General features: G+C 41.6%; 3 protein-coding genes across 3 annotated transcripts; 2 read left to right on the forward strand and 1 right to left on the reverse strand.

Moving 5' to 3' along the window:
• Positions 1-2082: 2082 nt before the first annotated feature.
• On the forward strand, positions 2083-92383 carry LOC136794938 (uncharacterized). The gene is made up of 8 exons (XM_067043193.1): positions 2083-2143; positions 6381-6469; positions 10485-10592; positions 23170-23280; positions 23368-23500; positions 23898-23950; positions 86266-86585; positions 90752-92383. Exons 1-8 carry the CDS (start codon positions 2083-2085, stop codon positions 91107-91109), a joined length of 1233 nt encoding a protein of 410 aa, XP_066899294.1. The 3' UTR covers positions 91110-92383.
• Positions 87004-90011, forward strand: LOC136794900 (endogenous retrovirus group K member 9 Pol protein). The gene is made up of 3 exons (XM_067043081.1): positions 87004-87038; positions 87575-88577; positions 89044-90011. Exons 1-3 carry the CDS (start codon positions 87004-87006, stop codon positions 89071-89073), a joined length of 1068 nt encoding a protein of 355 aa, XP_066899182.1. The 3' UTR covers positions 89074-90011.
• A 39641-nt stretch (positions 92384-132024) lies between the features above and the next one.
• On the reverse strand, positions 132025-132715 carry LOC131764338 (ubiquitin-conjugating enzyme E2 L3). The gene has a single exon (XM_059077432.2). It carries the CDS (start codon positions 132697-132699, stop codon positions 132235-132237), a length of 465 nt encoding a protein of 154 aa, XP_058933415.1. The 5' UTR covers positions 132700-132715; the 3' UTR covers positions 132025-132234.
• Positions 132716-144179: the final 11464 nt, after the last annotated feature.

Below are 144179 nucleotides of genomic sequence, written 5' to 3' on the forward strand. Positions count from 1 at the left end.
TTTTAAAGGGGAAAAATAAGAATGCATTGTCAGAAACAGGGGTGAACCACAGACCAGGACCCAAAGATGACAATTGAAAAATATTTGTAATTGGGTTGACCCTGGAAGATCTAGGCTATGTGGTCACTGAATCCATATTTCTTAAGAGATTAGGAGATTGGATCATAACCTAAAATGTAAAATGTTGATCATTTCTTCTTACAAAAATAATGTGCAATGAGATGAATATCAATTTTGAAGTTAGAACTGGAGAAAACTGGAATTGAGATGAACCACATGGCATATTTATTGATCTGCTTTGGCTTAACGGCTTATCCTTTGCAATATAGGTTTTCATAAAGAAGGAGAGTAATATGATAGGTTTCTTCAAAAGTCTATTATGAAAATAGAAAATGACATTTTCTTCCTGGGTAGAATTAGCCTGATCCCAGTAGATCTGTCGGGACATTGTTTTATATACTGTCCTTATTGAAGAGCTTGATAGATGCCATTATGGGGTTAGTGGGTAATGGGGCTGGGGTGGAGGTGAACTTAGAGAAACACCAGAGGGCAAAACAGTGAACACTCACCTTTTAAATTCACATGGAAACATGCCATCAAGGAGAAATACTCAGAAAAATGTGACATTTCCTAAACTGTGGTATTTAAATGCTGTATTTATCCCAGTCATTTTTTCTCCAAAGAAGAAATACAAATGGCCAATAGGCACGTGAAAACATGCTCAACATCCTTAATTATTAGAGACATGCAAATCAAAACTACAATGAGGTACCACCTCACATTGGTCAGAATGGCCATCATTAAAAACTCTACAAATAACAAATGCTGGGGATGATATGGAGAAAAGGGAACCCTCCTACACTGTTGGTGGGAATGTAAATTGTTAACAGCCACTATGGAGAACAGTATGGAGGTTCCTTAAAAAACTAAAAATAGAGCTAACATATGATCTGGCCATCCCACTCCTGGGCATATATCTGGAGAAAATGCTAATTCAAAAGGATATATGCACCCCAATGTTTATAGCAGCACTATTCACAATAGCCAAAATATGAAAGCAACCTAAATGTCCATGAATGGATAAAGAAAATGTGGTACGTATATACAATGGAATACTACTCAGCCATAAAAAGAATGAAATAATGCCATTTGCAGCAACATGGATGGACCTAGAGATGATCATACTAAGTGAACTAAGTCAGAAAGAGAAAGACAAATTTGCATTTGGTGATCTGCCTGTAGGGAGAGAGCTTATAACTAGAAAGAGGACATTCCTGTGCAAACAGAATTGTAGACTCAGCCCCTGGGAACGTGTTTCTTAGTATTACAAAGATAAGGGTGGCAGCAATGAGGTGGTTCTCTAAGTGTGAGCTCTGAGCTACCTGGGGAAAGTTGTTGAAAACACAGATGCCTGTAGAGAACAGACCTGTGGTTGTCAAGGGGGAGGGGATTAGGGGAGGGATGGAGTGGGAGGTTAGCAGATGTAAGCCATTGTATATAGGATGGATAAGCAACAAGGTCCTACTGTATAGCAAAGGGAACTATATTCAATATCCTATGATAAACCATAATGGAAAAGAAAATGAAGAAAAAAGAATATTTTAAAAAACCCCAAAACATAGATGTCCGGGTTCCACTTAGACCCTCTGAATCAGAATCTCTGGTGGAAGGGCCTACGAACCTGCACCCCAGGCAACTCTTAAACCTACTACAACCTTGCTGCTTACAGTGAAGTACAGGGCCAGCCTCACCTGGGGACCCCATCCCTGATCTCCTGAATCAGGGTCCGCATTTTAACATGTTCTCCCATGTGATTCTTCACGCAGTCAATTTGAGAAATCCTGGCCTAATGGTTTCAGAAACATTCATTTTCCCCAAAGGATTCCTTTCCTGACAGATTCTGAGAAGTGGGAGGGAGAGGCAAGTCACAGAGTATTCATTTGATGCCCAGGTGAAGCAGCCTGGCACACAGAGGCCCTCCGACAGGGCGCCCAGATGATTCTGGTGCAGTGGGGACTCTAGGGAAGGGGTATCAGTTTGCCATCTCCAGGGCTGGCATCTTTAAATGCTCCTGGAGGAAGCATGGATGTCCTGATGGGCACTAGCAGCAGTGCCATGGAGGTGTCCTCAAATGGCTTACCAGGTGACAGATACCCAAGGAAGGGGGAGAGGGAGGTGGGCCACCCTGCTGAGTCCCAGAAGGAACAGGGGGAGACTGTGGGGCTTTGAGAACTAACAGTCTAGGTAATATCACTGGGAGCAAGATCAGCAAGTACAGATCAGAGGCTGGGAAGGCTGAAGGAAAGCAGGTCGTGTTACAGTTTGTTCTACCAAACAAATGCGATCAGAGGCTGTGTTTATGTGCCCCAGTGGTTCTCAACCAGCGGCTGTTTTTAGACTCCTGGGGGCATTTGGCAATGTCTGGAGACTTTGACATCTCGGAGGTCGAGGCCAGGGTGTACCACTAAACATCTATAATGCATAGGGTAGCCCCGATAACAAACCTTATCCAGGCCAAAATGTCAGTAGTGCCCAGGTTGAGAAATTCAGAAGTGTATCCCAGAGATGGATTTACAAAAACCCAGTATTCCCCATCAACTTTACAACCATCGTTGGTGATATTTAAAGATTTACCACACAGGGTTAAGCTAGGGAAGTGGGAACCCTTCTAGCTGGCAATCAGTTGACTATAGCATCATTTCAAATTGACTATTTTTTCAAGTACCTTTGCAGATATTTAAGTTAAACTGATTAATCTCAAATAGCCAGTGGAGTCTTCTGACCTCTTAAAACTACTGGGCACTGTATTTGTCCCATTTCCTGATTCTTTTTTTATTCAGTACTATCAGTTCTTAAAAATAATGACAAGTGACTCAGCAGTAAGGCGACCAATTCCTGCCAAGTGCTGAGAACCGTGTTATCAGGGCCCAGCAATTGGAATACTCTTGTTTTATCACACACTAGGCCTCCAGGCTAGAGGAGGGGAGAAAGTGATTACCCATCACACACTGGCACCCAGCGCTTGCTCTTCATATCTGATCAATTATGAGCTTAAAAAACAAATGATATATATATATATATATATATATATATATATATATATATATATATATATATATATATAAATACATTTTTGGAATAACCAGTTATTAGGTTTTTATTCCTCTTATCAGTGGGCTATATTGAGAGCTCACCCAAAAAAGGAGAAAAGTGATTCTAGGAAGTCAAATTTCTGGGCTGGGAAAAGAAGACACTTTCTAGGGAGGGCTGTGGACCTTAGTAAGAATCAACCAAGAGACACATGAAAGTAAAAATAAAATTAATTTTGTTTGTTCTTTGGAAAGAGGAATATAAAGTTTCAAGAAGAAGCATGCTGTAGGTAAAAAGAGCATTGGAGTTTAGATTAGACAGACTTTTGTGTGAATCCTGGCTCTGAATAATACTAGCTGGGCAACTACAGGCTTGTTCTTATTCTGTTTCCATTTTGGTTAAAAAGGGATATTACTATTTACTTCATAGGCTTGTGCATTGGTTAGCTATTGCTGTGTAATAAACGCCACAAAATTGCAGTGGCGTAATGCAATAAAGCTTTGTTTATGCTGTGTGGGGTCAGCTGGGAGGTGGCTAATCTGGGTTAGTTTTTTAAAAAGTTATTTTTTATTGAACTATAGTTGATTTACAAAGTTGTGTTAGTTTAAGGTGTACAGCAAAATGATTCATATATATATATATATATTCTTTTTCAGATTCTTTTCCGTTATAGGTTATCATAAGATATTGAATATAGTTCCCTGTGCTATACAGTAGGTCCTTGTTGTTTATCTATTTTATGTATAGTAGTGTGTATCTGTTAATCCCAAACTCCTAATTTATCCCTCCCGGCCACCTTTCCCCTTTGGTAACCATCAGTTTGTTTTCTAAGTCTGTGAGTCTGTTTCTGTTTTGTAAATTAGTTCCCTTGTATAAATTTTTAGATTCCACATGTAAGTGATATCATATGATGATATTTCTCTTTCTCTGGCTTACTTCACTTAGTATGATAATCTCTAGGTCCATCCATGTTGCTGCAAGTGGCATTATTTCATTCTTTTTTATGGCTGAGTAATATTCCATTGTGTGTATGTACCACATCTTCTTTATCCATTCATCTGTTGATGGACATTTATGTTGCTTCCATGTCTTGGCTATTGTAAATAGTACTGTTGGCTTGGAGTGATTTTGTTCTCTGAGAGCCTCATTCCTCTCCTGGGACCAGAGGGCTGCCTGAGAATGTGTTGCCCTATTTCAAGTCTTTGTTTGTATCCCATCTATTAATACACTATTGGTCAAAGCTGATCACATGACTGAGGCCAAAGCCAAGGGGAGGGAAAATACACCCTGCCCCATAGAAGCAAAAGCAAGTCACATAGGCAAACTCAACATCTCTGGAGCAGAAAGTATACACTTCCCAGGAAAGTGAGGGGCAGGGAGTGAACATTTCTGAAAAATAATCTAATCTACTACCACTGCTAAAGTGATTAAGTGAATTTATGTTCTCAGAGCACCTTGCATAATGTCTGGCACTAAAGTGTTTAATAAATGTTAGTTCCTTTCTCCTCCTCCAAACTCTGATTTTACAGTGAAGAATGGCGAGCATGAACTTAATTTCAGAGATACCATGACTATTTAAAAATAAACTTGAATTCTGTAGTATGATCAGCTGTGAGAGAAGGTATAAGAGGAAAGGAAAAGGTATTGAGAAAATATGGAAACAGTCAGAAGAAGAACGAAGGGAGAAAGAAACAATACCTCCTCAAATCTGTAAGGCGGGGGATAAAAAAGTTATAGCAATACAGCCACACAACAGAGGAACAATAAAGAAGGAGGAGGAGAAAATGACTGAACAAGAGAATCACCATGAAATCGGGGGAGCTTTTTCAAAATATATACACCATTCTTCCCTCCCCTCTCTCCCAAGTTCTGAACTGCATGTTTTTCACACGGAATATGTTAGGAAAGGGAGAGGAGTGTGCATTGTTTTATGGTCTCTCTCAAGGGTTTATGAAAGACTGATTGGCATTTAAACCACCGTTTACAAGGTTATTGAGCGCACTCTATCACGATACTTCAGAAGCTCTAATCTGGATGTGGCTATTATTTCGACCTGCCAAATGAGCGATCATTTATTTCCTGGGAAGGTAGTGTGAGGGAGAGAGAAATGGTATCATAGAGATCAAGTGAAATTGACTTGTGGTTTTTGACTCTTATGACTTGGTCCATCCAGAAAAAAGAATATTCTCAGCACAACCCATCTGATCATAAAGTATTTCACATCACCCCACTGCTCGGTGTTCCATAGTAGGAAAAAAATGTGCAGGAATTATTTTCTAGAGCCGTCAATATAACACTCTGCCTACAGGTACTTCCAGAAGAACAGAAGAAATGCTTTGGTCAAATTGGACTTGGTTAACAAGAAACAAAAGGAACCCCTGTTAAGATGAAAAGTGTTAATATTTAACCAGGCTCTCCTTGTAAAGAGCAATGGTGAATGGTTTTAGCTACATCACATACTTAGGGAAACAAAGATATACAAATTCAACCCTCTTTATTTTCCACAGTGAAACTCTTGTTTGCTTTTTGCCTGAGCCATCCTGTTTACCGTCACACTGCCAACAGCCAACACACAGGAGATGCTTAGAAATTGGAGGAAAGTCAGGAAAAGGCCGTTTTCGAAATTATAATTAGCAAAAATCTGACTCGTCATGGACGTTAGCAGGAATATGGAGGGGACAATCCCTCCACACACATTTCTTTTTAAAAAAGAAAGCTTGTACTGCTTGAAGAAATGAGAGCATTCTAAGAAAAATATTCAGCGTTTCATATCAAAAAGATAGGCTTGGAATGTAAAGGTGTAAAAAAAAATGTTGAATGGTGCTGTAAGCTGGTAACCTGACATAAGGAGTGACAAAAAAACCCCACCATCACCACACTGATTCTTAACTGAAGGGTTTCATGGAACCTAGAAAGAGGAGGCCAGAATGCAAGAATTTTCTGGTAGTTTTCTTCTACCACTTTCCACACACTCCTGCCAGCCTCTTTGCTCTTCCTCATCACATCAAGTTCATTGCCACATCCAGTCCTTTCCACACGCTCTGCCCTGGACCTGGGGAGGGGTTTCCCAACCTAGATACTGGCTCTCCTCACCTCCTCACTTCCTGTACTTAGAGCTGCTTAAACATCACGCCCTCACCGAGGCCTGCCCTAACCATTTTCCCTGAAATTGCTCTCTGTTCCCCTCTATCCTCTAACTTGGCATTAAAGTTCTTCCTATCACTTCCTACTACCTGACATTACATTATACACTTACTTTGCTAATCTGTTTCTTGTCTGTTCTTCACTAGAATGTAAGCTCCCTGAGGCCAGGGCCTTTGTTTTACTCACCACCGTATCTTCAGTGTCCAAAGCAGCGCCTGTGTCTACAACACAGCAGGTATTTCAGTAAATTCTGCTCAGTGAATGATTGCCTGTAGGGAGGAAAGGACATCATTTTGTACTGTTCAGCACAGTTCTAAAGATGAAAATATCCTTAATGTGAAGAAGAGCAATCCTTGGCTACCACGGCTTTGTGAAAAATTCTATTGGACATATACATTCACTCCTCGAATAGCCAGTTGGACCTACCGGGTGTGGAGCACCTTGCTAGGTGTCACACGCAGAACTGATGCAAATAAGGCCGGGTCCCTGCCCTCGAGGAATGATCGTCTAGCGGTGGAATCGGATCTTCCTGTGTGATCGTTGGGGGTGCCATTCACATAGACATGACATAAATCACACCTTCCTAAAGCTATAAAGTACCCAACCTGTCCAGCTGAACACAACAAGCTAAGACACAGCATTTCTCTTCCCTTCAGCCAACATGGTGCTAACAACCCAGATAGCAGGGGGCCTTCATTCATTCATTCAATGAACTAACATTTATCAAACACCTGCTACATACAGTAAGTCCCCTACATACAAACATTCAAGTTGTGAACTTTTTTTTTTTTTTTTTTTTTTTTTTTTTTTTTTTTTTTGCGGTACGCGGGCCTCTCACTGTTGTGGCCTCTCCCGTTGCGGAGCACAGGCCCCGGACGCGCAGGCTCAGCGGCCACGGCTCACGGGCCCAGCCGCTCTGCGGCATGTGGGATCCTCCTGGACCAGAGCATGAACCCGTGTCCCCTGCATCGGCAGGCGGACTCTCAACCTCTGCGCCACCAGGGAAGCCCAAGTTGTGAACTTTTGAAGACGCGAAAGTGCTTTCCATCAACGTCAGGCGTGAGTGGAATTGCAGCTTGCCCTCCGTCTCCTATTGCTGATGATCCTTCAGCTCTACCACCTCCCACCTCCTCTTCCTCCTCCAGTCAGTAACTCTCTTCTTGCCTGTTCACTGGATGCCAGCCCTTGTTTGCCAGCTGTTGTACACAAATGATACATAAAAAACAAACACAAAAAATAAAGAAAACATTTTTAATCTTATGGTCCAGTACTTTTCAAGGTACTGGACCATAAGATTAAAAGTGTTTTCTTTATTTTTTGTGTTTGTTTGTTTTTTATGTATCATTTGTGTGAAAAGTATTATAAACCTATTACAATATAGTACTATATAACGGACAGTGTCAGCTGGGTACCTAGGCTAATTTTGTTGGACTTAAGAACAAATTGGATTTACGAACCCGCTCTTGGAATGGAACTTGTTCGTATGTAGGGGGCTTACTGTAATGGGAGTGGGAGTGGCAGGGTTGCAGAATAGAGGTGAATAAGAGAAATTTGTACAACACTTTGTGATTTAAGGTGAATAGGAACAAAGCAAATCAAATGCAATTTCTCTATTTTGATATGCTATACATAAATACATGCCCCAAATCATTTCCATAGTTATGCAAACAAGAGTGACACGAATAGAATACAAAACACAGGAAAAAATTCACCTACATCTTTACCACCCAAACAAATGAGTACTTTCATTTTTGCGTCTTTCTGGGCCTTGCAGGAAAACCTATGAATGTTTCTATCTCTATAATCAGAGTGTTGATACGATTTTATGGTCAGGCCATCTTGGGTTTGAGGCTTTGCTTGTCACGTCTGAGCTTGGAGGATGCTATGCAGGGAACATCTGTACTTCTGTCTGCAATGCCTTCAGCACACAGATACTGGATTTTATGACAGGACCTTAGTGAAGCGGCTTAAAGGGGGGCTTGGAGGTGCAAAGAGCCAGCTGGGTTAGAGCAGCATAATCGTGTTCATGCATCTTGTCAGCTCTAAAGCACTGAGCCAAAAATGTGCACGTGGCAGAAATAAAGGAGAAGAGAACAGGTTATATTGAAGTGGTTGCAATCTTCCTCCTTCATTAAGGAGGAAGGATTCTAGCTTGGTCATTCTAGAGTCTTTCTTTTTTATTTTCTGGAATTGGGAAAATTGAACACACTCCCCAAAAGAAAAACAAACAAAAATAAATTTTAAAAAAACAAAACCCTCAACCAGAGAGCTACAGAATAAAGACCTAATGTGAAGGAAAGACAGGGACACCATAAAATGGAATGGTTATCTTGCAAACGACATCACAGCGACATCAAAGTGATGCAATGCTGCTAAATGTTTAATACAGGCTTTCTGAAAAAACAAAACTCTGTGTGTGTGTACATATACATAAGTAAGTTTATTACAGATTTTATTGTGTCATGCACAATTTACAGATAATAAAATATGTAATACTCTTTATTATAAATTCTTTATAAACAATTGATTCCCACAGAATGCTTTCATTGATTTTTGTTGAACTCTTAGATCCATTGCAACTGATAAATGAATATCGTTCTCACATAAATGTTGGTTAATATTTTCATTTATTTTAACAAGTTAGACATAAGAAAGTGAAACAACAAAGAATATGTTTAACTTTACACATTCATCAATGATGTGAGTGACTGACTTTTTTGCGAAGTCGGATAATAGTTTTGGAGCCCCGAAAGAATCTTTTCTTAAATTTTTGTGCTAGTCACAATGTAAGGCATAACACAGTTTTAAGTTTAATCTGTATTACTAGCATTTTTTCCATGACTTTCTTAAGTCTTGACAACTAAGAAAACAAAAAATCAAGCCCTGGTTTGGAATGTCTGCTGATTTCCATGGTGTAAACATGCCCATCATGGCCAATTTCAAGCTACCAACATCAGGTCACTGAAAATAGAATTGGGAACAGAGGCCAGAAGTACTATTGTATAGTATCTCCACATTACAGATACAGAGTGTAAAGAAACCTTAAGAGTATATAGACAGTAGTAAAATGTAGTAAAATAATTAGAGAGTGATGGATTTCTGAGTGTTTATTACAGCTTCTTGAAGTATAATTGACATACAGTAAATTGCACATACCTGAATTTGATAAATTTTGACATTTGTATATACTTATGAAACTACTACCACAATCAAATCAAATACCCGCCAATCTCCTCATGTCCCTTTATAACCTGTCTCTTCCACTGCCTCCAAGCCCTGCCCTCAGATGACCACTGGTCGGCTTTCCATCACTATAAGGGTGATTTGTTTTCTGTAAGTGGAATCACTCTGCATGCACTCTTTTCTTGTCTGGCTTCAGCATAACTATTTTGAGATTCACTCATGTTGTTGCACGTTCATTCCTCTTTTTCCTCTGAGTATTACATATTTATCACGTTGGTGTATAATTTATTTTGTTGTAAGTTTCTATAATTTAATTTTTAATAATGGTTGCGTTGAACAACCAGCTGGCAAAATTCCTGAAAATTGAACAATTGGCTCTTTCAAGCTGGTGCAAGCCGGCTCTGGCATACCGCTGGTGGGCTGTGTGCATGTGTGTGTGTGTGTCTTGCTTTAGGGAGAAGGTTGAGAGCCTTTGGGACAGTTGCAGGGTTTGAGGAATAACTGGAAATGAATGAAAGGGAAGAGAGAATTTCTAACAACTTCTGTGTTCCCTCTTTGGTGTTCTTTGAGAGCAACTGCAGTACAATGCTAATTAAAAATTACTTTTTGGTTGCTGGCTTGTTGTTGTTTTAGTGTAGGAATCCTTTTAAAATTTATTTTCCTTATTTTCTTGGCTGTGTTCGCACATGGGATCTTAGTTGTGGCAAGTGGGATCTTTGTTACAGCGTGCAGGCTTCTCTCTAGTTGCGGCCTGTGGGTTTTCTCTCTCCAGTTGTGGTACGCAGGCCAGGGCACGTGGGCTCTGTAGTTGTGGCACGCAGGCTTAGTTGCCCTGCAGCATGTGAGATCTTAGTTCCCCGACGAGGGATTGAACCTGTGTCCCCTGCATTGGAAGGCGGATTCTTTACCACTGGACCACCTGGGAAGTCCCGCTTGTTGTTTTAAAGAATGCATGACTGGACCACAATAGAGCTGGGCTTTGGGGGTTTGACAGGAGGGACTTTTATTCCTGAGGGCTCCAAGAGAGAATTCCAAAAGCCAGAGTTGACTTGCTTCTGGTTCCTCAGGGCAAACTGGTAGAGAAGGATCTGGAGCTGATGCCTGAGTACAAGGATGCTGGGAGTTGGCTAGTAACAGACCGCTTCACCTCTCCCCGAATGCAATTAGACAGGCAGGTGTGTGGGAGAGGGCTCGGGCTTGGACTTCATCCTGAGTCACTGGCACATTGTCATCAGGGAGATGCAACTTAGGATGTGATACTCACTGTGTACATCCCTGAATATATCCTTGGGTAGAGGCCGAGGGGTGGGAGGTTGTTCCATGTTTCTTCTGTGCTGTTACAAACTAAAGAAGCTAGTCAGGAAAGCTGCAATGCTAACTATTTATTGAGTGTTACTACATGCAAGACACTCAGCCGAGGGCTCTCTGTACAGTATCTGATTTAATGATCAGAACAACCTGAGCTGAGTCATAGGATCATACTCATTTTACAGGGAAGTTAAGAGCTTTGCCAGAGGTCACAGCAGGAGGTGGTGGAGACAGTATTAGAACCCAGGTCTGTCTGATTTCTCTGGTCTTAACCCCTACACTGTGCAGCCTTCTCGTTGGCTGACCCGTAGGAAACTCAAGAGTGCAAGGAGTTAAAACAAGAGTTACAGGCCTAGTTGGCAAAGGGTCTTTTCCCAACTAAATGACAGCATCCCCGGCTGCCTAGAGAGCATGCCTGGAGGTGACACTGGGGTCCAGTCATCTGGGGCCTTTTAAACTTTTTTTTGAAACTTGGATTCACTCCTAAGGGTAATGGGGATACCATTGATAAAGTGTGGAGTGTGGGCTCAAGTATGCATTCGAGAAAAATAGGTTGGAAAGTGGTCGTATAAGTTAAGATATAGGCTAAAGACATCCCAAAATACAAGGTAGATATGCCTGTACTCTCTCATTTTGACATATCCTTCCAACTATTATTTTGCAGATTAGGTTCAAAGAAGGTAAGGAACTTACCCAAGGCTATACTGCTCCCCAGAAGCTGTGTTAGGATTTAAGGCTGTACTTTATGCAGTGAAGGAAGGACAGCTCATCCTCTGAAACCCAAGGAAGAATGAAGGATGCCTGAAAATGGAAGGAGTGGGAGTGGGTAAGGGGAGGAAGGCGCCTGGAACAAAGACATCTAAACTATAGTGGCTTAAGTAAATAGGCTTATTTATCTCCCAAGAACAGTCTAGAATGAGCTCACTTGGGCTGGTAGGGTGGCTTTGCTCTACAAGGACATTCAGAGACCCTGGTGCCTTCCACCTTATTGCCTTGTAATCTCCTCGAATGTCCTTAGGGCTGATGCTGGCTCACTTCCACATTGGTGGTCTAGCCTGGGGCAGGTCAATCTTTTAGAAGACCCTGAAGTTGGCTACATCCCATTGGTCTAAGTATGTCACATGGCCACACTTAACCACAAGGGAGTCTGGGAAATGTAGTTTCTTCTTGGGTGGCTAGATTTCTAGCTAAAACTCAGGGGTCCTACTACTGAAAAGAAGGAGAAAATGGATAATGTATGATCCTTGTCTTTTATTAGAATTGCTCCTAGGCAAGTCATGTGGGAAAACAACAAAGGCTGCCTGTATAATAGACACACAAGACAATTAATGAAAACAGTATTCTGTGACAATTTAAAGTGTGTCGTGTGGCAAATAGTGTTTTGAATAGACGGAGAGAATACATTCAGTGTCCTGTATCTGTGTCATTCCTCTGTGGCTCTCCTTTTTGCCCAGCAGGTGGGTGTCTTTTGGAGATGGTGGCTGTGGCAGAGTGGGTATTTCCCATGGCTCGTGTCTTCTGCAGATCACTCAGTTGGTTATAATATTCTGCCTGTTCTCATGAGAGGTGGGAACCAGTGGATATTTATGCTAAAAGGAAATGGGTGATGCTGATGGGGACAGTGGTGGCTGGAGACAATGGGCCCTGGGCAACTACTCCTCAGCTTTAGCTACTGATGCCAGGAAGGAATGTGGCCAGGGTTTCTGAGAATTTGAGACTCTCAATAGAATCCAGAAATCCAGGTTTTAGCATGTCTTCCAATCTTTAAATGTTGGCTCAAATATTTCAATACTACTCTGTGGGCCAAAAGAACATCCCTGTGATCTGAGAGCAGGCTCTGGTCTCTGACTTAATCTCCCAGAACCTTATTTCCTCATGTGTCAAATGGGAGCGATACACACCTCAAAACGTTACTGGAAGGATGGAAGGCAATATATGTCTGGGCAGATAATCATTATTGTACTTGATTTTTTTCATGATGAATCTGCCTTAGAACTGGGAAATTCTCGTGCCCCATCCTATTGGATGGGCAGTTCAGGATGGATGTTTTGAAGAAGCTAAGAGCGTAGAGTCTATAAGATTTACTGGAATTGGCAGTTCTGATTCAGGACTTCACAGCTATCCCAATGAACATTTTCCAACATTGCCTTTTGGAGGTGTCATGCTCAAGAGTTGGGTCTTGCTTGATCAACAAGCTTGAATTAGAGAGTAAGATAAATCTGTTCTCCACTCAGCCCTTGCTAGTGTGTGACTTTGGCTAAGTTATATTATATTTCCTGTTTTAAAAATGAGAATAATAATAACTTACCTGATAAAATAATTGTCAGGACTCAGTGAGATGACACATATAAAACCCTTAGTGTATACTGCTGGGCATATAGTAAGTATTCAATAAACATTAATTGTAATTAAATATTATGTCTTACGCAGGTAGAAGATTATATAAAATACGTTGCTTGTTATTTTTATTTCTGATAAAATTTGTATTTTCAGGCAAATCATTTTACTTAGTCAACATCTTGAGGTTCTTTTTTTTTTTTTTTTCTGGGAGAATTGCAATAATATAATAGATAAAATCTTATGAAATATTGCATAAATCATCTTTTGTGCAATTCCCTACAGCAAGAAGATAGTGCCAGGTGTAAAGTGTTCTAAAGCAACAAAGTGACCTTTAAAGAAAAGCAATTTATTCTTAAAGTAAATCACTAAAGGAAAGGGGGAAAAGGTCTTGTATATTGCTAGTATTGGACCTTTGGGCTAGCGCCTTATTTGGCATCGTTTGGGTTGGTTACATGCTATGTATAAAGACTTATTTCAGCGCTGATAGATCCTGTGAAAAAGGAATATTGAAATTTACTACAGTAAGGAATACATGATCTGTCCTACAGAAAGCCCCACAGGCAAAAACAGTGGAGGCAAAATGCAAATGGTGAATGGGTCCTTCCAAAAAGTTATCAACCAGCAATTAAGCTCTTTTTTCAAAAGTAGACAAACTCCCACAGGATGGTTAGACCTATTGATCATCTTTATCTGTATCACTATTATTATTACTAGTAGCAATAATAATAATTACTGATGCTTATTGGGATTTTCCTATGGACCACCCATTGGGTAAACTGCATTACATGCTTTATCTCAGTGAATTCTCTCAATAACTCTATGAGTGAAGGGATATTACTATTCCCATTTTTCAGATGAGGAAATTGATGCTTAGGAATGTTAGCTAACTCGCCCAGCTTCATTCATTTGTCAGTGGCATGGTTTGGCTTCTAACCTAGCACTGCATGGCTCCAATGTTCATGATTCTGTGAGGGAATGGAAATTCTGGTGAACGAGATGGAAAGTGAGAAAGAGATTTGATTTGGAGCTTTTTTTTTTTTTTTTTTTTGCGGTACGCGGGCCTCTCACTGCTGTGGCCTCTCCCGTTGCGGAGCACAGGCTCCGGACGCTCAGGCTCAGCGGCCATGGCTCACGGGCCCAGCCGCTCCGCAGCATGTGGGATCTTCCCGGACCGGGGCACGAACCCGCGTCCCCTGCATCGGCAGGCGGACTCTCAACCACTGCGCCACCAGGGAAGCCCTGATTTGGAGCTTTAAGCCCTTTCCCAGAGGGTATGTCCGAATCGAGTACCTTGTTGTGGGTCTGTGGGGAGAGGGGGAAGGGTAGCCGTAAGGTCCAGAAGGGGAGCGAAGGAGCAGTGGAGACTTTGAAGACCAACTCTGAGTGCTTTATAATTTCAGCAGCTGAGTGGCTATCTCACGCTCATTCTTTGATAACCTGACTTATTTGCTCTGACTGGGGATGGCTTTTGTTATCCACTTTGGTGATCATCACCATTCTGGAATTTCCGTGATGTCCCCAGAGGTACATTCACACTTGTCAGACTGGGTTTGGGGACCGTGGTCTTGCAATTATGGTGCAGTTTCCAGACCCACAGTTCCAGCTCACTGACCCCAGCTGGCAGGGTGGCCCCTCTCTCCAGGTGCAGTCAGCCTCTGTCAGAAGATAAATGTCTTCGTGACAGCTCTGACAATTGTCCACTCTCCTGTGTGGAGAGGAAATGTCGTTTACAACTCTGTATTGTTGGTTATTTTCTTCGCAGCATCATCAGACTTCAGGCTTCTTGTTGAATCAAATAGTCTACATCCCTTTCATGATAATAATTTAACATATATCCTCACTTTGATCACATTTATTTATTTATATTAAATGTTTTTAACATCTTTATTGGAGTATAATTGCTTTACAATGGTGTGTTAGTTTCTGCTTTATAACAAAGTGAATCAGCTATGCATATACATATATCCCCATTGGTAGCTTGGATGAATTTATCTATAATTACATAATGTTGTCCTTGACTTTGTTAAGGGGGATTTTTGACAAAGAAACTACTTCAATTATGAAGTTGTTGATCTTGAATGGGATAAGATACAAACTAGATATATACCCATAGAAATAAGAGAAAAAATATTTTCAGGTGTAATAGGCTGGGGAAAAACTCCAAGAGTCCTGTCCTAGTAAAAGCAAAACACTAATTCCATTTTTTCTTGTTGGCTTTGGAGACTACCAGCCACATCCTGCTGGGTAGAGCTATGGAAAGAACAGTGGACATTGGGACAGCGGGGCTCTACTTTTGGCTTTGTCATTGTATGGTCCAGAATTCTTTGGCTTGTATATTGCAGAAAGGGTAACTCAATCACTCAAGCAAAAGGGGAGTTTTTTGCTTAAGTAACTTAGATGTTCAGAGGTAAATCTGGCTTCAAGTAGCTCAGAGTTATAAATTATGTCATGAAGGCTTCCTTTCTTTCCACCCCTCAACTCTACCTCTGCTTCTTTCTCAGACTCCACAAGGCAGCTTACATCAGCTCTGGTCTCATCTCCCAGTCTCTAGACCAGCAAGAAAGCACAGGACACCTTTCCAGAAGTCCTAAGGTTCACTCTGAATGAACAGGCCTAGGGATCCATGTTATCCCTGGGCCAATCACTGTGGCGCTTTAATTGACCATGTCTGGGTGGAGCCTCATCCAGATCCCATAAGAGTGGGGAGGGTAGATCCCCAGACAAAAGTGGGGGTCATTACCAGGAGATGGGGAAATTTACACAGGTGAGTGTCAATGCCACTCACCAATCCTGTCACCTTAGAAGGATAACTAAACCTCTGTGAAAAGTAGAGTTAATACTGCCTACTAAAAATTGATTAAAAATAGTTTGTAGACCAAATAACAAATGCTGGAGAGGGTGTGGAGGAAAGGGAACCCTCCTACACTGTTGGTGGGAATGTAAGTTGGTGCAGCCACTTTGGAAAACAGTATGGAGGTTCCTCAGAAAACTAAAAATAGAACTACTATATGATATAGAAATCCTACTCCTGGGCATATATCCAGACAAAACTATAATTCAAAAAGGTACATGCACCCCAATGTTCATAGCAGCACTATTCACAATAGCTAAGACATGGAAGCAACCTAAATGTCCATTGACAGATGAATGGATAAAGAAGATGTGGTACATATAGACAATGGAATACTACTCAGCCATAAAAAAGAATGAAATAATCCCATTTGCAGTAACATGGATCGACCTAGAGATTATCACACTAAGTGAAGTAAGTCAGAAATAGAAAGACAAATACCATATATCACTTATATGTGGAATCTAAAATATGGCAAAAATGAACCTATCTACAAAACAGAAACAGACTCACAGATATAGAGAACAGACTTGTGGTTACCAAGGGGGAGGGGGCTGGGAGAGGGATGGACTGGGAGGTTGGGGTTAGCAGATGCAAACTAGTATATTGATATATAGGATGGATAAACAACAAGGTCCTACTGTATAGCACAGGGAACTACATTCAGTATCCTGGGATAAACCATAATGGAAAAGAATATGAAAAAAGAATGTATATATGTGTATAACTGAGTCATTCTGCTATACAGTAGAAATTAATACAACATTGTAAATCAACTATCCTTTGATTAAAAAAAGTTTGTAGAGTACATATACCAATAACAGTGCTTTGTAAACTGTGAAATGCTATATAATTTCATGTTATTATCTTTAGAAGTTTATCTGGGATCTATACGTAGGAATGAGCTTGATGAGTTATACACAGACTGTGTATATCTTCAACCTCACCAGGGAAGGCCAAATTACTTTCTACTAGCAGTGAATAGAGTTCCTGTCTATCTACGCTGTTTCAAGCACTTGGTATCAGACTTTCTAGTTATTTTAGGTATTAGACTTTAGTTATTTTCCAATCCAATGTGTATCTCATTACAATTTACATTTTCCTGATAACATACAAAGACCATCTTTTTTCATATTTATTATAATGTGGTATTATATTTGTTGGCTGTATTTAGAGTTGTTCACATTTTTTACTCACTTAACAATTGTGCTGTTTTTTTTGCTTTCTCAACCATTTGTAGGGAGCTCTTTTTATTTTCAGGATACTAATACTTTGTTAGTTACCTTATTACAGATACTTATTCTCAGTTTGTGACTTGCCTTTTTGCTTTTTTAGAGTGTAATTTGATGAATATAAGCTCATAGTTTTAACAGTCTAATTTACCAATCAGTGTTATCCTATAAGGTTTGTACTTTCTGTGCTTTAAGAAATCTTTCTGCCCTCTAACCCCTTGTGTCATAAAGATACTCTCTTCTAAAAGTTTGATTGTTTTGCCTTCCATAGTTGAATTTTTAATCCACCGGGAATTTATTGTGTATGTTGTAAAGTAGTTGTTTTGTTTTTTTTTTTGCGGTATGCGGGCCTCTCACTGTTGTGGCCTCTCCCGTTGCGGAGCACAGGCTCCGGACGTGCAGGCCCAGCGGCCATGGCTCACGGGCTCAGCTGCTCCGCGGCATGTGGGATCCTCCCGGACCAGGGCACGAACCCGTGTCCCCTGCATCGGCAGGCGGACTCTCAACCACTGCGCCACCAGGGAAGCCCAAAGTAGTTGTTTAATTTCAAATTTACCATATGGACACCCACCACCATTTAGTCAATCACTGTCTTTCTCTACTGCTGTGAAGTGCCACCTGCATTTACACAAAGTATCCTTCTAGGCATGTACCTGTTTTAGGCTCTCTGTCCTATTCCCTTGGCCCATTTGTCCAATTCTCTCTTTTTTAAACGTAGGACTTACACATGCTTGCAATGGCTGTGAGAAGAGTATGGTCTGCAGAATTGGGTTCACACCCCGAAGGCTCTTCCCGTGCTTCATCATATATCCTAACAGTATTTTGCTGATCTGGTTTCAAGAAGTTTTATAGAACTCTACCTACTAGATATCACTGCTAATCCCTGGCCTCGTCCACCCATTTGTAACAACAGCATTGCTGGGTTGTTGTTGTTTTTTTTTTTTTTTTTTAAATCACTTGTGGTATTGGAATCAAATGAAATTGAGCTTAAATATCTGAGGGATTTGGGAAAGGTTATGTATTTCTTTTTACCTGTAGAAAACCTGGAGAGTGAAATATAATTTGGAGAGAGGACGTGAAAGGTTAACAGTTTCAAAATGGAAGGTTCATGATGAGTGAAGCTAGGTGAGAGGGGAAGGGGGGTAGGGGGTGCTCAGAGCTAGGGTTTCAGGACAGAAACCCCAAAGGAAAAGTATCCTTATGGCTCTTTTAGCCTATGGCACATTATTGATACTTCAAGAAATATACTGGAGGGACTTTCCTGGCGGTCCAGAGGTTAAGACTCTGCACTTCCACTGCTGAAGGCATGGGTCTGATCCCTGGTTGGGGAACTAAGATCCCGCATGCCACGCAGCACTGCCAAAAAAAAAAGAAAGAAAAAAAAGAAGAAGAAAAAAGAGAATTGGAATAAAGGCAGATAAAAGCCAGACAGGATGTAGATAAAATATATATTTTGTGAATATGGCTTTTTAGCCTACAAAATATTTTTTTTCCTCTCTCTGTGAATCGGTTTAACTCTTAATATACATACTATCTCAATGTGATTTTATATTAACAATACAAAAAGAACATGATTCTTGGCTCCATGCTTTAATTTTCTGTCAGTGAGCACTTTTGTTGTTCCTCAAAGAAATTTCTTTGCCCGCAGCTCTCCCAAAGCACGGGTTGGAGCAAAATTCCCAGAGAGGGGAATTCAAAAGGCTACTTGCTTTAAATCAGCTAACTGTATTAGAAAAGAGTAGGGGAGTAAGATCCTAGAACTCCATGATTAAAACAGAAACTAAGCTGTTTAGCTCAGAGATCATGTCTTTTCAGGCTGCCGTGTCTGGCACACTGTGTGTGTATGTGGGGTTATTGGTAATAATTATAAGTATGACTCGAAGAATGTGTAGGAAAGCAGCTGCCCTTAAGATGAATTGGACCCAAGCCACAGCACTCAGTGTCTGATGAATTAAAAACCCTGGTCCTTGTTCAAATCACCATTCCCTTCAACAGAAGCCAGCCAAGGAAATACACAGCAAGGTTAAAGGCTGCAGGTGCAATCAGACATCAGCTGTGCTCTTGGCCTTTGACCTCCGCATTGAACATGTTGAACATCAGCCAACTTGAAAGCAAAAGTCAATCTCTGTCCACTTCTCCAGCCAGAATCCCCTCCCACAGAAGCATTACCAAGCAGAGAAGAATTGGTGGCAACATTTTGTAGGGAAGGTGGAGGACTGGGATTTACATTGGATACCCTACAACAAAATAGTTTAAAAGTCCCCTTAAATAGTTTTGATTTCCCCAGTCTTTTGAGCCCACCCCCAAGGGAAGAACTTTCTCTCTGCCTCTTCTCAGGTACCCCTCAGTGATGCTGGGCCTTTCTCGGTACACCTTGCCTTTGTTTTTCTGTTCCTCTCTCTTTAGAGCATGTTGAGTTCTCCCCATTATCTTAAACCTGGCAAGTTAGCTACCACGTTTCATCACTTGGTCATGTCCCGAAACAGAGGCTCTTACATCCACGCTAAGGGGCTTATTCATTCATTCAAGTGTTTATTAGGTGTTTACCATGTGCTAAGAACTGTTCTAGGCCCTGGGGATTCAGCAGTGAGCAAAACAGACAGAAATCCTTACCATCAAGGAGCTTATATTCTATCAGAAGGAGCCCAACAAAAATAAATCAATAAAACAACTAAATAATAATTAAAACATATAAAATGTATAAAATATCAGATAGTGATAAGAGCTATGTGCAAAAATGAAGCAAAGAGATAAGGGATCCTGGAGAGGGCGTTGCACTTTTTAAGAGGGTGGTCAGGGAAGATTTTGCTGGCAAGGTAACATGTGAGCACATTCCCAAAGGAGGTAAGGGAGTAAATCTTGGATAAATTAGATGAAAGGGTATTCTAGATAACAGGAACAGCAAGAGCATGGACCCTGGGGCAGAAGTGTGCCTGGCTCGTTTCTGCAAGAGCAGGGAGGCTGTTGTTGCTGAAGCTGAGGAAGGGCGAGAGTAACTAGAGATGAGGTCGGAGAGATAATTGGACAAGATCCTGAAGGGCCTTATCCTGTAAAGATTTTGGTTTTTACACTGAGTGAGATGGGGAGACATTGGGGAATTCAGGGCAGACAAATGACATGATCGGATATATGTAAACCTCCCTCTGGCTATGGGGCTGAGAGTAGACCATAGGAGGGAAAGGGAAACTGGCTAGAAAACTCGTACCATAACCCAGCCTAGAAATAAGAGTGGTTTGGAGAATGGTGAATGGGGTGGAGGTGGTGAGAAGTGTTGGATTCTGGATATATTTTAAAAGGAGTGTTAATAGACTTTGCCGATATTTTGGATGGGTGTATGGGGGGAAGAAAGAGAGAAAGTGAAAGATGTCCCTAAGGTTATTGACTTGAGTCCCTGAAAGATGGATTTTCATTTTCAGAGATGAGGAGGATTATGGGGGGGTGAGGTGTGGGAAGAACAGGAATATGATTTTGGCCACAGATGCTATTAGCTATTCCAGGGGAGATGTTGACTAGGCCCTTGGGTATAGGATGCTGAAGTTCAGGGGAGACATCTAGGCTGGAAAGACAAATTTGGGAATTATAAACATAAATAATAATTAAGAGTGAGGGTTCTTGGGATCACCAAGATGGCTGGCATAATCTGATGACATGACATTCAAAGCTTATCAGGACATTCCGTTAAAACAAATAAGATGCTCTCCTAGGGACTTCCCTGGTGGTCCAGTGGTTAAGACTTCACCTTCCAATGTAGGGAGTGCAGGTTCGATCCCTGGTCGGGGAGCTAAGATCCCACATGCCTTGCGGCCAAGAAACCAAAACATAAAACAGAAGCAATATTGTAACAAATTCAATAAAGACTTTAAAAAAAATGCTCCACACCCCCAAAAAAATCTTTGATTGGGATTAACATATATACACTGATATGTATAAAATAGATAACTAATAAGAATATGCTGTATAAAAAAAATAAAATTCAAAAAAAATCCAAACCAAAGGAGGGGAAAAAAAGATGCTCTCCTAAGTGGGCATCTCTGTGCACGTGACGCTGGCAGGGTGGAGACACATAGACCCTATGTGATCTGACTCTGTATTTCATTCTGTTCCTGCTGCACTATCCTCCGTGCTGTTCCTTGAACTTGCCACACGTGCTCTGATTTCATGGCTTTGACCCTTGCTTTTCCTTCCTCCTGAAAGGCAAGAAAAGGAAGCTTCCTCTTGCTTCCTTCCTTCAGGTTGCTCACCTTATGTATTACTTATCTTTTGCTGCCTAACAAATTACTTCAATGTAGAGGCTTTATTATCTCAAATTTTCTGTAGACCAGAAATGTGGGACCAGCTTAGCTGGGCAGCTCTGGCTAAGGGTTTCACATGAGGCTGGAGTGCAGGCTTGAGCTGGGGTTTCAGTCATCTGAAGGCTTGACTCGGGCTGGAGGTTCCTCTTCCACGGTGCTTTATTTACACGTCTGACAGGTTAGAGCTGCTGGAGGGGAGGTCTGAGTCCTTCTCCACATGGTTCTCTCCCAGGACTGCTTGAATGTCCTCCTGACATGGCGGTTGGCTTGCCCCAGAGGGAGTCATCCAAGAAAGCAAGGTGGAAGCTTTGACATCTTTGATGACCCAGCCTCAGAAATCAAATACCTTCATCTCTGCTGTACTTTATTACACAGAGACCATCCCCGATTTTTTGTGGGAGGAGACTACATAAGGGCGTGAATATTGGGAGGTGAGGCTCACTGAGGGCCATCTTGAAAGCTGGCTGCCGCATCTTATCAGAGATGCCTTCTCAGACTATCCTGTATTATTATGGACTGAATGTATGTGTCCCCTCCTAAATTCATATATTGAAGCCCTAACCCTCCAGTGTGGCTCTGTTTGGAGTGAGGAAGTAATTAAGGTTAAACGAGGTCACATAGGTGGGACCCTGGTCAGATAGGATTAGTGTCCTTATAAGAGACACCAGAGGGCCCTCTCCCTCTCTCTCTCTCTCCCCCCCTCTCCCACCACCACCCTCCATGTGCACATACTGAGACAAGGCCACGTGAGGACACAGAGAAGGTGGCAGTCTGCAAGCCAGGAAGAAGAGCTCCCACCACAACTGAATAGGGTGCAATCTTGATCTTGGACTTCCAGCCTCCAGAACTGTGAGAAAATAAATTTCTGTTGTTTAAGCCACCCAGTCTGTGGTATTGGGTTGGCTAAAAAGTTCGTCTGGGTTTTCTGTAACATCTTACGGAAAAACCTGAACAAACTTTTTGGCCAACCCAATATTTTCTTTTGACAGCCCAAGCAGACTAATATACTGCATAAAAGAGAAACCTTATTCCTGAGCACTTTCTATTCCCTGTATTCTGCTTTATTTTTCTCCACGGTATTTATCACAACCTGACATTTTCTCAGTTCATTTGTTTATTGTCTGTCTCCCTTACTGGAGTGGAAGCCCCCTGAAGCAGGGACTTTGTCTATTTGGTGCACTGTTGTAGCCTCAATTCTGAAACCAGTGCCTGGCACATAAAATGTGCTCTGGGAAATTTCCCGGCAGTCGAGTGGTCTGGACTCTGCACATCCACTGCAGGGGGCACAGGTTTGACCCCTGGCTGGATGCATATTTGACCTTATTTTATGTCTCCTCCTCATCCCATTGGTGGCCAGGATTATCCTTACTTTAGGTAAACGTGGGGTTGATCATATTCCAGCACCATTTCTGAAATAAGGCATGAAACAGAATATTTAAAAAATCTCAGTTTATCTAGTGCTTGGATTATTCATTATAATGAGTTATTTGAAATTTAACCCAGTGAAATATAAGCCCATCTGAGGTAATTTCGAGGTGGCTCTCACCTAGAGATGAGAGCCTAAGCAATATATTTTTTTTTTTCTTATTTTTGAGGTTAAGCAACTTGCTTGAGGGCACACAGCTAGAGAATGACAGGGGAAGATTTGAACCCAGGAGGTCTGGCTCCAGAATCTGCCTACAGCCCAAGCCATTGCTGCTTCTCCATGTCACTGTGGTGGTTGTTCCAGGTGGAGCCCCTGGAGCATACCAAGAAGCTTCTCTACCAGTACGAGGCCATGATGAAGCTGACGAACGAGGAGAAGTTGTCCAGGCATCAGGCCTGGGAGTTGGAGCTGGAGGTCGGGTCCCCAGGGAGAGTGGGCGGATGGGAGGTGGCAGGGGTAGGGGTGTGTCTTAACCATGTCCACCCCTACTTTCCAATTCAGGTGCTGGAGATCCTGAAGCTTCGGGAGGAAGAGGAGGAGGGGCATGCGCTGACCATCTCACGGTCAGCTTACTACCTAAGCAATAAACTGTGGGAAACCTTCCAGTTCTTGGGGCTGTTTTTCCTGCCTGAGGGTGAGAATTCTGCACTTTGTAGAGCACATGTAATGACTAATCCTGATGAAATGCTACATGTGTTTTTTACATGCATGTAATGATAAAAGAGAGTGAGGTTGAAAAGAAATGCAAAATTCATTTCTGTGTATTCCAATTTTCCCATCACACTTATGTACTTACTTCTATAGTTAGAAAGCAAAAGTCATAGAAGATGAAATAAAAAGAATAATCTTTTAGGATAGGATAGGATAAACTCATTCATATCTGTGCTCTGCGTCTTGCTGGTGGGGTTAGTTATTTAATCTCCGAGTCTTAGCTTCCTGCTCTGCAATGAAGAAACAATAGTATGGAACTTCAGCCTTGACTTCGGTAGAAAAATGTCCCAGTGTTGGAGTGTGTTGGCACATTCTTGTAGCTTTCAGTCAAGTGCTGAAAGAATGGGACAAAGTTTGGTCCAAGATGGCTCTTGTAAGAGGAAACAGGATATAACCTTGATACGAAAAGTCCTTTCTGTTTGCAAAACCACGGGTGGCCAGGTTGGCTGACCAAGGACATCACTTCACTGCCAAGGACAGGAGTGCCTGCCAGTCTTCTCTGGATGGATAGAGTGTGCTCAGGACTGGGTGTTCTGGGTGGTTATATTTGATTTTATCTAACAAGGACTCAGCTGTGGTTAACTTATTTTTTTTCTACCACTGTTGAAATATTTAGATGTTGGAAATATTTAAACTGATCGTTGCTGGACTCTGAGAAATTATACGTGGACCTGACTTGGAGGAAGAGACAGTCCCCAAGAGATGCCGGGCTTCGAGCTAGATGGAGTAATGGGGTGAGACTTCTGGTTGCCTCTCCCATAAAGCCCCTTAGCCCATACTAAAAGCTGCTACCATCACCATCATTATTATTAATGCCACTGTTTCTTCTCCCTCTGCAGTAACACAGACACCTCCATTAATCTCACTTCCATCTGGGCTTGCTTAACCCTGTGGGCCTGAGCTTCCATGGAAGCATGGCTTATGCTGACTGCTGAGATTTTAAAAAGCTAGAGCAACTGGAAATCAGCACATTTTCAGCCAACAGGGTGCTGGGAGGATCTCAGTCAGTAAGGATAAATTAGTTATAATGCAGATATTGACGGACACAGGCAATTCTAATGAAGCTAGAGGGGAAACACAGGGGATTCAGAAAGGCAGATCAATAAGCAAGAAAGCCCACTGGAAAAGACTACCTTGTAATGATTGGACTTCCAGTCTTTGGCCTCTTTCCCATCCTCCCAAGGTGGGCAGTACTGTAGTCCTCTCCTTTAACTGCCTCCATCTGGGCTCCCCTCTCTGGCTGCCTTCCTGGGTCTGCCCAGCTACCACGTTTAGAGCTTTCTCCCATTCTCATCCCTCACTTTTGCATGGGCCTGGCAATTTCTCATAGCTTTAAAAATCTGTTAATCAGTATACACTGCCAAGAGAAGTTGGTTTCAGACTTAACTAGCTGCTATGGTCTGAATGTTCATCTTCCCCTCAAATTTATAGGTTGAAATCCTAACCACCCCCAAAGGTGATGGTATTAGGTATTTGGGAGGTGCTTCGGTCATGAGGGTGGAGCCCTCATGAATGGGACTAGTGCTCTTATAAAAGAGGCTCCAGAGAGCTCCCTGCTGCTACCACCGGGTAAGGACACTGGGGGAGGGCACTGGCTGTGAACCAGGAAGAAAGCCCTCACCAGAAAGCATGACCCTACTGGCACCCTGATCTGAGACTTCCTGTGTGCAGAACTGTGAGAAATAAATTTCTGTTGTTTCCAAGTTACCCAGTCTGTGTTTTTTTTTTTTTTTTAATAGTAGCCCAAATGGACTAAGACACTAACTTTACCAATACCATCATTAAATATAATGATGGACTTAAAGGGAAAAAAATTTCCTTAGACTGCAAAATCCAAATATTTGCTATTCATCTAAGCTCAGCCTAAGCAAATTCCTGCATTTCAGTTGTGGAAATGTAGTCCTCCTCTTTAAAGTTACAAAGTTATAATGGATTTTTGGTTTTTTGCTTTTGGCCATGACACACATCTTGTGGGATCTTAGTTCCCCAGTCAGGGATTGAACCCAGGCCACAGCAGTGACAGCACTGAGTCCTAACAACTGGACCACCAGGGAATTCTCCTAATGGATTTTCTTTGGTTCATATTATGTTGTTAAAAGATTTGCATTTGTTGCTTACTTTAAACAAGAAATTTTTTTGGATTTCTGAATTCTCTTGAAAAGTCAAAAGATCTGGCAATCCTGGGCCCGTATTGCTGCAGGCCAACGGCTGTTGTAGCCGAGTCAAGGCTTCCCTCAAGTTTGGCAGGAGCCCTTCTCTTTGACATGACCCCCACCTGGACAGCTTTCTGCATTCATGGTGTCCACCTGGCTCCTACAGGCCTTTCAGTGTTTGACCTCACTGTTAGAGACTGCCTCATGGTTTCTTTTTAAACCCTGTCACCTTTAGAACAGAGCTGTGCACAGAGATCAGTGACAAGTGTATTAACTTCAATGAAAGAGCTAAGGTCATTTTATTCAAAGGTTCACTCATTCATTTATTTACTCATTCATTCCAATCACCCTACTTTCTATCATTTCCCGTGGCTTTAATTTTTTAATAGCTCCCATCAAAATGCAAACAGTACAAAAATGTTTACATAAAAAGTAGTGTCTCTCTCTCTCAAATCTCCCAGTCCTCCTTCCCAGAATCTACCTCTTTTACTAGATTTTTTTTTTTAACATCTTTATTGGAGTATAATTGCTTTACAATGGTGTGTTAGTTTCTGCTTTATAACAAAGTGAATCAGTTATACATATACATATGTTCCCATATCTCTTCCCTCTTGCGTCTCCCTCTCTCTTTTACTAGATTTTTATGCATTCCTTCCCAAGAAAGTCTACACATGTATACAGTTAATATGTATCTCTTTCATGTTATACCAAATTGTAGCAACCTGCAGACGGTTCTGCATCTTCCTTTTTTCACTTAATGATACATCTTGCAAATTACTCCACATGAGTGTAGATTTGCCTCGTTCTTTCTAAACCCTGCAGAGTATTTCATTTTATTCATGCCCGATAATTTAAGTTTATTGGTGGGCCTGTAGATTGTTTTTAATCTTTCATGAATACAAACACACAATGAACATCCTTGTACATATCTGGGATGGGGAAAATATGGCAGCATGTCTGCCAGCTGTGTTTTCAGAAGTAGAGTTGCTTGGTCCAAGGATACAAGCAATAATGTGCTTGAGTCAGTTTATACAGGCCCATGAGGACCAGGTCAAATGCATCTCTTCCCCGCCCCATGGTCAATGACATCACACCGGTAACTTGAATTGGCCATAGTGAGAGTATTTACATCATGGGAACCTGCAATCATTACACATGAGGGCTTCCCTTGTCCCTGGAGAGCTGGTTGTTAAACACTGCAGTACCTCAGTTCAGTTCTGCCACTACCTGGAGTTAGTGCACACTCCATGGGTTAAGGGCACAGCCCCCAACAAGGTTGGCCTCACTTCAGATACCAGCTGCAAGTCTGGAGGTCCCCAGGCCACCAACACTTCTTAGCTAACTAGTTACAAATGTGGGGGCTCCCGTGACCCCTCTGGTTTGATAATTTACTAGAATGACCCATGCAACTCAGGAGACCACTTCACTTCTTAGTTATACTATGTAGGATGCAAATCAGGGCCAGCCAAATGAGGAAACCTATTGGTGAAGGCTGGCAGGTTCCCAAATGGAGTTTTTGTGGCTGCAGGGACACATCATCCTTCTGGCATATCAATGTGTTCATCAACCAGGAAGCTCCTGGAATTTCAAGTGTTCAGAATTTTTATTGGTGTTTCAATATGGCAGCATGATTGATTAAATTATTGGCCATGCGATTGAACTCAGTCTCCAGCCGTGTCCCCTCCCAGGCGAGGGAGGTTGGGCTAGCAGCAGGTGGCCTAAAGCCCCAACCCTCTAATTACAGGGTCAAACTCTCTGACAAGCCAGCCCTCATCCTGAAACTTCCTAGGAGCCCATCACGGTCACCTCATTAACATAAACTCAGGTGCAACCCCAGGAGCCCACCATAAATAACAAAAGCACTCCTAACATTCAGGAAATTCTAAGGGTTTAGAGGTTCCACCCCAGGAACCTGAGACAAAGACTATTTGAATTCTTTATTATACAACAAACACTTAGCATATGACTGGGTATAGCATTTAAAGTGTTGACAGACGTCTCCAAATTGTCCTTCAAGGAGGCTGGACAAAACATTCAGTCCCACTAGCATGTTATGAGTGTTTTTGGAGGGAAAATTCTGACCACAGTGACTTATCGTAGTGGACCACTAGACTATACCAGTTATTTCTTAGAGACCAAACATGAGGAACTCAAAGTTACTTCTCTGGGAGAATACATTTCTATTCTCGCTAAATCTTCAGTGAAACCCAACACTTGGAAACCTTTCTTATGGCTTTACGCTCCTGCTACTTAGGCAAATAGTTATTGGTGAAATTTGCCCTCTATTGACGGAAATAAGACGACTTCAAATGCCTCATACTTGGTCTTTAACCTTTTTATAATCACTAATCTCTTCGAAAATTTTCCTAAAGATTGTCTTTTAAGAGTAAATTCCATGTATGATAAAAACCTTACCAATCTGGGGAAAAGTCATTCTGAAATAGTGACAAGTAGGAATAAGAAAGTTTTGAAAATGTCATCATGTACTTCTGTTTTCTTACACATGACAATGCTAATTTGTTTCAAAGTATTGTCAGATCCTACTGGGTAATGCTTTAGTAGAATATAAAGAAAATAAAAAATACATAATTACTAAATAAAGTGACTTAGTCATTGAAATTTAATGAATGTTATTCATATAAATTCTAAGTGATTGACACATTAACGCCTCGCATCCTCTCAACAACCATATGAGATAGGTAGTAGCGCTATTCCTATTTGACAAATGAGGAAACTGAGGCATAGAGATTGAGTCATTTTGGTCAAGATTGCACAGGTGGGAAGTGGTAGACCTAGTACTTGAACTCAGAAATCTGGCTTCTGAGACCATGCTCTTTGCTGCACCACCACAGTGCCTTTACATTTATATGCAAAGAGGATCAGTCATCAGTGAGCAGTATCTCTGATTCCCCAAATTAGCACTGAGAATTGACATGAGTCTCAAGGAAGCTGGGGATGGGGGTGCTAGGGTGGGAGGGCCAGAACTGGGGCAAAGTGGAGAGGTGAGGACTTGGCCTAGAACCTTCCAGGGCCAGGCTGCTGCCTGGAACTTTACCCCCCGCTCCCCACCTGTGGACCACCCCTTTCCATTTGATGGAGCACATCATGGGGGCCACATAGGGTGCTGTATCAACAGTTCTTCCTGGTACGGCTGGGAGTATATCCACCAACAGTTTCTTGTGGATATTCTAGCGACAGAAGGCCCACCCATAACCTGAGTTTGGTGATACTTTATTAAAACAGCTAGACTAGTTGTCTGGATTGTTCTATCATTAACATGGTTCAGCTGGGGACTACATTTCCTAGAATCCCTTTCCCCCTACGATTCTGGGTTAGAGTTGGCCAAAGAGGAACTTGCATAAAATTTGAGAGGCAGAAGTGAAGGTCTGGCCATCCCTTTCTGAAGGTCTTTTCACAGTCAGATACAGTACAAGTCATAATCAGAGGGGCCCTGTCAGTTCTCTGGCTGGATTCCCCAGGTCCCATAACTTTTCTGTGTGTATTTTTGTTCCAAAGGCTCACACCTGCAACTCTTCTTCAGAGGCCTGTTATCAGGCTACTAGAGTTAGTCAAAATCGCCTGGGAGTTTACAGCCCCTGAGGGTGACCCTTGGAAATGACCTATGGCTGCAATCATCATGAAAGCTGAGGCCACTCACATGCCAGAGCTCCCCTGGAGGCCAGGCTGGAGTGACCCTGGGAGGCCTGGTTGCCTCCTGCCTACACCACCCACAATAAGTCACTCACACAGGACCCTCACCTTTGAGAATTTATCTGGATAAACTAACCAAAGACCAAGAGTACCTAAGAAAAAAACATTGGCTTCCAACCTGGTTTGTTCAACATGCATCAGACAGCTCTAGCTACCTCCTCTTTCTGGGCAGGTCTGTACTTTGAGTCTTTTGATGGAAAGACTCAAATGGAATCCAAAAACCCACGATACTGAGGGTAGATAAAGGGTTTCACTGACTCGGCTCCTTGTCAATGAAAGTGGAAGATGCAGGTTTTCCTCATCTAGTCAGGAAAACAGATGATCTAGATTTTGAAATAGAAGGGGTTGGTCGTGAGGTGTTAGAAGAGCTGGAGGACAGGTGGGAGGGTATGACTTCCCAAAGATCAGTCACTGCAGCAAGTGTCTGCCACCTCCAGTTCAGAGAGAGCAAAAAGAAAAAAATGCTGCTCGTTGCACTCAGCCTGTTATCAGGGCCTAGTTGGCGGAAAACCAGGAGCCTGCCCCTGCCCTCAGCCCCTGCCGCCTCCCCTTCCGTGGCTGCCCCGACTCCACAGAAGCACAACCAAGTCTACAGAAGAAAAGCTTCTTCTGAACTCCTGCCAGGGTCTCCCCTTGGCGGCATCTGACAAGCAGCCAGGTGGAAAGCCAGGCTGGAAAGTGTAGTTTGCAGGCTCTGTACCCGGCAGTGGAGAAGCAGCTGGAATAGGGGATTGTAGGGCTGAGACAGGAGACACCATCCACTCTCACCTCAAAGTCCCCATCCTCTTCCTGGTTGGGAAAGTCATCCCAGATGCCCAAAGCTTCAGAATTGGTGTCAGATGACCTTATTGGGATGGAGGAGTTGGGGAGAGGGGAAGAGGGCCAGGGATAGGACACTGAATGGACGGCCAAAGGCAGCACCTGCTGTCTAGAAAGCATCTATTCAAGAACCCTGGGAGACTTCCAGGCGTGGGACGGTTTAGTCCCTTTCACTCCTCTAGGACACAGATTACGGGACACACTTTCTTTGGGACACTGGCGGATAACCTTTCATCCAAACTCTAACAGAAACTTCAACCTTTCCCAGGAACAAGCAAGCAAGCATGCTTTCAGACACAAATGAGCTTGAAGAGGAGAACTGCAGACCCGTGGGTGCTTCTGTTTGGTTGCCAAATATAGTTGACCTCTTAGATCGGGCCCAGAGACCTTGGCATTTGTTATCCAAGAATCAAAGTCACAGTCTATTAATCCCATCTGCTTTTGAGAAACGAGAACAGTCGTTGTCCTGGTTCTCAGGCTCCACCCAAAGCCTGCTCCCTTGGGCATCCTGTAGGTCTCTCTTTGTTCAGAGAATTTTCAGCTCTAGAGTGAGAAGAATAATTTTAAACCCCCTGTATTAACTTTCTATTGCTGCTATAACAAATTTTCAATACTATAGAAGCTTAAACAACACAAATGTACTACCTTATGGTCTTGGATGGTACCGCTGGTCTAAAATCAAGGTGTCAGCACACTCGTCCCTTCTAGAGGCTGTAGGGGAGAATCCACTTCCTTGTCTCCACCTTCAAAGCCAGGGGCCCAACGTGTCTCTCAACCTCTGACCTCTGCTTACATCTCTTCCCTCTGACTCTGAACTGCCCATATCCCTCTTATAAGGCCCGTCAGATTACACTGGGTCCACCTGGGTAACCTAGGCTACTCTCCCCTTAACTTAATCACACCTGCAAAGTCCTTTTTATCTTGTGAGGTAACATATTCATAGGTTCCAGTGATTAGGACGTGGGCATCTTTGGGGGCCATTGCTTAGTCTACCATGCCCACTATCTGGAAAGTATATTAAATGGACGGGAGGCGGAGGCCCAGCACTGAGTGTTGAACTGGGCTAGAATCCCCCGTGTACTGGAAAAGGCAGACTCCACGTGGCCTTTAAAATGAAAATTAGTCAGCAAATAAATTAATGTTAATGAACCCAAATTTCCTTGCCCCTTCACTATTTGAAGTAAACCAGTTTAGGCCTCAGTTTCTTTTGACTGAAGAAGCATTTTTTAGAACAGCTGCCACACTAATAAGGATCTACTGTACAGCGCAGGGAACCCTACTTAATACTCTGTAATGACCTATATGGGAAAAGAATCTTAAAAAAAGTGGATATATGTATATGTATAACTGATTCACTTTGCTGTACAGCAGAAACTAACACAACATTGTAAAGCAACTATATGCCAATAAAAATTTAAAAAAAAAAAACAAAACAAAAAACAGTTGCCACATATGCCCTGGGTCTGGGTGGTCACATGGAGGACAGACAACAGATCGTCGGGGAAACAGAGCTGGTGTGAAGAGATATGGGCTTGAGATTTCCCCAGAGATCGGTGTGAGCATCCAACCAGGTGACTCCAGGCAGATGCTGGACTCGGAAAATCTCACCTTTAATGTACCAGTGTGCAGGCGTGGGGCACTGGCGTTCTCACACCACAGGGCAGTGGTCAACTGTGGTGTGCATCCAAACCACCCACAGAGCTTGTCAACCACACAGCTGGCCTCCCCACCCCCCCGTCCCGTTCAGAGTTCCTGAATCACAAGGTCTGGGGTGAGGCCCTGGGATGAATATGTTTAATAAATGCTGAAGATTATTCTCATTAAAGTTTGAGAATTATTGCACTTGTGTCTTGGAGCCCTTATTAGCATCAAAACCCCAAGGGCAGTTTTTGTGAAACAGAAAAGTGTGTCATAGAAATGCAACCCAATGCCAGCTGGGTAATTGCAAGATTTATTTCCATAAAGCTACACATTCATGTTTAGAATGAACCTCTTCTAGGGCTCATTCTAAATATGGTCAATACGTTCAAAATTGCAATAGGCAAGAGGTAGTATATACAGATAATGAGCTGCAAAAAGCACTCCAAGTTTTGGGTATAGCTGTTTGCTTCTGGAAGTGTCCAAAAGGGGCTACATCAGAGAGGCAATTCAGTTTTTCTCTTTGCTTTCACACACCTGCATTTAATATTGACGTCTAGTCAATTCTCTCTGGCTGAGTTGATGTGGATTGCCACATTTCATCTGAACTGACATTACCAGTTTTAAGGCACACCATTATTTTATGTACCACCATGAAAGAAAAAAGCCAATTAAATGACGATAATTACTAGACATACCTTCATTTCATATATGTTAAATTCATAGGGGGAGGGGGAAGTATGTTGTTAAAATTCGGTATTTCAAGATTGCCACTTCCCATGAAACAGGAGGCTATTATTTCTGGGATGAGATCAAGTTTCCCTTGAACTTGGAGCAGGTTTTCTCCACACTTGGCATCTATGCACAGGAGAGCAAAATCTAGTTCTGTGTTAGCACATATTTTGTATGACTTTGATCTCTATCTTGCTAATTAAAGAACAACGTTTTAGAGACTAAAAACCAGTGATTATGGAACTAAATTGAGAATTAAGATTAAAGTTTAACAAGAAAATATAATAACATCAAGTTGTAACTGTCTCTGCTGTATCATTTAAAGAAGAACAAGCTCAGAAAAAAGAAAAAGAGAAAATACTGTTCTACTTACTGTGGAATTAGCCAGGAAAAGGGTCTGCTCTGAAATATCCTCTAGACTATGGAACTTTAATAGGCAGATTTCACCCTTGAAGCTTAATAAATGACATTGGAACACGTGTTTTTTTCCAGCTCAGGCACTGATATAACCAAGATTGGTTTTTGTCACTCACAAAGAGAAAGCTAGGTAGGAAAGCTAGCTATAAAACCCTAGTGGGATTTAGGAATCAAATTCTCTATGCTATATGCTGTAAGGCAAATGGTACATGGTAACTGGAATTTGCTTTTCTAAACTACGAGAGTATATATTTGTGACTCTTATTCAGCCAAGATAAGAAGCCGCTCCACTACTATATTTGAAAATAGAGCAACCAGATTTGGAAACCAGATGTGCAACCCATGTTATCTGATGGCAATAAGATTTTGTCCCCAGGGCAAGAGGTGATTTGGTTAAGGTTTTTTTTTTTTTTTCACAGGACACCTGCCTTTGGGATAGTTTGTTGTGCAGCCATAGATGAAGTTTGGGGTAGTTTTTGACACAACAATAGATACCTGAATTTGGGGTAGTTTGTGATGTAGCAACAGATCATGGAAACAGGAAGAAACCAGTAAGGGTAAGCTTTCAAGCCAAACCCTTTAGAGCGTATCTCCAGCTTGATCCTGTTAAGGGAATCTGAATTATGTGTCAGAGTTATCTTAACCTTAGGTTTTCATGTTCCTGGTTATTGGATAAGGACCACCTGTGGGGCAGAGATGGTGGCATAAACTCTCCGGCTCTTCTGGCTTTCTTCAGAGTGTAGACAGTGTCAGTCACCCCTCAGAGTGTACCTAGCCTGTAGCTGGCACTGCACCATCAGATCAGAGCAGGTAGTAGTAATTCATCTGTTATTATTTCTCAATATTTAACAGACTACACAACACAAGCAAGAAAGCCATGCAACAATCCAAGGCTGTAGCTTGTTTGATTGACTAAGGACTTTTAATAGTAACACATTGTGGGAGGAATCGTTGTAGGTAGAGGAACAGGTAGGTGCACTTTCTTTTTTGCAAGATAGGAAAAATAAGCCCTGAAAAATGATGCAGGTGAAAGACGCTTGCATAGCAAAGCACAGGAAAGCAGCTTTGTGACAGCACCAAACATTTTCTGCCGTTCAGAGAAGTGTGAAGTGGGAGATGCTAAATCGTTGACCAGTGTGTTAGACAGTAGTGTTGGCACAACTAATTTCCTAATTCCTGACCCTTTTGAAGAAATGCCTGTAGTCTTTTTGTTGGGTTTAATTAGAGCATAAATATGATTTTTAAAAAGTGGAAATTGGTTAGAATTTGACTATTTTTATAGAGAGAACTAATTTTCAACGAAGTGTCTTAGAAAACCTGTGCTTGCAGTTTGGGGAAGAAGGTCTCATTTTCTAAAGGCAAATTTTGGCTACCTCTGTCCTCTCCCTTCTACCTCAACACTTAAAAAAAGAGAAATAGGTTTTTTTTAAAAATCCACAATATAAAGCAATAAGTTTTGTGATATTCTCTCCTAGATTTATCTTACAACAGAAAACAATTTTTTACTTGGTCTATGGTTTTTAACATACAGATGTTCAGAATGAATGAAAGAATTTTACACACCACAGTTAAGAGCTGATCTATTGCACTTGCTGTAATGTACAACCTGAACCTCTTCTGGGCACCCAAAGCGCTGCCGCTGGGGTTTTTGCTGGGTGGGACAGCAGCTTTTGGCAGTGCCAAAAATGCTTAAGTGCTGAGGTTAAACTAAGAGTTCTGGGTAAATGTTGCCTCAAAAACAGCTGCTGGCACCAAAACCAAATAAGCCAAGGAATCAATTACCCTCAGATGTTGGCATGTCAGATGGCTAGAACCATCATCACTGGAGCTGCTGGGAGAGAAATCTCTGGTTAAGTCGGGTATCTGATGATGCTAAGAACAGAATACACATCCATTTCCTGGGCAATTGCTGCTCTTCCATAAGCTCCTGCTGAGGGCCACAGACAGCATCATTCGGCCCCAAGTGGCAGCGCTTCCAATGCCTGGGCACCGTTTCCTCCTTCATTCAGATATCTTATCAGGAAACGAAGTTTTAATGGGAGACAATGAGACCCCCCTGGGCTTCCAAGTGCCAGCTGGTGGGGAGAGGGCTTCTGGGGTCACAGACACAATCACTGCTTCCATTTGACTCCACTGATTGCTCACTGCTGGGGGTGATGGGGATTTGCAAATTGATTAAAACTGGAGATTTAGTGGCCGAAGTAGAATTTCTCAGATAGTTGCTGGAAATGGGCCAATTCCTTTGCTGGACTGAGTTCCATGTGGCAGATGATATGCTCTCTGACTGAAACCAGATCCACAAGAGACAGAAACGATTCTTAAAGACACATGGTCCAAACAGTTTCTTGGTCTTGTGATCAGCAGAGCAAGGGAGGACAGGATGGGATGCTCCTGTATTTCTATTTCTTTGCTCTAAGGTGTTCACCAAAGGAGTGTCAGAGCCTATTCAGGTGTTTGGGGTTTTTTTTGCAGTACGCGGGCCTCTCACTGCTGTGGCCTCTACCGTTGCGGAGCACAGGCTCCGGACGCGCTGGCTCAGCGGCCATGGCTCACGGGCCCAGCCGCTCCGCGCACGTGGGATCTTCCCGGCACGTGGGATCTTCCCGGACCGGGGCACGAACCCGTGTCCCCTGCATCGGCAGGCGGACTCTCAACCACTGCGCCACCAGGGAAGCCCTATTCAGGTTTTTTAAATTGGTATTTGACACCACAGCCTTAAACTTATAAATGGACTTCTTGGGCCTGGGATGGTTTTCTTTAGAAAATGAAATCAACGTGAAGATGATTCTATTTCTCTCTAGAAACAATTTCAAAGGGCATCCTAGTTCTTTCTTCACCTGAATCTTTTCTTTTGTAATTGCATAGTTTTCTGCTTGTAAATGTGTGTTTCATGATTTTTCCTGCACAAGACCATGTTTGACCCTTGCAGTCGGTCAGGATGTCATTAAAACAGTGTGAGCTTGGGAGTCCAAACCAAGACCCCACACAGCTTTGTGCTGCAGAGAGTTCAAAATGTTTTAAATGTTGTGCCTGAAAGACTTAAAAAATTACCCAAGACTGGTGAGGGGGCCTGGAAAACGGTACTCCCATACCCTGCTGCTGCTCCTGGAAAGCAATCTGATGATGTTGATCAATAGCTTTAAAAATGTACATGTCCTTTGACCCAGTACTTCTTCTAGAACTTAGTCTTTAGGAAATGATCAGGGATGTCAGCAAAGTTTGGCTTCTCTTAACATTAGTGGCTGCCTGTCTAGCAAAATTGTGTCCAGCAAAATCTTGTCTAGCAAAATCTTGGCAGTAGTGTTTAACTTCGAAGGACTAGAATAGCGTGTATTCTGTAACAACAAAGGTGGAAATGTTAACAGTGGTTGTCTCCCTCGGTTGAGTTACAATTCTATTTTGCGTATCTGTATTTTGTAATTTTTCTTCAATGAATATGTTACTCATTTAAAAATGTTAAAAAATTTTTGAACTGTGAAAGAGTTTTGTTGTAGAAGTTTGTCTACTGACATGATAAAAATGTTCACAGGAAGAACAATTGTAAATAAAAGGGAGTTAAATTGCATGTGCAATGATTCTACTTTTTAGAAAAGAGAAATCAATTTCTTCCCTGTCTTTGCACCTTTCCTCCCTGCTCTCACAACACAGAAACACGTTTGCACACACACACATCTGGAAGCACACACACCAGTATACTGCAGTGGTTCTCTTTTGGTGAGAGATATGGAACTATTTCTTCTCTTTGCTCATTTGTATAATTTATTTTTTTTTCAATGAACATGTAATACTTGTATAATTGGAAAAAAATAGAGCTTAATTTCACACACAATAGACAGGATGCCTGAAGTGTACATATGAAGCGGGTTGTCAGGTGCCCTGTTCTCAGTCCTCCACCCCCTTCTTCTTACTGAGTGCTGATGTAGGTTTGGGATTTCCTTCTATCTTAGGTAAAATGGACACTCCCATTTGCGCAGAAGTGTTTTGGGGCAGAAAGCCTCAGACAACCACCAGGCAGCATCTCAGTGGCCTTTGGGGTAAGATACACATCTGGGATTTAGAAGCAGGCATGGGGCGGGAGGATTTGTAGCCTGCCACCTCTAAAAATTGCACCCAGTTACCCCCTTTTAAAAGCCTTTGCTTGGCCCAGCCCACTGGCTCCGGGGGTGGCTTCTGGCTCTTTCCTACCTGGGATGGGCAGGAGGGAAATGATTGTCAGCAGTGCTGATCTATTAGAACTGGAAAGCTTTCCCAGGGCTCTCATAAAACATACTGCACTTAAAGTCACTTCCCTCATCCATTTATTCCCCTAGAGAAATCCATGTAACATGGGGAGGTGAAGGAGTAGTTAGAGTAGAGCTTCTCACAGCTGGGGACTTATAGGCAGTGGCGTTTAATGGCTAGAAGCAGGCTTTGCTGTGCCAGCGACCTCTGTGTGGGCAAGACTGCTACACACTAGCTGTGTGACCTTGGGCTAACACTTAACCCCTCTGGACCTTAGTTTCCTTATTTGTAAAATCTAGATGACAACATTGTAATGATGAAATTAGGTAAAACAGGTACAGCACTTTGAACAGAGCCTGGCGTTTGGCAAGCACTCAGCAAATATACTACAGCTTCCACAAATGTTGCCGTATTGTTGTTCATATGTACTCTTCTATTATTTTAATTATTTTTTAAAATAGATGACCCATACCCATGGTACAAATTATAACTTCAAAATGTAGGGCTTCCCTGGTGGCGCAGTGGTTGAGAATCCGCCTGCCGATGCAGGAGACACGGGTTCGTGCCCTGGTCCGGGAAGATCCCACATGCCGCGGAGCAACTAAGCCCGTGAGCCATGGCTGCTGAGCCTGTGCGTCCGGAGCCTGTGCTCCGCAACGGGAGAGACCACAGCAGTGAGAGGCCCGCATACCGCAAAATGTAACGAAAAACGTACAGTGATGTGATAGATCCAATACTGACCCCTCCCAAAGATGTCCATGTGCTAATCCTTGGATCCTGTGAATATGTTACATGGCAAAAGGGACTTTCAGATATAATTCAGTCTACGAACTTTAAGATAGGGAGATTAGGGCTTCCCTGGTGGCGCAGTGATTGAGAACCTGCCTGCTGATGTAGGGGACACGGGTTTGTGCCCCTGTCTGGGAAGATCCCACGTGCCGCAGGGCGGCTAGGCCCATGAGCCATGGCCACTGAGCCTGCGTGTCCGGAGCCTGTGCTGCGCAATGGGAGAGGCCACAACAGTGAGAGGCCCGCGGTCCAGAAAAAAAAAAAAAAAAAGATAGGGAGATTATCCTGGATTATCTAATTATCTAGGTGGGCCCAATCTAGATAAAAACAGAGAAATTTCTGGCTAGTGATAGAGAGGTGCAACAGATGAGGAAGGCAGAGAGATTCTGAGCATGAGTGAGATTCACTAGCTGGTGCTCCAGGTACCATGTGGGATGCAGGCAGCCTGGAGGCTACAAGCCCAGCCCTGGATGACAGACAGTGAGGACACTGGGACTTCAGTCCCACAACCGCAAGCAACTGACTTCAGCCAACATCCTAAATGAGCCAAAAAGCAGATTCTTCCCCAGAACCTCCAATAAGGGACGAACACTGCTGGCACCTTGGTTTCAACCTCATGGAACCCAGAACAGAGAAACCAGTCAATCCAACCCAGACGTTTGACAGTGAGACAACAAATTTGTATTGTCTTAGGCTATGAAAGGTTTCATAATCAATAGAAAACTAAAAGTGAAGAGTAAGTTTCACTCCTACCCTTGATCCCCAGCCCCCATTTCCCTTTCCTGGAGACAATCTCCCTGTGTTTAGAAGGGAAAATCAGAAAAAGGAAGGAAATAGGTCTCTTATTTGGGATATTTTAAGCTGAGAGATTTTGGTTTGGCAAGATCAAAGAGTAGGAAGAATGATAGTTCTTAGATGTTTTCTTAGGGAAATCTGTAATGCTGCATTGTGCTAAGTGTGATATTGTCCACATGAAAATGATTAATGAAGTAGTAAATCTGAGAAATTTATGAATCTTTATAGAAAAGAGAATCACAACTATTTAGAAAATGTGGATAATTATGAACATAATGGTGAACTTAAAAAATGTGAATGTATCATAAAGGAAAGCTCCCTCTGAAAATACGAGGTTTTCTTTTTAGAACCATCAAAAAGCTTCTGAATAGTTCAGTCCTGTCCCTCCTAGAAGCCAAATTCTCTAGAGAATGGGGAGAGTGGAAGGGAGAAAAGAAAGAGACCATTAGTCAATATGAAGAAGAGAAATATGAATAGAAAAGAACTGTAAATATTCCAGTGGAATTGGAGCTTGAATCATTTTAATCAGGTCTGGGACAAGGAAGACAAAAGATGGTCCTGTAGATAGATTGGGTCATTTTATATGTCTCTCCTTCTATTGATAACCAGTCTGCAGCCTTATATTTCTCCTACTGACATTTGGAAAGTTGACAATCTATCAGCTATTACTTATATTTTAAACCTGGCTTTGCAGGATTTTTTTTTTTTTTTTCTGGTGTTGGTGGCAGGGAGGTCAGGAAAGGAATGCAATAAGCCATCTAATGGACATGCTGGCATATTCTTTCAGAAGACTCACCAAACCTGACTTACATGTTGAAAACTTATTGTGTTTTACTTTACCCAAATGATTCATAATTAAGAAATCAAGGGGGCTTCCCTGGTGGTGCAGTGGTTGAGAGTCCTCCTGCCAATGCACGGGACATGGGTTCATGCCCCGGTCCGGGAAGATCCCACATGCCACGGAGTGGCTGGGCCCGTGAGCCACTGTCACTGAGCCTGCGCGTCCGGAGCCTGTGCTCTGCAACGGGAGAGGCCACAACAGTGAGAGGCCCGCGTACCGCAAAAAAAAAAATAAAAAAAATAAATAAATCAAGGGACTTCCCTGGTGGTGCAGTGGATAAGACTCCGCATTCCCAGTGCAGGGGGCCTGGGTTCGATCCCTGGTCAGGGAACTAGATCCCATATGCATGCCGCAACTAAGAGTTCACGTGCCACAACTAAGGAGCCCAAGTGCAGCATCTAAGGAGCCGGTGAGCCACAACTAAAGGAGCCAGCCTGCCGCAATTAAGACCCGGCACAACCAACCAACTAACTAACTAACTAAATAAATAAATAAATAAATAGATATCAAAAAAAGAAATCAAGTTAAAAATGCTTTATGAATATTTGGAGGAAATAAAGTATATTGACTAGTCTGATGAATGTTAGCCCCAATGCGAATATTGTAACCATTCCTATATCATATGGATGGTGGAAATAATAACTGTTCAAGTCAGATTACAAATAAGGCAACATGCAGCTTTCTCATGACAAAAATAGAATATACATGGTGCTGTCTGAATAGTTGTTTTTTATTTTTAAACAGAAAAAAACTTTAAAAAATCCAATTGCTTTGCAATAATTTTCTCAAGAGATTTCATCCCGAGAAGAATAAGATTAACTCATAGACTTTTATTCCCACCCAACAAATGTATCACAATGTGTGCAATCACCCAGGAGTTCACTTCTAGACTTGTACATCCTCAGACTCCCAGTTATTGTTACATTGATTTCAAAGAAAGGCCAGAAACAATTTCCTCTGAAGTCTTTCTGTCTGTTACAACACAGTGCAGAGCACCAGGAAGATGCTCCCACCTGGCCCCTTTTTCCAACAAAAGAATCCTGGGCGTATAGGAAGTGCCTTCCAGTCAAGGCTCTGCAGTCTCTCTGCTCTTGGCTGAATAAGAAAGGTGTCTCAGCTAAGGTGGCTTTGATCAATAGAACGCCTTCAAGGTCAGCAAAGGGAACCTGGTTTAATTTGCTTCTGTAGAGGAATGAGGACAGAGGCACCTATCATGAGTAGAGGACAGGGGAATGTTCTTGTGGTACCCACCAAGGCCATACACTTGGGCATGGAATTCTCAAGGCCCTCTTGGTCCATCCCATTCTCTTTAAAAATGGTTTAAAAATAATTTTCCAAAGGGGAAAGGTGGGGGGGGGTAATAAATTTGGAGGTTAGGATTAACATATGCACATTACTATATATAAAATAGATAATCAACAAGGGCCTACTGTATAGCACAGGGAACTCTACTCAATACTCTGTAATAAGCTACATGGGGAAAGAATCTGAAAAAGAATAGATATGTGTATATATATAACTGAATCAAGTTGCTATACACCTGAAACTAACACTACATTGTAACTCCACTATACTCCTATATAAAATAAAAATTTTAAATATTTAAAAATAATTTTTATTTTTTTTTACAATTTTTAAAGGTTACTTTCCATTTACAGTTATTACAAAATATTGGCTATATTCTCTGTGTTGTACAGTACATCCCTGAGTCTATCTTACACCCAGTAGTTTGTACCTTCCACTCCCCAGCCCCTATATTGCCAGCCCCCATTGGTAAAAATTAGTTTGTTCTCTACATCTGTGAGTCTGCTTTTTTGTTATATCCACTAGTTTTTTGTATTTTTTGGCTTCCACATATAAGTAATATCATACAGTATTTTTCTTTCATTACCTGACTTATTTCACTTGGCATAATGCCCTTCAAGTCCATCCATGTTGCTGAAATTTATAAAATTTCATTCTTTTTTATGACTGAGTGGTATTGGTATTCCATTGTATATATGTACCACATCTTCCATATCCATACATCTATTGATGGACATTTAGGTTGCTTCTATGTCCTGGCTAAATAGTGCTGCTATGAACATTGGCATTCTGTTCTCTTCATGTGGCTAATGAAGAAGACACCACATGTGGTTAAAATAACCCCCAGAAGAAGCTGGCATCCTAACTATGAGAATCACATCAAAGAACATCCTTATTTGCTATGATCACACATCTTCAAAAGACAAATTATTAACACTCATGCAGTTGTCCTGCTTGTGGTCAATTTGCTAAGAGTTTTCCATACCCAGCCATGTCAGTCAGATCAAACTACATGCAGCTGATGGCCAACTGGATTATTGCCTGTTAAACTGGGTAGTTGCTCATTTATGAGAAATACGGGATCAAATGCTCTGGTACTGATGAGAGCATGACATTTTAGAAAAGTGATGTGTATTTTATCTTTAAATCTAAGAGTTATATTGACTGTTGACAACACCAGCTGTTATTTGTCTTTCTGCACCCATCTTGAGGGAAAGTTTTCAAATACGTTTGCCAAACCATTGACAAGAAGTTCCTTCTTCTTCCATTTATAAAGCTACAGTTTTGGACCTCATTATCTTTTAGAGACTGTCTCAAAGAAAGTAGGGCACAATTCTTGACTGTGAGAAGGTGTAGTTACCATGATCTTGGCAGGAGGTTTTGACTACCTGTTTTACAGAATCCAAATTAACTCACTTCTGTGATGACCCATCTAGTAAGCTTTGGGTATCTCCATTTAAACTTTTCTGGACTGAAGTTATCCTCAACTTATTTCTCCATTTATTTGTCTTCTTTTCTGCTTAATGGAATAAGGTGGGTGGTTGCTGCTGCATTTTGATGATTGGGATGTGCCCTGCATGGTGGGAGCTTCTTGGATGGCAAGGTGGGGAGCTGACAACAGTGAGAATCTCCGTGGGCAGTGATGGGAGCTGCCATGTGCTCTAATTAATATTCCACAAACCTCTTAGGTCTCAGCTTCCAAGCCATTTCCTCAAGGAAGCCTCTTCTGACTCCCCCAAATTAAATGTCTCTATATTCCACAGCTTCCTGTACCTCTCCTTTCACACTATTCATCAAATTTCCAAATATCTGTCTTCTTTCCCCATAGGCTGTAGGGTCCACATGGGATGGGAATAGTGTCCATCTTGTTCATGTCTGTGTCTTTAGCACTTATCTTTCAATCATGGTGGACTGGCTTTATGTCTACCAGTCTTTCATTTTTGATTGTAGAATTTGCCTCTTTGAAGGGGTTCATTTTTGCATAGCAGAAGGCCATCTTTATGGTGTGGCTTTAAGAAAACTTTACTTCACCCCTAGGCTTTGCTATCTGTGTTCTTCCAGGTTTCTTTGTGAATAAAGCTCAAGTCAATGAAGATGCACATCTTCTCATGTTTTATGGGCTGGGTTAATCTAAGAGTCCACGGGAGCTTGTTTATTTGACCAGGTTGTCCTGTATGTCTGTCTGCTCAGAAGTGAATGGGAGGTGCTTCATTGCTTGGTGGGTGAGTAAATTCTGCACTAGTCATTCTACAGCCCAGGATGGTTGGTAAATACTTGCTGAGTTTAGAAATCAGTGGTAAAGGAAGTGGTCATGTGGGGTAAGAAGCTTACATTTGGGAAAGCACATTTGCCCTCCCACATTCAAATCTTGACAAAAGGGTCTCAGATCTGTAATAAGGGTATTTCTATTTTTAATCATGTTTTCCCATTAACATTTAGTGGTCTACAGCAGAATAATTTGAGGAACTTTAGTTTCTGTCTCTTTGGGGCTGAAAGCAGAGGAATGAAAATAAACTGGGACTCACAGATAGTCTGTAGATAGAGCTAATTGCTTTAAAAGCCTCAGGATTCCTTCAACCTCCTTGCCCCTATTGGGGTTAAATGCCTCCCTCTCTGGGGATGAGAGGATTCCTTTCTGGCCTGGAAGGCATCTGTGCATTTACAGGCCTCTGCTTCCTACCCCAGGTCTTTAGAATCACACAGCTGCCTTCACCTTTTTACAATTTCTACTGGCGAATTTTTGGAGAGAAAAGGTAAGAGTTAGCATGGGTGGCAAGTAATTATAGTTTTTGATTCCCAGTCTTTACCTAAAGAACTAAGATCTTTGTGATGATTAAGACTAGAAACCTGTGGGTGCTCGTGGGAGCTGTGGGGAGAAGACGGGCTGTACAGATGGGACTGAGCACCCTCCCACCCATCCCCAACCCTGCTGCCTCCCCCATGTAACTCCCGGAAGACAACCGCAGAGGAAGACCATTTCAGGAGCTTAAAGAGTGTTTGTTAATCATTTGCATTTCCCAGCATTTCAGGTAAGCTGAGTGGATTTCATTTCAGACACTAATTAATGAAATGCAGGGCTAATTTTAGAAGTTATTATTCATCAATCAATTAAGTCAGGAAGTTATTTAATACCGTCCCAAAACAATTTTCTAGGCTTCAGTCACTTAGCCATGATGAGCAGGCAGGGGAAACCTCACCTTGGAAAGCAGGATCCCCCGTGTGAGCACCCCTCTGCTTTGTGGGCAAACGGGGCCAGGGCTGTGGCAGCCAGGAACGGGGGACAGAGCTGACTCGGCTTTCCAGTTTCTTTCTTTTATATACTATTTGGCTTTTTCACTGGAGACTGTCAATTTTTGGTGAATGTGATTTTTATGCCAAAGTCTTTATTTTGGTCTCGAGGGCCCAGATGACTCTGATGGTATTGCTCTTTGTGGTAGATTGTGTTATTGTTCAAAACATCAATCGTCTCTCCATGTGGAGCCCTTCCTACTACACAGAGGATTATATGCCTCCCTGCCCTGCTGAACTCAAGTGTGGTCATGAGGCTTGCTTTAGCCAAAGAACTGTGAGTGAATGTGATGTGAGACTCCAGAAGATCTCAGGGCTACCCTTCTGATTTCCTTCTGCCACAGACTGGCCAGGTCACAGGCCAGGTGCCAGGGGGAAGCTGGGCTGGCAGAGCACCGTGGCTGATCCGAGACAGCCGGGCAGCAGGCACAAGAAATAAGCCGCTGAAACTTGGGGTCACAACAGCACAGCAGCCTATCCTGAATGACACCACAGTGAAAACATTTGGGGCCTAATCAGTGAAAATAATTTTTGCCTGCCCCTCTCCTTCTTTGATCTCTGCTCATAGAAAGCAACCCTCACCATTTGCAAGGATACTTTTCCAAGTAGCCAAGGATACTTCTCCAAGGCTCAGGAGAAAGCTGTGATGTTGCTAACCGAAAACTGAGGCTTCCCTGTAGTAATATACTCAGAAGAACTGGACAGAGAGGTTGCTCCATGAGGGCCGAGATCACACACATCTTGCTGTATCTCTGGTGCCTACCAGTGTGCCTTGCCTGTAAGCCCTCGATAATTATACGTTGAAAGGATGCTGAGTGATTGAATATACAAGAAATCAGGCATCTCCGTGTTTATAGGTGGCAGAGAGCACTTTGGATTTAAAAAACTACAGGCACACCTTGGAGATATTACAGGCTTGGTTCCAGACATCACAATAAAACCAATATCACATGAAGCGAGTTACACAAATTTTTTGGTTTCCCAGTGCATGTAAAAGTTATGTTGGGGCTTCCCTGGTGGTGCTGTGGTTGAGGGTACGCCTGACAATGCAGGGGACGCGGGTTCGTGCCCCGGTCCGGGAAGATCCCACATGCCGCGGAGCGGCTGGGCCCGTGAGCCATGGCCGCTGAGCCTGCGCGTCCGGAGCCTGTGCTCCGCGGCCGGAGAGGCCACAGCAGTGAGAGGCCCGCGTACCGAAAAAAAAAAAAAAAAGTTATGTTTACACGGTACTGTAGCCTGTTAAGTGTGCAACAACATTACTTCAAAAAAAATAATGTACCTACCTTGATTAAAAAATACTTACTGCTAAAAAAATGCTAACTCTCATTTGAGGCTTTGTTGAGTCGTAATCTTTTTGCAATAGTCACATCAAAGATCACTGATCAAAGATCATCATAACAAACAGAATAATAATAACCAAGTTTGAAATATTGCGAGGGCTACCAAAATGTGACACAGAGACACGAAGCGAGCAAACGCTGTTGGAAAAATGGTGCTGACAGCCTTGCTCGACGCAGGGTTGCCACAGACTTTGTTTAAAAAAAAAAAAAAAAAGCAGTATCTGTGAAGCATAATAAAACAAAGTGCAATAAAATGAGGTCTGCCTGTAGGTTTAGGGTTTGAAACGCAGGTTAAATCATATAAGGAACCGAGAGGCTGAGGTGGGTCTAAAGGAGTCTGCTGGGGTCAAACCAGGTATCAAAACCCCACGTGTCACTTGGGACTGTGCCCAGAGCATAAATAAATGAGACAGGCTGGCTCATTTTGGCCCAGAAATAGGCTCCCACCCCTTCTTCTTGAAACATGTGGTTCTCTTAGTCTCTAATTTCCCCAAGTTTGGGTAGAGAAATATTTTTCTAACTTGACTATAAGGAAAATAAAAGCACGATTAGAATGACAATCAGTCACTCATGGTCAGCCTCAGTTTCTCGGGGACAGAAGCAGGGGAGGTCTGAAGAGCCCGTGTCCGAGCAAAGGAGTCAGTCATTTCCCAGCTCCGGCTGAATGCTGCCATGTTGGAATATGGGTCCAGTTTTCCTACATGAGAAGCTGGCAATCTGGCTTTTGGTTTTGAATTTCCTAATTTTTAAATGCTGGCACCTAAAAGACAACATTAAGTTCAGTGCAGGCCTGCAATGCACCTTGGCAGGGCAGACTTGACCCTACGTCACATTGCAACTTTGACCATAGTCTGTTTCTACAAGTGTGCCTTCTGGGATGAGAGCTCTGGACTCTTAAGGTTATATTTTCATAGGTGTGTGTGTGTTTTAGAAAACACCTGGAGGGAGGGCTAATGCCAGTTCCCACTGCACCCAAACAGCAGACTGGTAACTCACTACCCAAGCTGCCATGAGGGCCGCAGAAGGTTGCCAAATGGCCTTTTGGAGTCTCTCCTCCACTTAGGCCAACATCCTTTAACGTTGAGTTGAGTATTTCTAAGATTAAACTGGAGACTTGGGTACTAAATTACATATTCAGGGGGTCCTTGCTGAAATAAAGTGTTTTTGTTTTTTGTTTGTTTGTTTGTGGAAGTGTGTTTGTCTCTTGTTTCTTTTTCTCAGATAACATTAGAAATGTCCAATCTCCTCCAAGGGAAATGAAGGTCTGGATGAACAGGCAGAGGGTTTGGAGTCCCAGGACGAGGATGTTCTGGAAGAGGACAGAAAGTCCTGTGTATGAGGAGGTCCTTGTTGTCTTCAGCTATTCTGAGGTTGGAGATTGTGGGCTGCAGCAGTGGCTACTGCATGAAAATGTGTATGATCTTCGGGATGTACCCAACGGATGGAGTTTAAAGAGAACAAGTGTCTCACTTGTGTCCACCCAGCATCACCAGAACATTCTATTTTGGAAATTCTGTTTTGGAAATTTCCCTCACTCAAATATCCTACCTCCAGAAGGTACGAGGCAGGTCTCACATACCCAGCCCTCACACTCCCGTTCTTACAGCTGATGTCGAGGCCAGTGACCTAGGCTCTGGGTTTCTTCTATTTGTCACTCCAGATCTGCTTTCCACCCCTCTCTACATGCTCTGTCCACAAGGAGGCTGAGCTGCGTGGACTATATCACCAAAGTTTCCTTGCTTCTGGCTTCTGGTTGGCTTTAGCCAATGGGAGGTAATAGCAGGAGATTGGACAGTGGAAGGAGAGAACAGTGGGACACGGATTCCCCCAGCCCCATCTGTGCCAGGAAGTGTTCTAACTGTTCTAACTGCTACTGCTCCAGGAATAGAGTAGGGATAGTAGAGAGTCACAGAGATCATTGATGACCTTGCCAACCTGGTGGAGAACACAGATGAGAAACTGCACTGAAACCAGGTGTGTGAATATGGTGGACAGAAAGTCTACATCTTGTGGGATGATTGGTGACTGTTATTGCTTCTTGTGGCTACTGTGGTCACTACAAGCTGGCCTTCCAACTAGTACTGATGAAAGAACCACCAGCTGTGACACCTGCCAGTGATGGAGAAAAGCTCAGTACATGAAAGCTGCTCTTGGTAAAGTCCCCCAAAACTCTGAAACAAAACAAAACAAAACAACAACCCACAGAATGGGAGAAAATATTTGCAAACGAAGTGGCTGACAAGGGATTAATCTTCAAAATATACAAACAGCTCAGGCAGCTCTATGTCAGAAAAATAAATGACCCAATAAAAATATGGACAGAAGATCTAAATAGACATTTCTCCAAAGAAGACATACAGATGGCCAAAAGGCACATGAAAAGATGGTCAACATCACTAATTTTCAGAGAAATGCAAATCAAAACCACAGTGAAATATCACCACACACTGGTCAGAATAGCCATCATCAAAAAGTCTACAAACAATAAATGCTGGAGAGGGTGTGGAGAAAAGGGAACCCTCCTACACTGTTGGTGGGAATGTAAGTTGGTGCAGCCACTGTGGAGAACAGCATGGAGGTACCTTAAAAACTAAAAATAGAACTACCATATTATCCAGCAATCCCACTCCTGGGCATATATCTGGAGAAAACCATAGTTAGAAAAGATACATGCACCCTTACGTTCATTGCAGCACTATTTATAATAGCCGGGACATGGAAGCAACCTGAATGTCCACTGACAGATGAATGGATAAAGAAGATGTGATACATATATACAATGGAATATTAGCCACAAAAAGAACGAAATAATGCCATTTGCAACAACATGGATAGACCTAGAAATGATCATACTAAGTGAAGTAAGTGAGACAGAGAAAGACAAAACCATATGGTATCACTCATATGTGGAATCTAATTTTTAAAAATGATACAAATGAACATATTTACAAAACGGAAACAGACTTACAGATATGAAAACAAACGTGGTTACCAAAGGGGAAACGGAGCTTGGGATTAACATACACACTACTATATATAAAATAGATAACCAACAAGGACCTACTGTAAAGCACAGGGAACTCCACTCAGTATTCTGTGATAACCTATATGGGAAAAGAATCTGAAAAAGAATGAATATATGTATATGTATAACTGAATCACTTTGCTGAACACCTGAAACTAATGCAACATTGTAAATCAACTATAATCCAATAAAATTTAAAACAAAACAAAAGCTACTTACTATCTCTACTTTCTCTACTGACCTTCAGGAATGGCTCCTTCCCCTTGGCCCTTCAGTTCTAGGTGTGGTAATGGTTTCCGCTGTTACTAGCCCTTGGGTGTGTCACCATCTCTCCCCACATCATTGTAAACCATCCTCTTAATAAACACTCTGCAATTATCCTTCTGAGTGTGCCATCTCTTTCCTGCCTGGACCCCCACCGATTCACTCTGCCAATCAAACATGTCTTTGCCAAACTTAGACCCAAAAGCTAGTGACAGAAGAGGGCTGGATCGGCGGGATGGTTACTTTTTATGTGTCAACTTGGCTAGGCCATGGTACCCAGATATGTGGTCAAAGAGCATTCTGGATTGTCTGTGGGGGTGTTTTTGGATGAGATTAAGATTTCAATTAGTGGACTTTGAATAAAGCAGATTTCCCTCCTCAATGCAGGTGAGCCTCATCCAATCAGTTGAAGGCCTGAATAGAACTGACCTCCTTCAAGCAAGAGGGAATTTTGCCAGCAAACTGCCTTTGGACTTGAACTGCAACTCTTCCCTGTCAGCTTACCCAGTCAGATTCTGGACTTAACCAAGCCTCCATAACCACATGAGCCAATTTCTTAAAATAAATCTCTCTTTCGTATATACAGTTGACTCTGAACAAGGCAGGAGTTGGGGCACTGACCCCCTTCCCATCAAAAATCCATGTATAACTTTATAGACAGCCCTCAGATTCAACCGACCACAGATCATGTAGTATTGTAGTATGTATTTGCTGAAAAAAAATCTGCATAGAAGTGAACACATGCAGTTCAAACCTGTGTTGTTCAAGGGTCAACTGTATATACCTCCTATTGGCTCTGTTTCTCTGGAGAATCAGTGAAATAATACAGATGGTGAACTTGCTCTCTTTCTTTGGAGGTTAAGGCTTCTGGCATGGATGGCTCAGTGGTTCAAACTGCATAATTATTGCCTGCTGGCAGTGGTGGCGGTAACTATTTTCTAATCAGACTAGTTCTGCTGTGTGGATTTCGGAACTCTTTCTGGGAGCTCATCTTAAGTCTGGGTCTCCAGCCCTCTAAAGGATTTGTGACATCCTTTGAATATTCCCCTTTTCCTCATTCAATCAGAGTCCAGCTTCTGTTGCTTATAACCATTAACCATGACAGAAGCATGGATTAAGTACAGTTGGAGAAAGGTCAGATTGTAAAAATGAAAAAGTTTTGTTCTTGTTTGTTGATTTAAAGAATAATTATCAAATGTAGTTTCATGGTATTAAAGTAATTCATTTTTCTTGCAATAAAAAATAAATATACTGTCATTCAGCTGTACTGTTATTTCTTCCTTTGGAGTGTAATGTATTTTTCCAGACTGGGATAGATAATAAACCATTCAAGCATATTGCTACCATTCCTCATTTAATTTCACTTCTGAATGTCCCTGTGATCTTGATTTAGCATGAAGAAGCAAATGTGATTGTGTTTGCAAGCGTGCATTCCAAGATGGTGTGTGCATGTTGGTCTATGATCCTTTTCCTCCTTCTCTTTATATAAACATGAAGTTAAGCTTGCAGTTTCTGTGATGTTTGTGGAAGGATTAATTTCTACAAAACAGAAGATTTCAAAACCTGCCTAAGGAATAGTTCTACTTCCTGTATAATGCAACCAATGGCTTTTATTTCTGATGTAATAATGTTTCAACTTTTTGGTTTTCATGGGAATGCAGGAAAGGAGGAAATTTGTGAGAAAACACTGGTTTCCCTCTTGTCACATGGATTAATAAGCCAATGGCTCTATCCCTAAATTGAGTATCTTTTGTACAATATCTTTCTGAGTGTAACAATTGGTTTTTTTCTTTTTTTAATATATACACACTTAATTTTTTTTCAAGAGCAGTGTTAGGTTCACAGCAAAATTGAGTGTAAAGCACAGAATTCCCATATACCCCCTGCCCTCACCACAGGCAAAACCTCCTGCACCATCAATATCCTCCACAAGAGTGGTACCTTTGTTACAGTGATGAACCAGCACTGACTGACGCATCATTACCACCAAAGACTTAGTTTATATTAAGGTTTGCTCTTTGTGTTGGATGTTCTACAGGTTTTGAGAAATGTATAATGTATCTACTAGTATAGTATTATACTGAATAATTTCCCTGTCCTAAAAATCCTCTGTTCTCTGCCTAGCCATACCTCTTCCCTACCCCAAACCCCTGGCCATCACTGATCTTTTTACTGTCTCCAGAGTTTGGCCTTTTCCAGAATGTCATAGAGTTGGAATCATACAGTATATTGCCTTTTCAGATTGGCTTCTTTCACTTAGTAATATGTTTTTACATTTCTCTCATGTCTTTTCATGGTGTGACAGCTCATTTCTTTCTAGTGCTGAATAATTTTAAATTTTACAGATGTACCACAGTTTATTTATCCATTCATCTATTGAAGAACATCAATTTAAAACAATTTTTAAAAGATGGCACAAGATCCACATTTAATTTTAACAACTGTGTATATCATGTCAAGGCAAACAGCAATTAAGAGCAGGATAACAACACAAGCAAATTTATGAATTAAAATTTTTGTCTCCTTTTCTCACTTGTACTACATGACCACCCTTATGTCTTTGCTGCTCCCCAAGGCACATATTTCTGAATAGATTATGCTCCAATTGTATTAATGAGAACTCTTGGCTGCCCATGCATGGCACCCCAGACCTCTTATGAGGGCCCTACTCCATCTATTCTAGTCATTGTCTAATAGGAAAATAGAAACCTTTCTAAATATTCCAGACATAGAGAGATTTAATACAGATAATTGGTTGTAAAAGTCTTAGAATGGCTGGAGAAGCAAAAGGAGTAAAATGGTGTTGCCTAGAAATCAGGAAGCTGCTCCCCACCAAAAAAACTGTCTGGAGATTCAGAGAAGACATCAGTACCATATTAAGAGATAGCAGAAATTTTGGAATTATCATACCAGAAATGTATAATAACTACAATAAATATGCAGAGGACACTAATGGAGAAAGTGGACAACATGCAAGAATGGGTGGATAATGTGAGCAGAGAAACAGAAATGCTAAGAAAGCATCCAGACAAAATGCTTAGAGAACATTAACCAGAATAAATACAAGATAATCTACCTAAGCATATCATTTTCAAACTGCAGAAAATCAAAGACAAAGAGAAAATCTTGAAAGAAGCCAGAGGAAGAAGCCCACATTGCATGTAGAGAAACTAGGATAAGAATTACATCAGGGACTTACCTGGTGGTCGAGTGGTTAAGACTCCGCATTCCCACTGCAGGGGGCCTGGGTTCGATCCCTGGTCAGGGAACTAGATCCTGCATGTCACAACTAAAACAAGATCCCACAAGCTGCAACTAATGATCCCGCATGCCACAATGAAGATCCTGAGTGCCACAGTGTAGATCCTGCAACTAAGATGCCGCAACTGCACAGCCAAATAAATAAATAAATAAATAAAATATTTTTAAAAAAGAATTACATCAGACTTTTATTCAGAAACAATGCAAGCAAAAGAAAATGGAGTGAAATATTTAAGGTATTGAAAGTAAAAAAAAAGCTATCCACCTACAATTTTGTATCCAGTGAAATTATCATTGAACAGTGAAGGAGAAATAAGGACTTTTCAGACAAACAAAAGTTGAGGGAACTGGTTGTCAGTAGACCTGTCTTGTAAGAAATGTTAAAAGGAGTTGTTTAGATAGAAGGAAATAATATAGGTCAGAAACTCAGCCCCACATAAAGAAAGAAAGTATTAGAGAAGAGATTATGAAGATAAAATAAAATTTTTTATTTTTCTTACTCTTAATTCATCTAATAGATAATAGTTTGTTCAAAATAATAATAGCAACAATTTATTGCATGATTATGGTTATGGATCAGTGAAATGAATGGCAGCAATGTTATGAGAGATGGCAGGGAGGGATTGAGAATACTCCATTGGAAGATACTTGCACTACCTCTGAAGCAATATAGTGTTTTTTGAAAGTGAACTGAGATTGGTATAAAGGTATTGCAAAATTGAAGGTAATCACTAAAAATTGTTAGAAAGAAATATGATTGAGAAAAATGGAATCATGTAAAATGCTCAGTTAAAACTAGTGAAGGCAAAAAAAGAGGGAAAGACAAAAAAAGAAAAAGAAACAACAACAGGTAACAAATTAAGTTAATTAAGTTACAGATTAATATGTAACAAAGTTACAATATGGTAGAGAAGAAACATCCAACTATATTAATAATCAATTTACATGTATATGATCTAAATAAGTACACCAATTAAAAGACAGAGACTGTCAGACTGGATTAAAAAAAAACGAGACCAAACTCAATTTTATCTACAAGAATTAAATCTATGTTATCTATAAGAAATCACTCTAAATATAAAGACACAGATAAATTGAAAATAAAGAGACGGAGAAAGCTATACCATGTTAATGCTAGAGAAAGCATTAACACGGTATTAATTCAGACAAAGCAGACTTCAGAGCAAGGAAAGTTATCAGGGAAAACGGGGCTATTACACAATGATAAAGGGGTCAATTCTCCAAGAAGACATAACAATCCTTGATGTGTATGTGCCTAACAACAGAGTGTAAAGATAAGTGAATCAAAACCTCATAGAACTGCATGGAGAAATAGACAACTCCAATTATAGTTGGAGACGTCAACACTCCTCACTCTCTGATTGAAAAAAAGGTAAACAGTAAATCAGTGAGGGTACAGAAGACCTAAACAACACCATCAACCAGCCTGTCCTAATTGACATTTATAAAAACTCTACTAAATAGTAACAGAATACATATTCATTTTAGGTACACATGGAGCATCACCATGATAGACCATATCCTGGATCATAAAACATTTTTTAGCAAAGTTAAGAGAATTGAAATTATTCGAAATATGAACTCTGACCTTACCGGAATTAAGCGAGAGATCAGTAACAAAAAATATTGGAAAAATCTCTCAATATTTTGAAATTAAGCACATACTTTCAAGTAACCTATGGCTCAAAGAAGAAATCTCAAGATAAGTCAGAAAATGCTTTGAATATTCAATGAAAATGAAGATACAATATATCAAAATTGGTGGGATGCAGCATTTAGAGAAAGATTTGTGGCATTAAATGCAAATATTAAAAAAGAAGAAAAGTCTCAAATACATAATCTAAACTTCCACCTTACGCAACTAGTAAAATAAACAGAAGGCAAGCTGGAAGAAAGAAATAGTAATGATAAAAGCACAAATCAATGAAATAGAAAACAGAAAAATCAATGAAACAAAAAGATGATTCTTTGAAAAGATCAACAAAATGTATACACCTACAGTAGAAGATGGCAGAAGAGTAAGATGCGGGGATCACCTTCCTCCTCACAGATACATCAGAAATACATCTACACGTGAAACTTCTCCTATAGAACACCCACCGAACGCTGGCAGAAGACCTCAGACCTCCCAAAAGGCAAGAAACTCCCCATGTACCTGGGCAGGGCAAAAGAAAAAAGAATAAACAGAGACAAAGAATAGAGACGGGACCTGCACCAGTGGGAGGGAGCCGTGAAGGAGGAAAGGTTCCCCCACACTAGGAGCCCCTTCGCGGGCAAAGACTGCGGGTGGCGGAGGGGGGAGCTCCGGAGCCGCGGAGGAGAGCGCAGCAACAGGGTGCGGAGGGCAAAGCGGAGAGATTCTGCAGAGGATCGGTGCCGCCCAGCACTCACCAGCCCAAGAGGCTCATCTGCTCACTCGCCGGGGCGGGTGGGGCTGGGAGCTGAGCCTCAGGCTTCAGTCGGATCCCAGGGAAAGGTCTGGAGTTGGCAGAGTGAAAACAGCCTGAAGGGGTTAGTGCACCACGGCTAGCCGGGAGGGAGTCCAGTTGAAGTCTGGAGCTGCCGAAGAGGCAAGAGACCTTTTCTTCCCGCTTTGCCTCCTGGTGCGCGAGGAGAGGGGTTTAATCGCGCTGCTTAAAGGAACTTCAGAAACGGGCGCGGAGCTACCGAAGAGACAAGAGACTTTTTCTTGCCTCTTTGCTTCCTGGGGCGCGAGGAGAGGGGATTAAGGGCACCGCGTAAAGGAGCTCCAGAAACAGGTGAGCCGCGGCTGTCGGCACGGACAGTAGAGAAGGGTGTGGGACGCTAAGGTTGCTGCTGCCGCCACCAAGAGGCCTGTGTGCGAGCACAGGTCACTCTCCACACCACCCCTCCCGGGAGCCCGTTCAGCCCGCCACTGCTAGGGTCCTGGAATCCAGGGACAGCTTCCAAAGGAGAACACGCGGCGCGCCTCGGGCCGGTGCAGCGTCACGCCGGCCTCTGACGTCGTGGACTTACCCCGCCTCCGTGCCCCTCCCTCCCCCTGGCCTGAGTGAGCCAGAGAGCACGAATCAGCTGCTCCTTTAACCCCGTCCTGTCTGAGCGAAGGGCAGACGCCCTCAGACGACCTACACGCAGAGGCGGGGCCAAGGCCAAAGCTGAACCCCAGGAGCTGTGTGAACAAAGAGAGGGGGAGGTCTCTCCCAGCAGCCTCAGAAGCAGTGGGTTAAAGCTCCACAGTCAACTTGAAGTGCCCTGCATCTGTGGAAAACCTGAATAGACAGCGAAATATCCCAAGTTGAGGAGGTGGACTTTGGGAGCAAGATATATTATTATTTTCCCCTTTTTTCTTTTTGTGAGTGTGTATGTGTGTGCTGCTGTGTGAGATTTTGTCTGTATAGCTTTGTTTTCACCATGTGTCCTATGGTTAGACCGACCCGGTTTTTTTTTTTTTTTTTTTTCTTTAATAGAAATTTTTCTTCTTAATAATTATTTTTTATTTTAATAACTGTATTTTACCCTACTTTATTTTGTCTTCTCCCTTTCTTTCTTCCTTTCTTCCCTCCTTCCTTCCTTCCCTTATTCCCTCCTTCCTTCCTCCCTTCCTTTCTTCCTCCCTCCCTTTCTTCCTTCCTTCCCTCCCTTCCTCCTTCCTTCCTTCCTTCCTTTCTTGCCTTTCTATTTTTTTCTCCCTTTTATTTTGAGCCGTGTGCATTAAAGGCTCTTGGCACTCCAGCCAGGTGTCAAGGCTGTGTCTCTGAGGTGGGAGAAGCAACCTCAGGACACTGGTCCACAAGAGACCTCTCAGCTCCACGTAATATCAAATGGCAAAAATCTCCCAGAGATCTCCATCTCAACACCAAGACCCAGCTTCACTCAAGGACCAGCAACGAACAGTGCTGGACACCCTATGCCCAACAAAGAGCAAGACAGGTCTACAGCCCCATCCATTAGCAGAGAGACTGCCTAAAATCATAATAAGGCTACCAACATCCCCATACACACCACCAGAAGTGGACCTGCCCACCAGAAAGACAAGATCCAGCCTCATCCACCAGAACAGAGGCACTAGTCCCCCCAACCAGGAAACCTACACAACCCACTGAACCAACCTCAGCCACTGGGGACAGCCACCAAAAACAGAGAGAACTACGAACCTGCAGCCTGCAAAAAGGAGACCCCAAACACAGTAAGATAAGCAAAATGAGAAGACAGAAAAACACACAGCAGATGAAGGAGCAAGATAAAAACACACCAGACCTAACAAATGAAGAGGTAATAGCCAGTCTACCTGAAAAGGAATTCAGAACAATGATAGTAAAGTTGATTCAAAATCTTGGAAATATAATAGACAAATTGCAAGAAACAGTTAACAAGGACCTAGAAGAAATAAAGAGGAAGCAAGCAACGATGAGCAACACAATAAATGAAATGAAAAATACTCTAGATGGGATCAATAGCAGAATAACTGAGGCAGAAGGACGCATAAGTGACCTGGAAGATAAAATAGTGGAAATAACTACTGCAGAGCAGAAGAAAGAAAAAAGAATCAAAAGAACTGAGGACAGTCTCAGAGACCTCTGGGACAACATTAAACACACCAACATTCGAATCATAGGGGTCCCAGAAGAAGAAAAGAAAAAGAAAGGGACTGAGAAAATATTTGAAGAGATTATAGTTGAAAACTTCCCTAATATAGGAAAGGAAATAGTCAATCAAGTCCAGGAAGCACAGAGAGTCCCATACAGGATAAACCCAAAATAAACACGCCAAGACACAAAATAATCACACTGTCAAAAATTAAATACAAAGAAAACATATTAAAAGCAGCAAGGGAAAAACAACAAATAACACACAAGGGAATCCCCATAAGGTTAACATCTCATCTTTCAGCTGAAACTCTACAAGCCAGAAGGGAGTGGCAGGACATATTTAAAGTGATGAAGGAGAAAAACCTACAACCAAGATTACTCTACCCAGCAAGGATCTCATTCAGATTTGATGGAGAAATTAAAACCTTTACAGACAAGCAAAAGCTGAGAGAGTTCAGCACCACCAAACCAGCTTTACAACAAATGCTAAAGGAACTTCTCTAAGCAAGAAACACAAGAGAAGGAAAAGACCTACAAGAACAACCTGAAACAATTAAGTAAATGGTAATAGGAACACACATATCAATAATTTCCTTAAATGTAAATGGATTAAATGCTCCCACCAAAAGACACAGACTGGCTGAATGGATATAAAAACAAGACCCATATATATGCTGTCTACAAGAGACCCACTTCAGACCTCGGGAAACTTACAGACTGAAAGTGAGGGGATGGAAAAAGATATTCCATGCAAATGGAAATCAGAAGAAAGCTGGAGTAGCAATTCTCATATCAGACAAAATAGACTTTAAAATAAAAACTATTACAAGAGACAAAGAAGGACACTACATAGTGATCAAGGGATCGATCCATGAAGAAGATATAACAATTGTAAATATTTATGCACCCAACATAGGAGCACCTCAATACATAAGGCAAATACTAACAGCCATAAAAGGGGAAATTGACAATAACACAATCATAGTAGGGGACTTTAACACCCCACTGTCACCAATGGACACATCATCCAAAATGAAAATAAATAAGGAAACACAAGCTTTAAATGATACATTATACAAGATGGATTTACTTGATATTTATAGGACATTCCATCCAAAAACAACAGAATACACATTTTTCTCAAGTGCTCATGGAACATTCTCCAGGATAGATCATATCGTGGGAAACAAATCTAGCCTTGGCAAATTTAAGAAAATTGAAATCGTATCAAGTATCGTTTCTGACCACAACACTAGGAGACTAGATATCAATTACAGGAAAAGATCTGTAAAAAATACAAACACATGGAGGCTAAACAATACACTACTTAATAACGAAGTGATCACTGAAGAAATCAAAGAGGAAATCAAAAAATAATTAGAAACAAATGACAATGGAGACACGACGACCCAAAACTTATGGGATACAGCAAAAGCAGTTCTAAGAGGGAAGTTTATAGCAATACAATCATACGTTAAGAAACAGGAAACATCTCGAATAAACAACCTAACTTTGCACCTAAAGCAATTAGAGAAGGAAGAACAAAAAAACCCAAATTTAGCAGAAGGAAAGAAATCATAAAGATCAGGTCAGAAATAAATGAAAAAGAAATGAAGGAAACAATAGCAAAGATCAATAAAAGTAAAAGCTGGTTCTTTGAGAAGATAAATAAAATTGATAAACCATTAGCCAGACTCATCAAGAAAAAAAGGGAGAAGACTCAAATCAATAGAATTAGAAATGAAAAAGGAGATGTAACAACTGACACTGCAGAAATACAAGAGCTTATTAGAGATTACTATAAGCAACTCTATGCCAATAAAAAGGACAACCTGGAAGAAACAGACAAATTCTTAGAAATGCACAAGCTGCTGAGACTGAACCAGGAAGAAATAGAAAATAGGAACAGACCAATCACAAGCACTGAAATTGAAACTGTGATTAAAAATCTTCCAACAAACAAAAGCCCAGGACCAGATGGCTTCACAGGCAAATTCTATCAAACATTTAGAGAAGAGCTAACACCTATCCTTCTCAAACTCTTCCAAAAGATAGCAGAGGGAGGAACAATCCCAAATTCATTCTATGAGGCCACCATCACCCTGATACCAAAACCAGACAAAGACGTCACAAAGAAAGAAAACTACAGGCCAATATCACTGATGAACATAGATGCAAAAATCCTCAACAAAATACTAGCAAACAGAATCCAACAGCACATTAAAAGGATCATACACCATGATCAAGTGGGGTTTATTCCAGGAATGCAAGGATTCTTCAATATACGCAAATCAATCAACGTGATACACCATATCAACAAACTGAAGGAGAAAAACCATATGATCATCTCAATAGATGCAGAGAAAGCTTTTGACAAAATCCAACACCCATTTATGATAAAAACCCTGCAGAAAGTAGGCATAGAGGGAACTTACCTCAACATAATAAAGACCATATATGACGAACCCACAGCCAGCATTGTTGTCAATGGTGAAAAACTGAAACCATTTCCACTAAGATCAGGAACAAAACAAGGTTGCCCACTCTCACCACTCTTATTCAACCTAGTTTTGGAAGTTCTAGCCACAGCAATCAGAGAAAAAAAAGAAATAAAAGGAATCCAAATCAGAAAAGAAGAAGTAAGGCTGTCACTGTTTGCAGATGACATGATACTATTCACAGAGAATACTAAGGATGCTACCAGAAAACTACTAGAGCTAATCAATGAATTTGGTAAAGTTGCAGGATACAAAATTAATGCACAGATATCTCTGGCATTCTTATACACTAATGATGAAAAATCTGAGAGTGAAATTAAGAAAACACTCCCATTTACCATTGCAACCAAAAGAATAAAATATCTAGGAATAAACCTACCTAAGGAGACAAGAGACTTGTATGCAGAAAACTATAAGACACTGATGAAAGAAATTAAAGATGATACAAATAGGTGGAGAAATATACCATGTTCTTGGATTGGAAGAATCAACATTGTGAAACTGACTCTACTACCCAAAGCAATCTACAGATTCAATGCAATCCCTATCAAATTACGACTGGCATTTTTTACAGAACTAGAACAAAAAATTTCACAATTTGTATGGAAACACAAAAGACCCTGAATAGCCAAAGCAATCTTGAGAACGAAAAATGGAGCTGGAGGAATCAGGCTCCCTGACTTCAGCCTATACTACAAGGCCACAGTAATCAAGACAGTATGGTACTGGCACAAAAACAGACATATAGATCAATGGAACAGGATAGAAAGCCCAGAGATAAACCCACACACATATGGTCACCTTATCTTTGATAAAGGAGGGAAGGATATACAGTGGAGAAAAGACAGCCTCTTCAATAAGTGGTACTGGGAAAATTGGACAGCTACCTGTAGAAGTATGAAATTAGAACACTCCCTAACACCACACACAAAAATAAACTCAAAATGGGTTAAAGACCTAAATGTAAGGCCAGACACTATCAAACTCTTAGAGGAAAACATAGGCAGAACACTGTATGACATAAACCACAGCAAGATCCTTTTTGACCCATCTCCTAGAGAAATGGAAATAAAAACAAAAATAAACAAATGGGATCTAATGAAACTTAAAAGCTTTTGCACAGCAAAGGATACCATAAACAAGACCAAAAGACAACCCTCAGAATGGGAGAAAATATTTGCAAATGAAGCAACTGACAATGGATTAATATCCAAAATTTATAAGCAACTCATGCAGCTCAATAACAAAAAGACAAACAACCCAATCCAAAAATGGGCAGAAGAACTAAATAGACATTTCTCCAGAGAAGATATACAGATTGCCAACAAACACATGAAAGAATGCTCAACATCATTAATCATTAGAGAAATGCAAATCAAAACTACAATGAGATATCACCTCACACCGGTCAGATTGGCCATCATCAAAAACTCTAGAAACAATAAATGCTGGAGAGCGTGTGGAGAAAAGGGAACACTCTTGCACTGCTGGTGGGAATGTAAATTGATACAGCCACTATGGAGAACAGTATGGAGGTTCCTTAAAAAACTACAAATAGAACTACCATATGACCCAGCAATCCCACTACTAGGCATATACCCTGAGAAAACCATAATTCATAAAGAATCATGTACCAAAATGTTTATTGCAGCTCTATTTACGATAGCCAGGACATGGAAGCAATCTAAGTGTCCATCAACAGATGAATGGATAAAGAAGATGTGGCACATAGATACAATGGAATATTACTCAGCCATCAAAAGAAATGAAACTGAGTTATTTGTAATGAGGTGGATAGACCTGGAGTCTGTCATACAGAGTGAAGTAAGTCAGAAGGAGAAAAACAAATACCGTATGTTAACACATATATATGGAATCTAAGGGAAAAAAATGTCATGAAGAGACTAGTGGTAGGACTGGAATAAAACACAGACCTACTGGAGGATGGACTTGAGGATATGGAGAGGGGGAAAGGTAAGCTGTGACGATGTGAGAGAGTGGCAGGGACATATACACACTACCAAAAGTAAATTAGATAGCTAGTGGGAAGCTGCCGCATAGCACAGGGAGTTCACCTCTGTGCTTTGTGACCACCTAGAGGGGTGGGATAGGGAGGGTGGGAGGGAGGGTGACGTAAGAGGGAAGAGATATGGGAACATATGTAAATGTATAACTGATTCACTTTGTTGTAAAGGAGAAACTAACACACTATTGTAAAACAGTTATACTCAAATAAAGATGTTTTTTAAAAAAATGTATACACCTACAGCCATACTCTGAAGGAAAAAAAGAGAGAAGACACAAATTACCAATATCAGGACTAAAATAGGGGATATCACTATAGACTCTGCAGATTTTAAAAGGATAATAAGGAAAAAACTATGAACAGCTCTGAGCACATAAATTCAATAACATAGATGGCATGGACCAATTTCTTGAAAGAAAAATAATTACCAAACCTCATTTAAGAAGAAATTGATCATCTGACTAGTGCTATATCTAGTAAAGAAATTTAATTCATATTTAGAAACCTTCAAAAAAAGGGTCCAGAAGACTCTACTGGTGAATTCTGCCAAACATGTAATAAAGAAATAACATAATTTCTACAAAATCTCTTCCAGAAAATAGACAAGGAGGGAACACTTACAAACTCATTTTATGAGGCTAGTATTTCTTTGACACAATAACGAAACAAAGAGAGAGAGAGTACAAGAAAGGGAAAGACCAACAACAAATAACCAGTAACAGAACAATAACCTTCATGATACAGATGCAAAAATCTTCAGCGAAATATTAGCAAATTGAATCCAGCAATATGTGAAAAGAATAATACAACACAGCCAAGTGGGGTTTATCCTGAGAATAGCAAGGCTGGTTCAGTATTCAAAAATCAATCAGTGTAATCCACCATATTGACATGCCAAAGAAGAAAGACCCTTTGGGTTAGGTAGAACATTTTTCTGGCCTGGGCTACGCTCCCTCTCCAATGTTTGTGATAAGTGGGTGTTGGGTGAGCATCTCTGCTGATCTTTTGTGATTGAGGGTCAGCTGCTGCCGTAGGGTTTAGGATAATTTTGGCTGGGATTATTGTTTTCTTCCATGTGGTCTCTCTCATTCCCCAAAAGGCTTTTTGTGGTGGTAGCAAGGATCCGAAAAAGAATTGTGCATCCTTTGAGACCCAGACTTGGAATTGGCCCACCGTCACTTCCATAGCATCGTACTGTCAAAGGAAGTGACAACGTCAACCCAGATTCAAAAGGTATGGACATGGATATGCAGTAGACCCCTTTTATCCATGGTTTCACTTTCTGTGGTTTCAGTTACCTGTGATTAACCATGGTCCGAAAACATTCCATGAAAAATTCCAGAAATAAGCAATTCTTGTATTTTAAACAGTGTGCTGTCCTGAGTAGTGTGATGAAATCTGCCACCGTCCTGCGGTGTCCTGCCCTGGATATGAATCTTCACTTTGTCCAGTGTCTCCCACCTGTTAGTCACTTAGCAGCTGTCTCAGTGATCAGATGGACTGTCTTGGTATCACAGTGCTTGCGTTCAAGCAACCCTTGTTTTACTTAATAATGACTCCAAAGCTCAAGAGTAGGGGTGCTAGCAATTTGAATATTCTCTTACTGTGCCTAATTTATAAACTAAACTTTATCATAGGTATGTACAGGAAAAAAAACACATAATAATTTTAAAAAAGGTTTGGTAATATCTGTGGCTTCAGGCATCCACTAGGGAGTCTTGGAACGTATCCCCGTGGAAAAGGGGGACTACTGTACTCTTTGATTGGAAGACTGACAAAATCGCATTGCAAAGGGGCATGGATACAGGGGAGATGGAGAATTTGGCCCACTTTTGGCAATTAATATACTCCCAGATATTCACTTAGGTATTTTCAAGAAAAAAAGGTTTGCTATAAAATGCACATTTCTAGATAGAGTGGCATAGAACTAGACCTAGTTACTCCTAGCCACCCTCTTTGTCTTGTTAATTGGTGTGTCTTCTTCTGTCACATCTGTCTAGACCTCCAGTACTAATTCCTGAGTGAGAATCTGATGGGTCCGTTCCATCATGGACCACCCACCAAACAGTAGATTGACGGATGAGTCCCATGAATGTCCCTCATCATTCACCATTTCAGTAATTATCAACTCTGTGCTACTTTCAGAATCAGCAGTTCTCTGCTCGAGGAGGGCTTCCTCTTTACCCAAGCTTGTGGGGAAGTCTGGCAGTGCTGAGGAATTAACCTAAATCAACAGCAGATGACAATTGGTGGATATGGTATATTGTTTGCCTTGACAGTACCAATTCTTTGACCCTCTCTGAATCCATGCCCCTTGCCCTATGACTCTGCAACTTCTCTCACTAAAAAGATGGTGTCTATTTCCCTATCACTTGAATCTGGGTTTCATGGGTTGTCATTGATCTATAGGATGTTAGTAGACTTGCTACAAACAGAGGCTTGAGAAAGCCTTTGTGCCTTTCTGCTTTCTCCACTACTCCTCTGTGATTACCTCGAGAACGTGGCCAGGCTAGCCTGTCAGAGGATGAGACAAATGGGGAAGCCAAGGCCTTTGCAGGACAGCTGAGAGTCAGATGACCCCTGGGCATGGAAGAGAGAGCCCAACTAGGATCAGCAGAGCCAAGTAGCCAATCCACAGCTGGGCTGCAGATGTATGAGTGAGCTTAGCTGAGATCAGAAGAACCTGCCCAGCTGACCTACAGACACGTGAGAATAAAGCGTTGTTATTTTAAGCTACTAAATTCTCCTTGAACTACCAGCCTGGAAGCTTAGTGGTTCAGGTAGGAAAGGTTAGGTTCCTGACTTCTTTGGCAAGAGGTAGGCTTGGGTATTAGGCATTGTTGAGAAGGGAGATTTTCCTAAGTTCCTTTAGTTCTTTTTGTAGCATAGCAAATGCTAGTCTTCCTAGAGTTTCCCTTACTTAGTAAAGAAAGAAATATTTATCCCTGTTATGGCTTGGCCTTGAGGCTGGAGTTGGGAGGAAGAATATGACACAGGAGAAAGCCTGTCCCTTCTGGTGAGATGTTTTAAGGGCAAAGAGGAGGCAGACAGAGAAAGAGACATTGAGACAGAAAAGGGAGTTTGTAGGATATGTGGGTCCTGATATTCTCTCTCATGAAGAAGAGGCTCATCATTAGAGGAGACTGTGTAGGTCTGAGGACACCATTGCATTGCCATGAAGATACTTGAGTCCCCTACTCCTTATACCCAAATGCCATTTTGAAAAGGAATGTTTGAACATAGGTGTATTGTATGTATGTGGGGTTGGAGAATGCCATAAATAAGAGAAACTGAGCAGGATAGTAGTTACTTCTAGGGGGAGAGAAGGGGTTGTGGTTAGGAAAGGATGCATGAGGGATCTCTGGGGTAGTGGCAGTTTCTATTTCTTGACTGGGTGGTTTTCATAAGAGGTGTTCATGGCCATCTTTAACATGCTCTCATGATTGCAAAGTGGCTGCTGCATCTCATGGAGCATATCCATGCTCCACACAGGGTAAAGCTGAATCTTTTAAAGGGCTTTCCTGAACAACCTAATCGAAAAATGGACAGAAAACTTAAACAGACATTTCTCCAAAAAAGACATACAGATGGCCACTAGGCATATGAAAAGATGTTCAACATCACTAATTATTAGAGAAATGCAAATCAAAACTACAATGAGGTACACCTCACACCAGTCAGAATGGCCATCTTTAAAAAGTTTACAAATAACAAATGCTGGAGAGGGTGTGGAGAAAAGGGAACCCTCCTACACTGTTGGTGGGAATGTAAGTTGGTGCAGCCACTATGGAAAACAGTATGGAGGTTCCTCAGAAAACTAAAAAGAGAGCTACCATATGATCCAGCAATCCTCCTCCTGGGTGTATATCCAGACAAAACTATAATTCAAAAAATATACATACACCCCTATGTTCATAGCAGCACTATTCACAATAGCCAAGACATGGAAACAACCTAAATGTCCATTGACAGATAAGTGGATAAAGAAGATGTGGTACATGTATACAATGGAATATTAGTCATAAAAAAGAATGAAATAATGTCATTTGCAGCATCATGGATGCAACTAGAGATTATCATACTAAGTGAAGTAAGTCAAAAAGAGAAAGACAAATACCATGTGATATCATTTATCTGTGGAATCTAAAATATGACACAAATGAACTTACCTATGAAACAGAAACAGTATCATAGTAATATAGAACAGACTTGTGGTTACCAGGGGGTAGGGGCAAGGGATAGATGGGAGTTTGGGGTTAGTAGATGTAAACTATTACATACAGAATGGATAAACAACAAGGTCCTACTGTATAGGTCAGGGAACTATATTCAATATCCTGTGATAAACCATAATGGAAAAGAATATAGAAAAGAATGTATGTATGTGTATAGCTGAGTCACTTTGCAGTACAGCAGAAATTAATGCAACATTGTAAATCAACTATATTTCCAATAAAAAAATAAATTTTTTTTAAAAAGGGGTTTCCTGGAGGTCATAGATGGCAAATTCCATTTATATCTCATTGACCAGGACTGAGTCTTGTATCCATATCCAGTTACAAGTGAGTATAGAGAGGTTAGTACTTTGAAGTGGACACATTGTCAACTTTAAAATACTAGGGTTCCGTTAGTCAGAAAGAAGGAATGAACAGATTTTGGGTGGCTATACAAGTTAGGGTAATGTTAGCTGTTTTAACAAGGAAACTCCAAAATTTCAATGGCTTAACACTACAGCATTTTATTTACAGGTCGCTAAAAGTCTAGTGTGGGTACTCCTGGTCAGTGGGCAGCTTTCAGTCTTGTTGATCAGCTATGCTCTAGGGTACTGGAATCCTCTTCATTTATTAGACAGATGGGAAGAGAGAATAGAGAAAGTATATCGTGTCTTAGCCACTGAGGCCTAGAAATGACACATCACTTCTCATATTCTATTGGTAAGAATGAGTCACATGGCTCCATCTAGAAGCAAGTGGTTCTGGGAAATGTAGTCCCTGCTTTGGCATCAGCTTCTACTGACAACTCTGTACCTGGAAAGAACACACTTTTTCTCAGTGTATCCTTTTAATTTGCCTATATTGTGTAGACTGGATCATTGATATTTTGAAATTTTATTTATTTATTTATTTTTAATTTATTATTTTTTTGTCCTCACTGTGTGGCCTGTAGGATCTTAGTTCCCTGACCAGGGATTGAACCCAGGCCCCTGGCAGTGGAAGCACGGAGTCCTAACCACTGGACCGCCAGAGAATTCCCTGGGTAATTGTTTTCAGACACTTTTTACTGTAGTACACAATCAGAAAAGTGCATGTATTATAAATGTACAGCCCAGTGCATTTTCTATTTTTTCCTATTTTATTGAAATATAACTGACATACAGCACTATTTAAGTTTAAGGTGTACAGCATAATGATTTGACTTACATACATCATGAAATGATCACCACAATAAGTTTAGTGAACATGCATCATCTCATACAGATACAACATCAAAGAACTAGAAAAATATTTTTTCCTTGTGATGAGAACTTTTGGATTTCCTTTCTTAAGTTTCATATGCAATGTAAAACAGTGTTAATTATATTTATCATGTTGTACATTGCATCCCTAGTACTTATTCGTCTTATAACTGGAAGTTTGTGCCTTTTGACTGCCTTCATCCAATTCTCCCACCCTCTTACCCACTGACTCCGGTAACCAAAATCTTATCTCTTTCTGTATAAGTTTGTTTGTTTTTAAAGTGTAATTGACCTACAGCACTATGTTAGTTCCTGGTACACAACATAGTGATTCAATATTTCAATGCACTTCAAAATGTTCACCATGATAAATCTAGTTACTATCAGTCCAATGCATTTTCACAAACTTAATACACTTGTGTGACCAGCTCCAGATGCAGAAACAGAACATAAACAGCACTGCAGAAGTCCGTTTGGGGAGGATAACTTTTTGATGCAAAGGTAGCTGTTGCCATAGTAGACTATCAGGGGTCTCTGCCACAGTCAGAAATAGCAGGAAATTTATATTTTTCAGTTTAACTATGTTGCTTATTAAGTGCCATATCCATCACCAGTGCAGTTTGGTTGCTGGGTTCTGATAGGAGTTTAAACAAACAACTCCACATGTGGCTGGCCACAGGTTCCTGATTGGCTGAATTTCTGGTGGTCTGTTGATATTCACAAGGGTGCAGGTAATGGAAATCACCTTTGCAAATAAACAATGTTGTGAATCTTTTCAGCTTTGCCTAGTACATGAGAGTGTTTTTGGTTCTAAGTAAATACTGGTGATATTCAGTTTAATGGATCCTACAAGTGAAATGCCTGAAACAAAACATTTCTCCTTAAAATACAACTGACAGGACTTCCCTGGTGGTCCAGTGGGTAGGAATCTGCACTCCCAATGCAGAGGGCCCGGGTTCGATCCCTGGTCAGGGAACTAGATCCTGCATGCATGCCAAAACTAAGACTCTACGTGCTGCAACGAAGACCCGGAGCAGCCAAAATAAATAAATATATAAATAAATAAATATTTTTAAAAATAGCTGAAATTGTGGGTACGTCTGTATTGCAGAGTTTATATAAATGTAAATGAGGTAGGCAAGTATACAGGAGCTGCTCAAGTGTTTCACATGCTTGTGTTAGTCTGATAGGGTCTTTATTATAGTTTAGTTTTTTTAAAAAATAAATTTATTTTATTTATTTATTTATTTTTGGCTGCATTGGGTCTTTGTTGCTGCATGCGGGCTTTTCTCTAGTTGCTGCGAGCGGGGGCTACTCTTCCTTGCGGTGCACGGGCTTCTCGTTGGGTGGCTCCTCTTGTTGCAGAGCACGGGCTCTAGGCACGCAGGCTTCAGCAGTTGTGGCACTTGGGATCCGTAGTTGTGGCTCATGCGCTCTAGAGCGCAGGCTCAGTAGCTGTGGTGCACAGGCTTAGTTGCTCCGCGGCATGTGGGATCTTCCTGGACCAAGGCTGTAACCCGTGTCCCCTGCATTGGCAGGCGGATTCGTAACCACTGTGCCACCAGGGAAGCCCTATGGTTTAGTTTTAAGGCATAGAATCTTTAACAAGATTCTACCACATGCAGTGATGGGTGGGCACCATAGTTTGCTTTTGCTGGAGTAACCTTTGAGCACATGTATGCAGACACCATGCCCAGTGCTCTGACAGCTGCGTGATGTAGGCACAGAGCAGTGGTTATGAGCACTGGCTTTGGCATTAGAAAGATCTAGATCAAACACCTGGATTTGTCACTTTTAAACTATTTTTACTTGAGCAAACAACCTAACCACTCCTAGCTTCCTTTCCTCTCATAGGATTGTGGCGAGGCTCATCTGAGAAAGTGCGTATTATATTCAACCTATTAGATGTTCAGAGAAATGTTTTTGTAGCTCAGACATAGGCTGGGCTCACACTTGACACTGCTCTTTAGCAACTGGGTGAAATTGTCCTGAACCCTATTTAATAGTTTGTGGAAAGTCCAGTACCCCATCTTACGGACTCTGGCCCTCCCATATGCCACTCCATGCTTATACTCCATGTAGGCCCTCCAATGCCCTTCACCCTAAAGCTTATCATTTCATTAGCAGACACTAAACATTGAATACTAGACATCCTTGTACTTAGAAAAAGCTTTGCCCATTTCTGTACCTCAGGTTCCAGCTGCTATCAAAATTGCTTGGCAAGGCCACTTGTTCAGTTGTGTAGTTTGTGCACCACATGAAAGAATCTGGCCAGGAGAGGTGAGTGAAGGTAAAATCCAGCCTGTGATCTGCTTGTAGAGCTATGAGCCTTACTGAAGGGCTTTGTTTACTCAGAGATGGTCCTTTTCTCTCATTAATCCACGCAGATGGGACACTTACAGATAAGTCACACAAGCGCCAAGTTGTTTGGTCATTTTACTCTTTTCTATCCTCTTCTCCTTCCTGCTCTTTATATCCAAGGAGGAATAAAACAAATTCTTTCTATGAGTTCATCTTCCTTTAGCCTAAACGCTTGGGGCCACATATTGGTCTTCTGAATTTGGAGATTTTCCGAGTGAGAAAGGTACACATACCCTGTATTATGTAACAGCTTCATTAGGGTCTGGGAAAGCACTCTGTAATTAAACACATTAATATTTCCTGGCAAAATGCATGAATATTCATGCTAAGTGTGATGGATAAAGAGTATAAATAGTTCAGTCTTGCCACCAAGTGGGTTCAAGTCAGGTCAGATTTTGCTGCCATTGAGTTTGGAAAAAACATTCAACTTTCAGAGTCTTTTGGGTTTCAGAATAAGGGATTACGGACCTGTATTTTGATATGCAGAGTCATTGGGGTCTCTCCAGTTCCCATGTACAAACCCAGCTCAGGGCCATCTTCTGCCTGTGCAAAACTGTGTTGTAGACTTAAACTCTTGGTTGTAGTCTGATTGGCTAGATTTGATTTCTGGATTTGTGGGTATAAACTTTGCTGCACTGCTCATTAGAATCATCTGAGGAGCTTTAAAAAATTCTGGTTCCCAGGTTGTACCCCAGACCAATTAAATCAGAATGCCTGGGGGTGGGAGCCACTTTTTAAAGATCTCTAGATGGAATAGACTTGTGGTTGCCAAGGGGAAGGGGAGGTGGGGGAGGGATGGATTGGGAGTTTGGGATTAGCAGATGCAAACTATTATGTATATAATGGAGATTTTATATATATATATATATATATGAATCACTTTGTTGTACACCAGAAACTAACACAACATTGTAAATCAACTATACTTCAAAAAAAAAATTAAATAAAGATCTCTAAATGATTCCAACATGAAGCAAAGTCTGGGAACTTCTGGCTTTGGTGAAAAGGCCAAATCATTAAGAAAGATACAGGGGTCTGTCTGCTAATCACAGGGAGGGCTAAGCTGAGGCTGAAACAGGGACTCAAAAGCTGCTTCCTGCATCTGCCCTGCAGGCTGGAGGTGAGTGAGGAGTTGGAGGGGCCCCCACCAGCCTGCTGCCCTGGGGCAATAGGTCACAGTAGCAAATTTGGCCTGGGACAGTCCAAAATAAGACTGATGGGGAAGTCCCTGGTGGTCCAGTGGTTAGGACTCTGTGCTTTCACTGCCATGGGCACAGGTTCAACCCCTGGTCAGGGAACAAGATCCCACAAGCTGGGAAAAAGACTGATGGCCAAGTGGGAAACATCTAGAAGAACCTGCTGAATCTCCTTGCCTCTCTGGCTTCCATCCTATCAATTCAGCTTCTGACCATTGTGATTCATCTGTAATTATCTTCTGTGCTAGGACCCTGGGGCCTGGAAGGGTTTCCCTGTATAGCTCATGTCACCCTAACAGCAGGGCTACTCACCATTGTTCCACTCTGGAGTCTTTATTCTCCACATCCCACTTAATCCTATTTTGCTACTAGAAAGCAGGGAGTGTACAAGTGGTCAAAATCATCCAGTAGCCGAAAGCCAGGCTAGCAGTTAGGGGGAGGACACCTCAAGATGTGTAGTAGGAGAAGCAGGGCAAGAGATGCATGATGTAGTGTGACCTACTCAGTGGATATTCGCTCCCCTTGCCCTCACTTTCCCACCCTGTTGATGCTGGGATTGGCTGCATGACTTTTTTGGCCAGTAGCATGTGAGCAGGTAGGGTATGAACAGAGACCTTAAATGGACTGTGTTACTGGGCTTTCTTATGCTCCTAGATCTGCTGTGAGATGAGAATACCTGGATTCTGCTGCCTCCTCAGCCTGTGGCCTGGGATGGGAGAGCACAGCTTAGGGCCCAGCCAGCCAACCAGGAGTCAAAAGGGAACCATACCCGAGAATTGGGAGTGACAAAAATATGCGTTTGTTTTTGGAGCTACTGAGTTTGGGGTACTTTGTTATGTGGCATCATTGTGACAATAGCTGATTAATACTGAGAGGAACCAGGGGAGCATTCGAAGGTTGTTCCAGACTCAGCAAGGACATAGGGCCAATCTTAGGGCATAACAAGCCTGCAGCTGGCAGGTGAAAGGAGCCACACTGAGTTGCTAATAAGTAAGTCAGCCCTGGATGGGGGTGGGAGGAGGAAAGAGTACTAATTCTGACAGTTTCACATTCAGAACTTGTTTTAAATGACAATGAATCTGGGTAAGCAACAACTCAGCAGCTCCTTTTTATCAAAGCATCTTGTACCAAACTGTAGCAAGCACACACACTGGACCAGAAACCAATCAAAATCAGTCATATCTCCAAAAACTGTGAATCACTGTATTGTACACCTGTAACATATAATATTGTACATCAACTCTACTGCTATAACAAAACACAACAAAACAACTCTAAGAAATGTTACTATACCACAGTAATACAACGTACTATACAATACAATCAATATCACAAAAGATTTGCTATAAATTGCACTAACTTAATTGGGGTGTTTTTCAAAGTTTTCAAGTCAATGAAAGAAGACAATAAAGGATTTGATGGCAAAAAAGTCAGTCACTTCTCAGAAATACTAACCCCCTCATCTGTCCTAAATCTTTCTAGTGCTGTTTTAGTATCAGAGGATGACCCAAAGGGTGGGTGTGCCTTTTATATCTACCTTTATAGAAAAGCAAGTCTGACTTTGGCCTCAGGCACAAGAAAAGTAAATAAAAACAGATTTAAATCAAACAGAAACCCAGAGGCCCTCCAATCCAGTTCCCAGTTTTATTTCCTTCTTAAAAAAAAAAACTTGTCTTAGTCTAGATTGTTGGGAAAGAAATGCACTATTTTTTAATTTGACATTAAAATATTGAATAAGCAAATGAAAATTTTCCTAATTAAATTCTACTCTGTTACAGAGTATAGTGAAGGATAATTTGGACTGTACAGGATGTATGTATCAGTGAATAGAAGGATCCTCATGACCCAAGAAATCAGGGAATTGTTGGGTTAAACAACATTTAACAGCTTTCTTTACTGCAGGACTTTTCAGAACCTTTGCTACGCCAGAGGATATTTTAAGTCTCTAAGAATAAAACTTTTCCCAAGTTTAGTTGAAAATGAAGCTCCCCTCCTCACCCCCCACTCATCTCTTGGGATGGTGTGGAAAATGCTTTAGGAGATGTTGTATTAGATAAATTTCTGGGCTTGTAATAATCAGTGACTATGGTGGGTACCCTCCTGGAAGGTAGATCCTGATCAGCCTCTGCTGGGTTTCCTAAACCTGAGGTCATCTCTCCATCAAGGGTCATGTCTCTCTCTTCTCTCTTTCCTGGGACAACTCTTTAGAATGCCTGGAACGAACCTGGCAAACTTGTTAATGTCTAGATATTTATACATATGTAAACATTTCATCACTGCTGCCTTCCTCTGTACAATGCAAGCTCCCTCGTGAAGGTATTTGTACTGACGGAGCTCAAATCCACCGGCACCGCACATCTGTCATGGTCTTTCTCCTGGAATTCAATTGACAAGAAAGACTCATGGGACTGTATTTGTCAGCATTTGAGGAAAGACTCTCCGAGGGCTCAGGGTCCCAAGGACTGATTTTTTTTTTTTTTCCCCTGTGGTTGACAAGAGGGGCTTCTAAGCTGAAGCCCCTTGTGCAGGGCTTACCACGTCCCCACATGCTGCCCAGCCATGTTTTAGGATTCTGGTTGGTTCTTGTACACAGCGCATCAGAGGCTGGACGTGTTCAATCTCGGTCCCTCGCACCAATGCTTCTTTTCTCATCACCAGGGCAGTGTTCTTCCCTCTATTTCAAAGATAGGAAGGCTTGCTGGTGCTGCGACCAAGAAAATTATTGGAGGGTGAGATAAAAAGAAAATTTGCAGGAAAAGAATCTTTCCCAGAAAATTTGGATATTTTCCAAGGTAAAAGAAACACATTTTTTTTTTTTTTGTCTCTACATCTTTCATTCATAGCCATGTGGAGTCAGGCTTGATAATTTCAGTTACTCAGCACTTTTTAGTGCATGTCAGAATCCAGGAGGTTAGACACGAGAATTCCAAGTAGTTTTGCAAGAAAAGATGAAGAAAAAAAGATCACTTGCCTAAAAGCACTCTGAAGAGGATGCCGATGTCAGATCTTTTACTGTGGGCTAGAGCTTTCCATGGTTTGGGGCCATCACATCATTTGTGTTAATGCAAATCCAATCTCTAGGCCACATTTTGCATTTTGTTTCCTTTGCTTTAAATTTGCAGGTCATTGTGTGGAATTTGGCGTTTTGAGCTTTCATTTTACTAAAAATTCCCGTTGAATCTCTGTAAGAGTGGTTTATTAGAAGGGAAATTACCCTGTGACTTGGAATCCTACCACACATGCCCACAAACAACCCCACTTCCTCTGTTAATATTCCTTGCTGTAAATGGGTCTCCTCGCAGCGGCTCTGGCTCTTTTAATCTATGCAAGAGACCCATTTTCTGCTTCTCACCATGTTTAGTTGTAGCAGGTAGCTTCCTTCCCAATGTTCTGAATAACCACCTAACTTTATTTTGATTTGCATTGTCCTCATTTTTCCATTATTAGCAAGCATATTGGCTCTGCCAGAGTCATGTAATTATCTTTGTGTCTGCCAGATTAGGGCATATGGCATATTATTTTGGGAAGGCAGATAATGCTCCCATTTGGAACAGTATCCAGGCAGTCTGAACATGCCTTAGAAAAGATTTCTGTATAAATTAATTTCCCCTCTCAACTGTGTAACGACAGTATATTAATTTTTTGCTCTTTGAGGCATGCAGACTTAACTTGGAGAGGATTTTATAATGGCCTCCCATGATACCATTGGTTCAGCAATTTGAATATCTTAGCCTGGAAGATTTTTTTTTTTTTAAAAGAAAGCAAGCTGACAATCTGGTGTGCCTCTTAGAAAAAAGCCACCAAATCAACACTCTTGGGTCAAAAGAGAAATACGAGGGTTGTCCGAGGCTTTCCACCACCTTCAGAACATCAAACGCTGTGTCTGAGAAGGGGAGACGGTCCATCAGACGTAAAGACTTCAAAGCATCTGCTGGTGGCTCCAGCTGGACATCTCCTGTGGAGTCTAATAGGACTCCTGCTGCTAAATCCCTGGCAAGCACTTTGGAAACTCAGAGATGAGTCCTGAAGATATCTCAACCTGGAAAAAATGGTCATGGACAATAATTTTAAGGGAAAAAAAAAATGGAGTTTTTCTTATTCTTTGTTCATTGCAGTGCTGTGTTAAAAGAAGATGATCTCTCTAAAGGTAACCAGCCTGCAGTGTTGACTACTTTTGCAGGCTCTCTTGTTAAGGCTTAAGGAACCCTTAGTTCATCTAGAGTAGATGACTTTGATGATGCCCCAGCCTCACACTCCTCACTCCTTGACTTCCATCAGCACATCTCCTAAGAGTCATGGAGCAGTGATTCTCAAACTCCAGCTCAGAATTACCCAGAGGGTTTGTTCAGAGAGAGCGCTTGGTCCCAGAGCTTCGGATTCTGTGACCTGGACTGGGGTCAAGAATTAGCACTCTGCCAAGTTCACAGATGACGCTAACCGTGCTGGTCTGGTGGCTACCCTTTGAGAACCGTTGGTGTAAGTGGAGGCTATGTGTACAGACTCTGAAGCTGAGCTCCTTGATTTCGTGTATGGGCAGTCATCAATTTTCCAGGTACTGTGTTAACAGAAATACATACACATCAGACCTGTGCCCTTTATTTATTTATTTATTTATTATTAGAGCAATACTCTTAGAATTACAATGTTTTAGACCCTGAAGTGACCTTAGAGATAATGTAGTCTAACTCTTCACCCACGCTCTTTTCTTAGGAAAGGAAAAAGAGTCGCAGAGAAGGGGAATAACACACCTAAAGTTCTATGACGAGCTAAATGGTGCAGCTGTCAATTCTTAATTCAGTACTTTTTCCAGAACATGTGATTACTCCACTTTTAGAGATTTGTTCACAAACGATCATTCAGTCTATATTAAGGATTTTTTTTTTTTTTTTTTTTTTTTTTTTTGCGGTACGTGGGCCTCTCACTGCCGTGGCCTCTCCCGTTGCGGAGCACAGGCTCCGGACGCGCAGGCTCAGCGGCCATGGCTCACGGGCCCAGCCGCTCCGCGGCATGTGGGATCTTCCCAGACCGGGGCACAAATCCGTGTCCTCTACATCGGCAGGCGGACTCTCAACCACTGAGCCACCAGGGAGGCCCAATATTAAGGATATTTTGATCTTGTTCAGCTAATTTTAAGATCAGAGACACCTGGAAGATAGAGGAACAACGTTGCAATAATTTAATTGTCTGGCTTGAGAACAAGCTCTTTGTACTCAGTCCGTCACTTTGTGTCACAGGGGCCCTGGTATAAGTGTGTTTGGTAGGAAGGATCTGCAATTCACTCTTGTGTGTTATCATTCCAAAGAGCCTCTTCCCTCAGTCAGCTTAGATACAGTTATTTTATTTTTGTTTCAGAAGTGACTGTGCTGTGTGGGGCAAAGTCACTGGTCATAAAGAAAAATAGGGAAGGATAACTGATTCTTCCTTTGACACACAGGAAGTGGATTCTTCAGAATAGTTCCTTAGTTTGCTTCCTCCTCTAGGTATTCACACTGGTATCTAGGCAAAGCTTTGATGTGTGGACTCATTCATTCAACAAATAGTTAATATCACCTACTGTATGCCAGCGTCTCTTGGATGATGGAAAGAACTTTGGACTTTTGCATGCATGCAGTTTGGGGCTTGATTAATTGCATTCTTGGTTCCACTTACTTGTCTTCTTTTCTGCTTGTCCAGGGCCCCTGGCCTTACACAACAGGCCAGGGTTACCAGTTTGTTGGAGGTGCTCAGTAAATAATAGTTAAAAGAATGAATGAAAGATGGAAAATAATTGCAAGGGAGAGGCTGAATTCCCATCCTTGGCCCAGCCTCCTCGGGTCCCAACTTCCCAATTTTGAAGGCTTAGGGAGGGATCTGACATTATTCATAATCTCCACTCCCACCTCATCAATACCATACCAAAAAAATTGGCTTCAGTTTATTTTCAGTGGTTGACTCCAAGGACTGCTCTGACCATTTAGGAATGACTGGGTTATTTGCTAGTGGACCTTTTCCATGTATGGTTTATAACATGTATTTATCCATTTTAAAGGCTGAGCAAATCACCAGGGCCAGCCAGGATGCTGCACTCACAAACATCAGCTTTCCAGAAAATGAGTCTGCATTGGATGTTAGAACCATTATAATAATAGCCAACAACTATACACCTGTGTTTGGGTGCCTGGGTGACAGCCACATGGAAACATTATCAAGCTCTGGGTATTTGAATAGGGGCTGGGGACAGTGCTGTATAGCTCCGTGAGTCATCATTATGCAGCTCAAAGCCTTGGGCTGTGGATGACATCAGCTTGGGCATGAGTGACTCCTTGAAAAGAACGAAAGAGGGAATTCACTGATGGTCCAGTGGTTAGGACTCCGCGCTCTCACTGCCGAGGGCCTGGGTTCGATCCCTGGTCAGGGAACTAAGATCCCACAAGCTGCCCACTGCAGCCAAAAATAAAAAGAACAAAAGAGTCTCTCTTCAGATAACCATCAGTTGCCTATTAGGTGCTGCCGATTGGTTAGGCTAATTGGTTGCATATTTCTCTGTAGAGGGATTTCTGAAGTAACTCTGGTTGTAATTTATGTCTGTTATTTATTTATTTTCATTTTTTTAAGATTGTTTTGATGTGGACCATTTCCAAAGTCTTAACTGAATTTGCTACAATATTACTTTTGTTCTACATCTTGGTTCCTTGGCCGTGAGGCATGTGGGATCTCAGCTCCCTAACCGGGAATTGAACCCACACCCCCCACAATGGAAGGTGAAGTTCCAAACACTGGACCATCAGGGAAGTCCGTTTTTTACAATTAAATGTTTTGTTTTAGAATAGCATAAATTTACAGGAAAGTTATGAAGATTGTAAAGTTCCCATATACCCCATACCAAGTTTCCCCTAATGTTAAGATCTTACCTTACCAGGGGGCATTTGTCACAGCTAAGGAACCAGCACTAGTACGTTACTATTCATGAAACTCCATACTTTATTCAGGTCTCATTACTTTTTCCCATGTCCTTTCTTTGCCAGGATCCTGTCCAGGACACCACACTACATTTGGTTGTCATGTCTCTGTAAGTTCCTCTGGGCTGTGACAGTCCTCAGACATTTAGACATTCTTTGTTGGCAGGAGTACTGGCCAGTGCCGGTAGGATGTACTTTGTACTTTGTAGGACGCTCCTCAGTTTGGGTTTGTCTGATGTTTTTCTCATGGCTGGACTAAGGTTATGATTTTCTTGGGAGGAGGACCACAGAGGTAAACTGCCCTTCTCACCATATGAGTTAAATGGTCTGTATTTTCAAGATGACTTATCACTGATGATGTCCACCTTGGTCACTTGGCCAAGGCAGTGCTACCAGGCTTCTCCTTGGTGAAGTAACTTTCTTCTCTCTTAACACACTCTACTTGTTGGCAGCAAGTCACTGAATGCAGCCCACACCCAATGGGGGGGGGGAGTTAAGTTCTATTTCCTTCGAAGAGGAGTATTTACACAAAATATTTGGAATTTTCTGTATGGGAGATCGCCTTTTCTGATCCATTTTTTAATTTATTCAGTACTTTATTTATAACAGTATGGTCTCATGGATGTTTATTTTGCACTTTGGATTTTAATTCAATCCTACATTATTTATTATGTTTCTCAAATTGTCCCAGTTTTGGCCCTTGGGAGCTCTTTCAGGTTGGCTGTTGTGTCCCTTTGACATATCCTCATTATTATGATTTTTGGGAGCACTTTCTTACTTTCTGGTATGACAAGATGCTCCAGGATCATCTTGTATATTTCCTGCCCCAGTCCTAGAATCAACTATATCTCCAAGGAGCTCTGGTTTCTTTTATTGGAAAATGATATTAGAAGCCAAGATTTTTGCACTGGGTGACTTGATGGTGCTTTTAATAGAGCCTCAGCTAGGGAACAATGAGGTGATCATCTGTGAGTTAATGAACAGTCTTACACGGCTGTTCCAAGATTTGACAAAGCCAACAAAAATAACTTTAGAACAAGGAATGGCTTCCCTTTAAGAGTACGCTTTTGGGATATTACGGTGAGGGGTAGTTACTTGTTCAGTGTAATAGGGAAAGTCCTTTATTAAGCAATATTTTTTAAGGAGTGATGTTATTATTTTTTTCATTGTTCCAGTCTCAAAATCTTACATGCATTTCTTCTCTTTTAATTGAAATATAGTTGACTTACAATGTTATGTTAATTTCTGCTGTTCAACAAAGTGACTCAGTTTTATATATATATATATATATATATATATATATATATATATATACACACACACACATTGTTTTTCATATTCTTTTCCATTATGGTTTATCACAGGATATTGAATATAGTTTACTGTGCTATACAATAGGAGCTTGTTGTTTATCCATTCTATATATAATAGTTTTGTATCTGCTGTCCCAAACTCCCAATCCGTCCCTTTTCTCCCCTTTCCCTTGGCAACCACAAGCCTGTTCCCTATGTCTGTGAATCTGTTTCTATTTTGTAGATAAGTTCATTTGTGTCATATTTTATAGATTCCATATATAAGTGATATCATATGATATTTGTCTCTTTCTGACTTAACTTCACTTAGTATGATAATCTCTAGTTGCATCCACATTGCTGCAAATGGCATTATTTCGTTCATTTTTATGGCTGAGTAATATTCCATTGTATATATGTACCACATTTTCTTTACCCATCTACCTGTCAATGGATGTTTAGGTTGTTTCCATGTCTTGGCTATTGTAAACAGAAGTGATATGAATGCTGGGGTGCATGTGTCTTTTCGACTTAAGTGTTTTCTCAGGATATATGCCCAGGAGTGGGATTGCTGGATCATATGGCAACTTTATTTTTAGTTTTTGAAGAACCTCCATACTGTTTTCCATAGTTAGTCCTCAAAATCTTGACTGTAATCATCATGATGGGCCATCTCATTCTGCTGTCTCTTTATACCAGTACCTGGTGGGGCATTTTTATTTTGGACTTGGAACAAATTACAGAAGGATTAGTTTGCAATGACTAAAGACTTATATAACCACATCTTTCTCTCTTCCCTGTGTTTCCCTAGAACTAACTCTCATCACCCAAGTTTATATGTCTCATATTGATGGAGTCTAAGGTGGACTGGAGCAAAGATTGAATTTTTGATTTAATTTGTTATTTAAAACATTTTTCTATTCAGGCCAACACAGACACATGCAACACTGGAATGAAGTTTAAAGATAAATATTGAGGATTCAAAAAAATTTTTTCAAATTTGCTAAACAATCTAAAGGGCTACGGGTCCATACAATGGACAATTCAGTAGTAAAAAATTAAGTACTGCTACAGTATGGATAATCCTCAAAAAGATTATACTCAGTGAAAAAAGCCAGATGAAAAAGACCACATATCGTATGATTCCAATTATATGAAATGTTCAGAGTTGGCAAATCTACAGAGACAGGGGATGGTGATGGGAGTGAGGATTAACTGTAAGTAGGCATGAAGGATCGTATTGGGGTAATAGAAATGTTCTAAAACTGGATTATGGTGATGGTTGTCGAACTCAGTGAGTTCAGTGAATTTATTAAAAATCATTGAATTGTAAATTTAACAGATGAATCTTCTTACATCTCAGTAAAGTTGTTTACAAAAAAAAAAATGGAAGATAAGGAAGACAGAGAGAGAAAATGGTATGGTTCCTAGCACCTCTGGAGGTGTGACCTTAGCTATTAGGGGTACTTTCTGGAAAAGTTTTGAGTGCAACTGTAAAGTAACTTGGGAGTGCCTAGTCCCTGCAATGTGAAAAAAACCTAACAAGGAATGTGTATTTTACTTACTGCAAAAAAAGAGCATAATTTATTTAAAATAATTATGAATTATATACAATAGATTCTTATATCCATTTTCAGTACATTCTCGTGAAGGAACTGGTGATAAATCCGAACCAGATAAGACTGATCTGTCTTCTGAAAGGGACTAGATAGTGCTTTTCAAATTTTTATATGCATAGAATCACCTGGGGGTCTTGCTAAAATGCAGATTCAGATTAAGCAGGTCTGGGAGTGCCACCTGAGATTCTGCATTTTAAGAGGCTCCAGAGGGATGCTTGCGCTACGGTTGGTTTGTGGACCACACTTTGAGTAGCAAGAGACTAGAGCATAGTGGCAAGGGCTAAGGATTTGCAAACTGATAGAGATGGATTCAAATCTGGACTCTGCTACTCATTTGCGGTGTGATTTAGTGCAAGTTGCTTGAAGTCTGGATGCCTCAGTTTTGTCATGTGCGAAGTGGGGCTAATAATAGTACTAGCTCACAGGGCTGTTGTGAGGATCAAATGCATATAAAACACTTAGGAATAGTCCTGGGCACACACTGACTGCTCAAGATAGCTGTCAATATTACTCGTATTATTCCAATGCTGATCATAATCCTCTTCTCTTTGTTTCTTTTGAGACTCTGCTTACTGGAGACCCTTTGCTCTGTCTTGGTTTGGTATTAGATTATTTTATTTTTTTCTTTCTTTCTTCTCCCTCTTTTTAATATCAAAGCATTTATTTATTAAAGTTTATGGAAAGTTGCCCATGTTTGTTTATGTGCTTTCAGAAGGTTCACTTACATACCCACTCTTGACTTAAGAGGTTTGCTTTCCTCCTGTATTATATACAAAATGCCTGGCCATAAATTATTTGTTACTCAGAAATGGCTTTTATCTGGTTGGAGCTGAGACTCTTCTGGTCTTCTGTCTGTCCTGTTTGTGGGCTGTAGAGTAGTGAGGAGTTTTTCAGCTGTTCTTCCTCTTTTTTTTGAAGAATAATTTCCTGATTATAGTTTGAGCCAAAAGTGGAATTTTCCCTCTGTTGAGTAGAAAAATCCTGGAAACCAAGACAATTCCTGTAAAACAATATTAAACATCTCCTCGACTCCACCCCACCACCCCACCTGTACCAGTTCAGAGGATATCCCTGTTTAATAATTCCATTTTCAATATTGCCTCACATGCAAGTACATTTGTGTACAGAGACCAATGGTTTTGTCTTGATGGAATTGTTCCACCAAGTGCCATCTTGCTTGTGTCTCCAGGTCACATAAAGAGTTGATTATGAAATAATTTTCCTTTTTTTTTTCTTTTTGGCCGTGCAACATGGCTTGTGGGACTTAAGAGGGAAAAAATCGTAAAATCTCTTTCCTTAGACTGCGAAATCCAAATATTTGCTATTCATATAAGCTCAGCCTAAGCAAATTCCTGCATTTCAGTTGTGGAAAAGTAGTCCTCTTCTTTAAAGTTACAAAGTTATAATGGATTTTTGGCTTTTTGTTTTTGGACATGACACACAGCTTGTGGGATCTTAGTTCCCCAGCCAGGGATTGAACCCGTGCCCTCAGCAGTGAAAGCGCCGAGTCCTAACCACTGGACCGCCAGGAAAGTCCCTGTAAGATATTTAGATGGACTATATTGTACCATCCCTAAGGTGTGTGTGTGTGTGTGTGTGTGTTTTATTCAGAGGTACCCACAAGAGACTAGGCCACCACAAGAAACCAAAGGAGGCACATTTTCACTTTACACTGGTGCTAGAACTTGAGGAAATCCAAACTTGGAATGCAAAATCCCAGGCTGCTGAAATCCCTGTAATGTTCTTTTAGATTCCAGAATGATTAACTTATGCTTTAGTAAAAGTATAGCTAGCGGATATTTTTCAAAAATCCATTTCATTAAGGTATCAATATATCATTAAATGCATGCATTCAGTGTGTAGAATTCATGAATCTTGACAAATGTGTGTACTCATGTAATCACCACTACAGCCGCTATGGAACATTTCCACCACTGATGGGGGATTCTTGATCCCTGTAAACTCCTCTGGGAGGGGAAGTGTGAGGCCTGTGGGTAGGAAGTGGGCGCTTGTAAAAGAGGGAGGGAAGTCATATTCTGAAGGACTATGGGAAGTGGTTTCATCAACTAGAGGAGGATGTGATGGTCGTGGACCGCAGGAGAAGAAAATGAGCTGGGAACTAGAGTTTCCCCTGAGAAGGTGCCAAGTGAAGTTTTCCCTTTTTTTTTCTGTTTTACTCTAAGTCATATTTAGTATTCTGTGTTGTGTCACCAAATCTTTTACAAAGGCACAGACTCTGTTAGTGGTGTTGGCAAGTGTCAAGAAGCAGAGAGCAAAGGGAAACGCCACCAGGTCTGCATCACAACTTGGCTGAGGCCAGCAAGACAGAGGCTACACCTCTTCAGGATGAACGAGGGCCTGGAAGGTCCTGGAATGACCAGGCACAAAGAAATGATGGCTTGAGATGGACTGAGAATGGTGAAGAGGGAGGACGTGATGAAAACAACAGCTGCAGCTTAGACTGATTCAGAAGCAGATATGAGATGAGTTCGACAGAGGAAACCCTTAAAATAGGGTTGTCAGATTTAGCAAATAAAAATTAGGATGCCCAGTTAAATTTGAATTTCAGATAAACAATGAATAATTTTAGGATAAATATGTCCATTGCAATATTTGAACATATTATTTGAAAAAGAATTGTTCTTTATCTGAAATTCAAGTTTAACTGGTCATCTTGTATTTTATCTGAAGACCCTACCTTAAAAGAAAGGAAGACCAATAACTGGATTGCAAAGTTAACCACTTAATCAAAATGATTAAAAGTGAAGTATGAAAAATAAGAACCCATATCTTCAGGAGGTTTGAATAAAGAGTGATATGTGTGTATATATACATACACATTAAAATGATCATAGAAGATTAAAATGGAAAGACCAATATATATTTTTGGACTTGAACATAAAGTGAACTTGATATTTTATTTATTTGATTTGAATCTGTTTTCTAGGGAACTAAATATGTTTTTTTATTTTTAGTTCCAAACTAGTTTAGTGGTTTTTTTTTTTTTTTTTTTTTTGCTGTACGCGGGCCTCTCACTGTTGTGGCCTCTCCCGTTGTGGAGCACAGGCTCCGGACACGCAGGCTCAGCGGCCATGGCTCACAGGCCCAGCCGTTCCGCGGCATGTGGGATCTTCCCAGACCGGGGCGAACCCGTATCCCCTGCATTTGCAGGCGGACTCTCAACCACTGCGCCACCAGGGAAGCCCTAGTTTAGTTTTTAAAAGTCTTTTTGAGTGGGTTATGGTTTCCTTAGAGACTTTTTAACTGGGCACCATTTCAACAAGAACAATTTTGTATCTGTGGGCATTTGTTGATAGAGATTGGGTCACAGAAGCCAATGACCTTTTTTCTTTCTTTTTTTTCCTATTGGTTTATTTGTTGTTTAGTTTGCTCCTTATTTTATTTTTATTGAAGTACAGTTGCTTTACAATATTCTATTAGTATCAGGTGTACAGTGTAGTGATTCAGCACTTTAAAGGATTATATTCCATTAAAAGTTATTACAGGGCTTCCCTGGTGGCGCAGTGGTTGAGAGTCCGCCTGCCGATGCAGGGGACGCAGGTTCGTGCCCCGGTCCGGGAGGATCCCGCGTGCCGCAGAGCGGCTAGGCCCATGAGCCATGGCCGCTGAGCCTGCGCGTCTGGAGCCTGCGCTCTGCAACGCGAGAGGCCACAGCAGTGAGAAACACGCATACCAAGAAAAAAAAAAAGTTATTACAAAATAATGGCTATAATTTCCTGTGCTGTACAATATAACCTTGTTTATGTATCTTGTTTATGTATCTTATACATAGTATCAATAGTTTGTATCTCTTAATCCCATACGCCCCTATCTAGCTTTTCACCATTGAGTAGGCTGTTAGCTATGGGTTTGTCATAAATGGTCTTTACTATGTTGAGATATGTTATCTCTTTACCCAGTTTGATGAGAGTTTTTATCATTAATGAATACTGAATTTTATCAAATGCTTTTTCTGCATTTATTGAGATGATCGTTTGATTTTTATCCTTCCTTTTGTTAATGTGGGTTATCACATTGATTTGTGAATATTGAACCATCCTTGTATCCACGGAATAAATCCAACTTGATCATAAGTGTATGATCCTTTTTTTTTTTTTTTTTTTTTTTTTTTGCGGTACGCGGGCCTCTCTCTGCTGTGGCCTCTCCCGTTGAGGAGCACAGCCTCCGGACATGCAGGCTCAGCGGCCATGGCTCACGGGCCTAGCAGCTCTGGGGCATATGGGATCTTCCTGGGCCGGGGCATGAACCTGTGTCCCCTGCATCGACAGGCGGATTCTCAACCACTGCGCCACCAGGGAAGCCCTTATGATCCTTTTTATATACTGTTGGATATGGTTTGCCAGTGATCCTTCTTATTCCTTCCTCACAGTTAAAAAAATTATTTATATGAAAGTTTTATATGTATATAGTAAAAAAATCCAAACTGTGTTAAAACACTTATCATTCCCTACCTCCAATCCCCAGAAATAACCACTTTCAATCTTTTTAAAAATTATTTCTGATACATAATTCCACATGTCAAATAATATTCTTATGTTGTTAATTATTCACATTATTTTTTTGATTTCCTGCTGGGCAGTTGAGAATTTCACTGTTTTATACCCCTCTCTGCAATTCTCTTTCCACTTTTCTCTGTCATCTGTAGGGCCTCAACTATACTTACACCCCTACTTCCCTATCGATACTTTTGAGCTTTAAGCTTTTTCGCTGGCAATAAGATAATGGAATGTCCCCGCCCTGGGCAGAAACCGCTCCGAGCAAACAAGTATGGCGGGGGATGAAACCTCAGCAAACCAGTATGGCGGGTGATAAGAATGATTAAGCCAGAGTTTAAAGGTCGCCCTAGCCAACCATAACTCATGTGACTCAACCCCCACTCCGGTAAATGTAAAGTAGGCATCCAACAGCTAACCAATCAAGGAACTAGAGCCAAGACCCCCACTCCGGTAAATGTAAAGCAGGCATCCAACAGCTAACCAATCAAGGAACTAGAGCCAAGTCCCCACTCCGGTCCAGGAACAAACAAACCAATGAGGAAAAAACCCTTGATATATCCACACTTTGCATAATGAAAACTATAAAATGTATGTAATTCCGCTTGGGGGGGTTCCTCTTCGGCCTCCTGCGTGAGGACCAAGGAACCCCGGTGCACCGGCTCCTAATAAACCTCTTGCGTGTTGCAGCGACTCTCGACTCTTGGCGGTTCTTGGGCGAGCTGGGACCCCTCAGAGACCGTTCAGGTCTAACAGATTGGGGGCTCGTCCGGGATCCCCACTCGCCCCGGGTCGCCGGAACCTCGGGAGTTGGAGGTATCAGGTAGGCCTAATTGTCTGTCTGTTCGTCTTCTGTCCTCTGTAAGCCGCCATCAGAAAGAAGCCGCGCGAACCGGTTCTCTGTGAAATCTGTATTGGACTCCTGGCTAGGCAGACGTGCCAATAGCTGGTGTCCACGGACCCTGGGGGACGCCCTGGTGGTCCATCTGGAAGGAGAGACAAATTTTGTCTCCCCTTCATCGGTCCTGGCAGGATATACAAACTGCCATCTGAATCTGAGTTGGTTGCGGTTTTAAAACGAGCTCGCGGCGGCAATATTAATGTGTGTCTTCTGAAATTTTATTGTTCTCCTGTGCTCTATCTTTCTCCTGACGGACGATAATGGGACAAACTATGACGACGCCTCTCTCTCTCACTCTAAGTCACTGGACCGAAGTTAAGTCTAGGGCCCAGCCCGTGGACGGTATGAGGCCGGTAGCGGCCCCCGGCGCGCCGGGCCCGGGTCTTCCCGGAGTCGGGTTGCTTGGGAATGCAGCCCAAAGCGGGTGGTAAACTCCATCTAAGGCTAAATACCGGCACGAGACCGATAGTCAACAAGTACCGTAAGGGAAAGTTGAAAAGAACTTTGAAGAAAGAGTTAAAGAGGTAAACGGGTGGGGTCCGCGCAGTCCGCCCGGAGGATTCAACCCGGTGGCGGGTCCAGCCGTGCCGGCGGCCCGGCGGATCTTTCCCGCTCCCCGTTCCTCCCAACCCCTCCCCCCTCGCCTCTCCCCCCGCGTCTCCGCGGGCGGATGGGGACGGGGGGGTCGCGGGGGTAGGCGGGCGGGGCCGGGGGTGGGGCCGGGGGTGGGGCCGGCGGGGGACCGCCCCCCGGCCGGCAACCGGCAGCCGCCGGGCGCATTTCCACCGCGGCGGTGCGCCGCGACCGGCTCCGGGACGGCTGGGAAGGCCGGTGGGGAAGGTGGCTCGGGGGGGCCCCGTCGTCGTCGTCGCGGTCGTCATCGTCTCGGCGGCTGGCCAGCGGCGGCGGCGCCGGCGGCGGCGGGCCCACCCCTCCCCGAGTGTTACAGCCCCCCGGCAGCAGGGCTCGCCGAATCCCGGGGCCGAGGGAACCAGACCCGTCGCCGCGCTCTAACACGTGCGCTCATGCTCCACCTCCCCCGGCGCCGCTCGTGGGGGGGCCCAAGTCCTTCTGATCGAGGCCCCTCCAATACTGGCCCTTTTCCTCTGCAGATCTTTATAACTGGGAGATGCATAACCCTACTTTCTCTGAAAATCCACAGGCTCTCACTGCTTTAATAGAGTCTCTTGTCTTCTCCCACCAACCCACCTGGGACGATTGTCAACAGCTCCTCCAGACTCTCCTCACAACTGAGGAAAGGCAACGGGTTCTCTTGGAGGCTAGAAAGAATGTGTTAGGCGCCAATGGGCAACCTACCCAGTTGCCTAACAAGATTGATGCCGGTTTTCCACTCGTCAGGCCGAATTGGGACTTCAATACCCCAGAAGGTAGGAGCACCTGAAGATGTATCGCCAGGCTCTGGTGGCAGGTCTCCATGGAGCAGCCAGGCGCCCCACGAATTTGGCCAAGGTAAGAGAGGTAACTCAGGGGCCCCAGGAGTCGCCAACCGTGTTCCTAGAATGCTTAATGGAGGCTTTTAGACGGTTCACTCCTTATGATCCAACTTCTGAGGAACATAAGGCCACCATAGCAATGGCCTTTATTGACCAGGCGGCCCCTGACATTAGAAAGAAGTTACAAAGGCTGGATGGCCTACAAGGTTTCTCAATTCAGGACTTAGTAAAAGAGGCAGATAAAGTATGTAATAAGAGGGAAACAGAAGAGGAAAGGGAAGAAAGGAAGCAGAAGGAGCAAGAGGCCCATGAATTAAGGCGGGACAAGCGGCAAGAGAGGAATTTGAGTAAGATACTGGCCACTGTAGTCAGAGGAGGAAATATTAGAGACAGGAATAGACAGGAAGGGCGGACAGGAAGGCGACCATTAGACAAGGATCAATGTGCTTACTGTAAAGAAAAAGGTCACTGGGTAAGAGAATGCCCTAAAAAGAAGAATGGGGGAAAACCAACCAGAGACAAAATTTTACCCCTGGAAGAGGAAAATTAGGGAAGTCAGGGCTCGGACCCTCTCCCCGAGCCCAGGGTAACCCTGAAAGTTGAGGGGGAACCAGTTCAGTTTTTGGTGGATACTGGAGCTCAGCACTCAGTCCTCCTGCAACCAAGAGGGCCTCTCTCAGACAAGCGGTCATGGGTCCAAGGGGCTACAGGAAATAAACAATATTCTTGGACCACCCGCCGGACTGTAGATCTTGGAATGGGGCAAGTGACCCACTCATTTCTGGTCATTCCAGAATGCCCCTATCCGCTGTTGGGGAGAGACCTACTCTCCAAAGTCGGGGCACAGATTCACTTCCAGCCCGAGGGACCCACCATAACGGATAGCCAGGGAAGGCTCCTCCAGATTTTAACTATGAAATTAGAAGATGAACACAGGATCTATGAGAAACCCTCACCTCCTCAAACTGATATGCAGGACTGGATGACCAGGTTCCCTCAGGCCTGGGCTGAGACTGCTGGGATGGGGATGGCAAAATACCGCCCCCCGGTGGTAGTGGAACTTAAGGCTACCGCCACACCAGTAACAATCCGCCAATACCCTATGAGCAAAGAGGCTCGGGACGGCATCCGTCCGCATATACAGAGACTGCTGGAATTAGGAATCCTGGTGAGATGCCAATCAGCATGGAACACACCTCTCCTGCCTGTTAAGAAGCCAGGGACTAATGATTACAGGCCAGTACAGGATCTACGAGAGGTAAACAAGCAGGTAACAGACTTACACCCCACTGTGCCAAATCCTTATAACCTCTTGAGTACTCTCCCACCTCAACATACTTGGTACACTGTCTTGGATCTTAAGGATGCTTTCTTTTGTTTGAGACTTTCCTCCCTCAGCCAGCCCTACTTTGCTTTCGAGTGGAAGGACCCTGCCTCAGGAATAGCAGGCCAGCTGACTTGGACACGCCTGCCTCAAGGATTTAAAAATTCTCCTACCATCTTCGATGAAGCGCTGCATCAGGACCTGGCATCGTACAGAGAATCTAACCCCCAGGTAACTCTGCTTCAATATGTTGATGATATTCTTTTAGCTGCGGAAACCCGAGAGGACTGCATCAAGGGGACTAAAAGACTGCTGACGGAACTTGAAACATTGGGATACCGGGCATCAGCGAAGAAAGCCCAAATCTGTCAGCGACAGGTCAGTTACCTGGGGTATTTACTAAAAGAAGGACAGAGATGGCTCTCAGAAAGCAGAAAAGACACTGTGGCCCGAATACCTGCCCCTAAGAGTCCCAAACAGGTCAGAGAATTCTTGGGGACGGCTGGATTCTGCAGGCTATGGATTCCGGGGTTTGCTGAACTGGCAGCCCCTCTGTACCCCCTAACCAAGAGCGGCACCCCATTCACATGGGGTGACAAGGAACAACGGGCTTTTGACCAAATTAAGAGAGCCTTGCTATCAGCCCCGGCCCTAGGGCTACCCGATGTAACTAAACCTTTTCATCTATATGTGGCAGAAAACAAAGGTATTGCAAAGGGAGTACTGACTCAAAAGCTGGGCCCTTGGAATCGCCCTGTTGCATACCTATCAAAGAAATTAGACCCTGTGGCAGCTGGCTGGCCTGCCTGTCTGAAAATAATTGCTGCCGTGGCCACACTGGTAAAAGATGCAGATAAACTGACTTTGGGACAAAATCTGACAATAACTGCACCTCATGCACTAGAAAGTGTAATTCGCCAACCGCCTGATAGATGGCTCACCAACGCCAGAATGACACATTATCAGACTCTGCTCCTGAATTCGGACCGCATTAAATTTACTTCAGCCACGGGGCTGAACCCAGCTACTTTGCTGCCTGACCCTGACCTAGAAGGCACCACAATTATCCATGATTGTCAGGAGGTACTAGCGGCAGCCCATGGAACAAGTCCCGACCTGATGGACCAGCCCCTCTCTGACGCCGCCTTCACTTGGTTCACGGATGGAAGCAGTTTTCTGGATGAAGGTAAGCGGCGGGCGGGAGCTGCGGTGGTAGACGGAAAAGAAGTCATATGGGCGGCTGCATTGCCACAAGGAACATCCGCTCAACGGGCTGAACTGATAGCCATAACAAAGGCCTTAGAGTTAGCAGAGAATAAAAAGGTTAACATTTATACGGACAGCAGGTATGCTTTTGCCACTGCACATGTCCACGGTGCCATTTACCAGCAGAGGGGCTTATTGACCTCGGCAGGAAAAGAAATCAAAAATAAGGAAGAAATTGTAGCCCTGCTGGCAGCCCTGATGCTCCCTACAAAAGTTAGCATCATCCATTGTCCCGGACACCAAAGAGGGAATTCACCAATAATAACTGGCAATAATATGGCTGATCGAGTGGCACGAGAAGTAGCTCTGGGGGAAATCATCCTAGAATTAACAGGCTCAGAAACACCAAAGGGTAAAGAGGTAACACCCCCAGCCATAACTAAAGAAACTTTGTCCCCTCAGCAAGCCAAATCTATGCTACAGCAAATTCATAGATGGACTCATTTGGGAACTAAGAAAATGGTATCTCTGATGCAGAAAACAGGATATGATGTCCCGGGACTAACTAAATTAGCCGAGCACATTGCTCGGGAATGTATTCCATGCCAGCAGGTGAACACAAACAAAGGAAATGTGGCCAGCGGTAAGAGGCTCCGAGGAGACCGACCTGGAGCTTACTGGGAAGTCGACTTCACTGAAATCCGTCCAGGAAGATACGGTAACAGATATCTCTTAGTTTTCATAGACACTTTTTCAGGATGGATAGAAGCTTTCCCAACGAAAAAGGAGACAGCTACTATGGTGACCAAGAAGATCTTAGAAGAAATTTTCCCGCGGTTCGGGGCACCAAAGGTAATAGGATCCGATAATGGTCCCGCCTTCGTTGCCCAGGTAAGTCAGGGTGTGGCCAAATACCTGGGGACTGATTGGAAATTACATTGTGCCTATAGACCCCAGAGTTCAGGACAGGTAGAAAGAATGAATAGAACTCTAAAAGAGACCCTAACTAAATTGTCCATAGAGACTGGCGGTACTGATTGGACGGTGCTCCTTCCCCTGGCCCTGTTTCGGGCCAGAAACACTCCTTCTCGCTATCACCTCACTCCTTTCGAAATTCTGTACGGGGCACCTCCCCCTCTGCTCACACTGGGGGAAGGTATCAGCCCCGACTGTCAAAATAACACTGATCTGTATGCCAGGCTGTTGGGGCTCCAGCTGGTTCAGAAGGAAGTGTGGTCTCAGTTGGCAGAGGCATACCGGCCGGGGACCCCTGCAGAAGCCCATCCCTTCCAAGTCGGAGACTCTATGTACGTCCGCCGGCATCGGACCCAGACGCTGGAACCCCGCTGGAAGGGCCCCTACATCGTACTGCTCACCACTCCAACTGCAGTCAAGGTAGACGGCATAGCTGCCTGGATCCACGCCTCGCACGTTAAGGCAGCCCCAACATCCACCGGAGGCTTGACCCCATTCCCAACTTCAGCAACACCAGAATGGAAAGTCCAGAAAACCAGCAACCCGCTCAAGCTCAAGCTCCTGCGATCATCCGGCTCATAATCCTGACTCTGCTGCCTCAGCTAATCGTGAGTGACTTTAGCCCTCACATGCCCCAGCGGCTGACCTGGCAAGTCATCTCCCAGACTGGAGATGTGATCTGGTCGGTTAGTCACACCGCACCCCCTTGGACTTGGTGGCCTGATCTGTTTCCTGATGTATGTAAGTTGGCAATTGGGATGTCAGCATGGGGCATGTCTGATCATTATGACCTAGCTAACACCCCACATGATAACTCGGATAAAATTTTCCTCAAATTTGGGCCGGAACCTGTGACGCTTACCCTGGCTGTGCTTTTAGGGTTGGGAATGGCGGCTGGAATAGGGACAGGCGCAACAGCCCTTATCCAGCAACCTCACTATTATGATAGCCTGAGACAGGCTGTGGATGTTGAACTCCGGGCATTAGAAAGCTCTATAACTCAGTTAAAGGAGTCACTTACTTCACTCTCTGAGGTAGTGATGCAAAACCGGAGGGGATTAGATCTACTATTTCTTAAAGAAGGAGGACTCTGTGCCGCATTAAAAGAAGAATGTTGTTTTTATATTGATCATTCTGGGGCTATCACCGAAACTATGGACAGGCTTAGGGAGCGCCTGGACAAAAGGCAACAAGAAAGGGAAAATCAAAAAGGATGGTTCCAATCATGGTTTGACAAATCACCCTGGCTTACTACTTTAATTTCCACCTTGTTAGGACCCCTCATTATTTTGTTGCTGCTCTTAACTTTTGGACCATGCATTTTAAATCGCTTGATAGCCTTTATCAGACAACGTGTCAGTGCAGTACAAGTGTTAATGCTAAGACAACAATATCAAAGCTTGCAGAGAGAGACTGAAATTTCATGATTGAAATTAGTTGCAAAAAGAAAAGGGGGGAATGTAGGGCCTCAACTATACTTACACCCCTACTTCCCTATCGATACTTTTGAGCTTTAAGCTTTTTCGCTGGCAATAAGATAATGGAATGTCCCCGCCCTGGGCAGAAACCGCTCCGAGCAAACAAGTATGGCGGGGGATGAAACCTCAGCAAACCAGTATGGCGGGTGATAAGAATGATTAAGCCAGAGTTTAAAGGTCGCCCTAGCCAACCATAACTCATGTGACTCAACCCCCACTCCGGTAAATGTAAAGTAGGCATCCAACAGCTAACCAATCAAGGAACTAGAGCCAAGACCCCCACTCCGGTAAATGTAAAGCAGGCATCCAACAGCTAACCAATCAAGGAACTAGAGCCAAGTCCCCACTCCGGTCCAGGAACAAACAAACCAATGAGGAAAAAACCCTTGATATATCCACACTTTGCATAATGAAAACTATAAAATGTATGTAATTCCGCTTGGGGGGGTTCCTCTTCGGCCTCCTGCGTGAGGACCAAGGAACCCCGGTGCACCGGCTCCTAATAAACCTCTTGCGTGTTGCAGCGACTCTCGACTCTTGGCGGTTCTTGGGCGAGCTGGGACCCCTCAGAGACCGTTCAGGTCTAACACATCTACCCAATTTTTCATAATTTCAGTTCAATCATGAGTTGGTATTTACATCATTTTAATTTATAAATGTCATTCACTGCTGAGAAATGTAATATATTATGGTTGCATTTTAATACAATTTTTGTTTTTTTGAGTTCATAGTTGCCTCTGCTTTTTTATTTTTTAAATTGAGGTCTAATTGACATAAAACATTATATTAGTTTCAGGACTACAACATAATGATTCCATGTTTGTATATATTATGAAATGATCACCACAATAAATCTAGTTAATATCTGTCCTCATACATAGTTACAGAATATTTTTTTCTTGTGATAAGAACCCTTACCATTTACGCTCTTAACAACTTTAAAATATGCAATACAATATTATTAACTCTAGTCACCATGCTGTACATTACATCTCCATGACTTATTTATTTTATAACTCCAATTTTGTACTTTTTGACCCCCTTAATGGGTAACTCACCTCCTGCCCCACCTCTGGCAACCACAGTTGCCTGTTTTCACTTTTGATTAGTTTTCTATAGAATTCTTTTTATTTTTTTCCCAAACGCTGCTCTCATTGATCTGTTAATGGTAGCCATTTATATATATGTGTGTGTATATATATATATGTGTGTGTGTATATATATACATATTTTTTTTTCCGAACAATCAAACACATCCAATAATCTGTTCCATTTTTTTTTCCACTCAGGAGATCTCCCTACAGCCATCTGCCTTTCATCTGAAATGGCTGATCTCTAGGACTCCACTCTGCTATCATTATGAGTCTTCCCTATACAATCTGCTTGTGAATTCCCTCCACTTTTTCCTTCTGTTGAAGAAGAAAGGATGTGTCCTAAAACTCATACTTTCCTCTTTCTTTCACTGAAGCATATTATTTAATAGCTTCCCATCAAAAGGGTGCATGGGAGATTTGTTTATTTGAACATTTCATGCTTAAAAATGTATTTTCTCCTTGTACCTGATTGATGGTTAGAACTTGTATAGAATTTTAGATTAAGAATAATGACTCTCAGAAATTTGGAGGCACCTAGGGTGGCCATTCTTGTTTCCAGTATTTTTATGTGACATTATTTTCTCACTGTGAAAGTGTTTAGAGTCTTCATTTATCCCAGATGTTCTGATTTTTCATGAGGATGTGACTTTGATTGAGCCTCTACTAAAACACAGATGATAAGTCATTGTATTTGTCACTTAAACAACTAGAGACTCAAGTCTTCAGCCATGGGCTATCTTCTTGTATTGTGACTTTGATCATTTTACCCATTCCCTTCCTCTGTTATTTCTGGAATTCATATTAATCAAATATTGAACTTCCTGGGTTATCTAATTTTGTTTTATTTTCCCTCCCATTTATCATGTCTTTGGAAAATCGTTCTACTTTCTGGGTAATTTCCCTTCCTCCAAGGTAAGTTCTGCAAATTTGCCATCTAGCCTTTCCATGAAAAATTTAATTTCAGTTAAATTTTACATGATAGCTCTTCACTGTGCTTTGACTAATACTTTTTACTAGCTTCTTATTCTTGTTTCACAAATGTAAATACCTTCTCATAGCTTTCTAAAAATACATACTATAGGTTTTTCAAACTTTTCTTTTCTGTTTGTGTTGTCTCTGTTTCCTTCAGATCCTTCTTTTTCTGTATGTTTTGATGTCTTCCATGCCAGAAATCTGCTCTCATAACTGGTGATCTTTGGCTTTCCATATATAATTTAGAGTAAAACACTAGAAAGCAGACTGGAATCTGTGTGTTATGGGGAGGGGACCTCTCCACTGGTGGGCTTCATCTGAAGATGATGAGGTAATGAGGGGGTATTTTTATCAGGGGGCTTTACCTGTCTCAAAAGAGCTTATATTTGTGTTGTTCAGCTTCCCCACGGAAGAGAGTCCAGCTTGCAGATGGAATGGTATGAAGGGACAGTAAGTTGCTTGGCTACTGTCATTTTGGGGCAGGTGGAAGGAGAAAGAAGAGGTTCTTGTAGTAGTTCAGTATGTGGGTTTTAATTGCTCCCTTTTCAGTCCCACCTCTAATTTCATTCCTTTGCTATCTCCTCTTCCCTTCTGTTTTTGTCCTTTTGTGTTAACACAATTTTTTATTCTTTTACTGGAATTTTAGTGGAGTCTGGCTGAAAAGGGAGAAAACCATAGAGGATTATCCATCTTTATTTAGAAGTCTAAGACAACTACTTTTCACAAAAGATCTTTATCAGTCAAGTCCCCTTAATTTCCATCTAAATACACTGTGTTGACTTTAAGGAATCGAATGTACTACTCTCCTTTCCAACCAGACTGAGCTGAGTGGTATCTTGCCATTGACCTGGGCCCTATACAGGACCCTGTGGTTTTGAATTACCATATCTTAGGTCATCTTTTGTTTCTTGTGGGCTCATTTTAATGAACAGACAGACATAGGCCAACCTGGAAACAGCTCAAAGTGTAGGTGCTGGGAAGTGGGCTGATGAACTACATGAGAACATGATTAAAGATTTAAAGTCCCATTGAGTGCTAAACAGAGATTCTTTGATGTTGGGTCCTTTAATCAAGTTTAAAAAAATTCTGCTGATGTGAACCTGTGCCTTCATTATTAGGAAGTAGGATAGCATTTGAAGTGCAATTGTAGAAGCAGTGAAATACATCCAAGAATCCATGAAGCAGACACAACTCTATTATCACTCACAATGGACCCAAATATAAAGAATTTGATTGAAGTTTTTTGGACATCTGTGATTTCTAAATCTATTTGTGATAGCTAATGATAGTCCCTGGTTATTATTAAGAATACTCCTTGTCCTCCCCAGGGGGAAGAGAGATTCTTAAGGATGTCTTGATGTATAATTAGGTGGGAATGCAGTTATATTTCTCTTTGAAAGTTCTGAGGATAATCCCCTAGCTTGCCAACAGACCTTATTATAAAGCTTTTATGCTTATGGAAATTGGTGGAGCTTTTATGCTCTCATATGAGTATGGAGAAGGCAATGAATGGGAAAATATTCTTAGATTGGTGCAGCAATTTTGGAATGCCTGATTAGGTGGGAAAAATAATTTATTGAGTGTCTACTATATGCTAGGCACTGTGCTAGATTTAAATGCATTATCATTATTTAAGTCTTTGGAATCACCCCATAAGGTGGGTACTATGATTATATACATTCTATAGAGGAGCAGACTGAGATCACAGAGGGAGTAAGTGGTGGGAACTTATTTTGAAACTAGGTATTTCAGTTAGGCTATGTAGTGGATGATATAGGAACTCTTTCAACCCTCTAGGATCTGATTTTGCTCTGTGTGTGTGTGTGTGTGTGTGTGTGTGTGTGTGTGTGTGTGTCTATGCTTCAGTGTGCTTTGGCTTGTGGTATTTACCACTTGCAGCTCTTTTTCAGAGGTCTGCCCTTAGGATACTGGAACCCACTTTTCCTGGGGTGGCCTTTAACCAACAACTGCCCCATGTGAGACTATGAAAGGTCAGCTTTCTTATCACAACTTGGCACAGCTGTGAGGTGTCACTGCACAATTTTTCCTCAGAGTTGCCTCCGGGGATCAGGCCGAAGCTCCCACCTTCCAAACTCTGCCTGACCTTCTCTGGGACTTACTCATGCATTCTAAAGTAACCGCTCTATCTAAAGTAACAGCCAACCCCCAGATCAGTAAGAAAACCACCTTACTCTGTTTTACTTTCTTTCCACGTTTGTTATCTCATGATAGTGCATCCTTCATTTGTTCATGTACTTGCTCCTTGTCTCTTCTTCTCCATTAAAATGTTGCTCCCCTGTCCTGTTGCGCACGTCATCCCTCATTCCGAGGTCGGTGCCTGTCTGTGTCCTGCTCTGGTGACACGTGCTGAACAGGCAGCCTGCATCGAAAGGACAAAGTGGGGTCCTTTTCCTTCCATGCTTTTCGCATTCTCTCCTCTCCATGACGTTGTTTGTCAAACATATCAAATTACTGGAGGTGGAAATAGAAATCTGTGATCTATGTCTCGGAAACACACAGCAAGGATTGACATGTTACAGGATAGAGACAGCCCGGATGGCCATCTAAGTGTGTTAATGATATTAGATTTGTGTTCAAAGCAAGTCTATGTTGCCCTTTCTGAGGCTTGATTCTAGAACTCCTGACCCAAAACTTTTCTGCTGGCAGGGAACCTCTTCTTCCTCTCCTTTCCCGCAAGGGTATTTTTTATTCGCTGCACCCCTCTGTAAGGCAGAAAGGCTTGTTCCCATTCCCGCATCCTCACCTTAGCCCTTGACTCCCAAGAGGGGCTTCAAAAACATTTTCATATTTCCAAGTAGATATTTTGCTCTGAACGTGACAAGTCTCTGCTTGGACACTTGAACTGCCTAAATATGGATAGTTGACTTGTTCTTGTTCATAGTTCATAATTTTTGAGAGCAGTTGCCTGATCACATAGCTATATGTGCAAACGTGAATATTGCTGACTGCTATATGCCTGCCTCATCAGTATTTTATTTTATTTCATTTCACTACATTTTATTTATTTTATTAATATTTTAGTTTTGGTGGCTTAAAATAATAGAACTTTATTCTCTCACTGTAGAGAATAAATGAGAAGTCCAGAGGCCAGAAGTCTGAGATCAAGGTGTCAGCAGGGCCATGCAGACTCTAGGGGAGACTCCTTCCTTGCCTCTTCCTAGCTGTTGGTGGTTGCCAGAAATCCTTGGTGTTCCTTGGCATGTTGCTATATCACTCCACTCTCTGCTTCCATCCTCACACGGTGTTCTTTAGGTGTGTCTCAGTGTTGCTGTGTCTTCATATGGCCTTCCTTTTTATTTCTCTATTTCTTTAAACAATTTTTAATGCAATTTTAAAGGTTACACTCCATTTACAGTTATTACAAAATATTGGCCATATTCCTCACGTTGTACAATATATCCTTGTAGCTTATTTTATACATAATAGTTTGTACCTCCCACTCCCCCACCCCTATATTACCCCTCTGCTCTTCCCACTGATAACCACTGGTTTGTTCTCTGTATCTGAGTCTGCTTTTTTTTTTTTTTTTTTGCAGTACACAGGCCTCTCACTGTTGTGGCCTCTTCTGTTGCGGAGCACAGGCTCCGGATGCGCAGGTTCAGTGGCCATGGCTCACGGGCCCAGCCGCTCCGCGGCATGTGGGATCTTCCCGGACCGGGACACGAACCCACGTCCCCTGCATCGGCAGGTGGACTCTCAACCACTGAGCCACCAGGGAAGCCCTCTGCTTCTTTTTTGTTATATTCACTAGTTTGTTGCAATTTTAGATTCCACATATAAGTGATATCATACAGTTTTTGTCTTTCTCTGTCTGACTTATTTCACTTACCATAATGCCCTCCAACAAAATAAGAAACAACAAAACCCATAAAACAATTCTTGGCTGAACTTGCACAAGTCTGTGTGCACATGTTTCTGACATTTTGCAACAATATCCTGTTACTTTCTTTCTGCTTGTCAATGTCATTGTTTCACAGTCAGTGTGTTTATGCCAGGAGGTTCTTTTTTCTGGAGAATTTGTGGGGGGTTAGCATGAGACCTGGATAGTCACAGGTCAGACAGGATACAGGACAGTCTAGAGAAGAGGCCAAGTCACAGGGCCTTGCCTTCAAACAGAGAGGAAGGAAAGAGGAAGTAGAGCAGTAGACACAGGTACACAGAACCCATTTGCAAGCCAATGATGGGACCACAAGGAAAGAGAGCTTGTTGTGAAGCTAAGACTGAGATATGACACTGGTCCGCATCAAGATCAGGAAAAGAACAATAAAGGGGAAAATGTACTACTGAGGACTATGGAAAATGGGCTGCACACCATGCTTTTCATTCATGGATTTGTCCAACCTTGCATTCGTTGATCTATCAGGTGTTTACTGAGCACTTACTTTGTTTCATCTTGATGATGACCCTTGCTTGGGTGTTAAATTCTCTGTATCTAGTTCATCCTCTTCCCTGAAAGGGAGAGAAAAGAGGATGTGGTGTTGAGGCTACAGAGCAGTTGGGGCTGAATGGACTGGACACTGGCCAGAGTGGTAGGGAAGGGGGCATGTCTGTACGGGTTAATTCTGCCAAAAACTCAGGTGAGTCTTGGACAAGGAAAGTCTACACCCTATGGTCCCAAGAGCCTCTGTATATATGTATATATGTCCTCTTTGATAGCAGTGCTGTCCAAAGGCAAGGTTGTTTTCAGAGCTTTGGGGTGCTTTTACCTATTATTTCCTCCTGCTTTCCATCTTCTGGGCACACACTGGAATTAAACTTCCTGGGCCCCTGTGGTTGTGGGGACCATATGGCTTACTTCTGGCCAATGACCTGAGATGAGAAGTGACATGTGTCTCTCCTGAGCTGCAGCATTTAATTGCAGGTGTGAGTCCTTCCTGACTGCTCTTTTCCCTCTGCCACTGGCATCCAGCAACAATGGAATTGGTGGTTGCTCTGTCCGCCTGGACCCTGGAGTGAAGAGATTTGGGGAGCAGCTCCCACACCATTCCCTTCCCACTGTGATATACAGGGAATGTGAATGAGAAACAACTTTGTTGTTAAGTAGATACTAAGATTTCAGATTTTTTGTTACCAAGCAGCATCTAACCCATGCATTCTTTTTTTTTTTTTTTTTTTTTTTTGCTGTACATGGGCCTCTCACTGCTGTGGACTTTCCCACTGCAGAGCACAGGCTCCGGACGCGCAGGTCCAGCAGCCATGGCTCACGGGCCCAGCCTCTCCGCGGCATGTGGGATCTTCCCGGACCAGGGCACAAACCCGTGTCCCCTGCATTAGCAGGTGGAATCTTAACCACTGCGCCACCAGGGAAGCCCCCACGCATTCTTAAGAGGGACAATATCACCACCAAGGGGGTGAAAATTGGTTCTTGGTATGGGTGAAAATATACAGTATATACATACTGTAAATAAACAAATATATAAAGTATCTGTGGTTTTGAAATTTCATGGAGGGGGGATTAAGAAAAAATGTCTAAAAAGATTCCCTGGGGAGGTGATAATGAAAAATAGGTTGAGAAAACTGATCTGGCTTATTCTGAATGATAGAGCTATGAAGCATAGAGTCTTTTTTTAAAAATTGAAGTATAGTTGATTTATAATATTGAGATAGTTTCAGGTTTACAGCAAAGTGATTCAATTATATATATATTTCAAATTATTTTCCATTATAGGTTATTACAAGATACTGAATATAGTTTCCTGGGCTATACAGTAAATCCCTGTTGTTTACCTATTTTATGTAGAGTAGTTTGTATTTGTTAATCCCATACTCCCAGCTTAACCCCCCTTTCCTCTTTGGTAGCTATAAATTTGTTTTCTATGTCTGTGAATCTGTTTCTGCTTTGTATATAGATTCATTTGTATTATTTTTCAGATTTCACATGTAAATGATCTCATATGGTATTTGTCCTTCTCTGTCTGATTTACTTCACTAAGTATAATATTCTCTAGGTTCATCCATGTTGCTGCAAATGACAATATTTTATTCTCTTCTATGGCTGAGTAGTATTCCATTGTATATATATACCACATCTTCTTAAGCCAGTCATCTGTTGATGGACACTTGGGTGGTTTCCATGTGTTGGCTATTGTGAATATATAGAGCACATAGTCTTTGTCTTTCTCTGTTCCTTTCTGCATCCTTTCCCCCCTTCTCTGTCAGCTCTAGAACACTTTTGGCTACCAGTGCCAAGACGAATATATGTTTGAAACTTTTTAGGACAAGCATATTCTTAAATTTTCGGTTTCTCTGTCACCATAAGTACTTTTGAATATTCCAGGCATGTTCTTGATTTTTGGCTTGAAAAAATATGTTTAATTTACCACAGGGCCTCCATGGTTGTTTGACTTATCTTGAATAGAAGGGTTCTGAAAGTTTTGTTCATGTTCTTTTGTAGGGGATAAGAAAAAGACTGCCAGGGTCAGCTTGTGTCTGGGGAATTTCCAGAAGTTCATCTTGCCTTGAGGAATAGTGAAGGAAGAAGCACTTTAATTTTTTGGTTAAGACACTGAGAATGTTTGGGCTTAGAGTAGAAAGTAAATCAGAGATAGCTTTTTTGGTCCTTAAGACCTGGCTAAAGAAGGCTTTTGAGGTGAGGGGGGAAATGCCGAACACTAGCTCTGTAAGTAAACAGATGAGGCAGATCCCCATGGGGCACCCCTGGACAAAATATCTCCCTAACTGGAGAACATTGTCTCCTGAGGGGTAAAGCAAGGGAACCAACTATAAACGAGCCCCTGTAACTCAAAGCTGTAATATTAAACAGCCCAATGAGAAGTAAGACTCTACTTCTGGGGAAAAGTTCAGGAGACCAACCAGCTCCCAGATGGACAGAGGAGTGACAGGGACCTAGCAAGAGTGTGGGACCATGATGGTGAGCTTCTGCTTATTCGATTGATGCTGTGAGACTCGAGGTGACCCTCTTGGCATATAATCATTGCTTAGTAAATATTTATTAAATGAATGCACACATGAGGGAGTAACTGTCATCGACCACAATGATTCCCAGGGAAAACAGCTAGGCTGTGATGATGTCTTACCCTGGAAGCAAGGGTGGAGCAACCTTTGGGTGAATAGGCACCCTGTGCCCCCTTTTTTTCCCTCTTTTTGTCCACTGCTTTCAGTAAATAGCCATCTTTTCTTTTTAACCTCCCTGGTGTTGGGTGCTCAATTTGAACAGTTCCCCCAGGTGGTGACTTCTTTAGCTAAATTTGGGAGGTCTTCTAAAACAGCTCCTCTATTCTTTATCCTGTTATTCTACAAATCCTTGCTACTCAGTGTGGTCTGTGGACCAGCAGGATCAGCCTCACCTGAGAGCTGGTTTGAAATGCAGAATCTCAGGCCTGGCCCAGGACCCACTGAATCAGAGTCTGTGTTTTACCAAGATCCCCAGGAAATTCATCTGTCAATCAAAGTTTGAGAGGCTCTGCTATAAATGATTGTAAAGACGATGTTTTACCTCTTATAATAAAACCACAAGAAAAAGGAAAGACTGTGTAAATAAGTAATTGTTTACATCCATGAGCTAGAAAAAGCACTGTGTGAAGGGATGCCCCAGAGACCCCTACGTCCCCCACCTAGTGAATCAGTCATTGGCACCTCATCCTTTGGGGTGAGATATCCCCATTGGATGTGTTGTTCATGATGCTGACTGCTTGAGAAAGAGAGCTGGTCCATGTCTTTGTGAAGACCATATAGTAAGAAGAGGATTTGCCCTTTTTTTGATTTTAAATACACTGCTGCACAACTGTTGTTTTTGAAGGTTAATAACAACCCCTAAGAAATTTTCTTAAGAATGAAAGACTCCTTAATATAAAGGTATATATTTTATTTGATATCCATTTTATGATCAGAACATTCTCTTAATAAAATAGTTTATTGCTCACCTGAGCGCAAGAATTCTTCAGGTACAAGGTGTCTTATTGTAGGAATTTATAAATGCTCAGCATGAACCTGTGAAGTGTGATACTTTACAGCGTGGTACTTGAACATGTATCAGAATCTCCCACAGAGCTCATTAAAACACAGGCTATGGGCTCCATCCCCAGAGTTTCTGATTCAGTAAATCAAGTGGGGCCCAAGAATCTGCATTTCCAGCAGTTCCCAGGTGATGCTTGTGTTGCTGGTCCAAGCCACTCTACAAACCACTATGATAGAGAAACTTCAAAAATACTGGGTATCTCTCATTAAAGTGGGTGACCTCTGTCTGGCCCAAGAGCCAGCTTCAAGCCTTTGGCTCGATTTCATGTACATTATTGCTTGTTATTGCAACTTCAGTCCAGGAATACATATTTCTCTTGGGAGGAAGTCTGAGAGAGGCTGTAAGTTGTCCCTCGAAATCTCACTTCCCTTTGTCTATACAATAAGTTCCCTTTATATGAACCTTCAAGTTGTGAACTTTCAAAGATGCAAATGTGCCCCTGTATGCCAGCTGTTGTACTGTACTCCTGTACTATTCAAGGTAATGGAAGATTAAAAATGTTTTCTTTATTTTTTGTGTTTATTTTTAATGTATTATTTGTATGAAAAGTACTATAAACCTATTACAGTACAGTACTATATAGCCGATTGTGTTAGTTGGATACGTAGGCTAACTTTGTTGCACTTTTATAAACATGCTCTCGGAACGGAACTCGTTTGTATGTAGGGGACTGACTGTAGTGGTAGAAGCCCTGATATTTAGCTGGGCACCTGGCTCCCCAGAATAGTGACGACATTTCCTAGCCTTCCTACACCTAAATGTGACCATGTGACTATGCTGTAGTCAGTTATATGTGGGCAGGAGTGATGTGTGTAATGTCTGCATTATGCCCTTAAAGGGAAAGGACACCTTCCATTCTCCTTCTTCCATCTTGCTGCCCAGAATGTGGATATGATGGGTACCATTTTGGACCAAGAGGAAAAGCCAACCAGCTATGCTAGAAGCAAATGGGATGCCTGACAAAATGGAGCTACCATACCACCCTGGACTGCTTAGTGGCTGAATTGTTAGGCTCGAAGTAACCACCTTTGTTATTGAGGCCACTCTTATTTTGAGCCTATGACACAGAAGCCCAACTGATACTCTAACTAATGCCAGAGGATAGTGTGGCAATTCTATTTACTGGAAAGATTCTATTTACTTTTGAAGATTTTTCAGGATACAGAGCCACGAAAGAGTTTGGAATAGCAGAACAGATAACTTATTCTTTGTTTTGTTGGGTTTTTCATTTTTAAGTATTCATTAGGAAAAATACCTGCCCACTTTAAAATATAATTATGAAAAAGAGTAGGATGAAGTTTACAGAGAAAAAGGTCTTAGGCGGCTTAATGTTTTTTTTTTGTTGTTGTTGTTGTTTTGCGGTACACGGGCCTCGCACCGTTGTGGCCTCTCCCGCTCCGCGGCACATGGGATCTTCCCGGACCGGGGCACGAACCCACGTCCCCTGCATTAGCAGGCGGACTCTCAACCACTGCGCCACCAGGGAAGCCAGAAGCCCTTAAGTGGCTTAATGTTAATCCAGATCAAATGTCATAGAAATAGGATCTGAGCACAATATGTCTATTATCTCCACTCTTTCCAGGCCAAGAGCAATGCTTAAACGGTAAACCTATAGAACTGTCAAAGGAGGGAAATATCATAGTCTCAGTGTATTGTGACTTGAGGGAAAAATTGAAATAAAGTCTTTCATGATAGCTTTATGAATAAAATAGAAAAATTAGGGCTGGACTTCACTATGGTTAGACAGAACTGTGTCTGACTGATCAACTATACTTTTAATATTGACTCATGGTGCTGTTCTAACTATAGGTACAATTCAAGCCATGTTTGAATGTAAAGCACAGAAAACCCAATTAATAGTGGCTTAAGCAATAAAGACACAGCTGTTTCTCATAACAAGAACTCTAGCCATAGGCATAATAGGCTGGTTCAGATGTTCCTCCATCTTCATATTGCCTCTGCCTTCATGCTTGTTACCTCAGGGCCACAGGATAGCAGCTATGGCTCTAGGCAGCACAATCACATTCAAAGGTAGAAACGATGGAGTAATCAGTGTTAAGAGAGCACATGTTAGATTGACCTTTTTTTGTTTGTTTGTTTGTTTTAAAGTGGGAGCAGAGTATTTCCCCACACTGCTTCCTCCTTGTAGATGTCCCTTTACATCTCACTAGCCACCACTAGTTACAGGGAAGCTGACATATTGGGTTTCTGGCTTTTCTTAGCCTCTATAATTGAAAGAGAGCAAGGAATAAGAAAGTTGGGAGAAATGGCTATTGGATGAGTTGACCAATTATGTCTGCTACACTGGGGAAAAGGCCCATAGGGGTATTTGCAGGGTTTTGTGGGGCTAGCATGAAGGCATCATTTCTTAACAACTTGAAAAAAGGCGCGACAGTCATGATTATAGTATTTTCAAGTGACACCTGGTGAGGACAGTTAATATCTTGGATGACAGAATTCAGTTTCAAAAATTACATAGTTCCCCTAAAGATAAAAACTTAACGTGCAGATGAAACATGCATTAACTCTGCACAGAGGCATACGTGGCTTGACATCAGTTAATGTGGAAAAAGCCACTGAGGTTTATGCTGGTCACGGATTTCAATATGAGTCATTGAGGAAGAACATCTGACTAACTTCACAGAAATAAAAATATACAAATTGTAACTTGGTGGCAGAAAAATTTTCTCTTTTCTTGTGATCTTATCTCTATTTCTATTATTCATTTACTAATTCCTTCAGGATAGCTTCATTAAACGTGCAGGATACAGTGCCAGGTACTGGACACACAGCAATGCAAAAAATAGAAAACAAGTAACTATGTAGAGCGGGTTAATTAGAAAGTGTGACAAATCCTACAAAAATAAAAGTCAAGGAGACTATGAAACTGGACAAGTGGAGGTTGTGACTTGGCCTTGGGGATACAAGATGGGTGCTGTGAGGAAGGCGTAATTCTGCTGACACTGGGAGAATGAGGGGAATTGGCCCAGCAGATTCACGGGGAGGAAGCAGGTGCCAGCAGAGAAAATGAGCCCTTTTGAAGGCACTGATGTGGGGAGGAGCTGGGCAAGAGCCGGGAGGGGGATTAGGATTGAAACTGCACCTCAGATGGGACTGAACCCATAATATTTCAACTGAAACCACACAGCTTGTCTCAGGATTCAATGAAGCTCAGGTTCTGTGCACCTCGGCGCAGAAGGAATTCAGCGAGAGGCAAAGTGATAGGTAAGAAGTGGATTAATTAATCCAAGGAAAAGTGGGGAGGGAAGAAGAGACCACCTTTCCCCTCTTCCTTTGTAAAGATGTTGCAAGAAAATGGGGCGCAAGAGGAAGGTCATGTCCCAGGTCTCCAGTGCGTTCCTGGGATGGGCCACCAAGTGAGGGTCCCTGGCTTTGTCTAGAAAAGAGTTCAAGGGTGAGCAGTAGTAAAGTGAAAGCAGAGATACACACTCCATAGGCAGAATGCTGGCCATCTTAGAAGGTGAGAGGTGGCCCCAGGGCAAGAGGTCATCTCAGAAGGTGAGAGCGGCTGGGAGGCATGGGGGTGATTGGTGTTCACCGGCTGGCTAATTTCATAGGTTAAGGAGTGGGAGGAGTATTCTAACTGTCTTGGGGAAGGGGTGGGGATTTCCAGGAATTGGGGCCCCACCCACTTTTGGGCCTTTTATGGGCGGCCTTGGAACTGTCATGGCATCTGTGGGCATGTCATATAGCATATGCTAACATATTATAATGAGTGCATAATGAGGCCCAAGGCCGACTCCCCCACACTGACAATCAGTGGCAAGAGCTTTTATAGGCAGAGGGAAGGGGCTACATGTAGAAATAGCACAGTCAGCTCTGACAGTCATCTTTTATTTTTTAATTTTATTGAAATATAGTTGATTTACAATGTTCTGTTAATTTCTTCTGTATAGCAAAGTGACTTAGTAATTATATATATGTGTGTGTTTGTATATATATATATTTATATATTATTCATATTCTTTCCATTATGGTTTGTCACAGGATATGGAATACAGTTCCCTGTGCTATACAGTAGGACCTTACTGTTTACCCATTCTATATATACTAGTTTGCACCTGCTCATCCCAAACTCCTAATCCTTCCCTCCCTCCTACACCCACAAGTCTGTTCTCTATATCTGTGAGTCTGTTGTTGCTTTGTAGATATGTTGATTTGTGTCGTATTTGAGATTCCACATATAAGTGATGTCATATGGTATTTGCCTTTCTAACTTACTTCACTTAGTATGATCATCTCTGGGTCCATCCAAGTTCCTGCAAATGGCATTATTTCATTCTTTTTGATGGCAGAGTAATATTCCATATATATACATATATATATTCCATATACATATATATATCTCACATCTTTATCCAATCACCTGTCGATGGGCATTTACATTGTTTCTATGTCTTGGCTATTGTAAATAGTGCTGCTATGAACACTGGGGTGCATGTATCTTTTTGAATTATAGTTTTGACAGTCATCTTGAAATTGGTCACATGGTGATCTGATCTTTTAAATACAGTTAATATTCAGTTCCTGTGTCAGTTTATTCCCATTTCTTCAAGGCCAGTTCTCAGGAATGTGGCAGTATATGTCATGATTACAGTCTGGTCATTATGTAGTTAACTTCTTCCACCCAGTGGGGGTTTCAGAGTCTATAAAACAGCTCAAAGGATATGGCTCAGAATATTATCTACAGCCCTTAAGAAGGAAATAAAGGTCCTTGTCTTTATTTAATGACTAAACTATTATTATTTTGTCCCATTTGACTGCCTTCTTTTGCTTCTGCATTTATTTCACTTCTCTGATTAATTTTTAAAAATATTTATTTATTTACTTATTTATTGTTGGCTGCTTTGGGTCTTCGTTGCTGCATGGGGTTTTCTCTAGTTGCATTGAGTGGGGGCTACTCTTCAGTGTGGTGCGTGGGCTTCTCATTGTGGTGGCTTCTCTTGTTGCAGAGCACGGGCTCTAGGGCACATGAGCTTCAGTAGTTGTAGCATGGGGGCTCAGTAGTTGTGGCTTATGGGCTCTAGAGCGCAGGCTCAGTAGTTGTGGTGAATGGGCTTAGTTGTCCTGTGGCATGTGGAATCTTCCTGGACCAGGGATCAAACCGGTGTCCCCTGCATTGGCAGGCAGATTCTTAACCACTGTGCCACCAGGGAAGTCCACGCTTCTCTGTTTAAACTTATTCTTTGACTAAAATTTTTCTACAAACAAAAGGCAGACTGAGGACATGGAGTGGAGGGGGACATGGAGTCCCCCCTTTTCTTTGATATTCCTCAATCTTGAGGAGGGACAGGAACAGAACAAGAAAGGGAATAAAGTTTTGGATAGAGACGTTAATCATAAACTTGACAGAGGAACTTGGTTTTAGTTCCATTTCTGTTCCAATTTTCTCCAACTCTTTGAGGGAATGGGGCAATGACTGTTCTGGCTACCTCCTGCTGAAATTGGGTGCAGTCCTGCCAACTCTCTGAACAGAGACTTGGAAATAATCTCGAGTTACAAGCTTAGCATCAATATTTTGTATTATAAAAACTTTACCTCTCTCTGATTGCTTTGTCATAACACCTAGACAAACATTTGAAAATTAGTAGACATATTACAATGAGGATAATAATCAAAATGCATCTTTGTACAGTTCTCTGAATGTATTTTTTTCCCCGAATGGTTAAAGCAGATGTACAATGTATGTTTGTGTGTGGGGGGGGTTGCTTCTTTTTTTTTTTTTTAATTTTAATTTTATATTGGAAGATAGTTGATTTATAATGTTACAATGTATATTTAATAGGTCACCAACAGGCTGTTTGGTTAGTCTAAAGTTCTAATTAAATCATTTATAAGCCAGAATGACTTCCCCATACCTCAATATGTGAAATTTTTCTTCATCATTTTCCCTTTTTTTTTTTTTGGTACGTGGGCCTCTCACTGTTGTGGCCTCTCCTGTTGCGGAGCACAGGCTCCAGATGCACAGGCTCAGCAGCCATGGCTCACGGGCCCAGCCGCTCTGCAGCATGTGGGATCTTCCCGGACCGGGGCACGAACCCATGTCCCCTGCATTGGCAGGCGGACTCTCAACCACTGCACCACCAGGGAAGCCCCATTTTCCCTTTTTAATTGAAAATCTTTCCATAGAAAGCATTGATAATCAATATATTTTTCCATCGTTGCCAGAGCAGCTTAGTTGCCTGCTCTGGGTCCACTCATGTCTCTTGGTGCTAGGCCTACTTTTTGTTTGTATATTGGCCTAGTTATCCATGTTGGGGGAAAACTAATCAGACATAACAAACAAGTACAGAGAGGTATGCTGATGGGGCAATATTTTATAGGCCATACATTTTATCACTTTTACCCAACTGTTACACAAACTTTGCACATGTGCTTTTAGCAGTAAACTTAAAGCCAGCAGTGATACACATCATAAATAATTATACTTTGTGATAACTTCACTGGACAATTTTTCCATCCTGAACATTGGGGTCAAAAATATGGTTTGGGGCTTCCCTGGTGGTGCAGTGGTTAAGAATCTGTCTGCCAATGCAGGAGACACGGGTTCGAGCCCTGGTCTGGGAAGATCCTACATGCCACGGAGCAACTAAGCCTGTGAGCCACAACTACTGAGGCTGCGACCTAGAGCCTGTGAGCCACAACTACTGAGCCTGTACACCACAACTACTGAAGCCCACACACCTAGAGCCCATGTTCCACAATAAGAGAAGCCACTGCAATGAGAAGTTTGTGCACGGCAACAAAGAATAGCCCCCACTCACCACAACCAGAGAAAGCCCGTGTGCAGCAACAAAGACCCAACACAGCCTAAATAAATTTATTTTTAAAAGTATGGTTTGAAGCAAAGCAATAACTTACCATTAGAATTCTTTAAATTTCTTACCCAGTTTAGCAATATGATCTGAAAGTTATCAAGTGTTTTCCATATAATTTAACATACCAAATAATCCTAGTTACTTTAATACTTCTTCTGAGCTACCTAGAGACCCTTTGGAATACTCAAATTTAACTAGAGAAAGAAACTTACAATCTGTTATCAAAAGCAGCTCAGTATTCCAGGAAAATTTTGTTCCCTTAACAGGAAGAAAGAAAACCAAATTCCAGTCTTGTACCAGCTTACTATTAATAACAAAGTTCATTTACCTAATTAAATCCAATCTAATCTTAATCACTCCTGACAATGTACAAAATTCTTTTCTCAAAGTTCCCTTTTTTCACAAACCTTTTATTACTTTTTGTATCCATATGATTTGTCCCTAATATTTCCCCATCCAGAAACAACCAGCTCTCGGACAACATCATTATCATCATTTTTCCTCAACAAAAATATCTCCATTCTTTATACCGTCTCTCACCGACAACACATATCCTATTTATTTTACACACTGAAATGCTTCTCTTATCATTTCTGGTAGTTTTAATTACATGTTATAATTTTTAACCCTTAAAAGCCTTAACAAAATCAAGAAAAAAGCAATTGAACTGTTATACCAGCATTTACTGATTGGTAAACTTAAGAACATATTCCATAACCTCTAAAAACAGACATTTTTCTCATAGCATAATTTCTCTTTAATGTGGTACAACATGAGTGTTTAGTAAACCCAAACATCTTTAGTGTTTTTCCTGTCATAAGAAGGCAAAAGTAGGTAAACTTAGATTTGTTCCGCAATCAGTGTTCCAGTATTTTATCTTAAAAATGATTTAGACATTCAATTAGTTTTCATCATTTAACTTAATTTAGCAAAATTCTAAAGTTTCAAGCCACCAAAAATCTGGAAAAACTATTTTTAGGTAGACATCCCTGAAACATGATTATGTTCAAAGAGTTTATCCAAAAGCTTTTGATCCCACTTATGACAATGTCACATACAGACATATCATATTCACACAGAGATCCCAAATCAGATACTTCAATACAGAATTTATCTATTTATAAATTCAATATAGAATTTATATATTTATAAATAATTTATACATTTATTTATAAATTATTTATAAATTTCAATATAGAATTTATCTATTTATGATATGTCACATATAGACATATATTCAGACAGAGATCTCAAATCAGATATTTCAATAAAGAATTTATTTATAAATTTATCTATTTATAATAATTTATATAGAATTTATCTATCTATAATTAATAAAATAATTATTTATTATAAATAATATATATTTATAAATAATAATTTATCTATTTATAAATTTATCTATTTATAAATAACAGTTGGAATAAGTTGAATTTTCTCACTTGAGTTTCAAAGGCTTCTTGGGACTTCCCTGGTGGTCAAGTGGTTAAGAATCCACCTTCCAATGCAAGGGACATGGGTTCAACCCCTGGTCAGGGAACTAAGATCCCACATGCCGTGGGGCAACTAAGCCCATGCACCGCAACTACTGAGCCCACGTGGACTGCAGCCTGCACACGCCACAGCTAGACTCCTGAGCGTTGCAACAAAGAGTCCATGTGCTGCAACAAAGAGTCTGCGCACTGCAACAAAAGATCCCGCATGCTGCAACAAAGATCCTGTGTGCTGCAACTAAGACCCGATGCAGCCAAATAAATAAATATTTTTTAAAAAGTCTTCTCCCTGATCCCCCTTTTTTTCCCTTTGCTTGAAGTTCTACTAATTAACTCAAGGCTGAAGTCTCAGGCAAAGTGGACTGTGTTTGTATTTCAAGGACATGATAAGAGTTAACTTTAAGCTTTCTCTTAGGCATATTTTGTTCTCTCAGGGTCAGAATTCTGAAAATAGTATTTTATCAAACTAGCTTTCTCTAACTGAATATGCAAAAAGAACCAGTTTTGGAGTTTCAAAGGAGTTTCATCTGAACAATTTTCTCTGGAGTGTGAGGAATACTGTTGGCCACAAAGTGTTTAGAAAATCACCTTTCTTTTACTTTAGTCATAGTTTCATAACTTAGACTTTTTCTAATTAATTGAACCTGAATTTCCCATTTTACAAAAGGCAACAAGAATACCAACCACACAAATGGAATACACACTCACACACCAGAAGATAGAACTGTCACAAATCCACCAAGAGGACCCATACGGGGTCCCAAACAAACACTTCCCAACACAAACAGGCCTTGACATCAGACACATGTCAGAACCAACTGGCAAAAATGCCCAAATGACACTTCGTGCTCACAAACGGTCCTCAATGGTAGACACACATCAGAACCAATTGGTAAAAATGCCCAAATGACACTTTGTGCTTAAAAGAGAAGTTTGCCGGGTGCACACAAGTGGACTTACTCAGTCTTGGAGCTTGTCAGCTCATCCAAAGGCATCTTTCCATTCCACGAAGGCAAAGCATACATTGGCAGCCAGTGCCGAGCAAGGGAGAAACAGGGAGGATCCCCAAAACAAATAGTTTTGGCAGCTGCCAGGAACATCCTCCCAAATCCCCCCCAGGGCCAGTGAGTCATAAGCAGCAGGCTCCTTGCTGCTATCCCCGAGCGTTATCATGGCGACTCTGCTTGGAAACCCTGGGAGCCAGATATCGCGAGAGCCCAGCCTCACGCTGGGAGTAAAAACCGTTACCAAAAGTGGGTCTGTGTTCTCACCACTTGAAAGCCAATAAAGAGGTAAGCTTGGTGGAAAGGAAAGCCTGCTTTATCTTGGAGGCTGGCAACCGGCGTGGGTGGGGAACTCTTGTCCAAAGACCGACTTCCCGCACCAGTGGGCAAGAGCTTTTTTTTTTTTTTTTTTTTTTTTCCGGTACGCGGACCTCTCACTGCTGTTGGCCTCTCGCGTTGCAGAGCGCAGGCTCCAGACGCGCAGGCTCAGCGGCCATGGCTCACGGGCCCAGCCGCTCCGTGGCATGTGGGATCTTCCCGGACCGGGGCACGAACCCGTGTCCCCTTCATCGGCAGGCGGATTCCCAACCACTGCGCCACCAGGGAAGCCCGCAAGAGCTTTTATAGATGGAGGGCGGGGGCTACATGCAGAAACAGCACAGTCAGCTCTGACGCTCATCTTGAAACTGGTCATCGGTGGTCTGCCCACCTTCATCTTGACTGTTTTAGGTACAGTTAATCTTCAGTTCCAGGGTGGGTTTGTTCTGCTGTCTTTGCGGCCAATTCTCGGGATTGTGGCAGCTTATGTCATGGCTACAGTCTGGTCCTCATGTAGTTAACTTCTTCCACCTGGTGGGGGTTTTAGTATCTACAAGACAGCTCACAGGACACGGCTCAGAATATTATCTATAGCCCTTGAGGAGGAACTAAGTTTCTTGACTTTGCTTAATGATTAAACTATTATTATTTTGTCCTGTTTGCTTTCCTTAGCTTCTGCATTTTTTTCTCTCCTATGATTAAACTTATTCTTTGACTAAAGTTTTTCCACAGACAACAGGCAGGCTGAGGACATGGGGTCCTGCTCTGTTTCAATAAGATAGTGAATATGGTTCCCTGTGCTATACAGTAGAACCTTGTTTATCCATCTTATATAGACTAGTTTGCATCTGCTAATCCCAAACTCCCAGGGCCTGGAGCTTTAACGAAAGAAAGTCTGGCTGGAGAGCAAATGTGTGGCCGTCTGCTTAGGGATGGCGAGGAACCAGGCTGTGGATGAGGTGTTCCAGGTAGAGGGCACATGGAAGGAATCAAAGCAGACCTAGGACCAAGCCATGAGGAACCAATTTTCAAGTCTGAGAGATGGGGAGGAGGACCTGGCAAATGACTCAGAGGAGGGAGATGTCTGGAGGTGGGAGGAAAGCCAGGAGATTGCTGGTCTCAGAAGCCAGAAGAGGCTAATGTTGCCTGGAGGATAGCGTTGCCTGTGGACATATTTGTTGGACCAGCATGAAGTCTGGTGGAGGTATAGGCGCCAAAGCTCCCCTTACCTGCTTTCCACCTGCAATTGAACTGCTTTCACCCACACTGGGTTTACTTAATAATGTTGAAAATTCCTTCTTCTCAGCATTTCAGTTGTGTGAGTTTACCCTTTGATCTGTCTCATTTTGTAAACCACTCAGCCTAAATTACTTTTTGGTGATTTTTTTTTCCCCTTTGTGTGACAGGGGACCTGAATAGAAGGAGAGTTTCCAACCCTCAGCTCTGGAGGTTTGCATTTCAAAAGGCCATTCAGGGGCCGGCCAGAAGCCCGGTGGGTTTGCAATCAGTCTGTCTTTTCCCTTCCTCTGGCACAAGAGCAGCCAGGCAGTTTGCAAAATAAGGATGGGGTGTCGTGTCGACCTCGAATTGGCCCCGGTCCACTGTGCGTTTCAAAGCAGATTAGGAGACGCTTTGAACAAGGCCTTGCTGCTTGTCCAGTGTCCTTCCCAGCGCCTCAGGTGGAACTAGTGATGAGCTCCATGAATTGTTAATGCTGATCCAAAAGGGGGCTTTCAATAATTCCTGGCCCATCTTTTCTCTGGGTGCGAATCCCATCCCAAAGGAGGGCAAAAGGCAGTCCTCAAAGGGAACCCCACAAGTGATCACTGACAAATTAGAGAGATGAGAAATTCAGGGGCAAAATTCAAGTTGATTTGGTTATTTTTTTAGGTCACTGCTTTTTCATTCTGAATAAGTGTATGTAAATCTTGCCTGTTACTTTCCCCCCTTTCTGGCAGCTGGGGATGATTTCTTATGAAGCATTTGGTGTGGCATCATTAATATTTTTAGCTGCTGTGACCAAATAACAGCTTTATTTGGGTAGTGTAGAATTTTGTGTCCTAAAGCACTTTTTTTCTTTTAGTTGACAGTATCTTTGAAGTTGCAGAAGTATCTATCTCTCTTTTTTTTTTAATTTTTATTTTTCATTGAAGTATAGTTTGTTTACAATGTTGTGTTCCTTTCTGGTGTACAATAAAGTGATTCAATTATACATATATATACTTTTTCAGATTCTTTTCCATTATAGGTTATTACAAGATATTGTATATAGTTCCCTGTGCTCTACAGTAGGATCTTGAGGCTTATCTATTTTATATATAGTTGTGTGTATCTGTTAATCCCAAACTTCTAATTTATCCCTCCCCCCTCTTTCCCGTTTGGTAACCATAAGATATTTTTTCTATGGCTGTGAGTCTGTTTTTGTTTTGTAACAAAGTTCACTTGTATCATTTTTTAGATTCCACACGTGAGTGATATCATATGATATTTGTCTTTGTCTGACTTACTTCACTTAGTATTATCATCTCTAGGTCCATCCATGTTGCTGCAAATGACATTGTTTCATTCTTAAAGCACTTTAAACACACACGCATGCACACACACACACACACACACAAGACACCCAGAACTAAGGCTTACTAGACTTTATTTTCAATTTTAAGTTCTTGCTTTGTGTCGCCGAATTACCATAAATTCTACCCCCGTTTCTTGCCAGGCTCACCCCCAGCATCTCGGACATGCTGTTTCTTTGCTCTGCTACCCACTGCCCTCGCCCCTTCTTTGCTAAGTGAATTCTCTCCAGGCCTGATGATGCCTGGCAGGGAAAGAAGAAATAATCAACTGCAGCTGAGAAATATTCCCCAGTGATATTTGCAAGTCTGAAATTTCAGCCTCATGTCAGGGAGAGAAATGAACGGATTGCTTGCAGGAAGAAGTTTCCCATTCTAATCTGAAAAAATATAAACAGAGTACACAGTAAAGGATTAGGAAAAAAGGATCATAAAGCTTTCTTAATGTTATCAGCCCAGGAATCCAGAGTCACGGGGTTTAAAGGACTTTCAGGGGTCATTTAGCTCAATGGGCCTGAATAATTTATTTATTTTTTTAACATCTTTATTGGAGTATAATTGCTTTACAATGGTGTGTTAGTTTCTGCATAATAACAGAGTGCATCAGCTATACATATGCATATGTCCCCGTATCTCCTCCCTCTTTCATGTCCCTCCCATCCTCCCTATCCCACCCCTCTAGGTGGTCACAAAGCACCCAGCTGATCTCCCTCTGCCTCTGCTATGCGGCTGCTTCCCATTAGCTATCTATTTTACTTTTGGTAGTGTAAATATGTCCATGTCACTCTCTCACTTTGTCCCAGCTTACCCGTCCCACTCCCCATGTCCTCAAGTCCATTCTCTACATCTGCATCTTTATTCCTGTCCTGTCCCTAGGTTCATAAGAAACTTTTTTTTTTTTAGATTCCATATATATGTGTTAGCATACGGTATTTGTCTTTCTCTTTCTGACTTACTTCACTCTGTATGACAGACTCTAGGTCCATCCACCTCACTACAAATAACTCAATTTCGTTTCTTTTTATGGCTGAGTAATATTCCATTGTATATATGTGTCCCATCTTCTTTGCCATTCATCTGTCGATGGACACTTAGGTTGATTCCATGTCCTGGCTATTGTAAATAGAGCTGTAAAGAACATTGCGGTACATGACAATTTTTGCATTATGGTTTTCTCAGGGTATATGCCCTGTAGTGGGATTGCTGGGTCATATGGTAGCTCTATTTTTAGTTTTTTAAGGAACCTTCACACAGTGAAGTGTCTTCACACTGTTCTCCACAGTGGCTGTATCAATTTACATTCACACCAACATTGCAAGACGGTCCCCTTTTCTCTACACCCTCTCCAGCATTTATGGTTTGTAAGTTTTTTGGTGATGGCCATTCTGACTGGTGTGCAGTGATACCTCACTGTAGTTTTTTTGTTTTTTTTTTTCTGTGGTACACGGGCCTCTCACTGTTGTGGAGCACAGGCTCTGGACGCGCAGGCTCAGCGGCCATGGCTCATGGGCCCAGCCGCTCCGTGGCATGTGGGATCTTCCCGGACCGGGGCACAAACCCATGTCCCCTGCATTGGCAGGTGGACTCTCAACCACTGCGCCACCAGGGAAGCCCTCTCATTGTAGTTTTGATTTGCATTTCTCTAATGATTAGTGATGTTGAGCATCCTCTCATCTGTTTCTTGGCGATCTGTATATCTTCTTTGGAGAAATGTCTATTTAGGTCTCCTGCCCATCTGGGGATTGGTTCGGTTTTTTTTTTGATATTGATCTGCTTGTATATTTTGGAGATTAATCCTTTGTCAGGAGCTTCATTTGCAAATATTTTCTCCCATTCTGAGGGTTGTCTTTTCATCTTGTTTATGGTTTCCATTGCGGGGAAGAAGCTTTTAATTTTCATTAAAAGGTCCCATTTGTTTATTTTTGTTTTTATTTCCATTTCTCCTGGAGGTGGGTCAGAAAGGATCTTGCTGTGATTTATGTCATAGAGTGTTCTACCTATGTTTTCCTTTAAGAGTTTTATAGTGTCTGGCCTTACATTTAGGTCTTTAATCCATTTTGAGTTTATTTTTGTGTGTGGTGTTAGGGAGTATTCTAATCTCATACTTTTACATGTAGCTGTCCAGTTTCCCCAGCACCATTTATTGAAGAGGCTGTCTTTTCTCCATTGTATACTCTTGCCTCCTTTATCAAAAATAAGGTGACCATATGTGCATGGGTTTATCTCTGGGTTTTCTATCCTGTTCCATTGATCTATATTTCTGTTTCTGTGCCAGTGCCATATTATCTTGATTACTGTAGCTTTGTAGTGTAGTCTGAAAACTGGGAGCCTGATTCCTCCAGCTCCATTTCTCAAGATTTATTTTGGCTATTTGGGGTCTTTTCTGTTTCCATACAAATTGTGAAATTTTTTATTCTAGTTCTGTGAAAAATGCCATTGGTAATTTAATAGGGATTTCATTTAATCTATAGATTGCTTTGGGTAGTAGAGTCATTTTCACAATGTTGATTTTTCCAACCCAAGAACATGGTATATCTCTCCATCTGTTTGTATCATCTTTAATTTCTTTCATCAGTGCCTTATAGTTTTCTGCATACAGGTCTTTTGTCTCCTTAGGTAGGTTTATTCCTAGGTATTTTATTCTTTTTGTTGCAATGGTAAATGGGAGTGTTTCCTTAATTTCTCTTTCAAATTTTTCATCATTAGTGTATAGGAATGCAAGAGATTTTTGTGCATTAATTTTGTATCCTGCTACTTTACCAAATTCATTGATTAGCTCTAGTAGTTTTTTGGTGACATTTTTAGGATTCTCTATGTATAGTATCATGTCATCTGAAAACAGTGACAGCTTTACATCTTCTTTTCTGATTTGGATTCATTTTATTTCTTTTTCTTCTCTGATTGCTGTGGCTAGGACTTCCAAAACTATGTTGAATAATATTGGTGAGACAACGTTTCACCAATGGCAATGTGTTTGGACAGCGTTGTCTTGTTCCTGATCTTAGAGGAAATGGTTTCAGTTTTTCACCATTAGAATGATGTTGGCTGTGGGTTTGTCATATATGGCCTATATTGTGTTGAAGTAAGTTCCCTCTATGCCTACTTTCTGGAGGGTTTTTTTCATAAAGCAGTGTTGAATTTTGTTGAAAGCTTTTTCTGCATTTACTGAGTTCATCATATGGTTTATCACATTGAATGATTTGCATATATTGAAGAGTTCTTGCATTCCTTGGATAAACCTCACTTGATCATGGTGTATGATCTTTTTAATGTGCTGCTGGATTCTGTTTTCTAGTATTTTGTTGAGGATTTTTGCATCTCTGTTCATCAGTGATATTGGCCTGTAGTTTCCTTGCTTTGTGACATCTTTGTCTGCTTTTGGTATCAGTGTGATGGTGGCCAGGTAGAATGAGTTTGGGAGTGTTCCCCCCTCTGCTATATTTTGGAAGAGTTTGAGAAGGATAAGTGTTAGCTCTTCTCTAAATGTTTGATAGAATTCACCTGTGAAGCCATTTGGTCCTGGACTTTTGTTTGTTGGAAGATTTGTAATCACAGTCTTAATTTCAGTACTTGAGATTGGTCTGTTTATATTTTCTATTTCTTCCTGGTTCCGTCTCAGAAGGTTGTGCTTTTCTAAGAATTTGTCCATTTCTTCCAGTTTGTCCACTTTATTGGCATATAGTTGCTTGTAGTAATCTCTCATGATCCTTTGTATTTGTGCAGTGTCCGTTCTTCTCCTTTTTCATTTCTAATTCTATTGATTTGAGCCTTCTCACTTTTCTTCTTGATGAGTGTGGCTATTGGTTTATAAATTTTGTTTATCTTCTCAGAGAACCAGCTTTCAGTTGTATTGATCTTTGCTATTGTTTCCTTCATTTCTTTTTCATTTATTTCTGATCTGATCTTTATGATTTCTTTCCTTCTGCTAACTTTGGGTTTTTTGTTCTTCTTTCTCTAATTGCTTTAGGTGTAAGGTTAGATTGTTTATTTGAGATGCTTCTTGTTTCTTGAGGTAGGATTGTATTGCTATAACCTTCCCTCTTAGAGCTGCTTTTGCTGCATCCCATAGGTTTTGGGTTGTCGTGTTTTCATTGTCATTTGTTTCTACGTTTTTGATTTCCTCTTTGATTTTGTCATTGATCTCTTGGTTATTTAGTAGTGTATTGTTAAGCCTCCATGTGTTTGTATTTTCTACAGATTTTTTTCTGTAATTGATTTCTAGTCTCACAGCATTGTGGTCCCAAAAGATACTTGATACGATTTCAATTTTCTTAAATTTACCAAGGCTTGATTTATGAGCCAAGATATGATCTGTCCTGGAGAATGTTCCATGAGCACTTGAGAAGAAATTGTATTCTGTTGATTTTAGATGGAATGTCCTATAAATATCAATTAAGTCCATCTTGTTTAATGTATCATTTAAAGCTTGTGTTTCCTTATTTATTTTCATTTTGGATGATCTGTCCATTGGTGAAAGTGGGGTGTTAAAGTCCCCTACTATGATTGTGTTACTGCTGATTTCCCCTTTTATGGTTGTTAGCATTTGCCTTATGTATTGAGGTGCTCCTATGTTAGAGCATGAATATTTACCATTGTTATATCTTCTTCTTGGATTGATCCCTTGATCATTATGTAGTGTCCTTCTTTGTCTCTTGTAATAGTTTTTATTTTAAAGTCTATTTTGTCTGATATGAGAATTGGTACTCCAGACTCCTTTTGATTTCCATTTGCATGGAATATCTTTTTCCATCCCCTCTCTTTCAATCTGTATGTGTCCCTAGGTCTGAAGTGGGTCTCCTGTAGACAGTATATATAGGGGTCTTGTTTTTGTATCCTTTCAGCCAGGTTCTGTCTTTTGGTTGGAGCATTTAATCCATTTACAGTCGAGGTTATTATCAATATGTATGTTCCTATTACCATTTTCTTAATTGTTTTCGGTTTGTTATTGTAGTTCTTTTCCTTCTCTTGTGTTTCCTGCCTAGAGAGTTTCCTTTAGCCTTTGTTGTAGAGCTGGTTTGGTGGTGCTGAATTCTCTTAGCTTTTGCTTGTCTGTAAAGGTTTTAATTTCTCCATTGAATCTGAATGAGATCCTTGCTGGGTAGAGTAATCTTGGTTGTAGGTTTTTCCCTTTCATCACTTTCAATATGTCCTGCCACTCCCTTCTAGCTTGCAGAGTGTCTGCTGAAAGGTCAGCTGTTAACCTTATGGGGATTCCCTTGTATGTTATTTGTTTTTTTTCCCTTGCCGCTTTTAATATTTTTTTCTTTGTAGCTAATTTTTGATAGTTTGATTAATATGTGGCTTGTCGGGTTTCTCCTTGGATTTATCCTGTATGGGACTTTTTGTGCTCCCTGGAATTGATTGACTATTTCCTTTCCCATATTAGGGAAGTTTTCAACTATAATCTCTTCAAATATATTCTCAGACCCTTTCTTTTTCACTTATTCTTTTGGGACCCTTATAATGTTGGTGTGCTTATTGTTTTCCCAGATGTCTCTGGGACTGTCCTCAATTCTTTTCATTCTTTTTTCTTTATTCTACTCTGCGTTAGTTATTTCCACTATTTTATCTTCCAGGTCACTTCTCTGTTCTTAAATTTCATTTATTTTGTTGTTCATGATTGTTTGTTTACTCTTTATTTCTTCTAGGTCCTTGTTAAATGTTTCTTGTATTTTTTCCATTCTGTTTCCAAGATTTTGGGTCATCTTTACTATCATTATTCTGAATTCTTTTTCAGTTCAGGTAGACTGCCTATTTCCTGTTAATCTGTTTGGTCTGGTGGGTTTTTACTTTGCTTATTCATCTGCTGTTTTTTTGTCTGTCTTTTCATTTTGCTTAACTTACTGTGTTTGGGGTCTCTTTTTGCAGGCTGCAGGGTCATAGTTCCCCTTGTTTTTGGTGTCTGCCCCCAGTTGCTAAGGTTGGTTCAGTGGGTTGTTGTAGGATTCCTGGTGGAGGGGTCTGGTGCCTGTGTTCCGTTGGATGAGGCTGAATTTTGTCTTTCTTGTGGGCAGGACAGTGTCCGGTGGTGTGTTTGTGGGTGTCTGTGACCTTTTCATGATTTTAGGCAGCCTCTCTGCTAATGGGTGGGGTTGTGTTCCTGTCTTGCTAGTTGTTTGGCATAGGGTGTCCAGCCCTGTAGCTTGCTGGTCGTTGAGTGGAGCTGGGTCTTAGCATTGAGATGGAGATCTCTGGGAAAGCTTTTGCCATTTGATATTATGTGGAACTGGGAGGTCTCTGGTGGACCAATGTCCTGAACTCAGTTCTCCCACCTCAGAGGTATAGGCCTGACACCTGGCTGGAACACTAAGACCCTTTCAGCGACATGGCTCAGAAGAAAAGGGGGGAGGAAAGAAAGGAAGAGAGAGAGAGAGAGAGAGGAGAGAGAGAGAGACAGAGACAGAGACAGAGACAGAGAGAGGAAGGAAGGAAGGAAGGAAGGAAGAAAAAAGTTATTAAAAGAAAAAAATTTTAAATTATTAAAAATAATAAAAGATTAAAAAATAATTTTTAAAAAGATAGAAAGAAGAGAGCAACCAAACCAAAAAACAAATACACCAATGATAACAGGAGCTAAAAACTATACTAAAAACAAAAACAAACAAACAAACAAAAATCAGACAGACTGAACCCTAGGACAAATGGTAAAAGCAAAGCTATAGAGACAAAATCACACAAAGAAACATACATGTACACACTCGCAAAAAGAGAAAAAGGAAAAAATATATATACATATATATATATATATATATAAAGCAAAAAAGGAAGAGGCAACCAAAGCAATAAACAAATCTACCAATGATAATAAACTGTAAATACTAAACTATGATAAACATGAAACCAGAAACAAATTAGGTGCAGAAAGCAAACCCCAAGTCTACAGATGCTCCCAAAGTCCACCGCCTCAATTTTGGGATGATTTGTTGTTTATTCAGGTATTCCAGAGATGCAGGGTACGTCAAGTTGATTGTGGACATTTAATCCGCTGCTCCTGAGGCTGCTGGGAGAAATTTCCCTTTCTCTTCTTTGTTTGCACAGCTCCTGGGGTTCAGCTTTGGATTTGGCCCAGCCTCTGTGTATAGGTCACCTGAGGGCATCTTCTCTTTGCTCAGACAGGATGGGGTTAAAGTAGCAGCTGATTAGGGGGCTTTGGCTCACTCAGGCCGGGGGGAGGGGCGAGCCTAAGTTGGCAGAGGCCAGAGTGACGTTGCAACAGCCTGAGGCGCACCGTGTGTTCTCCTGGGGGAAGTTGTCCCTGGATTGCGGGGCCCTGGCAGTGGTAGGCTGCATAGACTCCCTGGAGGGGAGGTGTGGATCATGTCCTGTGCTTGCATACAGGCTTCTTGGTGGCTGCAGTAGCAGCCTTAGCGTTTCATAACTGTCTCTGCTGTCTGCGCTGATAGCTGCAGCTCGCGCTTGTCTCTGGAGCTCGTTTAGGCAGTGCTCTGAATCCCCTCTCTTCACGCACCCTAAAACAATGGTCTCTTGCCTCTTAGGCAGGTCCAGACTTTCCCCCAGACTTCCCCCTGGCTAGCTGTGGCGCACTAGCCCCCTTCAGGCTGTGTTCACGCCGCCAACCCCACTCCTCTCCCTGGGATCCAACCGAAGCCCGAGCCTCAGCTCCCAGCCCCTGCCTGCTCCGGCGGGTGAGCAGATAAGCTTCTTGGGCTGTTGAGTGCTGGTCGGCACTGATCCTCCATGTGGGAATCTCTCCACTTTGCCCTCTGCACCCCTGTTGCTGCGCCCTCCTCCGTGGCTCTGAAGCTCCCCCCCTCCGCCACCCGCAGTCTCTGCCCATGAAGGGGCTTCTAGTGTGTGGAAACCTTTCCTCCTTCACAGCTCCCTCCCACTGGTGCAGGTCCCGTCCCTATTCTTTTGTCTCTGTTTTTTCTTTTTTCTTTTGCCCTACCCAGGTACGTGGGGGGGTTTCTTGCCTTTTGGGAGGTCTGAGGTCTTCTGCCAGCATCAGTAGGTGTTCTGTAGGAGTTGTTCCACATGTAGATATATTTCTGATGTATTAGTGTGGAGGAAGTTGATCTCCACATCTTACTCCTCTGCCATCTTGAAGGTCTCTCCCTGAATTATTTTAGACAGGTGCGGGAGTCCAGCTCCTGCAGGTCCAGGAATACCCGAGGGATGGACAGCGTCAGCGAGGAGAAGTTAAATAAATCAATAACACTGTGTATGTGCAAGCATGGTCTCATATTTTATTTTCTCACAGTCAGAAATATATACCCTAAGTGATTATATCATCAGGTGCTTAGCTAAAACCTCAGAAGATATTTATAATAGATTGTACCTAATATTTCTATACGTACTTAAAATAATTCTAAAGGTTCTCAAAACATCATTGTTTTTTCTTAGAGTAGATTCAATCGACACTAATAACAAAGCCAAGCTAATATGTAACAAGCCATTAAAAGAAACTATGAAGGAGAAAGTTTCCTAAACTTTCCTATGTGTCCCAGAGGTCCTCATGGACAGGTTTTAACAATGTATCCCCTAAATCATCTACAATATTTTTCACAATTTAATCTATCACTGTGTTTCTCTGGGCATGACGCCTTGTCTGAATGGACGAGTCAACAATTCCAGTGTTGGCAGTTGACTCTGTATGATTAATTTATCCTTATACCAGAACCAACAATACCCATAATCATTTATTACTCCCATGTAGGGCCATTGTTTTTTTATTATTGGTGTTTTCCATAGAAACAACCCTACATTTCCAGGTTGTTTGTTTTTTCTCCCACCAGCCAGGGGCTGCTGTTAAAAAGTCCCAATTCGTAGGTTTTGGTTTGGGAGGGGGGAGAGGATGTTTTACACGGTTAAGCTTGGGACGGGGGGCAAATCCCCCATGTACTTCTTCAAGGCAGAAGCACAAAACTACAAAACAGCTCAGAAGAGATGTAGTCAGCTTGCTGGGTGCAGCACTGCCCTGCAGCGCCGTCTTGGATTGTTGTTCCATGACTCTGTCATGGCACAGAAGCTCCAGGTTGGCTTCCAACATCTCCCCCTTTTTTATTTTTTAAAAGCTCGCTGTGTAATTCAATGGAGACTTGATGGATACTTTTACTTAAAATCTTGAAGATGACTGGAAGGAGAAAAAACAGAATTAATGTTATAGCAGCTATTATGCCTATGTTTGTAAGTAAAGTAAATAAGGTTTTTTGAGATACAAAGGATTTAATGCTATCAAAAAATGATTGCGCCGTTTCTGCGGGGGAATCATCTAATTGAGCATTGCCAATATCATGTATTTTCTGATGTAACTTTTCTAGATCTAGACTTAAATCTGAATGATTCCAGACACCTAATATATGAGTTTGTATTTGTTCCCAAGGGTATAAGGACTTATTAATTTTTAATGGGGTAACACAAATCCATCTATATTCCTTATGGCATCTCAGAGCTTGTCTTACTTTAAAATTCATAAGTTCCTGTCCTATTTGTAAAATTGCTTCCTCCAAGACATCTACTTGCGCTTCTAACTTTCTATCTATTGATTCCTGCGTAGCAAGAGCTAGAGAGACATTTTTAGAAAGTTCATTTACATGGTGAGCGGTATGTACTTGTTAAGTCAAAGCAATAGTTGAAAGAGAAAAGGAGGTAATTACAGTAATCAAAGCAGATATGCCTAAAATTAGAGTAGCAACAAATTTTTTGGCACGCAGTAACAATTCCATTTCTTTTATGACTTGTAATCCATAATCATCATACCATACACCTAATAATTTAACTGGAAGCATTATGTACGGCGGGCGCTTTAAAATCATCAAAACTTGTACTTTAAGATCAGGATGTACACAACTAGTTAATATACAATCATAACATACTGACCAAAATTTAGTCCCATTTTGAAATATATTAAGCTTTAGAGAATCATTGGAAATTAAGAAAACATATGGCGCAGCAATACAGGCTTGTACAGTATACATGTCAGTTTTTGACTGTCTATGTAACATTATAGGGTAGGTAGCCGCAATAGCCTTCCAGAGATAAGGTTGAACATACATAGAACCATTATAAGATAGGATTAGGATAGGAGGAACCCAAGCACTATTATGGCATCTATTAACGCGAGTAGGAGGAGGAATAAAGGATTCATTCCAAGTATATTGTACATTTGCATGTTGTAAGTACTTTCTATAATCTACAGAAGGGTCTGGATTGCTCCAGTCATGAATATATTGAGAAGTACAGGAGATAGAAATGTCTATCCTGGCAGGCCAGAGCAGCAAGCATGGCAACAAAGAGATTAGTAGGTGTCACCGTGGCTCCTTGACCCGTGATTATCTTCTCTGCTTCTTGGGTGAGGTGTTTAATTTGTCCCCATGTTGGTGGTTCAGTGGAGAGAGTGGAGTTGGTACGGCGCTTACGCGGAAGCGGCTGCGGGCGCTCCGTCAGGCTGAGGTTCTTCATCTGCCGAGACAGCGGTCTTAGAGCTGATGTCTCCGGAGGTGGTGACTTGCGCTTGACTGGAAAGTATAGGGGTGGGGGTGGAGGCCCCGACATGTCTGATGAGACAGTCTGGCACCCACATAGGTGAATCTGCGTCCTGTGGAAATATGCAAGCATACCCTCTTCCACAAGTTGGTAAAACGTCAGGTACTTTCCATTGTCCTGTGAGTAAATCTTTCCATTTTACCATGGGTTTGGGTTTATTTATATCAGGATTCCAATGTCTTAACATAGCAGTATTTCCTTGAGAATCCATGTTTAAATTATTAAGAACAAATAGGGCATGTTGGAGAATATGATGTGGAGAACTGTGTTTAAATTCTCCTTGTTGTAATTTTTGTATTTGTGTCTTTTAGGGTTTGATGGGCTCTTTCCACTGTGGCTTGTCCCTGGGGATTATAAGGGATGCCGGTGGAATGAGAAATTTGAAATTTTTGATAGAACTCTTTAAAAGGTTTTGAAACATAAGCTGGAGCATTACCTGTTTTTAAGGCTTTGGGGATTCCCCGAAAGGCAAAACAGAAAAACAGATGTTGCATTACATCCTTAAAAGCTTCTCCAGTTCTAGCAGAGGCTAATATTACATGAGAGTAAGTATCTACAGAAACATGAACATAAGAAAGTTTCCCAAAGGTTGAGATGTGAGTCACATCCATTTGCCACAACATATTGGGCAGCAGCCCACGAGGGTTAACTCCCGTAGGCAAAACAGGCTGATGAGAAGGACAGTGTGGGCAATTTTTTACTGTTGATCTTACTACTTCTCGAGATAAGTGGAATTGATGCCAGAGGGCAGAAGAATTTTGATGATGTAAATCATGAGAAGCTTTCGCCCCCTCTATACAAGAATAAATCTTAAACTCAGTTAACTCATCAGCCTTTTTGTTACCTTCATGTATAGCTCCAGACAAATTAGAGTGAGCTCACACGTGACCAATATAATAGGGGAGGGAGCGAGCCCAGATCTGTTTTTGTAGCTGGTTTAAAAGGTCAAAAATTGTTGTCCTTTGTTCTGGCAGGACTGCGGTTTCCATATGAGGAAATAGTCTGACCACATACTGAGAATCAGAATATAAATTAAAAGTGTGATTTTCTAACTCAACAAAAACTTGAATTATTGCTATTAGTTTTGCTCTCAGAGCAGAAGTTTCTTGAGTCTGTATTACCTTAGAAGTTTTATTCATCAATATAGCAGCTTTTCCATTAGATGATCCATCCGTAAATACCAGCATCGCTCCCGGGATAGGCTTATCTGTATAATATTTTGGAAATATAACAGGATGTTTAGCAAAAAATTGAATCAGGGGATGTTTGGGTAAATGGAATAAAATCTGTCCAGTAGAGGAACTTAAAGCTATTTGCCAGTCTTCATTGGATTGTTGTAATATCTGTAATTGGTCTCAACAAAGCTTGACAGGTACTGTTCGTGTTTTCAAAAGCCAATTGTTTAGATAGCATATCAGCTGCTTCCTCATTACTAATAACTCTTTAACAGCCTGTAGCAGCCGTGAGACAAAATCCTCATATGCCTCATCAGGTTTTTGCTTACTTTCACCCAGTGTGGTTGCTTTGCCAGATGTTAAAGGAAGAGCCTTCCAGGCATTTACAGCACATGCAGTTACTTGCAATAATATTTCTTTTTCTAAATACATTTGACTTTGTGCTGTATCATAATCTCCTGTTCCTATAAGTGTATCTAACGTAATATGTGGTTTCCTTTTTTTATTTATGGCTGTTTGTTTTTTAGCCAGATCTTCATATTCAGTTCTCCAAAGGAGATTTTTGTTTGTTTGTTTGTTTTTGTTTTTTGCGGTACGCGGGCCTCTCACTGTTGTGGCCTCTCTCGTTGCGGAGCACAGGCTCCGGATGCGCTGGCTCAGCGGCCATGGCTCACGGGCCCAGCCACTCCGCGTCACGTGGGATCTTCCCGGACCGGGGCACGAACCCGCGTCCCCTGCATCGGCAGGCGGACTCTCAACCACTGCGCCACCAGGGAAGCCCTCCAAAGGAGATATTGACCTCCAGAGAGGCAGGCTCGTGCCACTTGTGTCCAGTCATAAATAGTCATCCATCTATTAGCTAGAGCATCCAATAATGTAAGAGTATATGGTGCCAAAGGCCCATAATCTGCACAGGCTACTTTTAATTCCTTTGTAATTTTATAAGGGAGGGGTTCCCAATTGACCTCATCATTAATTTCTCCTTCAAATACCACAGGGAAACAAGCAGCCAATTCAGGATCTTCAATAGATGGTGCTCTACGTGAGGGATATTTAGGTTTGTGATGATATGTGTCTTCTAATTTGTTTGGAGAAGGGGGAGGCCTCAAGGGCAACTCATATATGTATTGTGTCAAAGAGGGATAAATAGGTTTTGGAGGTGGTGGCAATTTTTTAGGATCAATAGGAGGAGGCAACCTGTCTACAGCAGGAAAGCCCCAGGGGTCTTGATCCCTATGATAGGCTGCTGCAGCTTCATCTAAATCAGCCTGATCTTCAGGAGGCAATATATCATCATCATCATTATTACTGGTCTTTAAGGCACATTTTTGACTAAAGGCAGCAGCTCAGACTTTATTTGAAGTTTTGGATGGCAATAAAGGTGTAGTTTCTCCCGGAGGAGGGGTAAAGGGAATTTTATTTCTTTCTTGAACAGGATCTAATACATCCCTTATGAGATTCCATAAGGCAAAGGTATCTACTGGGACCTTCTCTGGCCCATGTAGAGTATAATAAGTTTTAAGTTGATCTCCAATTTTAATCCATGTTTCCAGATTAACTGTTCCTTCTTCTGGAAACCAAGGGCATTGCTCTTGTATAAAACTAAAGAAGTAAGCTAACTGATTATTAGTTACTTTAATACCTCTTACTGACAACATATGTTTAATAATATCAATAAATAACTGTCTTTCCTTAGATGCTGTATGTCCCATTTTTCTTTATTCTTAATTATTCCACCCTTCACTTACCTTGTCTATCTCTACAAGGGGGTCGGCCACACCCGGGTTGGAAATCCTAGCTGTCCTGAGACACCTTTATATATATACCACTTACCCTTCGGGTCCCTGTTTGGGCGCCACTTGCGGGAGTCCAGCTCCTGCAGGCCCAGGAATACCCGAGGGATGGACAGCGTCGGCGAGGGGAGGTTAAATAAATCAATAACACTGTGTATGTGCAAGCATGGTCTCTCTCTCTTTATTTTCTCACAGTCAGATTTATATACCCTAAGTGATTACATCATCAGGTGTTTAACGAAAACCTCAGAAGATATTTATAATAGATTGTACCTAATATTTCTATATGTACTTAAAATAATTCTAAAGGTTCTCAAAACATCATTGTTTTTTCTTAGAGTAGATTCAATCGACACTAATAACAAAGCCAAGCTAATATGTAACAAGCCATTAAAACAAACTATGAAGGAGAAAGTTTCCTAAACTTTCCTATGTGTCCCAGAGGTCCTCATGGACAGGTTTTAACAATGTATCCCCTAAATCATCTACAATATTTTTCACAATTTAATCTATCACTGTGTTTCTCTGGGCATGACGCCTTGTCTGGATGGACGAGTCAACAATTCCAGTGTTGGCAGTTGACTCTGTATGATTAATTTATCCTTATACCAGAACCAACAATACCCATAATCATTTATTACTCCCATGTAGGGCCATTGTTTTTTTATTATTGGTGTTTTCCATAGAAACAACCCTACATTTCCAGGTTGTTTGTTTTTTCTCCCACCAGCCAGGGGCTGCTGTTAAAAAGTCCCAATTCGTAGGTTTTGGTTTGGGAGGGGGGAGAGGATGTTTTACACGGTTAAGCTTGGGACGGGGGGCAAATCCCCCATGTACTTCTTCAAGGCAGAAGCACAAAATTACAAAACAGATCAGAAGAGATGTAGTCAGCTTGCTGGGTGCAGCACTGCCCTGCAGCGCCGTCTTGGATTGTTGTTCCATGACCCTATCATGGCACAGAAGCTCCAGGTTGGCTTCCAACAGACAGGTGGTTGTCTATATCTGATTTTAAATGGCCTCTGGGGAAAAATTCCACAGCTTCCCTTGGTAACCAGTTCCACTCTATAATAACAGTGATGGAAATGAGGTTGGTTTACTCTGAGACATCTGATGGCATCACTGTCAATTAATGAAGGACCGATGGGTAGGACGGCATTGTTTGCATCTGGGTGTTTCTAAGTCTATTCATCTTTCCTAACCCTCTCATGTCAGCCTTCACTTTACAACCATGACAGTCCAAAGACTCTTTCTTCCTTGTTCCTAACCCAGTCCTCTTGCTGTATTTTAAGCTAGTTTCTTTTTGTTTGGACCTTAAGGGAGAAGAGCCTTGCTGGACCCTTTCTTCTCTGGGTTATCTTTCCTAGACTAAGAAATTGTTATTGTTCTTTCAGATCTGTCTACAGTTTGTTCTTTACTGTATACTCAGTATGGTTGGCATTGTTAGTGGAAATCACAACAAAACATTAAGGCAAAGCTGCTCATGAGCTTGCCACATCAATGGCTCAAACATTTCATTTGTAGGGGCTTTCTTCTCATACTTGTCCATATGTATACATAATTTTTAATATAATTTTTATTACCTTGATAGTCTGGTTTTAAAAATTTAACATTGTATGTTAAGCATTTGTCTTTTCCTCAGAACTATTTTATAAATCAGTGCATCCAATTCAGCATTGGTTTTCCATAACGTACACAACTATTCTCTTCTCGTTGGGCATTTAAATAATTTCCAGTTTTTGAAGGCAAAATAAAGAAGTTGGTGTCAGAGCAAATAGAAGTCCCCAGCAACTCCCGAAGTTGGCAGCTGGACAAGGAGGTGCAAAGCACAGAGAGGTCTCTGGAATCTCACGGAGGCTCAGACTCCAAGTCCTGCTGAAGACAAAGTGTTGATCTTTCCCCAAAACATTTGAATGAAATCTCATGAAACGAGCTGCCAACAAGGCCCAAACTCAGCTCAACTGTAGATTAGCTACACTACTGTCCCTTCTCCCCAACCCCGCCAGGCTACCCACATGCTAGCAGCTGACAGAGCAATGGGCATGCTCTTTTCTGGGGGTAAGTCTTATCGACTTCAGCCCTTATTGTTCCCTTGCACACAATTTTGGGCATACAATAAAAAGTAGCAAGTCATGACACAAAGTAGGAAAATGTGACCAATAAACCAGAGAGAAAAGAGTTGAAAAAATTGACCCACATATGGCACAGGTGTTGGAATTAGCAGATGCATACTCTTAAATAGCTATTATAAATATGTTAAAGAATCTAGTGGAAAAGATGAATAACACACGTAAACATAGGTAGAATTTCAGCAAAGAAGGAAAACGTTAAAAGGAACCAAATGGAAATGCTAAAAAATGTCTATCAGAATTGATTTTTGTAATTGAATTGATACACCTAACAGCAGGAAAGGATCAGTGAACATGGAGACAGGTTAATAGAGATTATACAAGCTGAAAACAAAGAGGAAATAAAAGTGAAAAACCAAAAAGAACATCTGAGACCTATGATCTAATGTAACAGGAATCCTGATAAGAGACGAGAGAGATAATGGGGCAGAAAAAATATTTGAAAAGATAATGCCACAAATTTCTCCAAATTGATGAAATATAACTACCCACAGGTCCAAGAATCTCAGTGAACCCTAAGCAGGATAAATTCAAAATAAACCATAGGCAAACAGTCAACTTCCAAAAAAAAAAGATGAAGAGGAAATTCTAAAATTTGCCTGAAGAAAAAGATATATGACTTACAGAATAATGACTGATTTCTCACCAGAAATAATGTGTTTATAAAAAGTATATATCTATACACACATACATATATTCTTGAAAAGGTTATTGGCTACTTAAAACAGTAATAAAGATGTATTGTGGGATTATAGTGTATGTAGAAGTAATTTATGTAACAACTACATTCTATGGGGCCCCCTCTAGTCTGATGGGGCCAGTAGGGCCCTGACAGCTTAAGGCTATATTGTGGAAGCCACTAGTGCCATAGGAGAGCTAATGATGGCTACCAAGCTTCACCCCAGTCCACCCTGGAAATGCTGTGTGGGGCTGGGTAAAGGTGTGAGTCCTGGTCCAGACCTTGGTGGTGCTACCCACTACCTGGCAGATGGTGGTATGGGTGTTCCTGTAGATAAGAGCCAACTTTTAAATGCAGGGAGGGAGAGCTTGGCATAACTTTTTCTGCCTTTGATAAAGAACAAGCAAAATTTCTGAGCTCAGAAATATTAAGAGAGATTATGAAGCACTGGAGTCCTTTTGGAAAGAGGCCAGCCTTGAGACCAAGTCATCAGAAATGCTGAGCCTGGAGGCAAATAATAAAAAACTAAAAAGTTTTCTTCCTGAAGTTAAAACAGACTTGTCAGTAAAAGAAAGGAGGAAAGAGACATCTACAAGTCCAGGATGAGCACTGGGGAGGGATCCTCACAGGATGCCCAGTCACTGGAAGGTGCATCAAGAACCATTCAGCCCCGAGTGCCTTACAGTTCTGTCAGGGGAGTGAGAGCAGCTATATAAGCTGGCACTGAGGAAAGGTGTGGATGGGCACACCATCTCCAGGAAAGCACAATGCTACTTCAACAAGAGGCTGAAGGACAGAAAGAGGGAAAAACTCAATGAAAGCGATGAACAAAAAAAATTTTGATGACTTGACAGCAACAGTTTTCAAAGTTTCTGGTGTTAGGACCCTTTTACTTTCTTAAAAATTATTGAGGATCCCAAAGGGCTTTGGGCCATGTGAGTTATATCCATTGGTTTTTACTGTATCAGAAATTAAAATGGGGAAATTTTGAGAATAGTATTTATTCATTATTTTATTATCATAATAGCTAATTATACAAAGATTTATTATTTATTATTATAAACCCCTAACGTTTTATTTATTTTATTTTTTAAAAATTTATTTATTTACTTTATTTTTTTGGCTGTGTTAGGTCTTTGTTGCCACAGGGGAGCTTTCTCTCGTCGCGGTGAGCAGGGGCTACTCTTCATTGCGGTGCGCAGCCTTCTCATTGCAGTGGCTTCTCTTGTTGCAGAGCACAGTCTCTAGGCGCACGGGTTTCAGTAGTTGTGGCATGTGGGCTCAGTAGTTGTGGTGCACAGGCTTGGTTGCTCCGCGGCATGTGGGACCTTCCTGGACCAGGGCTCGAACCTGTGTCCCCTGCCTTGGCAGGCGGATTCTTAACCACTGTGCTGCCAGGGAAGCCCCCCCCCCAAGGTTTTATTTTATTTTATTTTATTTATTTATTTATTTATTTTTTAACATCTTAAATTTTTAATCCTTTCTTTACAGGTCACCTAGACCACTTTTGATTAAGAAAACTGTAGAAAGTTAGTAACTGCCACAAGCAGACGCCAGGCGGTGGCACATGTCAATTTTCCATAGAGTCCTGCTTCGTGTGGTGTCTCAATGCACTGCTCGGCGTCTCTGCTCACACTTGCTGGAATCAATCGCGGCAGATTTTAGTCCACAGGTCGCTTTTCCCCATATTTCTTTGTAAACTCTTCAGCATTCTTACAGAATTTTTTACGGTCCTTAGAGTATTCTTCAGCTAGGTCAGCCCGGAGCGGGTGCTCGGGCTGGGGGTCGTTCACCAGTGCTATGAGGGACTGGATGACTTGGTCAGTTTTGGTTGCTGGCTTCCAGTTTTCAGCACTAATTACTGGCAGACAGACCTGCCCCTTTTCGTCAATGTTCGGGTGATAGATCTTCGTTTTAAATGTGATCTTCGGTGGTTTGAATGGGTACTCTGCTGGAAAGTTGATTTCAATTCTGAAGGCCCCTTTATCATACGGAGGGTTGTCAGGAACAATAAGCCCTTGCCAAGTCAATAAATTAGCTTCATCAACCTGGATGTTACGGAAGTTTTTCATCCCACATTTGCGGATTTCTTCAAGCTCCTTCATCAGCCTCCTGCTGGCCGCCATCTTGGCTCTGGTGCTGCTGCTGGCCCAGAATGCATCGCGGCGCCCCCCCCCAAGGTTTTAAAATAACACATTTTAATGAAAAATCACCATTTTTTTCACCCAAAACAACAAAAAATTAGTGAGAAGACTGGCATTATTTTACAGATTTGTAAATTTTTTTTAAAGTCTGACTTAATAGAAGCAGTGTATTGCTGTAATTCAGATACATGAAGAAAACTCTGTCTTACACAAATATGTAGTTGTAAAAGGGAGGGATATGTTAACAGCTTTTTAAGGTAATTGTGGGTATTCTTCTTTGTTACTATACTAAAACTTGACAATTGTTTATTAAAGGATAGTTGTGGGGCTTCCCTGGTGGCGCAGTGGTTGAGAGTCCGCCTGCCGATGTAGGGGACATGGGTTCATGCCCCGGTCCGGGAAGATCCCACATGCCGCGGAGCGGCTGGGCCCGTGAGCCATGGCCGCTCAGCCTGCGCATCCGGAGCCTGTGCTCCGCAACGGGAGAGGCCACAGCAGTGAGAGGCCCACGTACTGCAAAAAAAAAGGATAGTTGTGATGTGGAATCTGATAGCATATCAATGAAATTTCCATACTATACTACATTAAAATTCATTGGTCTAACTTGCATTTTATTTTTTATTTATTTTTTTAATATACACCACGTTTTTAAAAAATAAATCTTTATTGGAGTATAATTGCTTCACAATACTGTGTTAGTTTCTCTTGTACACCAAAGCAAATCAGCCATATGCATACATATGTCCCCATATCCCCTCCCTCTTGAGCATCCCTCCCATCCTCCCTATCCCACCCCTTTAGGTCATCACAAAGCACCCAGCTGATCTCCCTGTGCTATGCTGCTATTGCACTTTAAATAGATATTTTACCTAGCATTATTATATAATATCATGCATTGCCCTCTTGAAAAATATTGGTTTAGTGAGTTATTTAAACCTTCCAAATGTTGACATATTTCATTATAAAATATAAAAATATTATATTTGTTATTAACACCACTGATGTAATCAGAAAAGGCTTTAAGTATCGGGAAGCTGTCAAGTTTATGATGACTGATATAATTTTTCCCAAAATTCTGATGTTCACTTGATAACTTGGATTTTATCTTAGGCAAAAAATGCTGTCAGTTGTTTTCCTTGATGTGACAGGCTTGCTTTGTTTATTTTCAATTACGTGTCTGCCAAATCCTTAAATCTGTGTGGTTTGTCAGTTTTTCTTTCAAATGAATATAGTGTTCTGTGAAAAAGTGGCTAGTTCAGCTTGCAACTCAGTCAATTGCACACGTGCTTTCCCTCCAGATAATCTTCACACTCAGTATGAAGCAGAAGCTGCTTTTTTTTTTTTTTTTTTTTAAAGGTGACGAAGAATACAATGACTACTAGTACAGTTTGGTGCTTCTGCCATGATTCATACTAAAATGTCACCAGCTTTACTCATCATTGCTTTTGTTTTTTGCACTGTTCGTGCACATGTCAACTGTGAAAAAGGAAATAGTGTCTTAGTATTATTATGAACATAGTTTTGACATCACAGATCCTCTAAAAGAGTCTTGGGGACCCCCTGGCATCCAAAGACCACAGTTTGCAAACCACCGTTCTAAAGCTTGGACAGAAAAAGTTCTACGTGAGAAGGAACGTCAGATCAAAACTCCGACTAAATGTCTGCTAAAGATGGCAGATTTGGCTGCTGTCCTTGGAAAAGATAACACCAGGAGAAGGACATAATGAGAGAATGAAAATTGGACACCGTTTAGATGATAAGTTAATATGATCTTTGTGGCGAGCATTGCCCTCTGAGGAAGGCACCATTAAGACCCTCATAAGCCTCAGGGCCCGATTGTACTCTCCTTGGTATGCATCCTGGACTTTATGGGATGAACGTAAAAAGGGAGATGGCCTTTGGCCAAATCGCTCCAGGGACCTGCTCAGTTACTGGGAGTCCCTGGTTGTTCCCTAAAGCTAGGAAAAGCAACCCTGGAGGGGAAATTGGTGCCTTTGAGGGAGAAGCCGAGAAGCCAATCAACCAGCTGATGCCGATAAGGCGTGACTAAGCCGAGAAGCCAATTAACCAGCTGATGCCGATAAGATGGTGACTAAGCAAATTCCCTGCTTTAGGGGTATATATATGGCTATGCTTTGTTATTAAACTTGCCTTGCAACCATCAGTTGCTTGTGCCCTTATGATCCCATACCTTGGTGCGTTCAGTTCCCTACCCCCTCTCGTCGATTGTTGCTACACTGTGAGGACCCGCCGCGGCTGGCGGCAGACCTTTGAGGAAACTGATTGATGCCATCAAGCTAAATTCTTCCTTGTAACCCCTTGAAGCAGGAAGTAACCAAATATATATTTCACTGGATGGAGAAGATAAAACAATCCCTGACGGATTATACTGCAACTTTCCAAACAGACAAAAACATTTCATGGTTGGAATCAGAAAATGCAAAGATTAAGTGACGTTCAAAAGCTTCAGCAAAAGCCTAAAGACCGAGCTTTGTCAAGACAAGGCTAAGAAATCTCCCAGGAAATTATCCTGTGGGGAGAGAAGAATGATTTAAAAACTGAGGAGAAAGGTTTTAACACATAGCTACAAACATGAGCTGTGCCATGAAGATCTGGGTGCCAAAACAAAACCAAACCCAAAAACCTAGATCAAATCAAACTAAAAAAAACACACCTGAGCTCTAGAAGAAGAAATGGAAGGACTTATTTGTCCTTTGAAAAGCCAGCTCATTGCTTTTGGTTAAGGAAAATGCACATGGAAGACGAAAATCAATGCAGAAGATACAACATTTGAGAGTTTAGAAAAGGATCCGCAAGATGTCGATGATCCAAGCAGAGCATTTGGCAGAGGCCCAGGAGAACCAGGGAATCCTCTGGATCATTAGATCCTCAAGACAGGAGGTATGTCCCATCAAGCTGGGTTGGTTTAGGTATTCAGGGTTCAATGTTGCCCTACTTCACCAGATGTTACCAGATGTCATGTCCATGGGCTCAGGGGGCCCAGGATGATAGAGTGTCCACCAGGCCATCTATATCCTGGTCCAGCTCTACCTTCACATATACAAGACAGAGTTTCCCTTTCTGCTTCAGACACTGGTCCTCTTTCTGCAACAGCAAGATTTATAAGTTTTAATGGGCCTTCTTTTGAGAGAGTGAATTGTCCACATCTTAGAAAAGGATGCCTGGTGGGACTCATCTTGAGGATGCTTTTGATGACTTAGGTCCTCCTGATCCATCTGTAGCACTGGCATGTGAAGCTGGTGCAGGCACTTCATCATCCAGGTGAAGGTTCCATGCTGGGAAGGGATCCATGTGGTATTCATGAGAGAGGACCTCGTCTATCTCCCTGTCCTCAATAATCCTGTGTGAAGCCCTGAGGCTACTTCCCACAGGGGATTTTCCTGACCCTTCATCCTCCAGAACCACTGAGGAACATCCACGCATCAAGGGGGTTTCCTTGTGATTCTTTCCCAAGAGCGACTAGCAAGGTGTGAGTTTCCTAGGGCTGAGTCAGTCTTCCAGAGGGTGTCCTTCTGATAGTCTGCACGAGAGCAATCATGTTAATAATGTTTCTGTCACTGTTCTAAAGACAGTTTGAATTCTTTTTTCATTTAACAGCTATTGTTTAAGTGATTGTACATTTGTTCAAATTGAGGCTTGATGGAATTATAATAGAGTAGTATTTTGTAAGTAGTGGAGTGGTTTTACAGATTAGAATCTTACGAATGAATTATTTCCATCTTATTTTACTCTGTAGGTACTAGAAGATTTGATTTTGATTTGATTAACCAGTCCACCATAACATAAGCTAGAATAGGCATTTTGCATAAGCAACTACACACATTTAAAACTTCAAAGCCTGTTTTTCTCTGCTAAGAACTTGGTTTTCCATTATAGCACTGGGAAATATTTGAGGGTTGTTTGAAGTTGACTGGAATTTTCATTGGGGTTAAAAAGTAGTAAAGAAATAAAGTGGTGGCACAGAATGCGTTTTTGTTTCAGAGCTGCAGCTGGGATGAAAGTGTGTTAAGTGACCAAGCATCCAAGAGAGGGGCTGGACCACCCATGTGGTCCTTCCTAAAGGGAGCTCCAAAGAACCAAAACTGCCCACATAGCCCATCGCTCACCTCTATTCTTTTTTTTTTTTCAAGTTTTAATTTTTTTAACTTTTTATTTTATATTGGAGTACAGTTGATTAACAATGTGTTAGTTTCAGGTGTACAACAAAGTGATTCACTTATACATATATATGTATCTATCCTTTTTCAAATTTTTTTCCCAGTTAGGTTGTATAGAACATTGAGCAGAGTTCCCTGTGCTATACAGTAGGTCCTTGTTGGTTATCCATTTTAAATATAGCAGTGTGTACATGTCAATCCCACCTTTCTGCTCAGGTAACCATAAGTTCATTCTCTAAGTCTGGCTCACCTCTATTCTATACATGTGGAGGCTGGAGGAATTAGTGGATCTTGCTAGGGAGATGCTCCCTGAGGAGAGCTGAAGGGGTGCGGTGTTTCTCCCCATTCACACCCCTAAATTAGGCCAAGTGAGGGGGTTCTCAGTAGAACTTCTGGATGCGTGTCCTGTGTTGGAGTACACAGCTGCTGGGGTCTGGTTCACACGTAGACAGAGGCTAGTTACAGCTGCCCTTGAGGTCAGGGCACTGAGAGGGCAGAGGCAGGAGCAAGGAGCACTTTCAGCCTTTTTAGAACAAAGGTGGTCCTTGGAAGGTAACTGGGCTTGTGTGGAATTTAAAGCATCTGCCCAAGGGGTCAGCCTGTGCCAAAGTGGTAACCCAGAAGCAAGCATCCTGCCCAAGGGGTCCCAGAAGCAAGAGTCTGTGCTTTACTGGAACAATATAGTGGGAGCCCCGCAAGTGGGGAATTCACCCCCAAAAGGGACTAAAGAGCAAGGGATACTAGTATTTAGGTATCTGGCCCCCACAGAGTGCTCTAATCCCAGATTTATATCAGTCAAGCAAGACTTTTCACCACCTTCCTTACCTTTCCTCTTTTCTCCTATCCCCATCCTGAGCAGGGAAGTGGGAAAGGAAGTATTTAAAACAAAAAATTTAAAAAGCCCCACCCACCTCCACTGCCTCCCAGTCTACATTGCAAGTTTCTAAACTCAGATTATATCAAGAGTTTTAAATGAAATGAGACTGAAGTTTTAATTCTGATTTTATTGAACATTTTAATACCCCCAAATGAGACTGTTATTTAGTTCTAATACTTTACAATGATTGAAAGGGCTGTAGGATTGGCTTCAGATATCATCTAGTGGAGAGACAGAAATGTTAAAAAGGAAGATGATTCAATACTTTACTCCCACTTGGTTTGGATTGTTAAATATATGTATTAGGATACTAGTGAATATCTTTGGGCATGGACCTTTATTCTTCTTTGGAGTGATTTCCTTAAGATAAATGCCCAGATAGAGAGTAATTGGTCAAATGTTATGAATAACATTATGGCTTCAGATAAGCAATACTAAGCTGACAACCCATAAATTTACCAACATAAACTGCTGCTGGCAACGTAGGAGAAAATCAATTTCATGACAAACTTCATGGTACCATTGTCACCATTGTGAGAAGATGTCCCCAAGTCAGGGCCATGATAATACAGTGTACAAAGCAGAACAGTACTTAGAACTCATAGTTTTCTCTCTGCATCTGTGGCTGTATATTTAGGAAAAAATTACAAATATTTTTACAGATTTTGTTTTGTTAAAGTAAAAATGTGGGGGCTTCCCTGGTGGCGCAGTGGTTGAGAGTCCGCCTGCCGATGCAGGGGACACGGGTTCGTGCCCTGGTCTGGGAAGATCCCACATGCCGCGGAGTGGCTGGGCCCGTGAGCCATGGCCGCTGAGCCTGCGCGTCCGGAGCCTGTGCTCCGCAACGGGAGACGCCACAACAGTGAGAGGCCCGTGTACCGCAAAAAAAAAAAAAAAAAAAAAAAAAAAAAAAAAAAGTGTTTATACAGTACATATTCCTATTCATTTGGTTGTTAGTATTTTCCCATATCAATACACAAAGTTCTGTCTTATTCTGTTGATGGATGTCCCAATCTCTTTGAACAAAACAATAATATATGTGAAAAATTAAATGTTGGGGAAAAGTCACATTGAATTTCTCATAACCAATTAATTGATTGATTTTTTACAAACACTGTAGTCTTTTTTTTCCTTCCTGCCCCTTTCCTTTCTTTCTTTCTTGTTGCATTCTATATTATACATTATTTTCAAGGTGCTGTGTTGTGCACTGCAGCACTCACTCATTTAATATACAGACACTTTATATACAGGCATGAATGAAACAAACATAGCATCTGCCTTCTGGAGGAGTTTCCACCCTAATGGAAACTTTCACTTTCTTCTTTGCCTCCTAAGGGTAAGCTTAATACTTAAACCCTAAATGTAAGTTATATCCTATATAGTTTGCTAGAACTTTGGCTACAAATTAATAGTGATCTTCCTAGTAGCCAAAACAAAGTGAAACATTTAAGCAGATAACATAAGTTACAATTGCTGAGGAAATGCACTGCTATTCACAGTTTGGGGGATAGAGTGCATTTTTTCTGCAAGTCTTCATTAAAGAGATACTTTATGACATAGAGAACTATGTTCTCAACATCATCTCATTAGTCAGCACAAACTGAATTTCATAGCACTGTTTTCCATTGTGCTTTTCAATACAGGTAATGATGTAATGCCAAACACAGTTCAGGAAAATAAGTTCTCTAAGGAGTACAGAGCTTGTGGACCAGGCATACAGCTTTCTGACTTAATCCGATGCTATAATTTAGAGGGTCTAGAGTCTAGACTCCAGAATATATTTATACATATATATATTCTTTTCTATTATGGCTTATCACAGGATATTGAATATAGTTCCCTGTGCTATACAGTAGGATCTTGTCGTTTATCCATATATCATAGTTTGCATCTGCTAATCCCAACCTCCCAGTCCATCCCTCCCCAACCCCTCCCACCTCCTTGGAAACCACAAGTCTGTTCTCTATGTCTGTGATTTTGTTTCTGTTCCATAGATAGGGTCATTTGTGTCATATCTTAGATTCCACATATAAGTGATATCATCTGGTATTCGTCTTTGACTTACTTAACTTAGTATGATCATCTCTAGGTCCATCCATGTTGCTGCCAATGAGATGGGCACTATTAATATTCTCATTTATAGGTGAGGAAACTGAGTTAGGGAAGGTTAGATCACTTTACTTCAAACAACACATTAGTAGCAGGGCTTGGATTGGACCCAGGCACAAAGTCTAATTTAGAATTTATGTTTTTAACCACAATATTAAAGGGTTTAGGTGCAGGCTGAGAAATCTCAGGGTACAAACGCTTTTGGCTTCACAAATGACAGGTACCCAGAAAACCATCACAGAATCCAGCTTCGTCAAACTGAGGCCACTGAAAAGAACCATGTCTATGAACTTCTCGCCTTCACTTTGTGGTGTTTCTCTGATTTCCAGGACATGAGGATTAAGGATGTGGTGGGCCATTTTCCAGGCGTATCTTTGGGCCCAAAGTGGCTCTTCTGGACAGCCTCCCAGGCCCTAAGACAGGCTCTATTCTCTCAGGTTCCTGTACTTGTGTGCCTCTCACCCCTAATTTCCCTTTCTGGAGCTCCAGTCATGGTAACTTCCACAAACTGCTTTCTCTAATTTGTATTCTGATTCACTAAAATACAGGTATTGTTTTGGGATCTCTTGTTTGGTTTCATTCACTCATATCCTTTCCTCGATGACCCGACTTCCCTATTTTTCAGTTTCCTGTTGGTCAGTTTGTGACATTTTAAACATTAATATTTACACTATCCACATTTATGTTTAATTTATATAAAATGACCCTTGTTATCTTCACTTGAAGAAATGGGCTATTTGTCACATACCACTTGCCAAGGTGTTACTTTTCCTACAATTTCCTACTCTGGATGGGACATGTATGGGCTTCTTTTAAAACACAGATCTGAAGACTTGCAGGAATTTTCTCCAAAGTCACAATTCCTGGAGTCATCTGGAGTTTCCCATATCCTTTGGTAGTTCAGTTCTACACAGACAGAATTTGGGCACCAAAAGAGATGCTTCCTCTCATGCATTAGGCAAAGAAGTATTTTCCTTCCACGGTTGCTCACAGAATCGAACCTAATCTCAAAATCCCTTAGCTGTGTTCTGAGATCCCTGATGACTTAAACTTTGATGGAATGAGAAATTAATCAGTTTCTGCCTCGAAGGTTTCTGTTAGTGCTACCAGATTAAGGGGCCTCACTGAAGCTTCTAATTGATAAACAGCTGGAAGTGGCAGCCAGACACAGCCATCTCCAGTGGGACTCTGCGCTGTCGGAGAGCATGAGGGCTTGTGGGGTCGGTATTGGCATGTTTCCCCCCCCCTTTTTGGGAAAGGACATGCTTAAAATAGGTCATCTGTCTTAGGTTGGGGTCCCTGAGACAGTGATTTGGGTACACATGACTTATGAGGGAGTGCTCTTCTGAAATAACCTGTCGGGGAGCAAGAAGAAGGGGATGGGAAGAGGAATGAGTGGAACAGGCAGTGGTCTCAGGAAACAGCCTTGCTTGGCGTTGGTCCAGGCGGCTCTGGAGTGTAAGTAGTGCCTCAGAGATGCCTCACCTTGAAGCAAAGGGCTGGGCTTTTAAATTTTTTTTAATTTTTATTATTTTTTAAAATTAAAATGCTATTTATTAAATTACTGCCCCCGTCCCTCACATTTGTATAGGACTTTTGTGCTCCATTTAAAATCCAAATGGTACTACAGTTTCTCTACATAGTTTTTTTTAAATTTAATTTTATTTTTTAATACGGCAGGTTCTTATTAATCTATTTTATGCATATTAGTGTGTACATGTCAATCCCAATCTCCCACTTCATCCCACCACCCCCTCCTCGCCCCCTGCCGCTTTCCCCCCTTGGTGTCCATACGTTTGTTCTCTACATCTGTGTCTCTCTTTCTGCCTTGCAAACCGGTTCATCTGTACCATTTTTCTAGATTCCACATGTATGCGTTAATATACGATATTTTTCTCTTTCTGACTTACTTCACTTTGTATGACAGTCTCTAGGTCCATCCACGTCTCTGCAAATGATCCAATTTCATTCCTTTTTATGGCTGAGTGATATTCCACTGTATATATGTACCACATCTTCTTCATCCATTCATCTGTCAGTGGGTATTTAGGTTGCTTCCATGACCTGGCTATTGTAAATAGTGCTGCTATGAACATTGGTTTGCATGTGTCTTTTTGAATTATGGTTTTCTCTGGGTATATGTCCAGTAGTGGGATTGCTGGGTCATATGGTAATTCTATTTTTAGTTTTTTAAGGAACCTCCATACTGTTCTCCATGGTGGCTGTATCAATTTACATTCCCACTAACAGTGCAAGATGGTTCCCTTTTCTCCACACCCTCTCCAGCATTTGTTGTTTGTAGATTTTCTGATGATGCCCATTCTAACTGGTGTGAGGTGATACCTCATTGTAGTTTTGATTTGCATTTCTCTAATAATTAGTGATGTTGAGTAGCTTTTCATTTGCCTCTTGACCATCTGTATGTCTTCTTTGGAGAAATGTCTATTTAGGTTTTCTGCCCAGTTTTTGATTGGGTCGTTTTTGTTTGTTTTTTTTAATATTGAGCTACATGAGCTGTTTGTATATTTTGGAGATTAATCTTTTGTCTGTTGATTGTTTGCAGATATTTTCTCCCATTCTGAGGGTTGTGTTTTCATCTTATTTATAGTTTCCTTTGCTCTGCAAACGCTTTTAAGTTTTGTTAGGTCTCATTTGTTTATTTTTGTTTTTATTTCCATTACTCTAGGAGGTGGGTCAAAAAAGATCTTGCTGTGATTTATGTCAGAGTGTTCTCCCTATGTTTTCCTCTAAGAGTTTTGCGTGACCGGTCTTAAACTTAGGTCTTTAATCCATTTTGAGTCAGCACCAGTTATTGAATAGACTGTCTTTTCTCCATTGTATACCCTTGCCTCCTTTGTCATAGATTAGTTGACCATAGGTGTGTGGGTTTATCTATGGGCTTTCAATCCTGTTCCATTGATCTATATTTCTGTTTTTGTGCCAGTACTATATTGTCTTGATTACTGTAGCTTTGTAATATCGTCTAAAGTCAGGGAGTCTGATTCCTCCAGTTCCACTTTTCCCCCTCATGATTGCTTTGGCTATTTGGGGTCTTTTGTGTCTCCATACAAATTTTAAGATTTTTCTTCTAGTTCTGTAAAAAAATGCCATTGGTAATTTGATAGCGATTGCACTGAATCTGTAGATTGCTTTGGGTAGTATGGTCATTTTCACAATATTGATTCTTCCTATCCAAGAACATGGTATATCTCTACATCTGTTTGTGTCATCTTTGATTTCTTTCATCAGTGTCTTATAGTTTTCTGAGTACTGGTCTTTTACCTCCTTAGGTAGGCTTATTCCTAGGTATTTTATTCCTTTTGTTGCAATGGTGAATGGGATTGTTTCCTTAATTTCTCTTTCTGATCTTTCATTGTTAGAGTATAAGCAAGAGATTTCTGTGCTTTAATTTTGTATCCTGCAACTTTACCAAATTCATTGATTAGCTTTAGTAGTTTTCTAGTGGCATCTTTAGGATTCTCTATGTATAGTATCATGTCATCTGAAAACAGTGTCTGTTTTTCTTCTTCTTTTCCAATTTGTATTCCTTTTATTTCTTTTTCTTCTCTGATTGCCATGGCTATGACATCCAAACCTATGTTGAATACTAGTGGTGAGAGTGGACATCTTTGTCTTGTTCCTGATCTTAGAGGAAATGCTTTCAGTTTCTCACCATTGAGAATGATGTTTGCTGTGGGTTTGTCGTATATGGAGTTTATTATGTTGAGGTAGGTTCCCTCTATGCCCACTCCTGGAGAGTTTTTATCATAAGTTGGTGTTGAATTTCGTCAAAAGCTTTTTCTGCATATATTGAGATGATCATATGTGTTTTATTCTTCAGTTTATTAATATGGTGTATCACATTGATTGATTTGTGTATATTGAAGAATCCTTGCATCCCTGGGATAAATCCCACTTGATCATGGTGTATGATCCTTTTAATGTGTTGTTGGATTCTGTTTGCTAGTATTTTGTGGAGGATTTTTGCATCTATGTTCATCAATGATATTGGTCTGTAATTTTCTTTTTTTTGTAGTGTCTTTGTCTAGTTTTGGTATCAGGGTGATGGTGGCCTCATAGAATGAGTTTGGGAGTTTTCCTTCCTCTGCAATTTTTTGGAAGAGTTTGAGAAGGATGGATGTTAGTTCCTCTCTAAATGTTTGATACAATTCACCTGTGAAGCCATCTGGTCCTGGACTTTTGTTTGTTGGAAGATTTTTAATCACAGTTTTAATTTCATTACTTGTGATTTGTCTGTTCATATTTTCTATTTCTTCCTGATTCAGTCTTGGAAGTTT

The sequence above is a fragment of the Kogia breviceps genome, chromosome 10 (assembly GCF_026419965.1).
Source record: "Kogia breviceps isolate mKogBre1 chromosome 10, mKogBre1 haplotype 1, whole genome shotgun sequence".
NCBI classification, from domain to species: domain Eukaryota; kingdom Metazoa; phylum Chordata; class Mammalia; order Artiodactyla; family Physeteridae; genus Kogia; species Kogia breviceps.

Coding starts and splice junctions, on each gene's coding strand:
- LOC136794938 (XM_067043193.1), top strand. CDS start 2,083: ATGGATGTCCTGATGGGCACTAGCAGCAGTGCCATGGAGGTGTCCTCA. Junction 10,593..23,169: donor GAATGCAATTAGACAGGCAG/GTGTGTGGGAGA, acceptor TGGTTGTTCCAG/GTGGAGCCCCTGGAGCATAC. Junction 23,951..86,265: donor TTTGGTCCAAGATGGCTCTT/GTAAGAGGAAAC, acceptor TCGCGGGGGTAG/GCGGGCGGGGCCGGGGGTGG.
- LOC136794900 (XM_067043081.1), top strand. CDS start 87,004: ATGGAGCAGCCAGGCGCCCCACGAATTTGGCCAAG. Junction 87,039..87,574: donor GCCCCACGAATTTGGCCAAG/GTAAGAGAGGTA, acceptor GGAAAATTAGGG/AAGTCAGGGCTCGGACCCTC. Junction 88,578..89,043: donor ACAGAGAATCTAACCCCCAG/GTAACTCTGCTT, acceptor TATATGTGGCAG/AAAACAAAGGTATTGCAAAG.
- LOC131764338 (XM_059077432.2), bottom strand. CDS start 132,699: ATGGCGGCCAGCAGGAGGCTGATGAAGGAGCTTGAAGAAATCCGCAAA.